The sequence below is a fragment of the Schistocerca nitens genome, chromosome 6, assembly GCF_023898315.1.
Source record: "Schistocerca nitens isolate TAMUIC-IGC-003100 chromosome 6, iqSchNite1.1, whole genome shotgun sequence".
Classification (NCBI taxonomy): Eukaryota; Metazoa; Arthropoda; class Insecta; order Orthoptera; family Acrididae; genus Schistocerca; species Schistocerca nitens.
Genome location: NC_064619.1, coordinates 713,542,651 through 713,686,829, shown reverse-complemented (window position 1 = coordinate 713,686,829; position 144,179 = coordinate 713,542,651). Strand labels below are relative to the sequence as shown.

The following is a 144,179-nucleotide window of genomic DNA, read 5'->3' as shown; positions in this document are numbered from 1 at the left end:
TACATTCCTGTAATTAAAAGTATTGATTGGAGTGAATAGGAACAAGTAAGCATAAAATTTCAATCTGGTTAGAATCATAATTTTTCGTAAGAAGTAAGATGATGAACGTCTACCGCATGCTACTGAATTACTCCATATGATTGATCTATGTGATAGAAAGAAACATGATCATAAACATACAATTTACAATGTATCATATACATCAATACAACCACATATTGTCCATTCCTGTATGAATATCTAGGGCTGGTACGTTACACCTGGTAAAATGTATGTGGATCTTTATCAAATAAATGTAGCTCTTATTACATGTATGCTTCCCAACCCTGGAGTTAATTAAACAATTACCTGTCCTGATGTATAGCTGTTGTGGCAAGGAAAAGAAAAGCGCAAAAGGGGAAAACAGGTATGTTTGATTGAGGCAAACAATCATTAAATACTCTCATCTATGTCCTTCTGTAGCTCTCCATCTCTCTCTCTCTCTTTCGCTCTATATATATATATATATATATATATATATATATATATATATATATATATGTGTGTGTGTGTGTGTGTGTGTGTGTGTGTGTGTGTGTGTCACAGAGGAGAAGTAGAGAGAGAGACATGTACAACTCATCACAGCCATGTAATACAGCATGAGAATAGTCATCATAAGATCTTAACCAAGGGAGGCTGAAAACGGTTGTCACACCTTCTCAACAACTATCTGCTCCAAACCCAATAGTAAGTGGTGCTGTTGGTGAATGCAAGTCCATCTCAGTTTCCAAATATGAACAAAAGTACCTGCATGCAATGAACATTACAGGTTGGTTGTCTTGCATGAACCCACTACACACAGCAGCACATAAAGCTGCATGTTTTCAATGAGTCGAACAGAAACTAGACCAGGCTCGTCCAAACTGTGCCCTAGGGCGCTAGCACGATCGCCCAATGCCAGCGCCCTAGCGGAATTCGTATGTTGTTGCAGTGCCGAGCCGTGTCGCTTAGCTCACCGTGCGGTCCGCCCGCGCGCTGTACACTCGCTTCACACGAAAGACAGGCCGCCGCGCCAGCAGCGGTGCATTGACCCGACAGAACGCCGTTAGTGAACAGACGTAAGGCTACAGCGGATCGAGATGGATGGTCAACAGCAGCAGACCAAAAAGGAGGAGCAAAGATAACAAATAAAACTATATTTTATATTCGGATATGTCACTTAGCAATGTGCCAGTTAACGAATATCAGATTGTCAGCAACAAGGAACATTCCTTTTCGGTTAATTTTTATATTTGGGTTGCATTAAATCGCGTCGTACAGACATAAGGAAAAGTTTCTGGTGCATTATTTTTTGCCACATTCTGAAAAGCCGTCATAAACACTCTCTCGGACAGGAAAGTGTCATTAACAGTCATTCTTTGTTTTCTTGTATTTTTGTTTTGATGGATGGGAAAACATAGGTTGTAGTTTGATCTATGTTTTCAGTTAATTAAAACGCAGACATTCCAATAGATAGAAATTTATTTTGCTACCACATTTCACCGTACTTGCTAGCGTCTATGACCGCTTTTCAGAGGAACTGGGGCAAAACACACTTAAAACCAATTTTTTTTAGTTCTTTGTTTTGATTTTAATGAATGAAACAATTAATTGTTAAAATGATAAATTTTTTTTTGAACATGGTTGTGCAAAATTAATTGTTAGGTTTTTTGCCGTGGTGGGAGCAAGAAACAAGTGGGCCAAGTTGGCTCCCAAGTTACAAATGCTCGCTGAGAATTGCCAAAGCAGAGAAACCGTTAGCGGCTGGGAATCTCATCAAGGACTGCCTGGTCGACTCGGCGGCTTGTATTTGTCCAACAGACCTCACGGAAAAATTTGAAAAAATAGCTCTTTCGCTTCAAACTGTTGATCGCCAAGTCGAAGATAGGGCTTCCGATATGAAGCAGCAATTAATGGAGAGAGCGGCAAACTTCGTTTCATTTTCTATCGCTCTTGACGCGTCCACGGACGTTGCCGATATATCTCAGAGAGTCATATTCATTCGAGGTGTCGACTACAATCTGCGTGTCACTGAAGAATTTCTTGACCTTACGCCATTAAAAGACACAACCACGGATTTGGATTTTTTCCAGCTGTGGAAAATGTGTTCGAATCAATGGGTTTAAAATGAGAAAGCCTGACCAGTGTAACAGCTGATAATGCCCCTGCACTACGAGGGATACGCACTGGATTCCTGGGTTACGTCAGGTCAAAAAAGGCTAAGTCAGTTGTTCCTTATTCGCGGAATCGCGGCAGTCCATGTCTGATACACCAGGAGGCACTTTGTGGAAATTGTCAACATAGAAAATATTATGGACACAGTTATTCGAACGGTTATTTGTCTTTGCTCGCATGGAATCACACATCGCCAATTTAAAGAATTTCTGACTGATATAGAAGCGGAATACCCAAACATCCCCTACCACGCCGAAGTAAGATGCTTGAGCAGAGGGAAGGTGCTTCATCGGTTTTTCTCCTTGAGGGACGAAATCAATACGGTTTGGAAATGAAAGGACGTCCAGAAGAATTACTTCATTATCGTAAGTGGGTGGCGAATTTGGCTTTTTTGAGTGACCTAACTGATCATTTAAATACTTTGAACATTTCATTCCAAGCCGAAAATCATTATGTTGTTGATTCAGTGCAGAAGACTGAAGCATTAAAAAAACTTGTTTTGTGGGAAAACAGTTGCACGAGGAGAATTATGCACACTTCTCTGCATTAGACAGCATTAAAGATGTGGATTTTTCAGATTATGTTCAAATCATTTGCAAATTGCAAGAAGAATTTGAAAACAGATTTTTGGAGATAACTGTGCTTCAACCAGTGTTAGATATACACTCCTGGAAATTGAAATAAGAACACCGTGAATTCATTGTCCCAGGAAGGGGAAACTTTATTGACACATTCCTGGGGTCAGATACATCACATGATCACACTGACAGAACCACAGGCACATAGACACAGGCAACAGAGCATGCACAATGTCGGCACTAGTACAGTGTATATCCACCTTTCGCAGCAATGCAGGCTGCTATTCTCCCATGGAGACGATCGTAGAGATGTTGGATGTAGTCCTGTGGAACGGCTTGCCATGCCATTTCCACCTGGCGCCTCAGTTGGACCAGCGTTCGTGCTGGACGTGCAGACCGCGTGAGACGACGCTTCATCCAGTCCCAAACTAGAGGTGATTGATCTGCAGTGCGACATCTGCCTGAAGGAGCTCCTTCTGATGTGTAAAACTTTGAATGACTTTTACAGATGTTTTCCACGAGAGAAGCACGTGGCCATAGTTCTCTCAATCTTTGCTTCCACATATACATATGTGAGCACTTTTTGTCCCTTTTTAAAACTTGCTAAAACTAAAAACCATTCACTTCTTAGCAACAAAAATTTGACTAATACTTTGAGGTTAGCAGTCTCCCGGAATATTGTACCAAACCTAGCCAAAATCATTTTCTCGAAAAAGAAAAAAAATGTGTAAAATGTTAATTGTCTTCTTTAACAATGTTGACTGTAAGGACTAAAGCTCTTTATAACCTTAATTCTATTTTATAAGTTTTCAAACATGATCAATTAAAATTTTTGCGTACTAAACAGAACATTAAGGATCCAATGTCTAAACTCCGAAAAGGGGTACAAAAAGCAGTAGTACGAACTACAACAAAAATATTTACTTGTAACTACTAACAGTAAGAATGAGACTCTATATCCCTTACGTAAAATTATTTCTAAAATAGAATATTTATGACACTAGTTCATTTACTAAATTGATATATATTTCAGAAGACGCCTACTGTACATATGATGAGAGTGCATGTGCATTACTAATAGAATCAACCGTTGGGTCAGAAAACTACGAAGTTGTTCTTCGATTCTTGTTTTGCATATTGTTTTCTTAAGCTTTGCGTAGTAATTCTGCCACACGAACACTAATTGTTAGCTGAACAGACAATTTGCAGTTTTGCCTCTTTTCACATGATGCAATTCGTCGTAAATATCAATTCAACGTCCCTGAAAGTTTGAAGCTCTGCTGGATCTAATCGTCACTGAGTGGCTTTGGCTCAATACGATAAACCAAATAAATTTGGGGACACTCTTCCTCACCGAACTGAGGCCATTATCGGGAGGAGAGGTGGTGTATTTAATATTACTTTTTCTTCTATGAATTGTCTGTTGTGTGGGCTGATGAGGTAACAAACAGTCTCATATATGTTAGATTTCTTGCAGCTCTGATGCTGAATTTCTATCCCCTGATGTCTTGTTCCTCACTGACACTATGAAATATCTAAGGAAAAAGTTAGGTGATTGTTCGAAAAGTAACTCTTGACATATATTAAAAAATCTAACCTCATGAATTTTTCAAATATGTTGTCTACTACAGAAATATAATATGGGTACTTGATGCTTAACAAGTATGTATGAATCTCTTGAATGATGTCCAAGTCTCCCTTTCATCCATATTCACGTATATTTTACATGTGGAAGTGGATATCGTTTCTTGACTCTCATGTCTAACAAATACGCCGTCTTTCGATATCATTTCATACTATAGTGGAAATTTCTCACTAATACAACAGTCTACAGTTTGTTTGCCAAGGAATATATATTAAACTTTTAAATTGCCACATGTGCTCCAATTATTTTAAAAATTATATTGATAAGTTTTACTCACCGTTCAGCGGAGATGCTGAGTTACAGATAGGCATACCAACATCTACGTCTATATGGCTACTCCGCAAATCACATCTAAGTGACTGGCATAGGATTCATCAAACCACCTTCAAGATAATTCTCTATTATTCCAATGTTGAACAGTGCATGGAAAAGACGAACACCTATATCTTTCTGTGCGAGCTGTTATTTCTGTTATTCTATTATGCAGGCTGGCCTCAACAAAATATTTTCGCATTCGGAGGAGAAAGTTGGTATCCGAAATTTCATGAGAAGATACCGCCGCAAGGAAAAAGTCTTTGTTTTAATTATGTCCACCTCAAATCCTGGGTCATATCAGTGACACTCTCTCCTCTGTTTCACGATAATACAAAAATGTGCTATTCTTCTTTGAACTTTCTCGATGTAGTACATTAACCTTATATGGTAAGGATCACAGACTGTGTAACAGTACTCCAAAAGAGGAGGGATAAGTGTAGTGCAGTTAGTGTCTTTAGTAGATCTGTTACATTTTCTAAGTGTTCTGCCAATAAAACGCAGTCTTCGGTTTACCTACCCCACAACATTTCCTTTGTGTTCTTTCCATTTTAAGTTGTTTGTAATTGTAATTTCTAGATATTTAGTTGAATTTATGGCCTTTGGTTTTGACTGATTTACCGTACTGAAGTTTAACGGATTCCTTTTGGCTCTCATGTGGATGGCCTCACACTTTATTTAAGGTCAATTGCCAATTTTCGCACCATACCAAAATCTTTTCTAAATCGTTTTGGAATTTATTTTGATCTTCTGATGACTTTACTAGGTGATAAACGACAGCATCGCCTGCAAACAATCTAACCCAGCTGCTCGGATTGTCTCCTAAATCGTTTGTATAATAAGGAACAGCAGAAACCACTTCTCTTCTACTTTATGACTTTCCATCAGTTACTACAAACTGTGACCTCTCTGACAGAAAATCATGAACCCAGTCACATAAATGAGACAGTATTTGATAAGGTCGCAATTTTACTATAAGCCACTTGTGTGGTACAGTGCCAAAACCCATCAGGAAATCTAGAAATACAGAATCAATTTGAAATCCCTTGTCAATAGCACTCGACACTTCGTGCGAGTAAAGACCTAGTTGTGTTTCACAAGAATGATTTTTTTTCTAAATCCATATTGACTGTGTCTCAACAGACCATTCTCTGTGAGGTGATTCAACAAAAAAGACTGGCATACAGTCTGTCCTATACATCTTCCCAGCACCACCTACTCTAGTCCAGTCAAAAGCATCAACTATTCCGTCAAAGGCAGGGCTACCTGTGAAAACAGTCATGTGATCTCCAAGCTAAGCTGCAACCACTGTGCTGTGTTCTATGTGGTCTTGCAACCAACAAGCTCTCTGTCTGCATGAATGACCACCAACAAATTGTGGCTAAAAAACAGCTGGACCTCCCTGTTGCTGACCACACTGCCCAACGCGACTTTCTTCATTTCAATAATTGCTTCACAGCTGGTGCCACCTGGATCCTTCCCACAAACATCAGCTTTTCTGAACTGTGCAGGTGTGAACTCTCCCAGCAAGATATCCTATGTTCCTGAAACCCTCCTGACCTCAACCTTCGATAGTCATGGTCCTTACCCATCTAATATCTTCTGTTCCCATTCCAGCAGTACACAGACCTCTATTCCACCAATACTCCCACAGTTTTGTTACTTTTCTGCTTTTTCACTACCTCACTGCCCTCAATCTAACCTCCTGACTGCACCTGGCTGCCCCACCCTCTCTCCACCTCGTCCCTATATCCTCCCACAAGCACCACTTGACTGTCCCTTGTCCCTACTTTGCCATCTGTCCCCCTCCCTTCCCCTTTCTCCTTCTCATCTCCACCACCCAGCTGCTCTGCCCATCGTCTGCTGCTGCTCAGTCTGGGCCCTGCAGCTAGGGACAGCGGTCATGTGTGTGTGAGTTGCATTTACCTGTGTGTGTGTGTGTGTGTGTGTGTGTGTGTTGTCTGTTTCTAATGAAGGCGAAGGAGATCTGTTTTTGTACAAGGTTGAGAGGGTAATTATGGTCTGTGAAGGCACTTGGTATATTTCGAGACAGACCTCTTGTCACTGCAGGTGTGTTGGCCACAGGTGGCTAGGCTGTGTATAACGATCTTCTTGGTATTGAATGGGTGGCAGCTGTCCAAGTGAAGGTATTGCTGGTGGCTGGTAAGTTTGATATAGATGGAGGTACTGACATAGCCATCTTTGAGGTGGAGATCATTATCGAGAAAGATGGCTTGTTGGGTTGAGTAGGACTAGGTGCAGTGAATAGGGGAGAAGTTATTGAGGTTCTGGAGAAATATGGGTAGTGTGTCCTCACACTCGACCCAGGTCACAAAGATGTCATCAGTGAATCTGAACCAGGTGAGGAGTTTCGGATTGTGGGTGTTTAGAAAGAATGTGTCTAGATGCCCCATGAGTAGGTTGTCATAGGTTGGTACGATGCAGGTGTCCATAGCCATACCCCAGATTTGTTTGTAGGTAATGCCTTCAAAGGAAAAGTAATTGTGGTTGAGGATATAGTTGGTCATGGCAACTAGGAAGGAGTTGCAGGTTTGGAATTCTTCGGACTTTGGTAAAGGTAGTGTTCAACAGTGGTAAGGTCATGGGCATTAGGGATGTTAGTGTAAGGTGAGGCTGAATCAATAGTGTCAAGCAGGGCATGTGGTAAAGGAGCAGGAACTGTGCAGTGCTGGTGGAGGAAATAGTTGGTATCCTTTATATATGAGGGTACATTGTGGATAATAGACTGAAGGTCTATGAGAACAGAGATTCCCTCAGTGGGGGCACAGTAACTGGGCACAATGGGGCATCCTGGATCATCAGGGCTCTAGGAACAATGTAGAAGGTAGGAATGCGGCGAGTGGTAGGGGTGAGGAGAATTATGGACTCTGGGAACAGGTTCTGGATGGGCCTAAGGATTTGAGGAGAGGCTGGAGACCCTGCTGGATTTCTGGAATGGGGTCACTGTGGCAGGGTTCGTAGGTGGATGAATCTGACACCTGTAGGAGTCCTTCTGCCAGATAATCCTTTCGGTTTGAAACAACAACTTGTCAGCAAGTAGAATTAGGTTGAGCCTTTGTCAGCAAGTAGAATTATAAGGTCAGCATCAATTTTAGGTGGCGAATTGTGGTTCTCAAAGATGGCTATCAAATCTACCAACCATCAGCAATACTTCCACTTCGACAGCTACCACCCATTCCATATGAAGAAGTCCTTTCCATGCAGCCTAGACACCCTTGCCTATCACGTCTGTAGTGATAAGTGGTCCCTCTCGAAATGTAGGGTCTAACTGAGGCCTTCACAGACCGTAATTACCCTTCCAACCCAAAACAGAGCTCCCATACCTTATCTCTCCAGCCAGCCACCACCACCCAACGTCCACCCACAGAGGAGAATCCCCGTTGTGACTCAGTACCACTCAGAACTAGAGCAACTGAATGACATTCTCCACCAAGTTTTTGACTGCCTCTCCTTGTCCACTGAAATGAGGAATGTCCTACCTACTATCATTCTGAATCCTCCCACAGAGGTATCCTACTGCCCCCGAACCTACAGAATATCCTCATTCATCCCTACACTACCCCTGCTCCCAGCCTCTTGCCTCATGGCTCAAATCCCCATAACAGACCTAGATGCAAGACCTGTCCCATTCATCCCCCCACCACCATCTATGCCAGTCCAGTCAGAAACATCACCTGTCCCATCAAAAGTAGGGCTACCTGTGAAACCAATCATGTGATCTACAAGCTAAGCTGCAACCACTGTGCTGCATTCTACGTGGTCATGACAACCAACAAGCTGAATGTCCACATGAATGGCCACTAACAAACTGTGGCCAAGAAACACATTACAAGTGAGAAATGTAGCAAGAGTTAGCGATATTTAAGTAATGCATCAGTGGTTTGTATTGTTAGAGTGGGTGGAAATAGTATTCTTATGACGTGTGGGAAAGGATATTTGACAGAACTGAATGACAATGGCATGTCACCTGACCATGTATTGTATGATACGTTGGCAGCACTGCAACTGTCATCTACTCTACTGCATGAAAACCCACTTAAAAATAGGCAATTTAAGGGAGTCAGTCCTGGGATAAAAGTATATGTCCCATGTGTTCATCAAGGCTTTTAAAAATGTGCTACCTAGATCATGGACCTAAAAAAAGGAGCTCAGTGTGTCACAGTTTTCATCCAAGGGAAAGCTGGCCTTTGGGCAAAAAATTGCCAGATTGTGGAAAATTTAAGTGGGCATTCTTAAAAAAGTCTCGGTCTGCATTTATGCAGAAAGACTAACGAAAGAACTATTTAATCTGAAGTCCTTCAACAGCAGACCACGTAGCCTCAGAAAGTATTTTGAAAATATTAAACAAACTAGATACTGGGACATTCTCAAAATTTTAAATGTCAAATTGCCAGTAGATCTCTGGAATAAATTACCACAAGTACTGGAAACTGACCTTGTTCACTATATGTCAGTCTTGGATTCTCTTGATCTCATGCACGAGGATTCAACAGCGAACAACTGCTGTAGTTGTAACACTGCAGGCAGAGTGGTACAACTACAGATACAATAGAATACATTTGTGACACAGCTGGAACCACCTCCTGTGTGAAATTCATAGCATATAGATTATGGACCACCTGAGTTTAAGAAGAGAAAGCAAGGTGACAACTGGTACTCCCATAATAACTGAAATAACATCAACAATGGACAGGATTTACATATGGGAGGTCATGATCAACAGTAAACATATAATCACAATAATAATAGCAGTAACATGCATGAAGCATCAGTACATACTCTTACTATTAAAGGTGACCCACAAACCAAACACTCAATAGTAAATAAAATTGAAGTGGCAGATAAGCCACATCCCCCCAATACAGGGTCAACAAACTAGATGTTAAGCTCTCAAATTGTGACCATGGAATGGTTTGGAGGCAAAGTAGAAAATAAAATAAAGATGCTACATTATAATGACGGCACAGATATCCTGGAAGACTCAGCCACAGATCAGTTTAATTGTAGTAATCAAACTAATGAGATTGTACAAAATACTATACATGCAATGGTAGGAGGTATAACAACTGATGTTTTGATTGATACAACTACTACAATAATCATTATGTTAAACTAGTTTTTTTACAATGAAATATGTAAGGTTATAAAGGTACTTACATATTTTGTTCGCAACTGTAGTCAAGGGAGCTACTGGTGTAAAATCCTGCAATGTCAAAATACAGATACAGGTAATAAGGTTAGGAAATGGAGTGATAAAACACCCATTCCTAATCATTAGTGGATTAATGGTAGAATGTATTTCAGGGATTAGCGTTTTATGAGTAAAGGACGCAATAGTAGACTTCACTTCGTGCAAATTCTATTTGAATGTCAATATACAAAAGATCATAATTGATCTGGTAAAGTAAAAAGTAGAACATGGTAAGGAATGCCAAGGATTAAAACAAAAGTTAATTAAAGGCCAGCCAGCACCCACTTGTAGCACATCTACACAAAGTAGTCAGTGGAAGATACTGAGAACCATATAATGGTCAAACTAATTAAGCCTACCAATACTGACTCATCACAATGAACCGAGTTAAATAATTTGTTGTTAAAGTATGTGCATGCACTTAGCAAAAAATCTAGTATATAAACACTTCACAATATTGTATAGAAGTCTGTCCCCATGAGACTTATTGCTTCAATATGTTTTCCATTCTATGGTCTAAGAGGGTGGCAGTAAATAATACAATAGGTGATTGAGTGGAATATAATAAAACCTTCTTTGTCACCCCATTGTAGTACATTGTTAACTGTAGAAAAACATGGCATAAGTGTTCACATGGTTTTGAAAGTGAGGGAAGTTAACAAGATTATCATCACCATACAGACTAGTCCAGAAAATTTGAATGAATAATTCTGCATATTTCTTGGGGTTAAATTCCTCACTATCATTGCTTTATGAAGTTTATGCTGCCAGGTAAGTCTCATCAAGGAATCTATGAAATCTCCTACCTTTATTTATGGTTGAAGAAGCTACCAGTTCTGTGTACTACCATTTGGCTTAACTGTGAATTCAGGAGTATTTATAACTGCCTTAGATGCTGCCTTAGAAGTTGAACTGCTTGACCAAGTTACACTGTATGTTGCCGATATACTGGCAGTTACTCACACGTGGGATGAACCTGTAAGATTGCTAGAAAGGATACTACACAAATTCTCATAGGCAGGAGTGACAGCTAATTTGCAAAAGTCTAAGTTTATTAGGGAGAAGGTTAAATTACTTGCTCACATAATTACCTATACTGGAATAACACATGACTTAGATAATATTAGGTCCATATCCACGTGTTAAGAGGCAGCTTAAAGCATTCTTTCCGCTATGGTCATTTTTTCGTCGATTTGCACCCAATCAATTTTTGAACAGTACAGACTTGCCAAGTCTTTTGAAGAGAAATGCAGTGTGATTCTGGATGAGTGTGAGAATGATTTTAATTCAGTAAGAGACGCTTTAGTAGATTCTGATGTTCTGCCTCATTCTGATACGGCTAAGGATTTCTGTTTAATTACTGATACATCATTTTCTGGGTTATGAGTTCGTTTATTTCAGATCCACAAGGAACAAGGAATTCGAGTCATAAGTTTAACTAACTGCACCTTGTCTGAATGCAAATGCTCATACTCTGCTACCGAATTAGAAATTTTCACAATGGTTTGAGCATTCAGAAATTTTAACTATTACATGTATGGCAAGAACATTAAAGTCTATTGTGACCATCAGGCACTGAGCTTTCTCATGTCATGTGAGTTATTATATCCCCACTTTTGTTTCTTCAGGAATACAAGTTTGGTGTTATTTACATATCTGGAAGAGATAACATTGTAGGTGATGAATTGTCATGATTAACCCAAGGCTTGTCAAAATACACATAACTATTTTAACAAACAACTGGCTATCGAGTACTATTAATGCTGGATTGTAATAACTGTCAGTATTATTTAGTCATGTGGAGGAACATGGCTGATTTACAGAGTGCAGGTAATTGTTGGCAGAAGGTTAAAACATTGCTTCCATGAATTCAATTAGACAAACTGAAACAGCAGTATGTGATTCAAAACGACATGCTATTGTATAGAAGAAATCCTAATTCTGACACTTTGTGTGTTTGCATTCCTAGTGCACATGAAGATGTATTCACCTGGGGGCATTATAAGGCATTATAAGGCATCTAAGTGTATGCAGAAGATTAATGTATACTGTTATTTTTCAAACACGAGAAAATGAATACAACAACTGCTAAAAACGTGTCCTATTTGTCAAAAATCCAAATCGGCCAATAAATCCCATCATATAGAATTACATCCCATTATACCAACACAATCACTTAGAATAGTGTGTGTGTGTGTGTGGCTATTGCAGGGCCTCTCCCCTGTGTGTGAGGTGGAGTTAAGTACATTGTAGTCTTATTTGATATATTCACTGAGTATGTTGAGTTATACTATACAAGATCTGCAGCAACTGCTCCCATTATCGAAAGAAAAGTAAACTGTTACCACTCAACAGTTGATAAACCTGCCACACTGCTATCTGACAAAACATCTAACCTTACTTGTCAGACTTGGAAAGCATTTTTATGTGAACAATTATTAATGTCCATCTATGCAAACAAGTCGTTAAAGAGTTCAACAGGTTCATTAGGATGTATGCACACAATCATCAAACGAAATGAATCGAGTATCTAGAATCCTCTGAACAGGTGACATTCCTCTTTACAACACACAGATTACTCCAGCCGATCTCATAAGTAAATTCAAAGAGAAGAATGAATGAATAAACACATTTCCTGGATTATGCAGAGAAGGATGTTCTTTGGAAGGAAAGTATTAGTTACATTCATACAACAGGCATAATTATGTAAACTTTAGTATGATAGGAGGCTAGAACCTGTGCAAAATAACAGATTGGGGATTATATTCTTTTAAAAACTCGCCTGAAGTTATCACTTCTGCACGAGAGAAATAGTAAGTGGCAACTTTTATATACTGGTCATTATAAGATTGTGTGGCTTCCCATGATGGAAATTATCTTCTGCCTTATCCCAAGACTGAAAAGATATAGGGGTTATATTCCCATCAGGATTTGAGGAAGTATTTTCAACAGTAACTGATCTTATTTGTGTCTGTGTGATGTGTATGTCTAAGTGCTCTTCTCGAAGGTAAGTTATAACTGGTGTGCAGAGGCTAACAGTCTAACAGAAAAGAGAGATATTTGAATGATGCTAAGGAAAGATACTATTAAGGTGGGACGTTCATGAAAATATCAATTTTCAATTTATTTCTTATTTATTAATAAAACTCATGGACAATAAGTTCCCAAAGCTTCAGTCATGAAATCACATCCAAAGTGCCTGAATAATAATTAAATGTGTGACATGATCTTCCTTCATGCACACTTTTTGAAGCAAACACATCAATACTAGCTCAGTAAACAAGGATTCCATGGACAAATTTCAGGCAAACGAGTGTGATATCACAGACCATAGAAACATAAATTGCACATGACGTCATTTTTCTGAAACCAGCATCTAAGGCACGTGACTTTGGACATGAAGCCAAGCATCTCATTACGCATTTACAGCGCACAACTTATGACATAAAATGTTGTACTTTTTAATAGATGCAGAAGTAAAGACATTCACATATTCTCAGATTAGATATTTGTTTTGTATCCTACAGATTAGGTTAAGTGACGAAAGTCTCAGTTGTGTAAGTGAATTACTTTAAAATACTTGTGGAGGTATTTCCATAAATTGAAAGTTAGTATGGATGTTGGTCCTTGGATGTAAAAACCTAGTGAATGACTGAGATTTTGAGATGGCCTGTCAGTAATATCCAACTCACTACACCAGTATAATCAATGTTTTGTAATATATTGTGCATCCTGTCTTGATATCGTTTCAGTATCTGTAATGGATTAAGTGAAAGTCAGAAATCATATGTGCTTCTTTTGTGTATACCTGACATTATACACATAAATGAATTTCCTTTCTTACAAAAGGTTACTTAAGCATTTCACACATATTCTTGTGGAATCGTTAGAAAACTAATGCTGTGTTCGAAACCGTTATTTTGTCTTCCACTTCTGTGGAAGTGGCGAACTACAAGAATTCACAGTGCAGAATAAAACAGTATTCACAAAAGAACAGTCATTCTGTCATTTGTTAGAAGAACTGTCAATACGTTTCAGCTTGATCACATGTAAAAGCGGTTACCACTGCTTTATAATCATGAATTTTGGAGAAACTAAGTTAACTGCGCTATTACATCTGTAAGAGTAGTACTACATATAGTTCGTTGAATTGTCAAAATCAATGCTTGATTTCAGCTATAAATGAGAGAAACCATAACTGTCAGCTCCACTTCACATAGCACGTAATAACAGGAACTCAGCTTTCTGCCTCAAGTCACGTGACTTAGATGTTGGTTTCAACCATTAACAAGGCAGAGACAGGGATGTGCACAGTCTGTGTTATATATGGTCTATGTATGGTATACATCAGAAGGCTGTGATGTATAGTCTCTGGTATTATAGATCATCTGTAACTGTTTTGTATTTTAGAAACAATAAAAGACCAGCTGCTTTGTTTATAACAAAGCAGTTCTTGTTTTGTCTTAGGCTACTGATGGATTTTATTCAGAATTGCGATCTACGATGCATTTCTTGTATTTAATGATGGAAATGTAGGGAGGATAAGGTAGTAGAGAGAATGAGCTTTAGGACAGGTAATCTCACCTGAGACATCTTGAGAAAAATAGATTTACAGCGCCTCTCTGGAACTTAAGAGTAAAGGCATTAATTTCACGTAAAGCATGGTACAAAATATCATTGTAACATCCTCAAAATTGTCAATTTGGTGCATCTTTTAAATATCATATAGTTTTCATAAATGTCCCTCCATAAGAAAGCTAATGTTTAGGTAATCACAAGAATAGGAAGTCTAATGGCACGTGTTTAAGTGGACACTCTCTCATTATTTACCTGGAGAAAGAAAAATTTGCTTGGAACACTGCAACTTTAACCATTTGGATACTTGTCAGTATATGTATATGTACACTGAAGAGCCAAAGAAACTGGTACACCTGCCTAATATTGTGTAGCCCCCCCCCCCCCCCCAAGTACGCCAAGTCCTACAACCCGTCATGGCATAGACACGACTAATGTCTGAAGTGATGCTGGAGGGAAAATTGACATGATGAATGCTGCAGGGTTGTCTATAAAACAGTAAGAGTACGAGGGGATGGAAAATATTGGAAAAAAAAAATAGTTTTTCTGTTGATCAGAACATAGAAGCATGTGCTTGTGAGTTGCTAATGCAGAATACTTCTCTGAGAATTGTAATAGCCTACAGGTCCCCTCTATGAGTGTTTCAGCTGTTTATGATAAAATCTAGATGCACTATTCAGCTGCCTGTTAGACAGCAAGAAAAAGGCAGTTTGCAGAGATTTCAGAGTAGATTTCTTAAAAAACACAGAGAGGAAAAATGATATGGACTTATTGTTTGGATATTTCAATCTAATTTCAGTCGTCAATTTTCCAGCTCCTGCACAGCAAAATAGTAGGACACTGATTTATAACTTTTTTATGGTATTCAGGGTGGAGCAATTAATGTGTACCCAATTGCTAATGGACTATCTGATCATGATGCACAATTAAGGGAAATAAACAATATGGTACCTTACATCCCAAGGGCAGATTCATACAAAACAGTGAGACTTACTAAAGTTAATTGTTGGGTGTTATTACCGGCCACCAGCTTCCACTGCGACAGTTCTAGAATCATTCAAAGGGAGTCTACACTCTGTATCGCAGAAGTACCCGAATCATGCTATATTAGTCGGAGGCGACTTCAACCTACCTAGTATAGACTGGGATGTCTATGGATTCATTACAGGTGGTACAGACAAGCCGTCATGTGAATTACTTTTGAACACATTATCCGAAAACTGTCTTGAGCAGCTAAATCGACAGCCAACGCGTAATGGAAATATTTTAGATCTGGTAGCCACAAACAGACCAGACCTCATCGACGGTGTCAGTGTTGAGACAGGGATTAGTGATCATGATGTTGTCATTTTGACTATGATTACAAAAGTTAAAAAGTCGGTCAAGAGGGCTAGGAGAGTATTCTTACTAGAAAGAGTAGATAAGCAGTTGTTAGCATCCCACTTAGTAAATGAATCGACTTCATTTACTTCCGGTACGATGGACATGCAAGAATTATGGGCAAATTTTAAACACATTGTAAATCACGCATTGAAGAAGTATGTGCCGAAAAAGTGGGTTACGGACGGAAAAGACCCTTCGTGGTTTAACAGCGCAATTCGGAGAATGCTCACGAAGCAAAGACAGTTGCACTCGCGGTACAAGAAAGATCGGGAGAATGAGGACAGGCAAAAGTTAGTAGAGATTCGTGCTGCTGTAAAAAGTGCGATTCGCGAAGCATACAACCACTACCACCGTCATACCTGAGCAAAAGGTCTTGCTGAAAACCAAAGGAAATTCTTGTCTTATGTAAAATCGGTAAGCGGGTCGAAGGCTTCCATCCAGTCACTCACTGATCAGTCTGACCTGGCAACGGAAGACAGCAAAACGAAAGCTGAAATTTTAAATTTAGCATTTGAGAAATCTTTCACGCAGAAGGATCGTACAAACATACCACCGTTTGAGTCTCGTACAGATTCCCGTATGGAGGACATAGTGATAGACCTCCCTGCGGTTGTGAAGCAGCTGAATGGGTTGAAAATAAATAAATCGCCAGTCCTGATGGGATTCCAATTCGATTTTACAGGGAGTACTCTACTGCATTGGCTCCTTACTTAGCTTGCATTTATAGCGAATCTCTTGCCCAACGTAAAGTCCCGAGCAAATGGAAAAAATCGCAGGTGACGCCTATATATAAGAAGGGTAGAAGGACGGATCCTCAAAATTACAGACCAATATCCTTAACATCGGTTTCTTGCAACATATTCTCAGTTCGGTTATAATGAATTTCCTTGAGACAGAGAAGTTGCTGTCCATGCATCAGTACAGCTTTAGAAAGCATCGCTCCTGCGAAATGCAACTCGCCATTTTTTCACATATCTTGCGAACCATGGATGAAGGGTATCAGACGGATGCCATATTCCTTGACTTACAGAAAGCGTTTGACTCGGTGCCCCACTGCAGACTCCTAACTACGGTATGAGCATATGGGATTGGTTCCCAAATATGTGAGTGGCTTGAAGACTTCTTAAGTAATAGAATACAGCACATTGTCCTCGATGGTGAGTGTTCATCAGAGGTGAGGGTATCATCTGGAGTGCCCCAGGGAAGTGTGGTCGGTCCGCTGTTGTTTTCTATCTACATAAATGATCTATTGGATAAGGTAGATAGCAAAGTGTGGCTGTTTGCTGATGATGCTGTGGTGTATGGGAAGGTGTCATCGTTGAGTGACTGTAGGAGGATACAAGATGACTTGGAGAGGATTTGTGATTGGTGTAAAGAATGGCAGCTAACTCTAACTATAGATAAATGTAAATTAATGCAGATGAATAGGAAACAGAATCCCGTAATGTTTGAATACTCCATTAGTAGTGTAGCGCTTGACACAGTCACGTCGATTAAATATTTGGTCGTAACATTGCAGAGCGATATGAAGTGGGACAAGCATGTAATGGCAGTTGTGGGGAAGGTGGATAGTCGTCTTCGGTTCATTGGTAGAATTTTGGGATGATGTGGTTCATCTGTAAAGGGGACCGCTTATAAAACACTAATACGACCTATTCTTGAGTACTGCTCTAGCGTTTGGGACCCCTATCAGGTCAGATTGAGGGAGGACATAGAAGCAATTCAGAGGCGGTCTGCTAGATTTGTTACTGGTAGGTTTGATCATCACACAAGTGTTACGGAAATGCTTCAGGAACATGGGTTGGAGTCTCTGGAAGAAAGGAAGCGTTCTTTTCGTAAATCGCTATTGAGGTAATTTAGAGAACCAGCATTTGAGGCTGACTGCAGTACAATTTTACTGCCGCCAACTTATATTTCGCGGAAAGACCACAAAGATAAGGTAAGAGATATTAGGGCTCATACAGAGGCATATAGGCAGTCCTTTTTCCCTTTTTCTGTTTGGGAGTGGACAGGGAGGGAAGATGCTAGTTGTGGTATGAGGTACCCTCCGCCACACACCGTATGGTGGATTGCGGAGTATGTATGTAGATTTAGAATGACAACAGGATACATTGTTTTAAGACTAAACTAAAAGGGTTAGTATGGGATGAGGTATCAGTGCTGGCACGCCAGTTGGGAATGAAAGAGAAGAGACGGCTGTGAGAAAAGATCAGCCAATCACACACTGATCGATCTCCCTCCAAAATGACAACATGACAGCAGCAGCCTCTTGGTGAAGAGACTTGTTTGTCTGTTCTGAAGAAGACTGATTATTTTGTATGACGCCCTTCCCTTGCGACACTTCTACCCAAGTTAAGTATTGTAATTGTCTTGTTTGTAATAAACTAATTAATACAACTTGTTTGATTGTTTGTCTAGCGAACCAAGTATGCTGGATTCCTAGACACAACAGTATATGTAAAAAGACATGCTAATGCCAAATTCAATTTATTCCTTAGTAAACCTGTGTCAATATTTGAAAGTAACTTTTGTTAAAAAAATTAGCCAAAAGATCCATATAAAAACACATTGTGGATAACTAAGAGAGTCAAAATATCATGTAAGAAGAAGAGGGAAATCTAGGCAAAGTCAAAATCTGACATTACTCACATACTACAAAAACTGTAGTATTTTAAGGAAAATCATTAAAATGTCAAGAAGTATACATGCCCTGACGGAAATAAATAATGCAGATAACAAGATTGATACTACATACAACATTGCCAAATGGGAGACAGGACAGTCAGTCAGTGTACGAGATTCCGTAATAATTAAACTAAATGTCATTGCTGTGACTGATAATTCACAAGTTGCGAGGACTTTTAACAATCATTTCCTGAACATAGCAGCAAATATAGGGTTAGATGGTTCAGTTGAAAAAGCAAGAGAATATATCAAAAACGTCATTTCGCAAAACTTTAAGTAAATAGAAATAGCACCAACTTCCTTCACTGGAATTAATACAATTATTATTTTTTTAAGAAACAAAACCTCTTGTAGGGTTGATGGAATTTCAAACAAAATTCTGAATAGGTGTTCCAACTTAATAAATAATATCCATAGTGATACATGCAATGCATCACTGATGCAGGAAAATATTCCAGGGAACTTAAAATACGCTTTTATTAAACTACTTCACAAGAAAGATGACAGGATACACTTAAATAATTATTGTCCAGTTCACTTAATGACTTCGTTTCACATAATATTCGAAAAAGTAATGTACTCAAGAGTAATCATACACTTAGGTGGAAACTCTTTACTGAGCATATCAAAGTTAGGATTCCAGGAAGGTTGCTTCACTGAGAAAGCTATTTGTACATACACTCATCAAATAGTACAAATCTTAAATAATAAGATATCACCAGCTGGTATTTTTTGTGAAATCTCTAAAGCCTTTGATTGTGTAGATTATGATACTCTCTTAGAAGAACTCAACTTTTATGGAACTGGTGAGTTTTCACACAGCTGCTTTGAATCATATTTGACAAACATAACGCAAGAGACTGTGCTCAATACTTCAGACGATGTCGGGAAGGTAGAAAATTTTTGTGATTGGGATAAAAAATCACAAAGGGAGTCCCTTGGAGTTCAATTTTGGGTCCAAATTTATTCCTTATGTAAATGACATTTCACTTAACTTTCTACATGGAAAATTTGTACTTTTTGCAGATGATACTAATGTTATGATAAATCACATTAGACAGAAAGCAACAGAAGAGTTAGTAAGTTGTATTTACTAAACAATTATTAAGTGGTTCTCAGAAAATGGACTCTCACTAAATTTGGGAAAGACGCTCCTCAAATGCATGCATTGTAGATAAAATACGCTACATTCAGTTCTGCAGAACAAATAGAGTCATACCGACAACTGATATAGCAAGTGAACAGGAATCAGTAAGTATGATAGAATGCTCCTAATTTTTGAGTTTAGCTGCACAGAGTGGCCTCGCAGTTTGAGGCACCCGGCCACTGATTACGCAGCTGGGCATGAGTGTGTGTGTTGTCTTAGCATAAGTTAGTTTAAGCAGTGTGCAAATTTAGGGACTGATAACCTCAGCACTTTGGTTCCTTTGGAATTCACACACACACACACACACACACACACACACACACACACACATTTTTGGGCTTACATATTGATGAAAACTTGAACTAGGAGAAGCATATTACTGTGCTTCTCAAGCAATTAAGTTCAGGTGCTTTTGCTCTTCGTATAGTGGCTAGTCTTGGAAAGAAACCTATGAAAGTCATGACATATTCTGCATATTTCCACCTAATAATGTCATACAGATTAATTTGCTGTGATAATCATTCCATGTAGGCTTTCACGGCCGGCGTCTTCATCAATAAACACTTCCGGGCTAAGTTGCCGTGGTTGATCTGTGAAACTTCTTCTCCCTGACGTTTCGTTCTCAACTACGGAGAACATCCTTGGAGGTGAGTCAACGACTGACTCACCTCCGAAGATGTTCTCCCTAGTTGAGAACGAAACGTCAGGGAGAAGAAGTTTTACAGATCGACCACGGCAACTTAGCCCGGAAGTGTTTATTGATGATGTTGCTGTGATAACTTCACATTTTGTAGGAAGGTATTCATTGCACAAAAGCGAGCAGTAAGAATGATAAGTTATGTTCACGCAAAGCCATCATGTAGGTACCTCTTCAAACAGCTTGGAATTTTAACTGCACCATCACTGTATATATTTTCGCTAGTGAAATTCGTCATAAATAATCCATCATAATTTGATAGGATACACCTACAACACTAGAGGGGTAAAAATGACCTTTATTACCTATTTTGCCGCGCAGGATTAGCCGAGCGGTCTAAGGCGCCTGTGCGGCTGGTCCTGGCGGAGGTTTGAGTCCTCCCTCGGGCATGGGCATGTGTGTTTGTCCTTAGGATAATTTAGGTTAAGTAGTGTGTAAGCTTAGGGACTGATGACCTTAGGAGTTAAGTCCCGTAAGATTTCACACACATTTGAACATTTTTACCCTTTGTTAAAGCTGTCATTGGCTCAGACAGGAGTACAATAAGCAGCAATAAAAATCTTTGATCATTTGCCCAATAACATAATATTTCTGACAGATATTGAAGCAAATTTCGAACCTAATTTAAAATCGTTTGTCCTAGATAACTGCTTCTATTCCATTGACGTATTTCTACTTTAAGATAAAGAAAAAAGAAAACTATTTGTTTTTGACTGTACTTGCATGTGTAGAATTAAAATGATAATGTGTTCGTTAATGTTAACGCTAATCATGTATACATATCCTGTAAACTGACTCGAACCATATCATTCCGATAAAGGAATAGTTGGAATGGTCTATGGAACATGAAACTAAATGACTAACTTTGCAAATACCTTGTCTGAAAGACGTTTAGATCAAATCGTAATGACTATCTTATTTCTTTAACAGAATATGGTAGGAAATATCGCTATGCATCGGAATTACTTGAAATGTTCATCCAAAGGTGTGGTACGAGGTACCCTCCGCCACGCACCGTATGGTGGATTGCGGAGTATGTATGTAGATGTAGAAGGGGGAACCTTGACAACCACCCATCAGTGGGCAGTTGTTGAACATAACGACTACATGTACCTTCGAGCTAATTTTAACTATGATACTGTAGACAATATGTAACTATGATACTGTAGACAATATGTAACCATTCTTTGTCTAACAAACCAGTCCCCTGAAAGTGCAGCTGAATGGCTATTCCAAGTTATTCCAACCACTGTCATCGTCATTTAAGAGAGATATAACGAATTCAACTGTTGTAATATATAGGAGTAGCGTACAGAGGAATGTATATACCTGTGAACTCACTGTCTTAAGAGTCGATGGAATGATGACATTGTTCTTTTGAATAAAGCAACAGGAACTCTTTAGAGCTCTTGCTAGCCACTCCTCTTTCTGCCATGGTAAATGTAAGAACGCCATTTTCGTAGCTCTAATACGATTGTAAATAACAATAATACTGTTCAGTTAAGATGGCTTACTATTTTATTTAATACGTATGAGAATCATCACTTATTGTCTGTATTGATCTATTGTATGTTTCAGCAGCTTATTTTCGCTGGGCAGAAAAATTTGTTGATGCGTTACAAGCTTTGGCGTTCCATCATCTGCATATTTGCATCCGTTCTCTTAGAACTTGCAGTATAAATTGTTTGTTATACTAAGTTCAATTATCCTTGCTGCACAATGTGCATATTGAAAATCATCCCATAAGCAAAAGTATTTCTTGCATGGAGCAGCAACGGAACACCAATGACTTTAAGATCAGAATTTGCCAAGCAAATAAACAGTATAACTTGGGAAGAAGTGTATGCTGAAACTAGTGTAAATAAGAAATTTTCTAAATTCATGTCACTATTTAAACTCAGATTTGATGAAGCCTTCCCAAAGGTGCAAACTGCAGTATACTCACACAAAAGAAATACCTGGGTGACCAAAGGAATAAGAAAATCCTCTGCAACACTCAAACAACTAAACAGGTTAAAAAACTACCATAGTGATCCTGGTTTCCTAAACTACTACCACACATACAAAAGAATTACAGAAGAGTACTACAAGATGGAAAAAAAGCCCACAATGACAGTATTATAGAAAAGGCAGGAAATAAAATTAAAGCAGCCTGCACTGTTACCAAACAGGAAACAAACAGTAATAAATTAAAAACAGTAAACATTCAAATTAAACATAATGGTGCTATTATACATAACCAAAATACACTAGTAAATACTGTAAATGAGTACTTCAGCAGTGTTGCTACCAAGCTACAGCAAAATCTTGGCAAAAAACAGCCTCAACAAAAATTGAACTATATGGATAACTCAATGTTACTGTTACCTACTTCTACAGAAGAAGTAAGGATGGTTGTGAAGAATCTAAAGAATAAAACATCAGCAGGTTTAGATGAAGTGGCAGTGTGCTTACTGAAGGACTGCATTGACAGCATACAACATCCTTTGGCACACATCATAAATGAATCTTTCACTGCAGGCTGCTTCCCAGAATACTTAAAATGTGCAAAAGTCCTGCCTCTATTTAAGAAAGGCGATCCAGAAAATATAGAAAACTATAGGCCCATCTCATTACTCTCATCCTTTCCAAGGTAATAGAAAATATAATAAAAAAGAGGCTAATGGATTTCCTAAACAAGTACAACCTACTGTGTAAAGAACAGTTTGGTTTCAGGCCAGGAAGCAGCACAGGTTCAGCAGTAGCTCACTTCACAAATTTTGTCTTAGAAGCACTTGACGAAGGTGAACATGTAACAGGCATATTCCTTGACCTTAGCAAAGCATTTGACACGGTAGACCACAAAATACTACTAAACAAAAAGGAGGCACTAGGAATAAGGGGAACAGTAAATAATTGGTTTCAATCGTACTTGGAAAATAGGGTACAGTGTGTAGAGATCTCATAAACGAAGTTCAGCAGATTGACAAAACACATTTCCAAACCAGAACATATTAACATAGGAGTCCCTCAGGGAAGTGTGTTAGGGCCAATAATCTTCCTAATATATATCAATGATTTTCCCCAGAGTGTCAAATACGGGAAAGCAATACTATTTGCAGATGATAGCAGCATCCTTAACAGTGATGAGTCACCGGACAAATTGAGAGACAAAGCTGAAGAAACTCTCGATCATGTATCCAAGTGGGTAGTAAGCAACAAATTAACCCTCAATATTAAAAAAACAAACAGTATTAATTTCCACATAAATAAAAAACATAATAGCATAGGCCTAAAAGTTAAAGATGAACATTTAGATTGTGTCACAAACACAAAATCCCTAGGAATGCATGTTGACTCACAGCTTAACTGGACTGACCATATTGCAGCACTAGAAAAGAAAATTGCTACTGCTTGCTATGCACTCTGGATAATTATGTCAGTATGTAATAGTTCATGTGCTAAGACTACATACTTTGCATATGTGCATTCAATAATTAGTTATGGCATAACCTTCTGGGGTACAAATGTGCAGAACATACAAGCAATTTTCAAGCTGCAAAAGAGGGCAGTACGAATAATAACAAAAAGCAGCAAGAGAGCTCACTGTGCTGATTTATTCAAAACCATGGGAATCTTGATAGTACCATGTGAATACATCTTTCAGACTGTGATATATATAAAGAAACACATTGACCAGTACTCACAAAACAGATCTATACACCAACACTGGACTAGATCCTGCCACCATTTGCATCTCATACGAAAAAACAAACAAAAACCCAAAATAGTTTATTATTTAATGGATTAAAAATGTATAATACACTTCCAGAGGAGATCAAAGCTGAAACTGGAATAGATGCCTTTAGGAAAGCTGCAAAAAATTATTTAGCAGATAAATGTTACTATACTGTCGAAGAATACTGTAAATGATATATGTTCACCTCAATTCATGCAAAAGTACCTTTGTAAATTTATATTTATCTGTAATTAAGATTGGTGTGTATTTGTTTTGTGTAATCCATGCAAGAATACATTTGTAAATTTATATTTATTTGTAACTAAGATTTGTGTGTATTTGTTTTGTGTACAAACGATTAAGTTGCACCATAGAAATATGTACTACCAGAAGTAGGGTATTATTATGTATATACTCATTCCATGTATACAGTTGACGACATCCATACAACACAAGTTGTCTACGGATGAATAAATAAATAAATATAATTTTCAGTGTCTCTGAAAATACCAAGCCAATAAGATTTGTTGTCAAGTCTCAGGGGGCTCTTATACCCTTTACCTAATGGATTTCTAGAGTTCAGAATATCAAAAATCCTATCAATAGAATACAAAAATTCAACTGTTGCTTCACTTCCTTTAAAATTTAGATCACCAACCCTCCTCAAAAACTCTATACTATCTGCCACGCTAGAACTCAAAGTCTGTGCAGCTAATGAAACATTCATTTTTCTATTTACATAACTTATATGTTGTCCTGATAGTTTGTTGGCAAATGTCATACCTTCTTCTTCTTGTACCTTGTTCAATTGCTCAATGAAATGCCATCTAATAATGCCAGTTGGAGACTCAATAGCAGATACTTCTGCTACAGCATTTCTGGCAAACTTAATCATATGACACATGTCCGAGATACAATAAATATTGTATTTTTCCACAGGATGAGGAAAGTAGCTTTTAAAATCACCCTTGGAAAAATTTGAAGTAGAGCCAAGTGAACGTAAAGTGCTTATATTTACCTTGCAGCCATCACATGTAACACACCAAACTCTAATGCCAGAACTATGCAGTCTCTCTAAAGCAGATTTTATCAGTGTGGCCTGATTATTTGCCTGTACACTGTCGATAAAGAAATATGCAATCAGGCATTTAAATTTGCCTTTAATAGAGACAAGCATGAAAACCAGAGCCTCAGTGCCTCTATTACTTCTTTTGACTGAGGCACTTCCCCACCAAAGTCTAAAAAACCTGTGTATTGCTTAGTTCCTTGGTCCCAAACTACTTGCTTCCTAATTGCCATACTGTCTACAATTAGACATGAATCGCTGAACTGGCCCCTTACAATTGGGAATCAATGTACTTAAAAACATCTTTTAAGAAGTCAGGTTCACAGTCTACACTTGCCACCCATTTGGAAATCAATGATTTCTGGGGCAGAGGCATTAATTTTTGCAGTTATTCATATGCTGTTGGTGAATAAAAGTACACAATCATCACAAACATTTTCACATTTGTTGTGTATCTACTACCCTCTGACGAGAGAGAGTTGTTCACTAAATTGCACACTAATTCCACTTGTGTTCCTTTCTGATGATTGAGGAAGTTACGTAACTTCTCAGGAAGATGCCCCTTCTCCTTCAATGAACTTATGATGTCATCCATGGAAAACACTTTCTTCTCTCTTCTTCGAAGTTTTTCACGGACGCACTTCGGTTTACGTTTTATTTCGTGCACAATGTCTGAGAAAAAAATTGCAAGTTTCGGACGCCTTGTCTTCCATTTCTACTTTCGACTGTATGCCACAATCAATTACTGAAGAACCAGCTGCACTCTGAAATAAAGAAATAATTTCGTTATATATGATTGAAATAACTCAAGGCTTGATGAAAAAATATTATAAGAAAACTATGGGAGAGTGAAAACATCCTTATACTAACGCTTTCGACACAACTCGCAGCTTCTGCATTGGATAAATGGGACATGCTTTCCATTCTCATTGACAACATTCTCCACGCAATCAGTAGCATCTGCAGTGGGCAAATCGAGCACGGATTCCATGACAGAACGCTAAAAACCAAAATATGGACCTGCTTAGGTAGCATTGCTTAGACCTATGTAACCCATTTTTGTCCGTACGAAATAAATTCACGAAAGTAAAAAGCACACACATAGCAAGGGAATTAATTAGCTACCTCAAATGGAGAATCATCATTGTCACTCAAAATCCTAACAACATGTCGTCGAAGCTGTGTATTTGGTGGCATCAAATGTGTCGGAAAGTCAAAAACTGATGGCACTGCTTCGGGTTTGAGACGTTTCTTCCACGTTCCAGGTCTCACTACGTAATTATCTTGTCGGAAATGGTTTCCGCAAAGAAAATTGCAAGACGTAGGATTAAAATCTTTCCGCTTCACGGAAGTAATCCACTTCTTTAGTAGCTCTGGGTGCTTTAGAGGAAACCTGTTCAAAAACATCGAATTAGCAAACGCACTAAGTCTGTATTTTTATCGTATTGTATCGATAGTCCTATTACCTGTGAAATGGTAAGTCACTTTCCTTACTCCATCGCTTCGTAGAATGGAAAGTGGAACAAGAAATCACCATTTCGATAATCCTTAATCCCTTATACACCGTACAGACCGAGAGAAACTTCTTGCTAAATTCGAATATGGCGGGCAATACAGACGACAGTAATCAGCTGGTAGAGCCATCTATCGGTAGGTCTGATAGTTGAGCATCCCTCATTTCGCTAGCTTTAGACGCCTGTCACTTGTCAGTATTGTTTTGTTTTTGTTTCCCGACGCTCGCATTCGAATTGGGGAGGGATGAACAAACGCACACGGCCACACTTGAATGTTCAATGTTGGAGTTATTGTGTTTGTTGGATGTAACAGAGCCGTTGGTGTTTTGGTAAGTTCTGTATTGGTTCGTTATTATTTTTTGATGTTTTAATTTAAAGGTTGACCTTATAGCACCATATTCAGTCATTGCTACATCGTACAAAACTGGGACTAGTGCAGCAGGGGATACAACCCGTCGGCTTTGAACAATGACGTCACAAGTCGCCAGAGAGCATGTATTACAGAGATGAAACAGCTGAGGGGAATGTTGAGAAACAAAGGAATGCGAGAGAGATAAACATTGATCTTGTCAAAAGCATAAGTGTTTTTTGACTTTTTTAAAAAAAAAATCTCACGAGATAGAATAAACTGATCCTACTTCATTAAGCAGCTCCCTTTAGTACGTAATAAGTGATGTTTGACTTTAAAAAAAAAATCTCACGAGATAGAATAAACTGATCCTACTTTATTAAACAGCTCCCTTCAGTACGTAATAAGTGTTTTTTGGCTTTAAAAAAAAAAATCTCACGAGATAGAATAAACTGATCGTACTTTATTAAGCAGCTCCCTTCAGTACGTAAGAAGTAATTTTTGACTTTTTTTAAAAAAAAATCTCACGAGATAGAATAAACTGATCCTACTTTATTAAACAGCTCCCTTCAGTACGTAATAAGTGTTTTTTGGCTTTTTTAAAAAAAAATCTCACGAGATAGAATAAACTGATCCTACTTTATAAAGCAATATCTTGTCAGAAGCCGAGAAGCGATTGTTCTTAATGTTCTAGCTCCCTTCAGTACGTAATAAGTGTTTTTTTGACTTTAAAAAAAAATCTCACGAGATAGAATAAACTGATCCTACTGTATTAAGCAGTATGTTGTCAAAAGCCGAGAACCGATTGTTCTTAATGTTGTAGGTCCCTTCAGTACGTAATAAGGGTTTTTTTTGACTTTTTAAGAAAAAATCTCACGAGATAGAATAAACTGATCCTACTTTATTAAGCAGTATGTTGTCAAAAGCCGAGAAGCGATTCCTCTTAGTGTTCTAGCTCCCTTCAGTACGTAATAAGAGTTTTGTGGCTTTTTTAAAAAAAAAATCTCACGAGATAGAATAAACTGATCCTACTTCATGAAGCAATCAGTAAAGAAACGAAACTGAAACATACAGATTGCTTAATGAAGTAGTATCAGTTTATTCTGTCTCATGAGATTTTTTTTTAAAAGCCAAAAAACTCCTATCAGCTACTGTGGCTTGGACACTAATAGTATCCTCCTATCAGCTACTGTGGCTTGGACGCTAATAGTATCCCATTCGTTACCTCGCAACCTCGCAACACGGAAATACACATATCGGTGGAATAAGAAAGTGAAATATGGCAAAATAGTGAAATCTAGATAAAGAAGGAAATGGGAAAAAACTTACCACACGGAAATGTCGACGAGTAACGGAAGCTCGCCTAAAGAGACAGTAATGAAAATAACATACCCACACTCACAACAAACACATTACGAAATCTCTCTCTCTCTCTGATACACACACACACACACACACACACACACACACACACACACACATTCACCAAGCCCCCTTCCCTCCCCCCCCCCTCCCTCCTGAAATTAACTGAGATGTTTGGGACGGTACATTTTGCCCACATGTTTAATGAAACATTTAAACGGGCAATATGTCCGTGGAATGCTTTGTCTCCAAGAATACTCATCTAGATGGCTTTGAAGAGTTGAAATTTGGCATTTTCCTTTCCCTATTAGTGATTTTACCGCTGACCAGTACCCCTCTATGGTGTTAGTACAGGCGCCTGTCGATAGAGATCCAAACTCAATGTTATGGTTTACTACAAGATGTTGGTAACCCCTATCCCCTAAATCCCTATAAGAAGAAAACCCATCTGAAATAACAATAGATCCCTCTGCCACCTCATCTTCAATTAAGCTAACCAAAACTTCCTTACTTCTATTTGGTACTACTCTAAAGACTACATCATTACAATCCTGACCTGAAACTACTGCCCCCCACACCCATAATCCAACCAGAGGTTCCCCCCTATTGTATTTCCTTTTCCCAAAATGAGACTCATCAATTTCCACCATAACGCCCGGCCCCCCCAACGGCCCCCTATATTTCATATATTCCCCACAAACCTCCCTACAAAAAGAATACCAGTCTACTGCGGTATGTTTACTGACACGACACTCATGCAAACAGCCATACAGGATATCTCAAACACCAACAATATGTTATTTTCATTATGTCTCTGAGGGCGAGCTTAGATTTCTCGAACCACGTCCCTCGTCTAATGGACCGCCACAAGCGATCTTTACTGCAGCGCCAAACGAACAAGTCCTGAGTACGGCGACTCGATACACGCGTAAGGCGCATATGTTCGCCGCACTCACGACATTGAACGTAATCCGCTATCAGACCACACATTTGCAGGAAGCAAATTGTGGTGAACATATCTTGGCCCATAAGTTCCCTTAAATCGTCCATATTCATAGCGGTAGACAAATCCATTCCTATAAACGAAAATAAGACACTACAAATTTTCTATAACAAAAAATTAATAATCCACATTACCTTAATATCATTACGAAAAATATTAAGTACCGGCCGAATAAAAAACAAATAATTAAGATAATTAAGTCAGACGTTTAATGATGCACCCAATATAAAGCGATCGCTTTTAGATTTACATTCAATTATTTTAATGATAGCGCTTATTAGAACACAGAACTGCTTTATTATCTATGCCTCGAAGTGAAGACATTACGATCTATGACTAAGGAATGACGTCATTGTTCAAAGCCGACGGGTTGTATCCCCTGCTGCACTAGACCCACAAAACTTATATTGCCTAAATAAATTTAGTGAAGTATGCAAACAAAGAAATATACAGGAAATACAACTTCTAACTGTTAAAAACCGTATGTCACACAAAAATCCGTATTTCACACCATTACATTTGAACAATTCTCTGGTTAAAAACACTGGTTTACATTGACGTGATATTGTAGCAATGACATTTTATGAAGGATCATTACTCACGTTAAAAGCGCCCCTAAAATACTAGGATTCGGTTAGTCTGAAACGTCCACATTAATCAGAACCGTAAGTCTCTGCTTGCGTGAATTTCAAGCGTAACTACCACATTCCAGTTGTTTCTATGTGCTAGCTACCACCCGATGCATTCGCTATACATTATGTTAACCATCTTTAGACGTTCCATGCAGTAGTTATTAGAGAGCATGCTTCTTGTTTCTTGTGACAATTGGTGCGTTTTAGCAGCCCTGATGCCAACAAGGTTGAGGCATTTGCAGACTTCTGACAATTCATTAATTTTTTAACATTTGCTTACATCATGCTTTTGGCTATTTTTTGTAGATTTTGTTAACGAAAACTGAAATTATTCCGTAAGTTAAGTTATAGACAGCAACCGCTAATTTACGAATTTTAAGTGGAACTAAGTCCTATGGCTTCATGCCCCCCACCCCCTCCCCACCTGGTTCTTCTTAGTTGTGTTAGTAAGCGCAGTATTGTGGAGTCTAATAGCGTCTATGCAAACTGGTTCCTCTTGATGTTGCGCCCCCCCCCTCTCTCCTCCAGTCACACATTGTGTAAGAACTAATATGATGAAAATAATAATGGAAGTTGAACACATGAAACTGTAAAGGATATATTTCTGCTCCAACCACCCAACAAATTCTAAGTACTAATTGGATGTTATGACTAGAGTTCTGTTACAGTCTTAATTTGTTTTCATCGTAAGTTTGCTATATGGACTCAATTGTTGCAGTTGGAACTGTGCCTCTGCTTGGACATGGAAACATCTTATTGACAACCATCTGCTCCAGCAACTACTACTGTACTCATCTCTGCAGTAAGCACTTGTGGAGCAACTCAGGTATTGTACTCGACACAAATTTTGGTTGTAGATCATAATCTGCATATTCTGTGATTTCACCAACGTAGTGACTGTCTCGAATTGCATTGGGATTTGAGACAACTAATGTTGCAACATGTGCAGTGTGTTTCATTAGGTAATTAGGCTATTTTATGCTTCATAAACTTTTCACAGTATAAACAGAAAATTTCAAATTATAGTTTTTGCTAATATATACAAACTGCAAAGTTGATAAGATGTGGAAAATTCGGCACTTACGCAGTTTAGGGAGTACATGCGCTGATCACGAGAAAAGTACCTATTTTTGAAGGAAACAATTATTTCTGAAGATATAAGCATGTATATGCACAGAATACAAAAAAAAAAAATTATTTCAAAAATTGTCTTAGTCATATCTGATGCGCTCATCACCCAAAAACGTACTTATTTTCATATGGATGCAAAAAAAAATCAATTAACTGCCTCAAATTTTTTTTATCAGAAGTGATGTATTGCATATATATGCACGGAATTTCAAAAACTTTTTTTTCTCAATAAGGATGGAATTAATAACAAAATTTTTTCCAAAAATCTTATTTGTTTATTTTGTACAGATACACATTAAAGCTTGAATCACAGATTAGATAAAAACAGCTGTCTCAAGTTAATTTGCAGCATTAGGAGAGATTTTTCGAACATGCTCGATGAAATTGTGGAATGGATTTTCCCCAAAATGTTGACACCAGAGAAATTCCGCCAGGTAGTTATTCAGCATAGCCTGTTGAATTCCAAAACTCCTTTTATTTTTTTTCTGTAGCTTTTTGCCAGACTTACTCCACGTGATTTGTGGTTGCGTTTGTAGAGGGATCGAGAAAATAAAGCGCATGATTAACAGCCAGATGATTGTAGCCCAAGTTACCTATGGTGTTGAAGCTTGCCACAAATCAGAAACTACTGTGGTTCCAGGCAAACCATACTGTTGCAAAGTTGGCAGCAAATGGGTATAGCATCACGTCATGGCACAGCAACCATTAAGCTTCGCTTTGTCTCAACGTCATAGCCACCAAAGACCTGTTGCTCCCGCACCGTATGACCTCGATTGTACTTTCTCCTGACGTAGCAGCTCTCGTCAATTTCAACAGTATGGCCAAGGCCACCCAAAACTATTGGCTCAATTAAGAAATATTCATGGCAGATATCCCTACAAATTTGATACCAATCGACCACAGTGTGCTCACTGCCAATTTTGAGCTCCCTCATTAAAAACATTTGCTTATTGAGTTCGAAAGCCCACATGTAAGACAGTCGCAAAATTTTAGAAATGTCTAATGCCAGCAAAAAATGACTTTTTCCTAATTGAACATTTCTTTCTACAGTCCTTGCCAACGGAGCAGCACCAGATTTCGCCATCTTTCCCTGTAGTTTTCTCCAGCTTCATCTCGTTGTATCCAACACAATTCCCATTATCACACACCATATCATTCTTCAAAAGAGCTTGTTAGCCCATTGTATATAGCTTTGGGTGTTCTCAGTAACAGGGTATAAATCTTCCATTACAAAGTCACTCAAATCTGGAAAATTTCTCGCCATTTTGGCACACACAGTAATACATGATACTTCAAAACAGACAGCCTCAACAGAAAAATATAGATTGTTGGGTGCACTGATCAAGATATATAACTGTGAACAACTGGGACATATACCATATGCGACAATATGCAAAGCCAACAATAGCTATCATGGTTAGGATGTATGAAACTGTAAGCATTACCCATGGGGTAAAGAACTCTGTTGACTGTGGGCAGGCACTTAAGACTGCGTAATAACTTTTAAAACATTCACATAAAGTTTCAAAATTATGTTGCCAGTATTGTTTGTAACATTTTGTGTAATAACATATTTGCAGTCTGCCATACAGACAGTAAACATTTCCAACAATGTATTTGCATCCTCTTCTACACTGTGCTGGCAGTTAGGTGATGTGTGTCAATTAAAGCCCACTTCAAACTATTCTTAGGCCTAATGTCAGCATCACATGACGGGCAGACACTGTCATCTGAAATCTGATTCCCATTCATACTACATTGTCATGAACAGGCAGGGTTACACCACTGAAAAATTTCTCACTTTGCAGTTTATGTGTGTTTGGTTCCATTATTCTTCCACAGTGTTAGTTCAACCATTCGACAAAATGCTGAAATTAAAATGGATGATTTAGCAAAGGTTACGTTAATTTTGGAGGAAGAATTTGAACTGTAGTCAGTCTAAAAACTATGGATATGAAAAATATACCCAAAAAGAAACCTTGTTGGAGAATACTGTACATTATTTAAGGAATTAGAAGACAATTAGATTTTCTTTTACAAATATTTTAGAATGTCCTAAGATCAATTTTGTGTCCTTTCATCTAAAGCTGAAAACCACGTTTAGTACCAAACCTCCACATTTTGAGAAGCCATTAGTCCTTAGGAAAATCTGAAGCTGTGTTTAAAGTAAGAAATACAGTTTGTTTCAACTATATTTCATTAATTTCTTGTTTTGTGTAAAACTGTAGAAAACCCTGTAGCTTATAAAAAATCATATTTCTGAGGTGAAATGTTTATAAAAGCTCTGGATGGAGGATCCTGCTGAATTTGGGAATGAGACAATGGAATGATTTTACCATGTATCTTGTGCTGTAGAGGACAAGTTTGATGTAGACTGTTTCATTAGTTGCTAGTCTGGTAATTGAGGCCTTTCATAATGTGCATTTTTTTCGGGGGCCAGCATTGGAATTTAATTATGGTATCCATTCGGACTCTGGTCACTGTATTGTTTTTTTTTTAGGATTACTCTAGGTACTTGCTGTTGGGGAGAGCTCAGCTCGAAACAAGACCAACCAATAGCATTTCAAGGTAGCTAGAGACAATAGGATTGCTTCGCTTCGGATGAAACTGGTGTGGACATTTTTATCTTTGGTGTTTACATGTCATCTTCAATAACTTAGACCACATATGCTTCAATCTTTTGAGATAGTTATTGATTTCTCATTTATAACTGAAATCAAGCATTAATTCTAACAATAAAAAGTCTTGTCATATTGCCTTTACACATCTAGAGATACAGTTAACGTAGTTACTGCTAAATTCCTTATATTAGTATGATAGTTACCGTCTCTACATGCGGCCAGGTGAAACGTGTTAACAACTGTTCCATAAAAACACGGGAGAACTGCCGGATATCAGTAATTTCCTGCCACGATATTTCGGCACAGAGTCTTCTGGCCATCTTCAGGTGAATGCCACTGAAGTAGTACTGGCGAGTACGCACTGAGCTCCGCTATTTAAAGCCTTCTGAGGTGACATTGCGCATGCGCAGCTCAGCTTGCGCGTTCATAACGGCTCCGTGCGCTGCGCCTCACGCCCTCCACTGTGAAAGCCTGGCGTGTCAGTGGCAGGTCGATTTCCATCTTTATGCAGATAACTACGTCGACTACGAAGTTTCTCTATAACAGGATTCCAAGCAGAGTTCAGCTGATAACCGCTATCTCGATTGATGAGAGTCTCGTTGTCAGACAATCTTATTTCCACAGCTTCATTGATAATCGAGCTCCAAAAGTTTGATGTATGGGCCAAAATTTTTGTGTCGTTGTAATTCATGGAATGGTCTGTGGAAATAGCGTGTGAATAGCTCAGCGCGTACTCGCCAGTACTACTTCAGTGGTATTCACCTGAAGATGGCCAGAAGACTCTGCGCCGAAATATCGTGGCAGGAAGTTACTGATATCCGGCAGTTCTCCCGTGTTTTTATGGAACAATCAGTACGCCGGGAAAGCTTTAAACGTGTTAACAACTCTCTTTACGAACAACAAAATTAAGTATCATAATGGAATACCTGTTTCCCTTGCACCAACAGTCTTTTAGTTGTATGATCACTCAGGAGAAGAAGACAAATTATCTGTTTGGCAACAGCTTATTGACGATTTCTCAACAATACTAGTGAAATGTTTCGTTACATTTTTATAAGAAGTAGAATGGTGTATTTTGTCAGTGCAGTTATTTTTGTGAAAAAGGGGAGGGAAACATAATGTGGCCCATATTTTCAATAAGCGAGTGCTTATCGTGCTGGAACATTCACGTGTTGTGAAGATCCACTGATAGTTTTGTAATTTGTAGCACTTAGTTTAATGAATATCTGTCTTGACGAACTTTGTTGCTTGCTACAATTATGTGTTTTATTGTTAAATGATCATTGCCAGCTGGTGTGGCTGAGCGGTTCTTGGCACTTCAGTCTGGAACTGCGCGACCGCAAAGGTCGCAGGTTCGAATCCTGCCGCGGGCATGGATGTGTGTGATGTCCTTAGGTTAGTTAGGTTTAAGTAGTTCTAAGCTCTAGGGGACTGATGACCTCACACAGAGGCATTTGAACCAAATGATCATTTATCTTATAACAAAAAAATGGCAGTTTTTATGCCGCAAAAAAATAACGTAAAGCTGGTAGAAAAGAATTTGTAACATTGCAATGTAAAATTCCTTTGAAAGTTTCAGTTTAGTTTCTTGTGGATATATTCAAAGCAATCCACTTCTGCAACTTTTTATTCGATATCCCTTCAAATTAATAATAGAGTTATTCCTTTGACAAACTTAAATCATTATGTTGTATACAGTGTCAGTACATATGACAATAAACAACTTTGTACACAACAGAGAATGGACATTGAGATTAAGGTGTTCGACTATGGCCTGTTCCGTAATTTTCGCACTTTGGCTGTATTTCAATTCTCGTTATATTAGGGCCTGTTGAAAGTGGTTAAGATTTTACACATAAAGGCTTTACAGCAAAGTTGTCCCGTTCCCCAACTGTAGCTTCACACACATGTACTGCTTGTAATATTTAGTGGCCTTTGTTCTGAAAGTGTTAACAGTTAGTGCAGCAAACTGACTGGGATATGGCATGTTCCATGGTAGCTTAACATAATTAAGTAGGGTCGAGGAACCACTTAACGGCCCCATTAAGGACGATTCAAGACAGCTTATATGATTGCTATACAAAAGTAGTTTAAAAATTACTTCAGTAATCTTATTCTTTCATATTCTGTGGGGAGCAAGTATTCTAAATTATATAACAAAAGCAAACGAAAATATTGAAAATGAAATGGCACATTTCCCCAATTTTTGCCATGTTAAACCTCACTATGGCTAGACATTTCCTCACTTTTGGCTGCTACATATTATAATGAAACAGGCTTTGCATAATTTCAGAATCTATTTGCAGAAAAGCAATTTGTTCTTTGTACAAACATCAGGGTGGCCACCAAATCTTAATTTTCAAATTCAAGGTTGTCATGTATTATATTTACTGTTTGGAGTTAGGAATACATACTACTCTGGAAAGAACAAATCACTTATTTTTAAAATATGAGTCTGATATGAACCATTTCAAGAGGTACACCACATGCAGCATAATTGATAAAGTGGAGTGATCATCTGGAGGATAGTGCACATCAAAATGTCACATGGTTGCATTTATGCAACAGTCTGTTTCTTTAAGCCAGACTTATTAGTTTTAACTGAAGGGTTAAATGGCCAGTGCATGAAAAAAGTTAGGGTCAGTTGGGGTAAAACGGGTATAAACCTAACCCACTTTTAGCTTTGTCATCTTGTCGTAAAGTCTTTTGAATTTTTATCTTTTTTTAATGGGTCCACTCATCATTGCGAGTTTTTAGAATAATGTAGTCTATGTTACTGGTTAATTAACCATATACTAATTTGATGGCTACCACTTATTTGATACCTACAGGGTTATTACAAATGATTGAAGCGATTTCACAGCTCTACAATAACTTTATTATTTGAGATATTTTCACAATGCTTTGCACACACACACACACACACACACACACACACAAACAAACTCAAAGTTTTTTAGGCATTCACAAATGTTCGATATGTGCCCCTTTAGTGATTCGGCAGACATCAAGCTGATAATCAAGTTCGTCCCACACTCGGCGCAGCATGTCCCCATCAATGAGTTCGAAAGCATCGTTGATGCGAGCTCGCAGTTCTGGCACGTTTCTTGGTAGAGGAGGTTTAAACACTGAATCTTTCACATAACCCCACAGAAAGAAATCGCATGGGGTTAAGTCGGGAGAGCGTGGAGGCCATGACATGAATTGCTGATCATGATCTCCACCATGACCGATCCATCGGTTTTCCAATCTCCTGTTTAAGAAATGCCGAACATCATGATGGAAGTGCGGTGGAGCACCATCCTGTTGAAAAATGAAGTCGGTGCTGTCGGTCTCCAGTTGTGGCATGAGCCAATTTTCCAGCATGTCCAGATACACGTGTCCTGTAACGTTTTTTTCGCAGAAGAAAAAGGGGCTGTAAACTTTAAACTGTGAGATTGCACAAAACACGTTAACTTTTGGTGAATTGCGAATTTGCTGCATGAATGCGTGACGATTCTCTACCGCCCAGATTCACACATTGTGTCTGTTCACTTCACCATTAAGAAAAAATGTTGCTTCATCACTGAAAACAAGTTTCGCACTGAACGCATCCCCTTCCATGAGCTGTTGCAACCGCGCCGAAATTTCAAAGCGTTTGACTTTGTCATCAGGTGTCAGGGCTTGTAGCAATTGTAAACGGTAAGGCTTCTGCTTTAGCCTTTTCCGTAAGATTTTCCAAACCGTCGGCTGTGGTACGTTTAGCTCCCTGCTTGCTTTATTCGTCGACTTCCGCGGGCTACGCGTGAAACTTGCCCGCACGCGTTCAACCGTTTCTTCGCTCACTGCAGGCCGACCCGTTGATTTCCCCTTACAGAGGCATCCAGAAGCATCCAGAAGCTTTAAACTGCGCATACCATCGCCGAATGGAGTTAGCAGTTGGTGGATCTTTGTTGAACTTCGTCCTGAAGTGTCGTTGCACTGTTATGACTGACTGATGTGAGTGCATTTCAAGCAAGACATACGCTTTCTCGGCTCCTGTCGCCATTTTGTCTCACTGTGCTCTCGAGCGCTCTGGCGGCAGAAACCTGAAATGCGGCTTCAGCCGAACAAAACTTTGAGTTTTTCTACGTATGTGTAGTGTGTCGTGACCATATGTCAATGAATGGAGCTACAGTTAATTTATGAAATCACTTCAATCATTTGTAATAGCCCTGTATTTCACCCCAAGGATGGGGGAAAACGGGTATAGTATCTCTTTTCAATAATAAACTTACTTTTAAGAAGTAGTAAACCTGTTTTACCCCACTATATGTGTAAGGTAGATATAATAAGAAATAAACATACATAGGACATACTTTTGAAAATTATTCAGATTTATTATACTATGAAATATGCAAACAAAACAATATCCGATTCCTCTAAACAGTCATTCTCATGAAAACACTCCACACAAACTTGAAAAATCTTCCACTGAAGTTAGGCACAGGAAATATTTCAGCAATTTGACCTGCATCAACCCATTCAATATCATCTTTTTCTGAAAAAATATAACGTTCACCTTCTCCTTTGCATTTCACCAAAAATTTACTAGAATAACGTTCTTTATTGCGAATGTCTTGAGCTGTTATTTGTCCCCTGTAGTCTTTTAATATCTTACCAAATTCACTCTGGTATTGGACACATACCCATGACCCTACTTTACTTCACTGACTGATCTAGAAACTTTAGGCCTAACATGTCAGCTTTGTTTTCACTTTCGTTAAAAAGTTTCTTGGCAGTTTTAGAAACTCTTTTCATTTCAACAGGTTTATCTGTCTCTTGTTTGACTTTTTTTACCCTAAACTGTAGGATTATTGGGCACATCGGGCTTTCTTTTCTCTTTTTCTTCTTTTAGTCTTTGTAAAACTTCTTCTGTGGTCAGAACTTCGCCGTAACTCCCTTAAACTCTTCATCTCTTTCCTTTAGAATTTGTCAATGGAGCTTTAACTTCTGAAGACTGTTTTGGTGATATTGTATCCAAAATAGCCAGCCGTAGTTTCTTCATTGGTGAAGGAATAATTTCACCTTGTCCTACTCCAGAACTTGTTGATGGATCTAATGTAATTAAAGTAGGAATTTCAGCTGATGGTCCAGGTACAGTTAACAATTGTTGTGAACTGTTAGGTTGCACTTCTAATCCTTCTGCTCTCACATTGGTTGATTCGCTAGCATCTTGCATGGAACTTGTAGCCTTAGGCTTGACAATATTTACCTGGGACTGTACTTCACAAGTTGTAGGTCTGGCTGGTTGGACCGAAACAATTCTTTTTTGTAGAACTGATATATCTACAGGAAAGATACAAGAGCCTTTAAAACCACCCATGATATGTTCAGGTTTAAATGAGCTTGCTAAAAGTTTGTTCAAAAGGCTAGGAAAAATAGCTTTGTCTACATTTTTGAGACGAGATTCACAGTACCATGTCTTTAAAATATTTCGCCATGCACTTTTCATTGGACCAAATACACGGACATCCAAAGGTTGTAGTGCATGAGAGGTATTCGGTGGTAGACATAAAAGAATGATTTCATTTTCTTTTGCTGTGCGGGTTACATTGTAAGTGAGATGACTTCCATGGCCATCAAAGAGTATGAGAACAGGCTTTTCAAGATTTTTTATTTGTTTGGTAAAAGCATTGAGCCATTTTTCAAAAATATAGTCCTACATCCAACCTGACTCAGTTACTCCATACAGTGCACCTTTTGGTCCTCCTTGTACCCATGTGTCCTGCAATTCTCCTCGCCCTTGAAAAACAACACAAGGGGGATGTCATTCACCTGATGCACTACCTACAAATAAAACACTGTACTGAAGTCTTCCAGCACCTCCTGATCTTGAATAAGTTACTCTTGCATTTTTAGGGACAAACACCTTACCTTTAGTGGGATCTGTGCCCAAGCCAGTTTCATCCGGGTTTAATATCCTATCTGGGTGGTTTTGTAAATTGTCACTTAAAATTTGTTTATACAATTTAAAAGACTCATCTACTACAAAACTGGATAGCCCTTGCTCTTGTCAACAGTTCAGGTTTTCTCCTGGAGTGTTCGCCTTGTCACCTTTTTTCAAAACTTGTTATAAAATCGTAGCCAGGCATATCGTCTTTGAATGGTGTTCTCCTCCCCACTGATTGTATGTAACTACAGACCATGAATTGTAAGTCTTTCCTGTCTAAGGGATACCCACACTTTGCAGTAAACACTAGCTCTTCTACTATATACTCTTCCTCTTCTTTTGATAAAACTGTTGTTTTCCCAGAACCTTGAACTTTTGGAGGATTTTCGCACCAACATCTCAGTGTTTCATAAGGTATTCCATGTTTTTTTGCTGCAGCATAAACTGAACTCCCATTTTTAACTTATTCTGTAGCTTTTTCCAATGCATCTGCATCATATTTAACAGGTTTCTTCTTTACATATGTACGAGGCATGATCTGAAACAAAAAGTGAGGTTAGTTTTTGGTTAAACATACGCTGTACCCATTTTACCCCATGTTATTGAATTCTAAATAACATAAAAACAATTAAAAATTAAATCTTCAAACTAATATAAACTTACAGTATACATACACAATGTGTACATACTTGAATTTTAATCTTCAATTCTTGCGGGTTAGCTCTCAACAATGGCTTGAAGTAGTGTGTTTGTTTATTCTGTCAGTTGTAAGAAACCAACAAAAATAATTTTCTCTCAAATTATAAGTGCTGCCAACATAATTTTAGTATTATGTCATATAGAATGATGATGCACACACATGAAAATTTTTTCAGGATCTTATTATTATTATTATTATTATTATTATTATTATTATTATTATTATTATTAGTAGTAGTAGTAGTAGTAAAGGATGTAGCTAAATAAATATTGTTTATACCCGTTTTACCCCACCATACCCATTTTAACCCAACAGACCCTACACAGAGCAGATGGATTAAAAATACAGTCACATCTCATGAATTAATGATAGAAGAATGTTACAGTTAATCTTGAAAGAAAACTTCTAGTTTCATCTAGAAGTTTGTCATTGAATTTTGTTAAGGTATTCATAATCTTAAATTGATTTGTTTATGAAAAAGTCCTTTCGCAACAAATTGTATGTTAGAAGTATTATGTTTCTCAATTTGTCGTTACACGTACACTATGCAATATAAAGTCACAGAACTATGTATTAGCTATATTTGAATAAACTGTGGCGAGTCTTCAATGATTACGTGTGATGTGACAGTTTGTTTATCAAGAAAGCTGATTTTTCATCCCATCACTTATGTCGAGACTAGCAATCAAGTGTGTGTAACAGGTACAACATACACCCTGCATATCCCCGCCCGTTTGCATTAGCTACACTGCATGTTTGACTTTGACCGCCCATTCTGTAGCACACTTACCAATGTAATAAAATGCGCGTACACACACACACACACACACACACACACACACACACACACACACACACACACACCATCTGCATCTCTTGTGTGAAATACATTAAATCTACTTAAAGCTACTTTCTCAAATATTCAATTTCTAACATAATTTTAAGTGCTTCAGCTGACTTTTCTTTTCAGGGATTGTAACACATTAATTTCAGATTTCATTCCTTTTCTGGCTAATTTTTGTTCTTGTTGTTTTTCAGTTCACTTAGTTGCTTCTTTTATCTTTGTACAAGAAACTTGCATTACACATAGACAGAATTAAACGTCAGTTGATTTTAAAAAATTGTCAACACTGTGAATATCATGGGTCGCAGCATTAGTATGTCTTTGAGCAAGAATACTTTTCACTCTAATTCTCAACAATAAACTCATAAACTTCCTGGCAGATTAAAACTGTGTGCCAGACCAAGACTCGCACTTGGGCAAGTGCTCTCTTATCTGAACTATCCGTCTACGACTCGCACCCCAACCTCATTTCCGCCAGTACGTCACCTCCTACTTAAGTTTGAGTCTCGGTCCGGCACACATTTTTAATGACAGATCAGCGCACACGCTGCTGCAGAGTGAGCATCAATTCTGGGAATACATTCAGAGTTTATTGAAAACCCTCTTTCTACAACAGCATTTCCAGGCGAAAGTACTGAAAGGATTTTCACAAAATCTACAAAATTACAATGTTCTTCTGTGGCAATGTAACGAGGTTCATCACACAGGTTTCACTTACTTTGAACAACGCCAATATTTTTCTTTTTGAATATGAGCATTGTTACAAATATTGACGTTCTTGTTCGACACAAACAACAGACAGATTTTCACCAGAAAGAGAATTTAAAGTCAGTGTCAATCTTCCTACAGCAGTTTCTTGATTTAATGCGCTGATGGATCCAAACCTGAACTGGCATGTGTAAGTTTATATTTCAGTGGTACTCCTTCAAGTAGCTTTTGCATTATACTAATAATACAAGAATGAATTTCTTCTTTTAGCTACAAGATGTCAGTCAAGTCCTTAACTTTCTTATAGTACCTTTGCAGTAAAATCCAAAATACACGAAGCATTGCACAGTGATCTGATTTTTATTATCCTTCATGTCAACCTCCATGAGGGATTTTTCGATTATGGAAAATGTCTGAACAGACAACTTGCTGCATTAATGAGGTGGTAAAGGCGAACAACTCATTACACAGAAAATAAGCCATAGGTACATCAGTTAGGAAATCACATAAAAAAATCTTTGTGCTGTCACAGTGAAAAAAACCAATTTTAAACCTAAGCATGTGTCTCCAATTGTAAAGATACAGTTTTCAAATGCTTTTAATTAGATAATAGTTTAATTTTAAGCCGAATGAGAAATATAAGTTCTTAGATGTGGAATAATTTTAAAGCTAGTTTGCCACATTTTCAATCAATTTTGTGCCACAGAATTGCAAAGGAAAACCTGAAGATGCTATATATTCTGTATATTGACATATTTGTGTAGGCAAATCGTGAAACACACAATACAAGGCTCTGAAAATGGTGGTCTTTTCCAATTTGTTTGTGACATGCCAGTTTTAACAATGTAATGAACTATATGCGGGTTACAACTACCTAACTGCAAGAGTTTCATGTTATCAGAAATTTATTTTAATTCATTATTCAAATACTTCCAAGCTGCAAAATTTTAGGAATATTTTGCAAATTAAAAGGTCCTTTCAAAGCATTGGATAAAGGCAGAATCAAAACATCAGGTCGAGACCTGTGATTTATTTCAATCCCAAAAACTAACATGGATGTCCATTCTCTCCTCCTCTTCTTCTTCCTTTCTTTTACATAAGTAATGTGTGCACCTTGCCTACCTAATTTTCTGAAGCTGCTCATGTTTGTTGAGTGAAATTACTCGAAATAAAGAAAAATTACATGTAACTTGAGGCTGGTCTATAATTTCAATATCAGACACTCGCTGGTTCCATGCAGATGGTGCTTGCTTTTGCTAACATGAAATTGTGTTTACAACTTACACTGCCAATGTAGAATCAATCATACAAATTGTCTCTCATTATTACCCATTACTTGTCACACTTAAACATCGCAACACACAAGATACACCTGGGTCATCAGGACGCATTTACATTTTGAGTATGTTATGGGGAAAAATAAACAGTTGATTGGAATTTAAATATTAAATTTTTAATAAGGATTTATTGGTGCCATTTTAAGACTATTTCTAATTTGTGGTCATACACTCCTGGAAATGGAAAAAGGAACACAATGACACCGGTGTGTCAGACCCACCATACTTGCTCCGGACACTGCGAGAGGGCTGTACAAGCAATGATCACACGCACGGCACAGCGGACACACCAGGAACCGCGGTGTTGGCCGTCAAATGGCGCTAGCTGCGCAGCATTTGTGCACCGCCGCCGTCAGTGTCAGCCAGTTTGCCGTGGCATACGGAGCTCCATCGCAGTCTTTAACACTGGTAGCATGCCGCGACAGCGTGGACGTGAACCGTATGTGCAGTTGACAGACTTTGAGCGAGGGCGTATAGTGGGCATGCGGGAGGCCGGGTGGACGTACCGCCGAATTGCTCAACACGTGAGGCGTGAGGTCTCCACAGTACATCGATGTTGTCGCCAGTGGTCGGCGGAAGGTGCACGTGCCCGTCGACCTGGGACCGGACCGCAGCGACGCACGGATGCACGCCAAGACCGTAGGATCCTACGCAGTGCCGTAGGGGACCGCACCGCCACTTCCCAGCAAATTAGGGACACTGTTGCTCCTGGGGTATCGGCGAGGACCATTCGCAACCGTCTCCATGAAGCTGGGCTATGGTCCTGCACACCGTTAGGCCGTCTTCCGCTCACGCCCCAACATCGTGCAGCCCGCCTCCAGTGGTGTCGCGACAGGCGTGAATGGAGGGACGAATGGAGACGTGTCGTCTTCAGTGATGAGTCGCTTCTGCCTTGGTGCCAATGATGGTCGTATGCGTGTTTGGCGCCGTGCAGGTGAGCGCCACAATCAGGACTGCATACGACCGAGGCACACAGGGCCAACACCCGGCATCATGGTGTGGGGAGCGATCTCCTACACTGGCCGTACACCACTGGTGATCGTCGAGGGGACACTGAATAGTGCACGGTACATCCAAACCGTCATCGAACCCATCGTTCTACCATTCCTAGACCGGCAAGGGAACTTGCTGTTCCAACAGGACAATGCACGTCCGCATGTATCCCGTGCCACCCAACGTGCTCTAGAAGGTGTAAGTCAACTACCCTGGCCAGCAAGATCTCCGGATCTGTCCCCCATTGAGCATGTTTGGGACTGGATGAAGCGTCGTCTCACGCGGTCTGCACGTCCAGCACAAACGCTGGTCCAACTGAGGCGCCAGGTGGAAATGGCATGGCAAGCCGTTCCACAGGACTACATCCAGCATCTCTACGATCGTCTCCATGGGAGAATAGCAGCCTGCATTGCTGCGAAAGGTGGATATACACTGTACTAGTGCCGACATTGTGCATGCTCTGTTGCCTGTGTCTATGTGCCTGTGGTTCTGTCAGTGTGATCATGTGATGTATCTGACCCCAGGAATGTGTCAATAAAGTTTCCCCTTCCTGGGACAATGAATTCACGGTGTTCTTATTTCAATTTCCAGGCGTGTATCTTATAGACTTTATGAAGTAATTAAGTGATGTACAAAACACATAGAATGTGAAAAAATATTTTTCGAAAATCCGACACATCAGCCACAAATATTAAGATACTCAATTGAAACTTCATATTTAAACAGAAAATAGTCTGTACATCAAAACTGTAAACCAAAAGAAAAGATTAAATTCAGTATAAAAGTTTCTGCAGGCATAACTTACGAGAAGATTTTACTGTAACACCTTTAGCTGAATGAATACCGCAGTTATAAAAATATTTCACAGAATAATGAATTGCAATAAAATCGTACGGCCGGTGTGGCCGTGCGGTTCTAGGCGCATCAGTCTGGAACCGCGTGACCGCTACGGTCGCAGGTTCGAATCCTGCCTCGGGCATGGATGTGTGTGTGATGTTCTTAGGTTAGTTAGGTTTAAGTAGTTCTAAGTTCTAGGGGACTGATGACCACAGATGTTGAGTCCCATAGTGCTCAGAGCCAATAAAATCGTAGTTTTTGATAGTTAAGTTTCTTTCCAGTCAGTTTCAGAAATTTGATTCATCCAAACTTCCAAAACAGTTTGCACACAGAACAATGAAACAATTCTCAAAAGCAGCATTCTGGCTATTAGTCCACACTCTATTTTCTCATCAGATAAGTACGAGCCTGTTACATTCCTGAACACAGAACTTGGGAAACATTCCACCTGGGGAAAATATATCTAAAACTCTTTTGTTGGTGCCAAGTAACGGGTAATAATGAGAGACAATTTGTGTGATTGACTCTACATTTGCAGTGTAAGTTGTAAACGCAAACTCTTTGCCTTTACATATGTCTGGACTGATGACCATAGATGTTAAGTCCCATAGTGCTTAGAGCCATTTTACATATGTCTGCTTGTGTGTGTGTGTGTGTGTGTGTACCTGTCCCTTTCTCCCCTAAGGTAAGTCTTTCCGCTCCCGGGATTGGAATGACTCCTTACCCTCTCCCTTAAAATCCACATCCTTTTGTCTTTCCATCTCCTTCCCTCTTTTCTGATGAAGCAACCGTGGGTTGCGAAAGCTTGAATTGTGTGTGTGTGTGTGTGTGTGTGTGTGTGTCTCTCTCTCTCTCTCTCTCTCTCTCAACATACCAACACTTTCGCGCCCCCCCCCCCACCCAACAATCAATTCTCATGTAAGGTCTACTAATAGTATTTAAAAAGTTTACTGCATACCATGGCAGCTAGCAGAATTAAAATTTGATTATTTTGGCTAAAAATATCTTGGCTTATTGTGTTGAAATCAAAAATTTTAAACCCTTTTTAAACAGCAAAAATGTTGCATGCATATATCAGGTGCTGAAGGGGGCAAAAATTTTCAAAAAATAATGTTTATAATTTGTGAGGACAGTAGGAAGCCATTAAATTAGCATTATGTCATTTAGCTACTCACAAGTTTCAAATATTAGCAATTAACACATTCGCTGTTGGCTTACGCATGTGCTATAACTCGAAATAAGCGTCAGTTGCAGACTATGTTAAGCATCGAATCAAGAGTAAACAGAATATTGTGTTGTTGGTCATTGTTTCAACTTAGAGAGACAGTCTTCACAAAGAACACATTTTTAGACATCATCTGAGCGGCATGGGAGAGAATTGTGGAGGAAAACGCTCATACGAAGTGACTTCACAATCTTGCCTATATACTGTATGGCACATTCTGAGAAAATAGTCAAATAAAAGGAACAATGTTGCTCTAAGTTGAAAATACTGCTGAAGTACGATCTGTCCAATATGAAGTGCAGCACCTTCGACGTTCACTCCGAGAATCTCTCTCTGCAGCTTCAGGCGTCCTTGATGTTGGGATTGTAAACGCTATGAAGTAAATCTCCACACAGCCGATCTCTGTACCTAGCTGTTTGGCTAGGTGTCGTGGTCAATGATACATGCTTCATCCTCTACCATCTCCACATTCTGCTTCTGCTTCTCAGAGGCATAGTCGAGGGTGTAGTTCCATCTGTCACATCTGTGCTGTCTCACACCAACCTGTGTTTTAAAAATCTGTTTTTTGTGAGACATAACTTGAATGAAAATTGTAAAATATTGGGTATTTTTTATGTTGACAACTTCATTTACTTCAAGCTAAAAAGACTGTTCAACTAATCAAACTTGTGAAATTATGCACTAAAGGTTGAAGAGTCAATATCTAGTGGTGGTTACACCATATTGAGAGCTGAGTACCACACTGTGTTGTCTTACTTAGCCTTTGTCATTTGGTGTTTACTGCATCTGACACTTTCTCCTCAGGGATCAAGGTAAGATTCTCTGAATTCAAGTTTAGTGAGGAGTAAAATAAACTGTGTATGACCTTATTATAAGGGAGACTATGGAGTGAAATTTAGCCTTATTTAAAAATATTGCTAAATTTAATTCTTGGTGTAACTTGCATGTAATTTTCATTATGGATATAAACTGAAGAGTTTCTTATGGATTAGGGTGAGAGAGTTTTTATCCTATCTGCAGTAATTCAAAAGTTACAGCATGTTTTAATTTTCCTAGTGAAGTGTACGTAATGCGCGAGGTGAGTGAAGTGTACGTAATGCGCGAGGTGTACTGGGACATTGAGCAAATCAAAAAAAATCAATTAAACAAAAGGACACTCCTCTTTGGCATAAATGAGAAATGAAAGTTCATAAGGAAGGTTGTAGTTGGCAAGCAAAATTTTAGATCATAAAAGATCAACAAATACTGCCTGAATTTATTATAATACTAAAGATTCGTCGGGCTCTGCTGTAGTGCAGATTCTGTAATGAGGGATGGACCTGCTACACGCTCTTTCTTATTGTTGGTGGCTTTTTAACAGCTGAACCTGCTAACAGAATAGTATATTAGACTGCTGACATTAACAGATAATAGAGCACTGGTTAAATTTTACTTATTGCTCAGGCAGTGTGGGGCTGTGATGTTGGCAGTGACCGTTGATTTATTCTGTATATTTTGTTTCTTGTAATTACTTGTTCTAAATGTTCGCTTTGCAAGGATAATTAAGTTACTGAGCAAACAAGGCTATTTACGAGAACCTGACAACAGAGAACAGGAACAGCATTAATTATTTACTTCATGGTTGATCATTGCCAGCTGGCCGCGGTGGCCGTGCGGTTCTGGCGCTGCAGTCCGGAACTGCGGGACTGCTACGGTCGCAGGTTCGAATCCTGCCCCGGGCATGGGTGTGTGTGGCGTCCTTAGGTTAGTTAGGTTTAAGTAGTTCTAAGTTCTAGGGGACTTACGACCTAAGATGTTGAGTCCCATAGTGCTCAGAGCCATTTGAACCATTTGATCATTGCCAACATCAGCACACTATGCCACTTGAGTCATGTGTAAAATTTTACCTGAGCGCTTAATTACAAGCATTTTTTGTTTGAAGGATGTATATTGTTGGGAGGGGGAGCACCAGTAACATACCTTTTTCCACATGTGCATCTTCTTTGTCTGCCAATAGAGATAATTTGATTAAACTGGATTCTTCTGAATTTGGTAGCACCAGAAATGCATTATTACCGCTTTTGTTTTTCTTTGTAGAGTGCAGTCTACATTGAGGTAACATCTTTTCTGGTTGTTTCCTCTCTTTTTGCATTGGTACCTGTGTTTGCTGCAACATTCCGACAGCTACAGTTGCCTTTAGCGATAACATTTTTTTTAGCAGTTTACAAGTCATTTGAGGTCAGTTCAGATACAATACCAGAAAACTGCAATAATATCCCTTCTTTGGATTGACAAAGGCACAGAATCATAACTACTTTTTTTCGTTACGTCAGCTAGTATTTGTTTTCTCGTCTACAACAGAAATATCTTCACTCTCAATAAGTATATCTTTACTATTTCCTGGGTCTTCAGAAGGCTGCGGCTTTAACTGAATCTGGCAAACACTGTGTATGTGCTTGCACATATTCCATTTGATGGTATAGTCGATACATGTACAAGAATACTTATGAATGCATGCCCTACACTTCTTTTTCTTTTCAATGAGCTGGAAGCAGTATCCATTTCTTTATCTTCATCTACAGATTCGTCATTAATATCAGATGTATCATTTCCTGAATGAATAAGCCACTCTGATAACTCAATTTTAAATTGTAGGTAGTCCATCATATTTTTCCTTCTTTTCTTCAGGGTATTACAGTCTCTCTTGTACTCTATCCATGCTGCAGCACAAGCAAAATCAAAGAGATGCAGGATCATTCACACTGTCCACTTTCTTGTTCTTGCACTTCATCTGTAAACAGCAATGATACGATCCAGGATGTCGACCCCACCCATATTTTCATTATATTTTTCGATAGCAAGAGGCCTGCTGATAGTTACATATTGTTTGTCTCGCTTTGACCAACTCCTGCACCATCCTAGAGGCAACTTTCCTTCTGCAGAGGCAACAATTACAGATTTATTGTCATATCATTTAATAATGGCAATTTGTCCATCACCATGAACAGACTGATCAACTGCACCCCGACCTGCCTTTTTCATTTCTGCATCCGACTGAAGATTGCTCGCACTTGGAACTTTACAAGACTGTATTGTCCCTGTAGCCTGACAGCCTCTGTCTGAGTGTAGACAGTCTAGGAGCTCAACCTATGTAAAGTATCGGTCCATATAAATTGTAGACCCTTCAGGTAGCGTAGTTGCCAGTCTCATTACTACCCTTCCACCAATGTTAAAGTAATCATAGCCTTCCAGTATACTGTCACCTTTCCCTTCATACATGAAAAAGTACAGTGGTAATCCATCTGGAGATGTGGAAACGAAATTCTTGAGGCCACACGGATTAGGCTTTCCACTAATGTATTGCCGCATCATTGTCTTGCTCCAGAAAGGAATCATCTGTCCATCAATGGACACCTTCTGTGTCCTAGGATTTTGTAAACAGCCTGCTGTGACAGTGTTTAGCAAAGGACGAATTTTCCAATATTTATCTTTTGCTCACACATCACTAGCCACATCATTGTCTGTAACTAGTTTCAGTGCACTTCTGATTGCAAAGAACCGCTTCCTTGACATTTTCCCTGCTACATCAGTCACTCTCGTCCCGAAAGCCCAATATGTATTTAATCTGGGGTAGCCAAGGCATGACATCTTGACTGAAATGCCAAAAAATGTCATAATCTCTTGGAGTTGTATTTAGTGATTTCCCTGTGCGTGAAAAAGATGACTGATTGCTACAGGATGACGACAGCTCAAAAACACCGTAAGGAATATATGTAAGAAAATATTCTCTTGTCTCAGTGTTTCCCCTGCCAAACAGTGTCTTCAAATGCTGGTGCAGGTGGTAACGGCTCAAAGACGTCTGTATGGCAGCAAGGGGGGACATTTCTGGATTTCTGTCTGCAAAACTGATCAGTCACAGTATCTGAGACAACTTCACATGAATTGTCATCACTTTCCACTTCTGGTGCTAAAACAGTATCTTCATTGCATACTTCATCACTGGATAAACATTAAAGTTCTGAAATGTCTCCATCGAACTCCAGAGGTCTGTCCAACTCTTCAAGGATCTGTGCATCTGACACTAAAGAAGTCAAGAAAGGTTTAATTACTTTAAAAGAAACAAAAATCCGTTATTGTAATTACAACATAAAACAATTAATGCAACGTTTGTAAAATAAGACTAAGGATAATGATTGACTATAGCTCAATAATTTTTAGGACATGTATTCTGGTGTACACACTAATACACCTTCAGTTCCAATGTGTCCTATTAGACACATGTTTACAAAACCTTTTGTAGCACAGTGAAAAATATTATTTCATGGTTTTAAAATGCTCACATACCGAGCAGTAGTATTTGCCTCAAACATTATGCACATTATGGTAACACAAAATGTAAATAACGTTACATAAATGGGTACTTACAATATCCCGACATCATTTTGTCCGTCTTTTCTCGCATGCACTCAGGAAACAAAGCTTACACTTGTCACTTTGCATGTCATACCGATGAAACTCGCAGGAATCCATGCTGACATCTTGTGGACGTGTGGGAAACTACTTAGACATGTGTCTCTGGCATGGAGGCACGAACAAATTTTCATAGATACACTGAATATGCTAGTACTATTAGTTTTAAGATACAGGCATCACAAACATTTTGTAGCTGGTTATAACAACATAGACATAACAGAGAAGGAAGAATGTGCATCATTAATTACAATAAGGTTACATTCCCAGTTTGCCTCAATATAATGACTGCTTGATGCTAGATGGCTCACACACTAGACCTCTGTGTACAAATATCAGTTAGTGACCTTTAAAGAGCACCAATTTTGTATAGGGTGTCCTGATTTTATTTTCATGCAATGCATCGCTTACTCTCTTGGCTGCATGTCTTTGCCGTGTCAGGAGGTATCGTGTGGCAGTTGCTTTAATCAGCAGTATCATATGATTGTCCAAGGGATGCTGATTTTTCATGTAGTCCGCTAACTCCTTAAACACTAGCTTGAATATGAATTCACTAAGCACCTCAGACACACATTTGGAAAACTGATTTTTCAAAGGAATTTCTGAATTACATGTAGTATAGCATCTGAACACTTTTATGCACACACACACACACACACACACACACACACACACAGATGTCAACATCATTCGATGGTAAAACCAACCATCCCCTACTCTTTCTATGAATGAGAGAATAAACAACATGGCTACCATCCCTTCTCAACACGGAGAAACATGGTTCACATTTTAAGGTTTTTTCTAACAAGGGAACCTCCCCATCGCACCCCCATCAGATTTAGTTAGAAGTTGGCACAGTGGATAGGCCTTGAAAAACTGAACACAGATCAATCGAGAAAACAGGAAGAAGTTGTGTGTAACTATGAAAAAATAATCTAAATATACAAACTGAGTAGTCCATGTGCGAGATAGGCAACTTTCAGAATGATGCGAGCTCAGGAGCACCGTGGTCCCTTGGTTAGCGTCAGCAGCTGCGGAATGAGAGGTCCTTGGTTCAAGTCTTCCATCAAGTGAAAATTTTTATTTTCAGACAATTATCAGAGTTCAGGCACTCAAACATAATCAACTTCGCTCTCCAAAATTCCAGGACATGTTCAGATTTCCTTGGACATATACAGGATTTGACGGTCTACACACGGAAAAATTTGAAAACGTTAAAAACATGTTTTGAGAGAGCACAGAGGAAACTGTGCGACTGTGAAACTGTTGCATTCATTTGTTGCAGTTTATGTGACACACTCTTATGTTTTCATCACTTTTTTGGGAGTGATTATCACATCCACAAGAAAACCTAAATCGGCAAGGTAGAAGAATCTTTTTACCCATTCGTCAAGTGTGCAAGTTAGGTGGGTTGACAACATATTTCTGTCATGTGGCGCACATGCCATCACCAGTGTCGTATGGAATATATAAGACGTGTTTTACTGGATCAAATGTTTTCGGTTCCCATTGGAGAGGCACGTCCATTCGTCTACTCATCGCACGGTTTTGCGATGCGGTCGCAAAACACAGACACTAAACTTGTTACAGTGAACAGAGACGTCAATGAACGAACGGACAGATCATAACTTTGCAAAAATAATGAATGTAAACTTTTCGCTCGAGGGAAGACTTGAACCAAGGACCTCTCGCTCCACAGCTGCTCACGCTGACCACGGGACCACGGCGCTCGTGTGCTTACATCCTCCTTTATATTGCCTATGTTGCCGATGGACTACTCAGTTTGTATATTTTGCTTATTTTTTCATAGTTCCACACAACTTCTTCCTGTTTTCTCAATTGATATGTGTTCAGTTTTTCAAGGCCTGTCCACTGTGCCAAATTATAACTAAATCTGAGGGGGCTGCGATGGAGAGGTTCCCTTGTAAGTGACGCACCACAAATCCAGCTATATATACTACAATATGGACTGCCACTTCCGAGAGATGAGTTCCAGTAGCAAAGTAATCGTGGTCGTGGTCAGTTGTCATTGCACTATTTTCCATGCTTACAAGGAAACCTCCCCATCGCACCCCCCTCAGATTTAGATATAAGTCGGCACAGTGGATAGGCCTTGAAAAACTGAACACAGATCAATCGAGAAAATAAGAAGAAGCTGTATGGAACTATGAAAAAAAAAGCAAAATATACAAACTGAGTAGTCCATGTGCCACATAGGCAACATCAAGGACAAAATGAACAGAGCAGCTCCGTGGTCCCGTGGTTAGCGTGAACAGCTGCGGGACAAGATTTCCAAGGTTCAAGTCATCCCTCAAGCGAAAAAATTTTTATTTTCAGACAATTATCAAAGTTCAGCCACTCACACATAATCAACTTCGCCCTCCAAAATTCCAGGACATGTTCAGATTTGCTTGGACATATGCAGGATTTGACGGTCTACACATGGAAACATTTGAAAACTTTAAAAACGTATGTTTTGACAGAGCACAGGGAAAACTGTGCGACTGTAAAAGTGTTGCATTCATTTGTTGCAATTTATGTGACAAACTCTTATGTTTTAATCACTTTTTTGGGAGTGATTATCACATCAACAAGAAAACCTAAATCGGGCAAGGTAGAAGAATCTTTTTACCCATTCGCCAAGTGTACAAGTTAGGTGGGTCGACAACATATTCCTGTCATGTGACGCACATGCCGTCACCAGTGTCGTATAGAATATATCAGACGTGTTATCCTGTGGAGGAATCGGTTGACCTATGACCTTACGATCAAATGTTTTCGGTTCCCATTGGAGAGGCACGTCCTTCGTCTACTAATCGCACGGTTTTGCGGTGCAGTCGCAAAACACAGACACTAAACTTATTACAATGAACAGAGACGTCAATGAACGAACAGACAGATCATAACTTTGCGAAAATAAAGAATGTAAACTTTTCACTCGAGGGAAGAGTTGAACCATGGACCTCTTGCTCCGCAGCTGCTCACGCTAACCACGGGACCACGGCACTCCTGAGCTCAGAATATCTTTGATGTTGCCTATCTTGCGCATGGACCACTTAGTTTGTATATTTTGCTTATTTTTTCCATAGTTCCACACAACTTCTTCCTGTTTTCTCGATTGACCTGTGTTCAGTTTTTCACGGCCTATCCACTGTGCCAACTTATAACTAAATCTGAGGGTGGTGCGATGGGGAGGTTCCCTTGTTAGTAACTGCCACTGTTCCGAAGTGTTATTTATGTGATCTTCAACATTGGAACTGCTGGAAGTAAGAATGGGAATATCTTCCAAAGTTATAAAATTCCCTCTTCTGATCCACGGATCTCACTATGAATTACTAGCCTCTTGTATGCTGCAACAAACTGGCGAGCAGTGGGGTTGTTACTCCAACCACCACGACTTTGGATGGCACTAAAAAACAATTCCAAGTGGTCCTGAGAACATTTGTACAGAGATAGAAACTTCAGTAGAGGAGCATGAGTTCGTGTCCCCACTACTTTGCTATACATGTGTAAAACACTGGATATATACACACCAGGAATCCAATAAACCCTGTCTTTCTATTTGAGTCAACAACTCTCATTGCTTGAGGATTTGAACCAACAGTAAGTTCCTTGATGTACCTCTGTGCCTTTAAAAGAAGTCCCTCTACGGCACTAAAGTTTGCTGTATTTAATGCCTGCTTGAAACCACTTTGTAAAAGTGTTCTGGAATTGCAGACATCAAAGAGACAGTTGAAAATGCGTATAAATTTTACTGTTGCAGATGCCTGTTCAAAACCTGGAAGTTTCCTATCACAACAGTACCGTATGGCATCTGCCACGGAATTGCTAAGCAGCTGAGTAGCCAGATTCACCTTCATTTTATTTAAAAAAAAAAAAAGAAAAAAAGGTGACTGGCAGTGATCTTGTTGCCTATGTGGAGCCCTTCCTTGACCTGCAATTTATGTAACAGTTCCAAAAAGTACCAAGAAATGACAACACCCTTGCTCATCTCCTAAAGCGTTGCGCACAAGTTTCAACATATGTGGAGGGTACTTCTCAATGTTTCAGGCAGGCACTGGAGGAGTTTATGGACCACCTAAACGGCATACATGAAAATATCGCCTTCACGATGGAAGTAGAAGAGAATGGCTGTATTCCATTCCTGGACATACTGATCAGGAAGAAAGCGGATGGCATGCTGGGCCATTCAGTATATAGAAAAAAGACGCACACAGACCTGTACCTCCATGCAACCAGCTGCCACCATCCGGCGCAACGCCAGTCAGTACTGACCACCTTGGTACATAGGGCGCACGTCATTTGTGACAAAGAAAGCCTCTCAGACGAATTACACCACCTAAGAGAGATATTTCGGAAAAACGGGTACAGTGAAACACAGATTGACAGGGCCTTCAAGAGGAGACAGGCTGACAAATTTCAAGAAGAGGAAGTTAACAAGAGACTCGCCTTTCTTCCATATTTGGGGCCCACATCAGCCAAAATCGGGAGGCTATTAAGAAAATCTAACATAAATACCGTCTTCCGACCACCGCCGAAGACAAAAGAGCTGCTGGGCTCAGCTAAAGACCCACTCAAACTAAACACACCTGGTATATACAACATTGCCTGCGAATGTGGTGTGCAGTACATTGGTCAAACGCAGCGCTGCATCTCTAAAAGGTGCGAGGAACACATCAGGCATGTTCGACTTGGACAGATAGAGAAATCTGCTATAGCTGAACATAGCATCAAAGAAAACCACACCTTTGACTTCGAAAACACCAGGGTGCTGTGCCAAGCCGGGAGCTATTGGGATAGCGTCATTAAAGTATCAATAGAAATACGGGTCCACGAGAATCTTGTAAACAGGGACGAAGGCTAGCAACTGAGCGCGGCCTGGAATCCAGCTTTAGCCGCAATACGCCAGGAACACAACAAGTACCGTCCAGCTCACGAGACGCGATCGGAATGCTCTGACGGAGACACGAACGGCGCACCCGCTTCCCCCTCCACCTCGCCCGCCGGCTCCTCTGGACCCAGCCTCCCGCGGCCAGGTGGTGGGGGGCACACCGCAGGTATAAAGGGACCGGCATCCACAAAGTCTCGGCACTTCGCCAGAAGATGATGAGTATGTCACTCGTCGAAACGTCGCAGTTTGAAGACACCGCCACCCGGCTGGAAACCCGAGAACTCTTCGCCAGCCATGATTTAATAACATAAAAACAAATTGTGATAACATAATCTAATTTTAATAACTGGTGCAAAGTAACCCCATATTAGCCTCAAATCAGTCTTGGGGACAATATTGTTCTGACACGAAACACTTTCACATGAGATTAACAAACTATATCAGACATTGTGAATAAATAAATAAGAAGTAATTTGATATGAATCTTACCTTCTTGTAATGCACACTGGTTGTGATGGAAGATAATTAACTTCACTTATATTTCACTCGCTGGGTTCTGTAGATTCCTGATGGCCTTTTTAACCCCCCCCCCCCCCTTCCCCGCCCCATCACAGTATTGTCAAGCGTGTATGATGCTCTGGAATAATGGGCTGACTGAGATTATTCAGTCTTTATGGCAACTAAACATTTACTACACATCTTTCTCTTCACCAGGGCACTTACGGTTGCACCTGCAATATAATATAGGTAATTTTCTCTGGCATCTGTCAGATTTATGGGCATGTTCACATTTTCTGTCCGCCCCTCGCGGTCTCGCGGTAGCGTTCTCGCTCCCCGAGCACGGGGTCCCGGGTTCGATTCCCGGCGGGGTCAGGAATTTTTCCTGCCTTGAGATGACTGGGTGTTACTGTGTCATCTTCATCATTATCATTCATCCTCATTACGGTCGGAGGAAGGCAATGGCAAACCACCTCCACTAGGACCTTGCCTAGTAAGGCGGCGCGGTTCTCCCGCGTCGCTCCCCTACGCTCTGTAAAGAAGTATGGTACTCATCATCATCACATTTTCTAAATCATTCTCATCTGACAGGCCTGGTGTTGTAACATCAGAAGTCACTGGTGAAATCCAACAAATGTTTGTCAGTATCAGCAGTATAATTAGCATTTGATACATCTGATACAAACGGTGAAATAACCACAAGCTATCGTGGCTCTCCTAGCTTCTAGTGCAGTAGGTTTAGCACCTGTTTTTCTTCGCACTTGAGAAAATACATTTTCCAAACCATCCTTTGTCAACCTTCCTGGCATCAAAAATTTTAATCCTTGTTCAAAAAGATCTCTTGCAATGTTCATTATACTAATACCTGTTTAAAGAGGTTTCCATCCTTTCCCAAATTCCGTGTCTTGGAACATTTCAACAAAAGATGTGAAGAATTGAAATTTCTTTTCACTGTTCTTCACTGTTATAGACTTCAAGTGTCTAGCAGACATGATAGTAAACCACTCGTGCACTAACCTAATCCACCAAGCAGTGGAGAGAGCATCTTTACTTATTTGTTGTAAACTAACATCTTGCTCTAAAGCTGCAGCAGTTTTAATGGAAAACAGTTGCACAGCTGGCACAACATTCATGGTGTTAAAATGAGTTGGAAACAAATGCATCCTGCTTAAATGACAGAGATCTCAAACGTTCACTGTTAGGCAATGCTCAAAGCTCTTTAATGTGTCCTGAAGATACAGCTTTAGTTGGTAGACTTTCTGCTTCGCTTATTTACCGAGGTAAAATGATAATATGGGAAAGAAAAGCAGATCGTATGTTTTTTAATAAATGAGGTACATCCGCAAAAGTGTGCATATTTTGTGAGAACCATCTATTTGAAATCTAGTATTTCTAGTGCTCCTGTTAACACAAACTCCCAGAGAACTCCACAGTGTCTTGTTATTGCTCCCCATGTCTGACAGTAAAGCTCTGACACTAAGACCAACAGCTCTAACAGCAGTAACTGCATTTGTAATGAGCTGTTTCATCTGTATGCCAGCGGTAGATGGGCTTGTAATTTCATGGGCAATAACTTGTTTCCATGAGTTTTTAAGTCCTCATAACAAAACAACTTTATAATGGTTTTCAGTCTTTTCTTTGGATCCCAGAGTAACATGTCCAGTAAATGAATTACTTGCAGTATCATATGCAGTATCTGCACAGAGTTCCATTTCATCCACAGACATGCAGCATTCCCAGTCATTGAAGTCCATGACCTCTACTTTTGTTCTGAGTAATGCTATTATGGATTCAATAATCCCATAATTTAAATCTATGCCACTTTTTCTCCTATTGAGTGTGCTGTAGTGTGGCATGGGATATCCAGTCGATCTTAGAAAGTTATACCCATGCTTACCTAAAGCTAAACGTAGTTTCAGGCCTTTAGTAATTCCCTCTCTTGACCATTCAGGTATTAATGTGTCTCAATTTTTGCCATTTCAGTCTGCTCCGCAGATAAAAATTTCAGCATGCTTCTATTTTCTGCTTCCAACTCAGTTTTTAAGGAAGCATTCTCTCTTTTCAAAGCTGGGTCATTCCATGTCAAATCAACCAATTGTACTACATGATTTGAACCATGACCCCTCAGATTTGGTTGAATTTTTTTCAGGTGATGTACCCACTAACACTAGTTTCAATTTGAAATTTCAAATTTTTGTGACCTTTGGTTTTTGAGTTTCAAGGGTTTAAAAATTAAAAAAAATTTTTGATCAATCGATGATTTTTGTAAAACGTGTAATGTGCCAACCAGTTGCATAGGTTTTCTATCTACCTTGACCAGGTTTTGTCACCTCTAAGGGTGACTTCATCAGAAGGTAAGGTAATTACCTAAAAGGAATATGTCAGATTAAATATCTTATCTAATAAAAGTTTACATTAATGTAAAAAGAGTGTAAAACAAATAGTACTTACAAGAAGAACATATCGTCAAAGATGTACAGTGATTTAAGAGCTGAGTTGCTCAAGTCATACATTAAAATGTAAGACATAATGTTCTTCAAAAGGTCAAACATTAAAACGTAACAAACATCGGTGTGGTGTGAGGAGACTGACTGGGTGGCAGTCACACTGCCAATTAAACGTAATGTAGGGCACACCACAAGCAGGCCACTAATAACGTGAGAAAAACAATTTTGTATATTACACATTTTCTGAAGTAAATCATACGTATAGCCAATATAGCTTTTAACAAAAATTAATTTTACAAATTATTGAGTAACATTTATAATTGAGCTTGAAACGGGATAAAATAGTACAAAGTTCGCTACGTTTTATGTAGCACAGGTAGAACCAGAGTTAAATACGGCTGGAATTACATATGTAATGAAGAAAATCAGTTCATTATTTGACACAAAATTTGAAAAGAAAGCTTGCATAACTAGGGCACAGAGGTCATCTGGTGTGTTAGTAATAAGCGTAACTTAACTGAGGTAAAATAATGTTTCTGAAAAGGAGGAGAGAACCTGGATTATAAGTATCATAAAACTGAGAGCAGTGGTTTAAAAGCATTAAAGAAATTTCTATTTTTCAACTGTACTTGTTCATTCAACATGTCATCTTTATTTGGTGTGTGCCTGAAAATTTCAAGTTCTTCCAAGACATCAAGTTTTCTCCCTTTCTTTTTTCTATGCAGAATTATCATTTCATTTAATTCTTTGGGGTTATGCTCTGTTATGAAAAGATGTTCTGCAAATGTTGAATTGTGCACATTAGTGCCTTTCTTGCCTAAAAGATGTTCTTTGTAACTTACGTTGAAACCTCTGCCTGTCTGTCCAATATAAAATGCTGGACATGTGTTACAGGAAATTTTATATACCCCTGAGCCACGTAAAGGTTCATTTGAAGCTTTTAGATTATGAATTAAATGTTTTTGTAAATTATTTTGTGTGGAGAAAGCAACCTTGCAGCCGTATTTTTTAGTTAACAGACACTGAATCTTATACGATATGTATCCTAAAAAGGGTATTGAGATGTACTTTTAATCATTATTATTAGTTTGACCAGTACCTAAAGTGGTGACTCTTTTTTTAGTTTTTTCTTTAAGGATGTTTTCCACTGGTGAGGGTTAATAGCCATTATTAAATGCTATTGTCTTAATTACATCAATTTTTTCTGCAGTTTTTCTGGTGATAGGGAGTAACCACGGCACAGTGAATTGCTGAATGGAAGAAAGCTTTCGTATGAGATTGAGGGTGTGTCGAGTCTGCAGGTACGGAATGATGGTACTCGTGGGTTTTTGAAAAATGTCAAAAATTATTTTATTCTCTATTATCGCCAACTTCAGATATAAGAAATTTAATTTGTGGCGTTCATTTTGTAACTCACATGTGAAACTAATTTTTTCATGGAGGTTATTGAACGAATTGAACAATTGATATACTCTTTTTTTTTTTTTTTAGTGCCATTGTATATAATCAAAATTTCATCTACGTATCGCGAATAGGATAAAATACCTAATTCTGTCTTCGAGCGAATTGATGAAAATGTCAGGTAAAATTCCCGCTAGCGGATTACCCATTGCTAGGCTGTCAAGTTGTTTGTACAGTTTGCCATTAAACTCGAAGTAGTTACATTTTGCTACCAATGACAACAAACGTATGAGATCAGTAATCTGTTCGTCTGTTATATCTTTCTTATAGGTATGAAGGTTATTCTCCACAATTTCTACTGTATACAGGACCGGTACATTAGTGTAAAGGTTCGTAATGTTGAACGATATTAACTTTGTCTCCTGATTACATTCCAGATTTTTTATTTTATGAACAATGACTGGCTATTCATTATTGAATAATTATTCTGAAATACGTGTGATTTTTTTTTTTTTAATTTTGTCGTAAAGGAACCTGGCTAAATCATGATATCCGCTACTAATACTGTTTACTATTAGACGGATAGGGTGGTTTATTTTATGTACTTTGAATTGAGAACGAAGTTTGGGAGTCTGGGGGTTCATGTTTATCAGCTGTTTCTTTTGAAAGGGCTTTAGCAAATGTTTAGCCTCATTTACAGCACATCTAATTTCTTTTTGTAGACCGAGAGTAGGGTCCTCCTCTATTTTAGATACATTATTAGCCTCGAAAAATTCTAAGGTTTTACAGATCTATTCATTTTTACTAGAGACAATTATAGCACTGCCTTTGTCAGATTTAGTAACTAAGGTGTCATTGTGCTTTAACTTTGCATTGATACTTTTTGTTAATTTAACATCTGAATTTTTAGAGGGCTGACAAAAAAAATTGTTTTTACTGGTAATCGATGATTATTTTAAAATGCTGTAGTTCAAAAACTATACAACCTAGAGAGCTAAAAACTTGCACCATTGTTTTCCTCTAAAAATTCCCTTAAATTTTATATGTAACATGACTATGCTACCAAAATCTGAAAATTTTAAACTATTCTAACTGACTACATGCATGCAGAATTTCAAGACAGGATCTCAATTGTTTCTTGTATAAAATAATATTTTACTACCGCAATACACACTAGTGAGGTGAAAAGCAGACTATTTCTAGGCTGTGAATACTAAGGTGGGCCTATGTAATTCTAACAAACTTACATTATTATGTTAGCCCTTTTATGCCACATTACCCTCTTATTGTTTGTTAATTCATTAAATGATATAGTGTTGGTTTAATTTAATTTCATGATTATTTTAACTATGCATCAGAAGGACGTGAACACATTTTAATTGGTAATACAAGTGCTACAAGTTAAAATTTTGAATAAAGTCGCTCACCTTCATCCTTAGTTGTAAATGGCAGAGATTATCTTTTTCGTGGTTTTCCAGTGTTACTTGAAATTGGCATGTAAGTAATTTCACTTGGGAAAAAGATTAACTTGTTGATATTTGCATGGGTAGAACTGTATTTCTAATACTAATTGGTATTTACAAAGTTAATACACATGGTATTTATACAACTTGGTGTTTAGTGAGGGTAGGTGTAACATAATTTAAACGTGCTTCTTTTATGATCTTTTAAGATAGTTTTCCAAAGCAAGAGAAGACAACTTCATTTCTTTAGCACTTAAAGTGTAGGTTCTTCCCATAGCTGTTGTTGGATTCACTGTTTGCACAAGAGTATTTCCTGGGACATCTAATATATCTCTTGGTTGTGGATAGTAAAAAGACTGGGCTGGACCCTTTGGGTGTAAAAAAATTTGAGCAATATTTTCAATATGTGATGATGTTATTTGGTTCAGTGTTGTCACATATTCAAGAGACTCATCCAGACTAAAATGATAAGGCTTGACAGTAATTTGACTCTCTGTGCAGGGTTTATATGAGTGAAACTTTTGTGTTCCCACAATCGCTTTTGATTCACTAAACTGAGAAAGTAAGTATTCTTTGGTCAGTTCATAGTCCTCTGTTGTGCAGTATTCAAAGTCAATGTTTTTTATGTTTTCCATGGCAAATACATAAAGTGATTTGGGTGTTAGGAATTGTTGGTCATATGGCCTTTGTAAGCTGGCTTTAGCAGCTAGCCGCTTAACAGTTCCGCCAAGGCCATAACATGCACTCTTGCAATGGGGTGTTGCAAAGAACTCCCACTCTGCCTCAAATTCAAAATCAGTTTTATGCAAACACAAATTAAGGAAGTTTTTCTTATTTTTATATTGTGCAGTGCTGCCATCAGAAAAGTAAGTAATCTTTTTAAGTGCAAAAGGCATGGTTTGCTTTATGATTTGTAGCAGTTTTTTCTGGAATACATAGAAAGCGACTGTATATCTGAAATGAAGACATAGTGCAGATGCTTGTTTTCCCTCCCATTTATAATATATGATGAAAGGATGCAGTGCAGCTTGTGTGGTAGTCCAGTGGAATGATCGTATTTTGTCTTGTACTACGAAAGAGTAGTTTTCGGCAAAATCACAGTTGACTACTACATGGCCTTCAGTTAAATTGTTCTTGATTTCGCTGTAGTATTCTTTCTGCTGACTAGCTATAAATGAATGAGTTCTTACCTTCATTAGAGTGTTCAAACACGTATCTACAGTTACCAACTTTTTGTAGATAACTTCATCAATCATATCGTCAGTGAACTTTGCATTCAATAGATCTGTAAGTCTAGAGACACCAGGACATCCATAAAATATTGTTGCGATGGTGGATTGCACATCATCTTGACTAGGCAGGAACGATAAGATTTCAAATCAGTTTTATCTCCATCCGAAACAAAATTTTGCGTCTTAGCACCATTCATCATTAGCTTAATGTTTTGGTGTAAGGTACACACACACAAACAGTACGTGTGCAACTTCTTCCAGCCAGGATACAGTTCCTTGGTCTTAATTCACAAAACTTGGCATCCCAGTTTTGTTTGCAGAGATCTTGTCCTTAAATAATTGGTATATTTCTTGCAAATTTGCCAACACTAGCCTCTTTTGAACCTGGATCTTTCCATCTTTATTTCTTATGGTCACACAATCTTTTTTTCCCTGGCATCATTCTACTGTTGTCGTCAGAATTGTAGAAGTCTTTTACACAGTCAACAATATTCTCATTTAGAGTTCTTCCAGGCTTAGGATTAGGATTTGTCAAAATTCCTTTTTCTTTTACTAACAGTTTTACTGGATGAGCCATGTAGTTTGTCACTCCAAATTCTTCTTCTACTTTCTGACAGCTCCAACTCATAGGTAAGATAGACAAAATCATCATGTTTTCACTTCTTTTTGTTGTTTGAGCAAACTTTTCTTTTAACTGTTGAATAATCTCCGTTCATCTTTGGAATGTTCAGTAATAACTTCTTCAGGGCTCGATTCTGGTAGTAAGTTCTTTTCTAAGCTAGACTTTATTTTATTAAGTTTTTTCTTTGTATAGGTAGGCACAGCAAACATTTTCTTCTTTAGTGGTGACTCACCAAAGAGTTCCAGTGACTTGTTCAAATAGTCTACGGAAGATTGAGGATCAATAAAAGAATCGTTTATATTTTTCTACTGCAGGGTAAAACTACTTCTGTTTTGTGTTTGTCACTAACCTTTTTCCTACATACATCACATATTTTCATACCACTAATGATTCCTAAGTCTAGAGAGCACATCCAGTTTGTTACATTTATTAGTGATTGTACACGGACTTTCTTTTGTTCTACTTTAAAAGGGTTACAACATTTAGCAGCAATAATCACCCAATTCTTCTGAGATGCCCTTTATGTAAGGTAACAAAAGGGTTACAACATTTAGCAGCAATAATCACCCAATTCTTCTGAGATGCCATTTATGTAAGGTAACAAATTCTACTATCAAAAAGTAAATGTATAACTTAAATAACTACATTTCTGTCATTTGGAACATTCTAGAAAAAAAAAATATATATATAGTAAATAATCGTATTTTATGATGTTTGGTATATTACCACATACATGGCACGGGATACACTAAGATTACATCGCTGTATACTAGATCACTTGGACAACTTTACACTAAAACACAGTACAATATAGAGCACTCACGTTTTTTGCTATGATTATTTCATACACATTTTAATGTAGGATCGAGGCCTCACTTATGGCCACATTAATGACATGTTTTTAGGTTTCATGATGTTTAACTTCTAGGAAATAAAAATATAATACTTAATCTTACCTCTCAATAAATTAAGTTTCTTCTGATGCTGTGGAAAAAAAAAGATTTTGTGTTACTTAAAGAAAAACACTACATAACTCAACTTCTGCAACACAGATCTTTTCATTAAATGGTGACTTCAAACAAGAACAAACAAAGAAATGTTTCTATAGACAATTGAATAGCACATTTCGTATTGCTTATTATAATCTATAGGACTGGCTGGTATTCCAAAGGAACTTAAAATTGCACCTGTTACATTGATGTGGCCATAAGTGGGGTAGTGGCCAAAACTAGACCCTTGACCCTATATGAAAATCTTAGGGTTTTTTTTATAATAAAAAGTGAATGTATAAAATCGTAAGATTGTTAAGTTATTATCTTTTTATATCTTTTATTCTCGCATTAAAATATCAGTTAATGAATTAACAAACAATAAGAGGGTAATGTTGCATAAAAAGGCTAACATAATAATTTAAGTTTGTTAGAATTACATAGGCCTACCTTAGTATTCATAGCCTAGAAATAGTCTGCTTTTCACCTCATTAGTGAGTGTTGCGGTAGAAAAGTATTATTTTATACAAGAACCCATTGAGATCCAGTCTTGAAATTTTGTATGCATGTAGTCAGTTAGACTGGACAGCACACACAATTTTTATAAAAAAAATCCGAGGGTACGTATTTTGGAAATTTCAAAAAAAGTTTTTTGGAATAGTTTAAAATTTTCAGATTTTGGTAGCATAGTCATGTTACATATCAAATTGAAGGGAATTTTTAGAGGAAAACAATGGTGCAAGTTTGAGATCTCTAGGTTGTATAGTTTTTGAGCTACAGCATTTTAAAACAATCATTGATTGATCAAAAACAGAGTTGTTTTTTTTTTTAATTTTTATTTTTTTTTTATTTTTAAACCCTTGAAACTGAAAAACCAAAGGTCAGAAAAATTTGGAATTTTAAATTTAAACTAGTGTTAGTGGGTACATTACCTGAAAAAAATTCATCCAAATCTGAGATATCAAGGATCAGACTGTTAGTTGATTTGAGATGGAATGACCCAGCTGTAATTTCCTTATTTACTGCAGGCGCATTAGTGTCATCCGCATGACCCTGAAAGCAAAGGAGCATTTATTATTATATTATATGAGAATGAACATCACATACTAAAATGTAATGAATAAGTGGAAATGTGGGATGGCATTAACTGTTTAATGCATGTTATTTTAACAGGTAATAATTATGTTATGTGCACTATTCTGAAATACAAGAGTGAGTTCAAATAATGGGAGAATCATAATAAATGAATATTGAAATAATCTAATATTAAAATTGCAAAGTATTGCGGTATGAAAATCCTAACCAGTGTACTGAAGAATTATTATAGCTATGTAATGCAATGAAAAAATATAAGATAAAACTGTTCAAAACTTACACCTGTGTCTGTCTGGGACAATTTCAGCAGGTTGTGCTAATGCAGCATTCTCTCAACAGACTGAAAGTAAGACCAAAGTAAAAAATATTTTTTAGCTTAAGAGTGTGTCTTCGTCAAATTGTCAAAAAATTATCTCTTTGGATGATTTTGCATAGTTGTGAAAGTGTTTCTTTCTTAGGGAGTCGCAGGCTCTTCTTCCGCTTAGTGGCTAGTACTTCGGAGGATTGGGTACATCAGATATAGTTGGCACAGCTGTTTGCTTAAGCTTTTTCCAATTATCAAGTCTGTTGTTCTCAAACAGCGACCCTTCAAAATGAGCCTGAAACAAATATATATTATTAGTTCAAAATATGAACTGTGTTACTAAGTGAGCGTGTGAGTGTGTGTGTGTGTGTGTGTGTGTCATCCATTACAAATAATCACTTTTTGTTAATGCAAACAGTAGATGTATTTAGTACTGTCACATCAATCAAGCAACAAAAATTGTAGTTTTTGGATAAAAAAAGATGAAAATTTAAGCACAAAGGTTAAAATTGCACTGAGGTGGTGGTGGTTCCAAGTGCACTTAACAGTAGTTTGTACCACACAGCAAAACAATGTACTGTATTTTCAGAAAAGTGATTTTCATTTATAACTCTAGTGTCACTCCAGCATTAAGCAATTGAGTGTGATTTTTTGGTATTGATGTGTTCCTGAAAAATTATTTTCTGAAATAACTAACATCTTTTCGAAATATTAATATTATTAAATATATATAAAAAACAAAGATGCTTTAACTTACCAAACGAGAAAGCCCTGGTATGTTGATAGACACAATAAAATAAAAAAACGCACACACAAATATTCAAGCTTTCGCAACCCCTGGTTGCTTCATCAGGAAAGAGGGAAGGAGAGGGAAAGATGAAAGGATGTGGGTTTTAAGGGAGAGGGTAAGGAGTCATTCCAATCCCAGGAGCGGAAAGACTTACCTTAGGGGGAAAAAGGACAGGTATACATTCGCGCGCGCGCGCGCGCGCACACACACTCGTCCATCCGCACATATAGACACAGGCAGACATACGTAAATGCAAAGAGGTTGGGCAGAGGTGTCAGTTGAGGTGGAAGTACAGAGGCAAAGACGATATTGAATGACAGGTGAGGTACGAGGGGTGGCAACTTGAAATTAGCGGAGGTTGAGGCCTGGTGGGTAACGGGAAGAGAGAATATATTGAAGGGCAATTTTGCAGTCTGGTTAATCTACTGCTTTTGGGTTGTAGATTTCATGCACCACGTGGTCTACATTGAGGTTCACGCAGCCTCTTACTAAAGTGTGGTGGGAACAGGAATGTTCCAGATAGTATAGATGTTTTCAGCATTTTCCCCATATTGAAATGCTTGTGCAACTTTGTGTTTATTATAAACAGTCCTATTCACAATTACTCATTTCCATGTGACACGATATACTAAATTCATTCTGGATTTTCCCCCTTTCATCCTTGAGAGAATTGTTGACAGACTGGAAATAACCACAGAAGATGAGATCCTAAAATATCATAAATACACATTCTGTTTAGCATACCTATCATTGTAGCTCAAATTTTTCTGTCCTTAGTGTCTCCAAAATGACAAATATTACTTACTTTATTTCACTCCACTGAACATGTGGCAAGGCCCTTATTGACGATATGCTTGCTCTATGAGCCAATTCCACTTTGTTCTGTCCGATGCGCTGTTTGTCCAGTTGCTGTTGCTGTTCATCCTAGTTGTGTCCTCCCGAATCCTCCATGTATTGTTCTGCTGAATACCATTCTAGGTAGTTTATTCTGTCATTCTTGCTATATGGCCTGCCTAATTCAACCTTCTCCTCATGAGCACTTCGACGATGTTACTGTGTTTGTACAGCCCTCTTAATTTTTCATTTCTTCTTATTCTCCATTCCATGTTATTTTCGTCATATACAGGTCCAAAAATTTTCCTTGGTACTTTTCTTTCGAATATTAACAGTTTTTCTTCATCTTTCTTTCTAAATACTAATGTTTCACATCTATATAACATCACAGGTGTAATGATAGATTGATATAAGCAGATTTTAAAGTTACTGCTAAGTGATCTTTCGCTTAGAATTTTGATGAAACTAATAAGTGTCTTGTTTGCTGTTGGTAAACGGGCATCTATTTCTAGGCCTATATATGTTCCATTGTTATTACTAAAAAGACTTCCTAGATACTTCAAGTGGTCAACAGTTTTTAAATTGAATCCCTCTACCGTCAAAGGTGCATCTTTTCTGGTTTTCTTACTTATGGGCAGTTATTTTGTCTTTTTTTCATTAACATGTAATCCTGTTTTATCAGCATTTTTGTAGTAATTGTGCATCATTCTGATTAATTCTGTTTTGGAACCACTTATTAGTGCTACATCATCTGCATAGACGAGTCTTGTAATGTTCACATCCTGTAGCTGGATGCCTTGTGGACTGGTTTTAGAAAATTCTCTATTGATATTCTCTAGGACAAGGTTAAATAAAATAGGTGAAATGGCATCCCCTTGTTTCAGTCCAGTGTACACCTTAAAATCTTAGATTTCTTCTACCTGTGTCTTTGTGCGACATAAAGGTTCGTCTATACATATTTTAACTAATCAGATTAATTTTGATGGTATTTTCAATTCCTTCATTATATTTAGGAGTGTCTGTTGGTTTATGCTATCATAAGCCTTTTTAAAATCTACGACAAATATGTGGACATCTACATTGAATTCCCATGCCTTCTCAGTTACTTGTCATAGGGTGAGTAAGTGATCTAGGCTCAATGTGGATCTGTTTCTGTGGAAACTGCATTGGTAGTCCCCAGTCAGTTGTTCTGTTACTGGAATCAGCCTGTTTAATAGGCAGCTCGATAAGATTTTGTAAGCGACATCCAGTAAGGCAATTCCTCTGTAGTTAACACAAACAAGTGGCTCATTCTTCTTAATTATGGGGCACACAATTGCAGTTTTCCAATCTGCAGGAATGGTTCCTGTCTTCCAAATTGTTTCTATTAACGCCTGTATTTCTAATTCCAGTTGTGGGCCTCCCTTCTTTAATAACCCAGCGTATATCTGGCCTTCACCACAAGCCTTGTTACTCTTTAATTTCTTTATTGCTTGCTGTATTTCATTTACTGATAGGGTAGTAACTGTATCAGCTGTATCAATTGTATCAGGTTCTTCCAATTTAAAGTAAGAGTATGGGTCATTGGAGTTGAGAAGTTGTGGAAAGTATGTCTTCCATCTTTTTTGTATGTCACTTTTGTTGGCCAGTATTTTTGCATACTGATCCTGTTGCCTTTTATAGAATTTACCAAAGGATTTTTTAAATATTTTGATCCATCTGCCTTGTCCTGTGATGTTGGAAATCATCCTCTGCTTCTCTGATCATATTGTTATAGTATTCCCTTTTCTGTTTTCTTAGGGTTCTTTGGGTTTCTTGGCAGAGTTGATAGCATCATTCCTTCAATGTCATATGGTCCCTTTCTTTAATCCTTGAATTCCCCACATTTCTTCTTTCCAGCACTTTTTCATGACACTTTGTCAGGTCATTTTCTTTTACCTATGATTTTGAAAGATGCTTGTTGAATACAGTCCTTAAAGTGTCTCCATCTGCTTTAGACATCCTGTGGTTCTGTATTGGTCAGTCTTGGTTTTGTTAGATTGCTCTCAATTTCTTTTGTAAAATTTTGCTTTATATTTACTTCCGCAAGGTTTCCTATGTTATATCTTGTAATTTCTTCTCTATTTCTATTTACTTTTCTATTGAGTTTCACTTTCGTTTGATATGGTTAACATGTGGTCTGTGTCACAATCTGCTCCCCTAAAGGTTCCGACATCTTTAATACTGTTTTGGATTCGTTTTATAGCTACCTGATCTATTTGATTGACTACCTTTCCATCTGGCGATATCCATGTTCCTAAATGAATGCGTTTACGTTGAACTTTCGTGCTGCTTATCGTGAGACCATTTGTCATTGCAATTTTTGTAAGTCGAACTCCATTATCTGAACTTTCCTCGTGTAAGCTAAAATTGCCGATGGCTTGTAGATTTCTTGCTTTCCTTGGCATTAAAATTTCCTAACACTATTTTCACATAGTGCGTACTTAGTGAGCTCGTTTGTTCCAGTTGGCTGTAGAATTCTTCCTTGGTGTTGTCATCCTTATCTTCTATGACTGCGTGTGCATTTAGAAATGTAATGTGTAATCACTGCGTCTGAATAGTTACGTATGATATACGATTATTAACATGTACTGTTTGCGGCTTTCCCGGCGCTGCATCTGCTTGATAGGTTCCTGGGAATTACGGTGGATAATATTGTAAAAACCGCACAATATTTCAGCGAGAGAACTGCCCGCCATCTTCAGTCGCGTCGCTGAGAAGCTCGCCAGTTTATATGTTGGCTTTCTGGAACAGCGCAGGCGCCAGCGGGGCAAAAAGTCATCGAAGACCAATCGTAGACGGCGTCGAATACCAGAGCCCTCTGCTGGAGAAAGGGGTCGCGGTCTGTGGAAGCGCGCCGCGCCGCGGGAAATGCGTCCGGGAGCGACGGACCCCGTTCGCACGCGCGAGATGTTGGCGCGCGATTTAAGCATCTGCGCTAAGGTTTCCCATCTGCGTTGACTCGGTGCAGTTGCTAATCTGCGGCTGACTATTCCTTAGTGCCGCCAAGGTTGGCTCCCAGGCTTTGCTCAGGTGAAACCCCGTATCTCTGTTTATTAGGTCACTGCTTATACGTATTTCGACCGCCTGTTTGATGGTGGAGTCCCAGTATGGGGAAGCATACGAGAGGATCTTCGTTTCTTCATAGTTCATGCCGTGTCCCGTGGCTAGGAAGTGTTCAGCAAGTGCAGATTTCCCTGGCTGACCCAACCTTGTGTGACGTTAATGTTCGTCGCATCTTTCTTTAACCGTATGACACGTCTGGCCAATTTAAGACTTCCCACAGTGGCACAGGATTTTATATATTCCTGATCTCCTCAGGCCGAGGTTGTCTTGCACATGATTTTATATATTCCTGGTCTCCTCAAGCCGAGGTTGTCTTTAACAGAGCCCAGCATTGGTTGCACTCGTGCTGGAGGCCGGAAAACACATTTAATCCAGTATTTCTTGAAAATTCTGCCCGTCTTAAAAGACACACCACCGACATACGATATAAATGTTCTCTGCTTCTTCATGCTGTTCTTGAGGTTTGGACCGTGCTGGTCGAAATGCATTCCGGATCTGCTTCTCGGAGTACCCGTTCTGGACAAAACACAGAGCGGAGATGGTTAAGCTCTGCCGATAAGCTGTCCTGATCTACGATGACTCTAGCCCTATGCACTAGCGTCCGTAATACACCGCTGTGCTGTGAGGGATGATGACAGCTCGCAGCTTGTAAATACAAGTCTGCGGAACACACTGTGACCCAAGGCGCCGTCTCCTTTTCTACGAAACAAAACATCCAGAAACGGGAGCTCACCATCTTTCTCTACCTCCATGGTGAAACAGATACTAGAATGGAGTGAGTTCAGATGTTACCGAAAAGAAGGAAGCGTTGCTGTCCCATGCTGCCATTCCACAAACACCCAAAAACATTTGGGTGTCAAAACCGCCGTCTACTACTATGGGAGACAGAGGGCTACCCATAGCAACACCGTCAGTCTGCTCAAAATACTGGTCGTTGAATAAAAAGTAAGTCGAGGTAAGCACGTGTTTGAAAAGGTGTAAGATGTCCTCTTCTAGCTTAGCTCTTATGAGTTGTAATGAGTCCAACAGAGGCACTCATGTGAGCAAAGAAACCACATCGAAACTCACTAGTAAGTCAGTAGATCCAAGGCGCAGGTTCTTCAGTTGCCGTATAAAATCTTCTGAGTTTCGAATATGGTGTTCACGTTTCCCCACCATGGGACTCAACAGAGAAGCCAGATGTTTTGGTAGGTGGTATGTTGGGGCACCTATATTACTGACGATAGGGCGAAGCGTAACATTCTCCTTATGTATCTTTGGCAGGCCATAAAGTCATGGCGGAACTGGTGCTCGTTCTCTTAAGCTTTTCTTCAGATGGTCAGGAAGTTGACTGGATTTGAGGAGAGCGGATGTCTTTTGTACGGCACCCGTCGGATCTTTCTGGAGACAACGATACGCGGTATCCTGTAGTAAGTCCATTATCTTGCCAAAATAAGATGTAGCAGGCAGAAGAACAGTGGCGTTACCCTTGTCAGCTGGCAAAATGACTATATCATTGTCTTCTTTTAAAGAACGGAGCGCTCTTCTTTCTTCAATGGTGACGTTCTGCTTGGGTGCAGGCATCCTGGTTATTGATCTGCAAGCCTCTCACCTTATTTCTTCAGCAGCAGCATTCGGAAGTCTTAAAACACCTTGTTCAACGGCACTGATGAACTCCTTGATGGGCAAGGTCTTGGGAGTAAGCGCAAAATTTAGTCCCTTTTCTAACACTGACATTGCACTGTCACTCAGTGGTTTATCTGTGAGATTAAACACAGTCCGTCTGCTAAATTTCTCTTCTTGCAATGATCGGTGTGTAAGGCGTTGGAACTTAAGTGTTTGACGCGCCGTGATTAGCTGGTATTCGACGCCGTCTACGATTGGTCTTTGATGACGTTATGCCCCCGCTGGCGCCTGCGCTGTTCTGGAAAGCCAACATATAAATTGGCGGGCTTCTCAGCGACGCGACAGTAGCACCTGAAGATGGCGGGCAGTTGTCTCGGTGAAATATTGTGCTGTTTTTACAATATTATCCGACGTAATTCCCGGGAACCTATCAAGCAGATTATTAACATGTTTGAATACCCGTATTGAGTAATCTATTGGTTAATGAATGTAGAACCCGGTTCAAAATTCATGACGCTGACTACGGTCTCCATACATTATTGTCCCGTCTGCTATTTTCAGTGAAGCTGTTCCCTGCTTCTTGGAGAGCTACCAGTTGCACTCTATGTTCTCTTCATTCGTTTGTTAGTATTTGGGCAGTTCCAGGACGATACAGGTTTCTAATATTCCATGATCCAAACGATAATTCCTTGTAGCTTTGCCAGGTTTTGTTCCAATAAATCCTGCGCTGTTTCCGAGGCTGGCATTGAGTATCCTGACGTATGACAGTTAAACAGGACAAAAAGCATTCTGAAAGACAGCCACTTCTAAAGACACTTTTCGTGCTTTCCTTAGAATTCTTTTTCAGTAATTTTTCAGGTGTCCTTTTTCCACGAGTTTCGCAAGTATTTTATACAATTTTCTTATCAAAGTTTCTGTTAACACCACATTACTTGCAGAGGAATCAGTATTCACACATGTTTATGCAGAAAGCAAGTAAGGTCGTTTTTGAGTATCAAGGTGCCTACTGCTGCGTGTTTACATATGAGTCTCAATACCAGTGGAGAATTTTCATTGAATCTAGAGAAGAATTTGTGTTGAAAATGGGTGGCTGTGAACTGCAGTAACAATGGCAAAAATGGTTTTCGCATGTTCAGGTTTCCGAGGGACCGTAACCGAAGAAAAAGACAGGCCATAAATTACCACAGACAGAACTGGAACCAGGTCCTGGCATATGGTAAGTTTTTGTTGATGAAAGTAGTTATAAACATGAAAACATAATTCTATAAAACTATGTTTTTCCCTCCAGTCGAAGACTATACTGTAGCTGTTAGTCTCCAAAATTTTTCGAGGTCTGAGAATTTTTGGAAGTGGCAAAATGGAGAGGAATTCACTACGGTAACTTTCCGTATTTTTCAGCAACACTTGAAAATGGCTATCCAGCCTAAATTGCAAAGTGTTAAATAAAAAATAGTGATTGGCGAAAATTATATCCTTCAAAAAATACAGGGCTATTACAAATGATTGAAGCGATTTCATAAATTCACTGTAGCTCCATTCATTGACATATGGTCACGACACACTACAGATACGTAGAAAAACTCATAAAGTTTTGTTCGGCTGAAGCTGCACTTCAGGTTTCTGCCGCCAGAGCGCTCGAGAGCGCAGTGAGACAAAATGGCGACAGGAGCTGAGAAAGCGTATGTCATGCTTGAAATGCACTCACATCAGTCAGCCATAACAGTGCAACGACACTTCATGACGAAGTTCAACAAAGATCCACCAACTGCTAACTCCATTCGGCGATGGTATGCGCAGTTTAAAGCTTCCGGATGCTTCTGGATGCCTCTGTAAGGGGAAATCAACGGGTCGGCCTGCAGTGAGCGTGCGGGCAAGTTTCACGCGTAGCCCGCGGAAATTGGTTCATGCCACAACTGAAGACCGACAGCGCCGACTTCATCTTTCAACAGGATGGTGCTCCACCGCACTTCCATCATGATGTTCGGCATTTCTTAAACAGGAGATTGGAAAACCGATGGATCGGTCGTGGTGGAGATCATGATCAGCAATTCATGTCATGGCCTCCACGCTCTCCCGACTTAACCCCATGCAATTTGTTTCTGTGGTGTTATGTGAAAGATTCAGTGTTTAAATCTCCTCTACTAAGAAACATGCCAGAACTGCGAGCTCACATCAACGATGCTTTCGAACTCATTGATGGGGACATGGTGCGCCGAGTGTGGGAGGAACTTGATTATCGGCTTGATGTCTGCCGAATCACTAAAGGGGCACATATCGAACATTTGTGAATGCCTAAAAAAACTTTTTGAGTTTTTGTATGTGTGTGCAAAGCATTGTCAAAATATCTCAAATAATAAAGTTATTGTAGAGCTGTGAAATCGCTTCAATCATTTGTAATAACCCTGTGTATATTGTTTTGTATTTGTATGTCGTTATCATAAGTAGGTGTACATACACAAACTGAATAATACTTAAACTCATGTCTTATTTAGGTACAGAAGGACGAGTGATAATTAAGATATTTTTATAGTGGATTGCAAAGTAACATAATCTTCAAAAAATAGTTTTGACCACAACTCAACAAGTAACAATATTTGAGTGTTCATAACAAGGACACAATACCAGTATGAATTCTATATCATGGCTAAGTTAATCGAAAAATATTGATCATTTATGCCTGAGATTGTCCCGCGTTTAGACGGCTTGTATCAAATGTTTTTCTATATTCGCAAACTCGAAGGCAAAAACGCGGTAGGCCCTTTGTAAAGTTTTGGGGCAAAGATGGCTGACAGTTCAGCTTGGTTTATAAGAGCCTTATCGTAGCCTGTGACGTCAGTAGGCCGGCTAGGCCGAGTTTACAATTGAACCGGTGAGTGCAGAAACCACTTCAGTTACAAATTGCAAATTTTTCAGGAGAGAGAGAAAACGTCATAACTCCTCCAAATTATCCCCCCTGTCATAACATGCATTTATGTTGCTAGTCTGCAAAAATTTCCTAATGTCAACATAAATTAAGCTCAGGACTTACGCTGTTTCTGCTTTCAAATTGTTTTTACAAACAGCTGAAAACTTATAAAAAGGTAATCATTCATTTAAAGTTTATATTTTTTCATATTATATAAAAAATGAAGTTACAGAATTGTAAAGTTATCAGAAAACAGGAATATACCAAAGTAAAACGCTCTTAAAATAGATCCTTCTCAACCATTGTATCATTGTCATCTGCAGTGATTGGCCAGGTAAATAGTTCATCATGAACTTTGAAGTTTTCAGGAATATGAATTATCTTCTTCATGTCTTCCATTTTCTTGATTTTGATTGGAACTTTCCCTAATGGATAGGCTGCGATGCTTGAAGGAAAATCAATATCTACATTCCGGGAAGCGGGTTTCCGCAGCTTATAGCTGTGCTTTTGTAATTCAGCAGTGGAAGTGTATGCTGCAATTACCCCTTTTTCTTTAGGGTTATAGTGCAACTCTGTTTATCGAGTGGGAGCAAACTTGAATTTTGCTTCTTTTGGCACATTCTTCCCTCGACACTCTCTGACTAAACGGTTTTCTGTGTAATATTCCTTCCACCAACCATCAAAATCTTTTACGTCAGTGGTGAGTAAGTTCGCGATGTGACAGTTGTTAGTGGACTGAGCACTCAGCTCTTCATATTCATGTGGTTTATATATCCGATCATTTCTATGTATCATCCTATTAATAGTACTAAAATCTCGATCGTTTGGAAGATATGATGCCCTCGAACCGGAAAGTAATGAAAAATCTGTTAAAAGAGCAAGGCAGAATCTTATCGTGGTGTAATTTAGATTCTGTCCGCAGGTGCCATCGGAAAAGAAATACAAATTTTTAACATTTGATGGAACATTAGTGTCAATATATTTCAATAGCATGCTGCATATCTCATTGGCTCCTTTGTAGGCTACTCCTTCGTGGTACAGGAATATTTCAGATTTCATAGTTTTTTGGTTTTTTTATTCCAAAACAGTTCACCCAAAGTTGTCTCAAGTAAAATTATCTTGAACTGGGATTGCTGGAAGGGGGAGATTTTGCATAAAATCAAATGAACGTGCGACTGTGTCTTCACATTTCACACATAACTTGATCACGCTTTTAAGTTTATTGTAAAAGTTCTTGGCTCGTCTTTTGTGTATAGTAAGTTAAGCAAGAGCAGCCCTTTTAGTTGTATCACCAATAGAGGAGCTTTTGATTTTTACATCAAGTTCTTCACATTTTATGCACTTATCTACCTCCAGTCGCCAGAACCTTAATGAAAAGCTGTCATGAAAATATGTAAGATAAAACTCATATTTTGCATCCAAATGAAAGTACTTTTCTTCAAACAAGGAATGCCTTTTCTTAACATAAAGCCGGGCATCAAGATAACTGGTATGTTTGGCCCCATAGTGGGTAATCTTGGTAATGATGAAATATGCTCATGTATTTTAGAACAAACTTCGGCAGAAATCCTGTTCTTCTTGAGATTTTTACCTCGTTTATCTTGAGATGATTTGCTCTCTATTAGGAGATAAGTAAGCCTTCGAACCCTGCCCTCAGTAATGCCATAGAATGAAATAAACGCTTTCTTACATACCCTTTTCCTATGTCCTCTGTATAGTAAGAAATAGCCGAAACTGGCTGCTTAATGGCGTGTTTTTCAATCAGTTGTTGTTAAAAAATATCTTGCTCGTTTTTTGATTTCAACTGATTCAAATTAGCAACAAAATTCAGATTTTTCATCATCACTGAACTTAGTAAAGCATTGTAATTTACAGTTACAAGCAGCACCTGTTGTTCAAGATGGGATGAGACGCCCTTTCCAGTTGATGTGTTCAACCCCACGAACTTTAGCGGTTCTTTTTTGGATGTGAGGTCTGTTAGTTATGCAAAACACCGTTTTTCTCAGTACCCAAACATGTTTCGGCACCACTGTGCCATCATCAGTGAGTTTTTGATTTTATTTATTCATTACATTGGGTGTGCATCAATTTTTTGGATCACTTTTGTGTTAATTACTACGGGTAGCGTGTCATGTTTTCGTGTGGCAAGCCCTTCCGTTCTCCGCATCATGTTGAGATGGTGTCAGGCATACATATCTATAACAAGTATTTTCCACAAATAACGTAGTAAAACACTTTTCACTACACCAGTTTTACTACGTCATTTTTGGAAAATACTTGTTATAGTTACGTATGCATCACAAGTATTTTCCACAAATGACGTAGTAAAACTGGTGTAGTGAAAAGTGTTCTACTACGTTATTTGTGGAAAATACGTGTTATAGATATGTATGCATGACACCATCTCAACATGATGCGGAGAATGGAAGGGCTTGCCACACGAAAACATGACACGCTACCCGTAGTAATTTAACACAAAAGTGATCCAGAAAATTCATGCACACCAAATGTAAAGAATAAATAAAAACGAAAACCTACTGATGATGGCACAGTGGTGCCGAAACATGTTTGGGTACTGAGAAAAACGGTGCCTTGCATAACTGGCGGACCTCACATCCAAAAATTTTAACTGCAAACACGGCCAATACAAGGAGCTGCAAATCAAAAGGATGGATATTGAGAGGTTCTAATGACGTTTCTTCGATGTTTCTCTTCATTTCCCCTCCGCTTCTTAGGAGCTGTTTCATGACCACTTTCACTGCTTGTGGCACTCACAGACATATTGAACATAGAACAGGAAATGTTAAGTACGAACTTCGAACACGCAAACAAACACAACACAGCCTTCCATAACAGAGTTGCTTAGGCTGGTAAACACATGGCACTTGCTCAGTAAAAGCGGCAAGACTGGTCATGTGATCTAGCAGTGGGAGCAGAAACCACATCAGTCACCGACTCACGTTATTCCTGCATTCAGCGTTAGAAAGAGACACCCTGTATCTACAGATCTACTCAACGTGATTCTTGCACTCAACGTGCGTCTTGCCTTTCAAACCTCTTCAGTCCCAAGGAAGAGTATTCTATTTTTTTAAAATGAAGTGAAATGATTGTTCGGCATTGTTGGCCGGGAGGCTCCAAGCCGGGTGTTCGGCCGCGGAAATTGCAAGTCCTTTTTAGCTGACGCCACTTCGATGACTTGCGAGTCAATGATGAAAGACACACAACACCCAGTCATCACGAGACAGAGAAAATCCCTGACCCCGCCGGGAATCGAACCCGGGACCCTGCGGGAAGCGAGAACGCTACCGCAAGACCGCGAGCTGCGGACATTTTTTCCGATATTTTATTATGGGTATCATGAATAAGCATTGTAATTGTAATTTTGTGTTACTGTTCATCTGGGAAGAGATTTTCATATGTCCAGCCAGCTGGACACTGGGACTCAAAGTAACTATTGATAATACGTGCTCATCTAAGAAAGAGGACAAGTATAAGTTTTACATATTTTTATTTATCATTAAGAAACATTACTCACAGAGTGTTACAAAATTATGACACAAGGAAAACAGTTTTGTCACAGATATTTCTGAAATTGTGGTAGTACATCATAATCGATTTCATTTTTGAAAGTCAAACATTTTCTGTCACTAGTTATATGCAAATATACTTGGCATTCTGAGCATATGAACTTGGTTTTAGCTTTGTAGTCCTTGTTTCGGCATCTCATCCATTTATTTTTGTCTGTAATTGGGTGGAGAGGTAAATGTTTGCTCTCACTTTTCCTAAAGTCTTTGTAACTTGAACTATTTTTGCACGTTTTGTAGGGGCCTCTTCATGAAATTCAGATGCGGAGTCTAAGAGTAAATGTCCTGTCTCGCAGCAATTGCAGCCGAACTTAGTGATTCACCGATGTAAATCTTGTACCCTACTAAATCCATGATTGATTTCTTTCCAACACCTAGTGACTGCTGATCATTTTTGTACTGAATCCACGAGTTCACAATTGCCATGTCAATAAAATGGAAGAAGATGGTTACAGGCCACTTCTTCGTGTGTTTGCGGAGATTCGATAGTAGGAAATCATTCTGTCAAAAAGATCCACGTCTCCCATTGATTTGTTATAGACACTGATACATTTGGGTTGAGGTACTTCAATGAGCTCTCTTGCTTTTCTGTCCCTTCTTTTCACTAATTAGTAGGAGAAGCACCAGAGAATGCAGATGCTACTGTTACAGAACGATTATCGATCCATTTCAAAACAGAAATTTTTCCATATTCTCTGACGAACTCGTCGAAGGAACCTCTCCCTCTCCATCAATTCCTTGTCTGCAGTGAGTTTCGATTTGAGAGCAGATGGAATACGGCTGACTAAAATCGTTTCTACGGCACATATTTTTCTTTCCACCAGGTACTGTAATAGTGTGATTGACGTGAAATATCGGTCAAAGTACACAAGCTCGCTGGGAACCCTACTCTTCACCAGTTTCTTTACCACGGAACCTCCCAAACCAAGATCTGGCTCTGATTGTCCAGAGGGCGAAGTAAATGAAAGAGACAAGTATCAGCCCATCAGAAGTTGTCAGCACCAAATTGTTCAGACCGACTGGATTTGGCTTTTTCTTAACATACTGTCCGGCTTGTTCTTGACATACTGTCTAAGAGATGTTTTGCCATGAAAAGGAATCATTCGTTCATCTATCGAAAGGTGGCTAGAAACTGGCAGTGTGAGACTTTTTTTCCTAATACTGTCAAGGACTGGTTGCACTTTCCATAGTTTGTTATTTCTCTTGAGTTCATCTGGAACACTCAGATTATTTACAAAGTGCAAGTAGCTCCCTCAATATCAACATACGATTCCTTGGAATTGTAGTTACTGCAGGGACCCTCAGTCTACTGCGATAATACATTCTCAGGCTTGGTAGTTTCATACAACCTGTTATGTGTGCACACAGAGTTTAATTTCTGTAGCTGTTGCATTTAACGGAATCTGGTTATCCTGAAGCGCCTTTGTTTGTCTGCTCAGCAATGAGACGCCACATGTCATTTCCAAAATTCTGTTCAAAATATCTTAGTGGTGTCCATAGTTCCATGTCATCCACCGACCACTCCTTGGTAATATTGGCTCTGTGATCAATAATAGATCCTTTTTTCCAAAACATTTGTATAGGTTGTGGCGAAATAAATAAAAAAGAATTTATTGATTTTTGAAAAGAGAAACAATTATGGATATGGAACTTTAACTTTATAACTTTTGAAAGGCTTTTTTACAGACTGTATTGACCGGATTGAATGAGGTCAAATTCAGTGCTGCGTGAAATTTGCCTGTAAAATAATTTACAATTCCGATTAATAAAATCGTTGAATTCTACGTCATTGTTGATTTATTCAGAGTTCTCACCTTAGACGTAGAATTGTTCTCCTGCCCCAATATTAATTCATTAGTCGCCATCGATGTTCCTCTCTTTGTTGACCGTGTGTATCTTCCTAAGTCAGCATCGGTTCACTTCACTGTGGAAACAAAGGAATACAATGCTACGTCGCTCAAAATAATTCTCGTAAAACTTAGATACTTTTCACTATTTTTTATTCACAAGACAATAAGACTTGCTATGCTCATCAAACAAACTATGAATACTAACAAGATGGCTGCATTTCAGCACACACCAAAAATTATGTCCACCCCTACAAGGTAACAATCGAAAGTGTATCTTAACTACTCCTTGGAGCATGAAAGAAAAGAGAATCCAACATGAACATTACAGATATTATATTCTACATTCCTCTCAATTTAATCTTTGGCGCAGCCTTTAAAGTATGGTATCCCTCTGCGTCGGAATGTTTCATTACAAGGTTCTACTTTTGATTTTCCAGCAGTCCCATTTTTCATAGTTGAACAGGGTGTCAACGTGGAGAAAGAAAAAAAATTCCCAGATGTCAAGATTAAAAAACTTTCTACCGGGTGAAAACACTTTTACCGTGTTACATGATATATTATTTTCTCTCAGAACCATAAAATGTATCAACCCTTTGAATGGTTAAGCTATGACGTAGAACGTCCCACCCCCGCCCAAAAAAAGAAACATGCTTTTTGGAAATATCTTTGATATGAAGCAGCATGTACGCTGTGTATTTTCGTATTACGAAATTATAGAATTGAATTCCACCAAACACCGGTCGTTAGTTTCCAATGCATTGAAACCGAGATTGCAATGCTCTTTAGTAAGCCAATCAGCAAGACTCAAGTTTCACACGGAATTTGCAGTCTCCCCTCCACAACGGCCATAGGCCGGTCACGTCATTCCTCCTCCACACGGACAGGAGGCGGGGCGTGTGCACCAGCGCTCCTGGTTTTACTTGAGTGTACTATGTTGCCTTCCCCGCAAGAAAACACGCTCTCGCCTGCTTTGTGTCTGTAAGCAAAACCAGCAAAGTGCACTACAGCCTGTTTGCACAGATTCTTTTCAGGTTTTTACTATGAGTTGTTTAAAAATGTACAGCCCAAAAAGATCCTAGAAGATTAAGTGACTTAACGAAAGTTTGCACTCTTTTTTTTCCCGTTTTGTTTCTCAAATAAATATTTTTCTTATTAACTTTCGTGTGTAGCGAATATGAGTTTCTACTGTGATGTTTTTATTGCTCAAAATAAAATGTCTGTGACAAAATTGCCGAAGGAGTCGGCTTTAATTTCGTGTGCAGCAATTAAAAAGGCTTAAGTTTGTGAAATTTCCACTTTAACGTGCTGTAATGAGTTGGCTATTTCTTTGTACATAAACATTTAGCAGATGCAAACAGTTCATTGTTCGTTTCGTTTCTTTATTAAAGTTGCTATCTGCTGGTGTTCTTGTGAGATTTTATTCCACATACTTCAAGCATTATGTTCGTAATATATCCGTGTCTTAGGCTGATATAACATTTAATGCATAGTTTGGCAATACATGGGATATGACTTTTAAGAATTTTACAGTCGGCTGAAGAATGAGTTTACAATATTTTGTCCATTTGTGCTCAAATAGGATACAATAATTATTGAACTGTCAATATTTTCCATACAGTCGTCCTCAGCAAACTGCTGAATGGTTTTAAAGCTTTGTACAATAACCACATATATTTGCTGCCATGACAGACTCAGTTGCCATTTTTATGAATTACCTTTATGTATCTATTGCATATCCAAAATATGTGTGTGTTATTAGTTTCGGAAACTTGTTCTTTTGAATAACATTCCACAGAAAGTATATTTCTAGTACACACTTATATTTATCTAAAGACATGGAAAATGCCTTGTAAGCAACATGTTCAAAAATTGTAGACTTTGCCAATTTTGATTTCAGTTATTAAAGCCCAGGTAAAATCATGATGAAGGCAAATAACATCTGTTTGTAGTAGGTCTACTGCACTTGCACATAACATGTCATGTTACACATCTAAATTTTCCTCTAGACTATATAAAACAATTATATTTGCAAATTAGATGCTGTCATTGTGCTTTTGATTTATACAGATCTGCATGAGTGGTAATCCTTAAGTGGATTCGATATTTCACCACATGGAAATACACTGAGCACCTAAACAAATTCCCCATAACTTTTCTGTGAGATTCTAAGCTGCTTTGAAGTCACTTTCAGAGTGATAAAGATAGTCACTCAGCAACATTTTATTTTTATAGTTTCCCTATATTTATATACCTAATCTTATACTCATCTGTATGTTGAATTGGAAACTGAGTTTTTCATTTTAAACTGTAATATTGCATTCTCTGATACACCAGTAAGAGTCAAGTTAAAGGAATATCTGATTTAATTAAGACACAAAGGAAATATAGACATTAACTGACACTGTGAATTGAAATATGTAAACAGAGAAAACAAACTTTGTTGGTCTGGGTTACACCATATCTAATCTGATTTAATGTTTCAACACAGATTATTTGAATTCGCCTATAGAGACACACTCCTGGAAAAATTTACTGACACACAAAGTTCTTAAAAATCATTCAGACCATTGTTTAGCTTCAGATATAGGTTTGGTGGGATCAACAACGCAACATTACTGTGTCAAAGCACTATACATTTAGAAAAAAATTACTGGAAGTGCTAACAGTAGTGCAATGCTAATTGATACTATTCCACTCGTTTTTCTTTTTTTTCCAAACATTTGTTCAATTTGCTCCTGAAAATTTGGTAAAATTGTCACAGCTTCCATATTCACCCCCTAAATTACCTGTGGAAAGAAGTTGGTTGTGATACTTTGGTTAGAATGGCCAAAGCCAGTGAATTGGATGTCGTGAGGAAGATGCTGCTGCACTTAATGAAGTTTCAGTAGAATGTTTGCGTGATGTGACAGATTGCTATCGTGAACATTTTGCCACCTTTTGGAGTTAGAGGCACAGTTTATCTGAATACATGTGCAACCCATAGTTGCATTTGCTGCAGGGTTGGACATCGTTGCTTAAACTCGCTGCAGCTCTCTCACTTGGCTCTGTTTTACAACCTTACAGGATTAATCTACTTTACAAACGTGTTGAGTAACGTAACATAGTGAAGACAACTTTTTGAGGCTCTTGATTCATTATCAGGAGAAAATTGTATGTTGAAATGCTAGCCAGAATAAGGCAAGGTTGGTGTGTACAAGATATATTAGAATGTATTTTGAAAATAAAAAATGGTGTATAATCTAAAAGGATATAAAAATGGCACATTATTGTAGAAGTGGATTACATTCAATTCAATGTTTATTATCACATAACATGCCTTATATAATCAAAGATTGTGACATAGGTGACTCGTCAGTTTTACACTATATATAATAATGCTAAAAATAGACAATAAACTAATAATATATATGGTGTAACATCTTCAAAGAGGTATTTTAATTACAATTACAATGCATTGTTGCCATTCACGAAATCTTCTACACTATAGTCACATTTATTTTTCAGATATTTTTCCAGGTATCTTTTGGTACCTTTTACATTTGGGTCATCCATATCTTTCCATATTTTATTTACAAATTTCATGTCCATATAGTATGGGTTTTTTTCGTATGATTTTAAACGGTGGATAGGTAACATGTAGCTTGTTCTATATCTAGTATCATATTGGTGCAAGAAGAAGTTGCCCTCAAAAAGTTGTGGGTTTCTTTTCGTCAAAGTTAGAGTTTCATAGATGTATATGCTTGGAATGCTCATTAGATCTAGTTTTACAAATAAAGGTTTACAATGTTGCTTTGGTTTTGCTCCCACCATTGCTCGAATGAGTAGTAGTCTAAAAGCTCTAAGTAAATTTGTTTTTTCAGACCCCCAGAAAATTATACTATACCCTATGACTGAAACAAAATATGCATTATATACAGTTTTTCTTACAGCTAAATCAGTAATACTATACAAGATATTCATAATATATATAAGGCTATTCAGTTGACCCAGTATGTTGTCCACATGGTGACTCCATAACAGGTTTTTATTGACTAATACACCAAGGAATTTGACACAGTCTGCAGTCTCTAATTTTTTGTCCATATACCTTATTTCACTTATAGACTGTGCAGATTGTTTTGTGGTGAAATGAACAGTTTCGGTTTTTGTAAAATTTAATGTCAAGTTACTGTTTTTGACCCATGCCTCCACTTCCCCAAGTGTTTGTTCAGTATGACGAATTAGGTCTACCTCATTTTTACAACAGACAACAGCTGTTGAGTCATCTGCATAGAGGATAGTATTAAACTGGACATGACATGGCATATCATTAATATAATACAGAAAAAGTAGTGGCCCTAATATTGAACCTTGTGGAACATCTAATTAAGTGTGTTTCCAGCCAGAGAGAAATTTCTTGCTGTTGATGTTAATAAGTACTCTTTGTTTTCTGTTTGCCAAGTTATTATTATTATTATTTATTTTATGGCCTTCATTGGACCACTCTAGACAAAAATACAAAGTTGTAAACAAGTTGTTACACAGGGATACAGTTTGGCTTAACAATAACTTAATATGATATTTAGGTAATATAATTATTAGAGTCTCTTCTTATATGAGAGGGGTTTTGCTCTTCGTTCTTTCAGATATTTTCTTTCATTCTTCATCTGAGACCACTCTTCCTGTTCTCCTTTTATTGATTTCATTGGTAGTCTGGTTTGCGGGTCTTGCAGTATTCTGGTTTGCTCTGTCTTGTTTTTTCGGTCATCTACTGTAATTTGGAGTTCTTTTATATCTTCCTTAATTTCTGTGGTCCATTTAAATGTCGCTCTTGCTATTCCACAATTTTTGTATTATTTTTTCACTAATTCTGTTTTCTGGAGTTCTCATCAGATGCCCAAAGAATGATATGCGTTTCTTCCTGATTGTGCTCATGACTGGTTCTATTTTCTTATAAACTGTTTCATTTGATGCTATTCTCCAATGTCCATTTATTTTATACTGTTTATTTATACATATCCTAATTATTCTTCTTTCTATTTTTAGTATTCTGTCAATTTCTACTGTATTAGTTGTTTTGAAGATAGTTTCAGCTGCATACGTTATTTCTGGTTGTGTAACTGTTTTATAGTGTTTTAATTTTACATCTATAGATAGGCTTTTTGTTGTATGTAGTTTTGGTAATGTAATTTGCATAGTTCAGTTTTTTATTCTATTCTGCCACGATGGCTTCTCATTTAGTTTGTATGTTATTATTTCGCCTAAATATTTAAATATATCAACAATTTTGGTTTCCTGTTCTCCTATTGTAATTTTGTTTGCAAGTGGTGGATCAGTTAGCATAATCTCCATTTTTTCAAATGATATTGTAAGGCCTATTTTCTCTGCTATTTCTTGTAGTGATTTCACTTGCTGCCTGGCTTCTTGGACGGTGTTGGCTAGGAGAGCAAGATCATCAGCGAATCCCAAGCAGTTTAAGCTAATATCATCTTTTGCATTTCCAATTCGTATCATCTTTGGATTGTCCTTGTACCATTCTCTCATTATGTATTCCAGTGCACAGTTGAACAGTAATGGTGATAGGCAGTCATCTTGTCTTAAGCCTGTTTTTATGAGGAATGGTTCTGAAATTTCTACTCCAAACTTCACTTTTGATTTGGTGTTGGTTAGAGTGAGTTGTATTATTTTAATTAGTTTTGGATGGAGTTCTAGATGTTTAAAAATTTTTAATACTGAAGGTCTGTGGAGACAGTCATATGCCATCTTAAAATCTACAAATGTTATTGCCAGAGGTTTGTTCCGTTTCTTGTGGTATGCCATAATCAATTTTAAACTAATTATCTGCTCTGCACAGCTCCTCCATGGTCTGAAAGCTCCCTGATATTCCCCTAACTCCTGTTCTAGTTGCTCCTTGATTCTTTCATATTGGATCTTGGATAGAATTTTGTATGTGCAATCTAGGAGAGAGATTCCTCTGTAGTTGTCTGGGTTGCTCTTATCTCCCTTTTTGTGTTGTGGGTGGTTGATAGCTGTGGTCCAATGTTCTGGGAATCGTTCTGTTACCCAAATTTTTGTTAGAGCCATGTATAAGGAGGTCTTGACTGTGTCACTTGCATTTTTCCACATTTCAACAGAAACCTGATCTTCTCCACATGCCTTATAATTTTTTTGTTCTTTAAGAATTTTTTCTACTTCTTGGAAAGTTGAAGGGTCTAGTTTTTTAGGTTTGGTTTTTATTGGGGTATTTACGTTGATTTGTAAGGGTTCTTTGGGTTCCTCGCAATTCAGAAGTTTGTTAAATGCTTTTGCCATGTTTTCTGCATTTTCCTTGTTACTGTGTGTCATTCTTCCATCATCTTTCAGCATTAGTGTAGGGGCCTCATATTGTTGAAGTTGTTTCCCAAAGATTTTATGGTAGTTCCTGGAGTTGGTTTTATGGTAATTACCTTCTATAGAGTTTATAATATCTTTATGGAATCCTCTCTTGATTCTTCTAATATTTTGTGTGAATTTTTTTCTTTCATTTTTTTAGGTTAATCGCATTTTCTTCAGTTTTATGTGTTTGAAACTTTAACCATGCTTGGTGTCTATCTTCATGGAATTTGTCACATTCTGATGTCCACCATGCATGTTTCTTCGTGGGTTCAAGGAAGCTAGATTCTCTGCTTCCTTTTTAAGATTAGGCACTAGTTGCTCTAGATCATATGTTAATTTGATGGTTTGTGTTATTTGTTGGTATTTATTACTTTTAATTAGCTGATGTGGGTCAAACCTCCTTTTTATTTTATTAGTTTTTCTGGTCCTCTTCTTTAACAGAGTGAATTTGATTTTAATTTTAACTATATAATGGTCTGAGCCTGTGTCTGCTCCTCTCAGTACTTTAACATTGTGGATGAAAATTTTTGTCCATACAGACATGGTCTGGGGACTGATGACCATAATGCTCAGAGCCATTTGAACCATTTTAACACACATGGTCTAGTTGCCACTCCCCCTTCCTCCAGTCTGGATGTTTCCATGTTTTAAGTTTACTTGGCTTCCTCTTAAAGTATGTTGATTTAGATATAAGGTTGTGTTCTCTGCAGAGTTCTACAAGTCTTTGACCTTTTTTGTTCGTAAATTTATGTGGACTCCATTTTCCAGGTATATCTTTATATTTCCTTTCTTTTCCCAACTGAGCATTGAAATCTCCCAATAAGATTTTTACATTCTTTTTACTTCCTCTGTTCACAGTTTGTTCTAAAAGGTCCCAAAATTTATCTATCTCTTCCTTTGTTTCTGTTAGACATTTTTTTTTCATTTGTTGGGGCGTGAGTATTTATTATTGTATAGGTTTTATTCATTGTTTTAAAGCTTAGAGTCACAATTCTTGGTGATACTGCTTGGAAATCCGTTACTGAATCTATTATTGTTATGTTTACTAAAAACCCTGTTCCAAACTGGGGACATTGTTTCATTGCCCTAGGCCCTGGTTTCCCATTATAAATTCTGTATCCTTGTGATTCGAATGGGTCCTCTGTGGTCTTTCTCATTTCTTGGATCCCTGTTATTAAATTTTTTTGTTTATTTAGTTCGTCTGTGAGCTCCTCGAGTTTTCCGGTTTATGTTGTGTGTTGCTATATAATTGATCTTTTTGTGTTTTAGTGTGCATTTTGATGGTTGCAAATGCTCCGATTCGTTGCTGTCTTCTAGTTGACTATCCACCAAATCAGATGTAGCCTTCTCCTGGCGTTTTTAGGAGGACGGTGGAATTTTTTTCCTAAAAGACCTTTCCTTTTTTGACTTTCGAAGATTGTCAACCTTAGTTGGAGCAAGCTCAGATTTACTACTGCGGTTATTAACTGCAGAGGGTGTGTTTGGTCTGCGAGAGCTATTTTTGTAAACCAGTGGAGACTTCCCTATCCGCGCCACGTAGGAGTATCACCTCTCCTCCTACTATGACAGTCAAGTATGATGACATCCAGCTAAGAGATTTGCCTTGAAAACCATACCATGCCAATTTTTGGAGAAGCAGGTCATGATTTACTGTGTTGAAGGCTTTGGACAGGTCACAAATGATGGCTGACACACACACACATTCTATCATCAAGACATCTGCTGACTTTTGTGACTAATTCATTTATTGTATGGATTGTGCTGTGACCTTTTCTGTAACCATATTGATTGCCTAAGATAATGCTGTTAGATGAATTGTGATTTTCAATTTGATCACTTGCAGCTCTTTCAAATTTTTTTGAGAAAATTGGTAACAGTGAGATTGGCCTATAGTTGCCCAATTCATCTTGTTTGCCTTTTTTACGTATGGGCTGAACTTCTGCATATTTTAATTGATCTTGGAAACATCCCTCATCAGAAGATTGGTTGATTATGAAAGAGAGTGGATATGCAATACTGTGACGGACTATTTTTATTATTTCAGTGGGGATCTCATCCCACCCCGCAGATTTTGAATTTTTTAGGGGACATTATGATTTTGATGACATCTGAGATGGATAGATGAGAAAACTTAAAACATGGGCAATTGCGGTCTGTCATATTGGGCTTTGTTTTTGGTGGTGAACAGTCACCAAATTTGTTACAGTTTATGAAAAAGTCATTGAATGGTTCACAAATGGCACTGGGTTCTGTAACAGCTCTACCATTTATCACTATTTTAGAAGGGCATTTTCTCTGTGCCTCACTGCCAACTTCGCTTCTTATAACAGACCAAACAGCTTTTGATTTGTTTTTTGCATTTGAAATGAAGTTATTATTCACAGTACGTTTTGCTAGTTTAACTATTGTCTTTTTTTATTTTTTATTTATTTTTTATCTGTGCTTACATAGTTAAGAAATTGAGGGCTCCGATTTACTTTTGCCTCCATATGCAGTTTCCTCTTAGTAGCACTAGACACTCTAATTCCTTTTGTTACCCAGCATCTACTTTTTTGGGACCTGGTCCTCACTGTTACAAAAGGGGAGCATTCATTGAATATACCCAAGAATTCAGTTAAAAAGTTACTGTAATTGTCACTTGTGGAAGTGTATTTGCTGACTGTCCACTTGGTTTTGGCTTAGCTTTTTGCAAAATACTTCCATATTTTCTTGACTGAAATTCCTACATCTTTTTGTTGTGCAGACTGAATTTTGCTTCGGTAGTGATACAAATGGCGCTTTATGGTCTGATACTCCTAAATCTAGAAGAAACTTTTCTTTTACATAGTAATTATAAGTACTTAACAATATTGTCAATACATGTTGCAGAGGTTGCTGTAATTCTTGTATACGGATCAAAATTGAGATTTAGCCCATTTGTGGCTACTAGGTTCTTTAAGTGCGAAGAAAATTTGTCATCAGTCCTTACATCTATGTTGAAGTCAGCACATATAACCGCTTTCTTGTACAGTTTCTCACTTTTTAATTTATGTAGCAATGTATCAAACGTACCTAAAAATACAAAGCTTATATGGTACCCAGGGGTGCGATATATGCTGATAATTAATATGTTATACTCTTTAAGTTCTATACAACAACTTTCAAATGGACCTTCATTCAGATGGCTAAAATTCTCTCTGATATCATAGTCTACCGTGGAATGAACTAGTATGCAAGAGCGTCCATACCCATTGGTCCTACAAAAGCTGATAGCCAGTTTATAACCTGTAAGTTTATTCAGGAGACTTTTATTTTCAGATTTTAGCCATTGTTCACTACGGCATATTACTTTCACAGATTGTTTAACGTTTTCTAGCAAAATTTCTATATCATAAAGCTTCCTGATCATTCCTTCAGACAGATCTCTGATGTTTAAGGGCATAATGAAATTACTACTGCATATGTTATTAGGTAGAGGGTCTTTAAAACTAATTTGACTAGAAAGTAATGGAACGTCCACCTGAGTGTTGACTGCTTGTTCTGGATTCGTTGTAATGGGCCACATTCGGAAAGAATTGGCCCCTTTCATCAGTTTCCCTGTGTGTCAGCATCTGGATGATGAGTAGGTACAGTTTTCTTGACGATAATTTCAATCTCTGCTGTATCTTCTGAGGCTGGTTCTGGCACCGCCTCATCTTCTGGACGTGATGTTCCTGTTTGAGCTGGCGCTGTGGCTTCGACTATGTGTGTGATTTTTAAATTGTTTTCCTGTTTTTCCATTTCCTTGGTTGAAACTGGTTGCATGGCAGTTGGTTTTCTTGCATCGTCGTCATCTTTTTGTATTAATTTCGCTAGCATTTCACCAACGTATGACTTGCCAGCGTTATTATAATGTAGTCCATGTTTCATAAACAAATCTCTTGCATCAGGAAGATCAAAAAATGTTACATTTTGGTGGGACTTGCATATTTTGTAGAACTGTCTGTTTACTTTTGCAAGCTCCAGATTTACAATGGAATTGTCTTGCAGGTCGTATCTGTGAGGCAAGCTAGTAACTATGATGTTCGGAACTTTCAGATCAAGTACGGTAATGTAGTTTTTAAACACTGGCTCGCATGTTTAGCCTCATTTCTGTATACATCATTACTTCCAACCGTGATTATGACGGCATCATTCTTAGATAGCTCATTAAGTGAGCAATTTTCTTGGCGTGGCTATCACCAAGTACAACAACTCGTCGTTTGATGTTCACTGGTTTGTTTTTCGTATTAGATGTTTTCTTGACTGTGCTCTCGATTAAAAGTTTTGTCACTGATTTTTGTTCGTCATTGTTCATTGTCTTATCACAATCTTCGTCTAGTGCTGTGAATATATTTGATAGCGGTATCGCCGGAACTGTACTCGCCCCCCTTTTTTTTTTTTTTTTTTTTTTTTTTCCCCTGGCACACGCCACGTTTTTTGCGCAGAACGACTGTATTTGAAAGGCTGCTGCTTCAGTAAGAAGTTGTACACAGTTAACTATGTCTTGTGCTAGACGATGATCTTGCTCTGTCTCTTTGTATTTCGTTTCCAGTTTATTTATTTATTTATTTTATCCATCTTCCAGCACTAACATGCAATCAATGTCGTCAGAAGAGTTACAGCTATTTGTACATTATGTTTTACATACCAAAATATTATATAGTAAAAATATAACAATGTTGTAAACTATTAGCTTACAACAGCCTCTACACCTAGATCCATACATAACAGTAAGCCATAATTTATCAGCATTAACATGCAATCAATGTTGTCAGAAGTATTATAGCTATTTGTACATTATGTTTCATATAACAAAAATATTACATGGAAAAAAAGACAGTATTGTACCCTATTAGCTTATAGCTAGCTGCCTCTACATCCATAACTATACATAACAGTAAGCCTTAGTTTATCAATAAATTAGATCATCTTTACAACTATTCTGAAATTCTTCTACACTGTAGAAAGTATTTTTCTTCATCCACACTTTGGATTTAGTTTTAAAATATCCATTGAAACCAATTGAGCCTGTACGGGTAAAGTGTTGAATAATTTTATGCCTATGTATTCATAGCTAGATAGGGTTTTCTTAAGCCTGGTTGTGGGTATATCAGTCATATTTGTTTGTCGAGTATTGTGTTGATGAACTGATTTCCTTATAGTGTAGTGGTTTAAGTTTTCTTTTATGTTTAATAGGCAACAATATATGTAAAGAGATGGGACCGTGAGAATTTTTAAGTCTCTAAAATAAGGTCTACATGAGGTCTTGTTGTCAGTGATTCCGTAAAAACGTCTAATTGCTTTCTTCTGCCAAGTGAAAATTTTTTTGGCTCCTGGAGAGTTACCCCATAAAAGAATGCCATATTGTAGATGGCAATGAAAGAAGGCATAGTATGACTGAAGCAATAAATCTTGTGTAACACATGTGTGTAGTTTGGCTAGTAGGTAGATAACTCGTGATAGCTTTCGACATACATAATCTGTATGTGTGTCCCAAGTTAATTTTGAGTCAATGTGTATTCCTAGTAGTTTAACAGATGATAACTCCATGTTACTGTTTGATAAACTGAAGATTATCTTGACAGTCTTTTCATGGTTCATAGATAAGTCATTAGCTTTAAACCAGATATTAGATATTTTGAGACACTCTTCACTTTCCTCCTTCAATATGTTTATATCCTTTCCAGAATTAGCTAATGTTGTGTCATCAGCATAGAGGATAGATTTACAGGGTAAGTTATTCGGAAAGTCATTTACAAACAATATAAATAGTAGAGGGCCAAGCACTGAGCCCTGAGGAACACCTCGTTTTATACTTAGTCTGTGACTGTTGGTCATTATGCTTTACTATTTGTCTTCTATTGCTGAGGTATGATTGAATTAGTGAGAGTTCCAAGTGTTTGATTCCATAGCAACACAGTTTATCTAATAATAATTTGGGGTTAACTGAGTCGAAAGCCTTACTCAAGTCAATTAGAATGGCTTCAACAGATAATTCTGACTCAAATGCGCTTAGTACAAAAGAGATAAGGTTTTCAACTGCTTTGACTTGATAAGTTTGACCTGAATCCATACTGAGAATCATTTAATATATTATTGTCTGATAGGTGTATGCATATTTGCTGCAGTATGCAATGTTCTGTGTTTTTTTTTTTTTTTGAGAGAATAGGCACAAGTGAAATTGGTCTATAATTATTGATACAGGACTTGTCACCCTTTTTGTATAATGGTATGACAACTGTTTTTTTGAGACATTCTGGAAATTGTCCACTCGAGAGCATCCAGTTTATCAGTATGCAAAGAGGATATGTTATGAGATCGACAACTTTTTTAATTACATAGTTTGACAGGCCATACACATCTTCAGATCTAGAGTATCCTAATTTAGAGGTTGCTTTAATTATATCAGTTACTTGTACTTCTCGCCATTTACAAGCTGACACTATGTTTGTAATGTTTTGTTGAAAATTTCTGCCAGATATGGGGTGAGAAATAGATGTGTATGTTGAATTGGAATTCTGGTTGCTGTGGGTTGGAAGGCTAAGATTGACAGAGTTGACAAAAAAGTGATTGAAATCATCAGCAGTGACGTTAGCAGCATTTGTGTTGTCTTTGTAGTTTATATCCATACCTAGCTCTGCTTTTATTACTTTCCATGCAGTCTTACATTTATTGTGTGATTTTTTTTTAATGAAATCACCATTTGCCTTACACTTGGCTATTTTAATTTCAGATCTATATTTTCTTTTCAGGTTTTTGTAAGTTTCCTTTTTGACCTTATCGTGACAAGTAATTACCAATAGTCTCAGTTTTTGTAATTGGGGTGAAAACCACTTCTGTAAAGTTGAGTGGCTAGGTTTCCTAACTTTTTTTGTTTTTTAACCAGTGGACAGCATGCGTGGAAGATGTCAGAAATGATTTTGAGGAATGTGCTGAAGGCCTCATCAACATTTCTGGAGGAATGTATAACAGTATTCCAATCTATAGACTTAAGTTCTTCTCTATACTTGCTAATATTTGTATCTGTAGATAGTCTGACACACTGAGTTTGTTCCTCATCTTCTTTTGGTTTTTTAGCAATTAGTTGCACCCATATACCTCTATGGTCTGACAGGTAATCGACATTAAATAAGCCTAGCTCAAAATCACATTTGTATACATTTGTTATTAGATTGTCAAGACAGGAGGAGTGCCTTGTAGGACTTTCATTAGCACAAAAGAGATTATAGGATCTTAACATGTTTACTAAATTAACATTTCTGGCTGTCATTTTCCTAATGTCTATGTTTAGATCCCCAAAGATTAAAATTTTGTGTTTAGTATATTTTTGTATACTGATCACAAGTTTTTCTAAGCGTTCTATAAATTGTTCTACATTACTTTCAGGAGTGTGATATAAAGACACAGTTATGAGCTGTATACTAGGTATAATAAAAGCAGCTGCTTCAAAAACAACTTTAATGCATAGGTCACTAACTTCAAGAACAGAAAAATTTAAGTCTAGATCATTGCTAATATATATGGATGAGCCCCCATAGGATTCACTGGGTCTGCAGAAGTATGTAGCTAATCTGAAACCTGATGGTACATACAGTTTTATATCCTCTTCCTTTAACCAATGTTTGTTTATACATAAAATCATTCTTTTGTTACTTTTTAATAGTATACCAAGCTCATCAGCTTTATTTTTCAGAGACCTGACATTTAAGTGCAGAAATAAGATAGAGTTACTGTCACAGGAGGGGAGGAGTACAGTATTATGGGGCAATGGAGAACATTTAATTGTTTTTTTCAGTCCTGGAATCTATGTTAGGTGGCGGTTGGACTTCCTTGGGATAAACCATAAAAAATCTTCATTTCTCTTTGGTAATTTTTTGGGTCTGTTTGAAACACGGTTGGAAGTTTGTTTCACTTTACTGTCCATAAGTTTTATAGGAACATGTTTTCCCAAATCATTTGGTATCACTTCATCATGAGACAAAGATGATACTTTACTTACTGTGACTGGTCTATTCTTTTCTGCTACACTTGAAGGTGATGGAGGAGGAGCTGGTACTGTTTCTGCTGTTGGTGAAGTTGGTTTAGTTGCTGCTGGTGGAGGAGTTGTTTCTGCTATTACTGGTAAAGGAGTTGGTTCTGCTGCTGCTGCTGGTGTGGGAGATGGTGCTGCTGCTATAGAAATGGTTTCTACTGCTGGAGGAGTTGCTTCTGCTGTTGCTGATAGTGTTTCTTCTGCTATTGCTGGTGAAGTAGTTTGTGCTGCTACTGCTGGTGAGGTAGATGGTGTTACTGCTGTAGGAGCTGGTTCTAATGCTGGAGGAGTTACTTCTGCTGTTACTGAACGTGGTTCTTCTGATGCTGCTGTTGATTCTACTTCTGTTAGTATTGCTTCTTTAGGTACTTCTGCTGCATTTTCTGTTACTGTATCTGATTCTGCATTAGTCACTCCTAGAGATACTTTCTGTGATGATGATACAGGTACCACTGATGATGTTGTTGAATAATTTCCATTAGCTTTAATGTAACAAGTTGCTTTCCAAGGCCATTTAAGTGCAGCCCGTTAAAACGTCCCCTTTGAACAATTATACAAGACTATGCTTAAACTGAAACAATATTTCTAGCGCAACGCAATCTGACTTTCAAAAATCCCTACAAAAGAATGGCCCTGACTAACATTAACCTATACCTTTCACAAATCACTTACCTCACCAAAAATCTTCGTTACTCGAACTACTGCAATACAGCGAGCGCCACTACTGCCAGCTAAATAAAATATTCAAACTACTGAAGGCACTAACTACTGCTAGGCATAGTTAGCAAATGAAAGATTTTGATAGAGAACAAACAATGTATTTACCTTAATAGTCATAATATATATATAGCACTTCATGATATCCAGTATTACAAATTTCAAAACTCCGCCATCTCTCTCCTCACATCACCACTGCTGGCGGCTCACCTCTAACTGCGCAACGCTACGTGCTGTTAACATCCAGCTGCCCAACGCTACAATGGCAGACAACAATGCAAACTACCCACAGACTGCACACAGCACAGCCAGTGATTTTCATACAGAGCGCTACGTAACGTTGCCAATAAGAAAACATAAACAGCCTACTTACATAGCCCCATGCTCCCCACAAAAAATTTTACAAATTGTTTTGGGCAGTGGCCAATAATGATTTGATAAAATTTTTCATAATTACAATAACAAAGATATCAGTCGAAGTTTTGAAGAATATTGATAGGTAGGTCATCAAAGAGCAGACCCACTGTAGTTCTGGTAGAGAGTATGGTATTGGTGAGTCATCAAAGGTGCAGACCCACTGTAGCCCTGGTAGAGATTGTGGTATTGGTGGGCCACCAGAGGTGCAGACCCACTGCAGTCCTTGTAGAAATAATGGTATTCATGGATCATCAAAGGTGTAGACTCGCTGTAGTCCTAGTAGAGATGGCCAGCAGCCATCTGCTGTGACTGTGCAGGTGCACAATCACCATCGAAGAGTCTTGCGGACAATATAGCAAGTCCATAAACCACCACTTGTGCACTCACACAGTTTTTGGAATTGTCCTTAGAACCAGCAATGCTGTTATCCAGTCCCTTGCTGAATTATTAACACACGTGCAAACACTAACAGTCCCTACTTCTCACATATTGTCCATATACTATGACCAAAAGAAACGTGTGCAGTGAAATGTAATTTACAAGTTACTTAATTTGATGAACTGGTGTCAATTACAATTTTATAACACAAGAATACAATAACAAAGGTACATAATACATCATTAAAGAACATAATAGTACAGATAACATTTGTAGTAAAACAGGCTTTACAAAAGAATAGAAATAAACATGCACATCAGTGTTACAAGAATTATGACCTAAGTACATACATAAAGATCAGAATAACTTTTGAAATATCAACTTCACATATGAGCAACAAAACAGAACAGATAAATAATGTCTAACCATCTTTACAAAGTAAATAACATAGTATTAGAAAAATTCTACAACATAACTCATGTCAGCTAAACACATAAAGACAGGAAAAACACAAATATACAAGAGTACACAAACACATAGCAGACTAACACAAGAAGAAAGGGCAGGGTTTGTTTTCAGTGTAACATTTGGTACTGCAGTATTTTGCAAACAAAACCTTTTTTTCTTGGAGATCTCCCTTCGTTCATCATTATTCCCAAAAGGTCTTATCTATACCTGCTTTCTGTACTTTTTTCGTATAACTTCTCAATGCATTTCTTCCAATTCATCGCAACACATTCTCTTATATAGTCCATCCCCTCTAACTTAAATGTACTGAGCTCAAATGCTAAACTAAGGGACGAGGCAATGCAGCAGTACAAAAAATTAACACAAACAGCAATGACAAAATATTCAAATTGGCCAAGCAAGCAGCAATATTACAACTAATATTACGCAATGACCAGCAAACAAGAAAAATAAATCAGTAGTAAAACTGGCTTAACAGAGTAATGTAAAGTGAAATTTAATAGTACTATGCCTGGCAAACAGCAGAAGCAAATGCAATAAATTATATCTAAACATGACAAAGCTCAAGCAGAAAAATATTGCAGTAAAGACAACAATGCAGACAAGGGAAATGTCTATTCACATCTTAATATCTATGTCATTAAAGTGGTGCACCACAACTTATTCTACAAAATAAATTACCAAGTACTTGAAAAGAAAATTATGAATGCAGTTCCTGTGAAGGTAAATGTCTTTTTGTGCTCCATCATTTTTTTTGAAAAAAATTGTTATTTACTCGATCTGTAGACAGAAAATATTTATATTAGTACATCTATAAAATTTTATTTTAACCAACACTGAAGTGCAGCTAGAAACTAGATATTAAACAAAATGAGTTAATAAATACATAAAGCAAGCCATATGGCATTTCTCTCAACTAGCAAGACAATAGCCGTGAAATGTTTCTCATCGTTTCATTGGGCATTTTAGTAAATATCATAAATTAAGAGCTCCACAGTATAATCATATGTTTTCAAGTTTGAGCGTCTCGTATTTGCGATGCTTTTTACAAAGGAATGTCAATAGCGAGGATAATGGCCTCCATTTTTTTTTCACCTGTGCCTCTGAAAGGCATACACTAATGGCTTTTTTCCAGGCAGGTGGTACAGCTGGGTGCTTACAGTGCTTTACCTTCTTTAACGAAATATTTACGACAACAGTTTGCGCTACAGTGACTGTTTGATACGAATAAAATTTCACAGGTCGAAATATTTGCGTTACAAATCTGTAGAAACAAAATCTTATAAATATGAGTGTCCAAAAATTTTCGCCGGCATTGTGATACATTCATGCATTTACACACATTTCATAACTCTTAAAGTACGATTCTTGGTTTCCAACATCCTTTTTCACAAGTCAGAGTCCCTAACCACTACCCATTATTCCTTACCTTATTACACATATACATATTTGTCGACACTTCTTCAATATTTCATCATAATAAATACATATCATAATAAACATTCCTCAACAGCATAATACACATCGTCGTCGTAATATTAACATCATAAAAACTCAGCCAAATCTCAAAAACGTCGTAGCTTTCTGCAATAATGTCAAAACCTAAAAAAAATTCTCTGCTCATTTCAATAGTGTCATCTACCTCAAACGTACTTTAAGAATCATGATCCCATACCAAATACATCATTCAAAGCTCCCATAGTATCACAATGGTTCCATAAAAATATGAACAGTTCACAAACTACAGACAAAATACAATTTCGTAAGTGTGAAGTTACCCAACTGTGTAATTGCGTAAACATGTCACTGATGTAGAAAAAAAATTGTTGTCTCTGTCAGTTAAATGATCAGATAGCCGTGTAATTCTGTGTCAGAGAAATATGGTATCGATGTGTAAAGTTGTATAAGCAAATACCATATTAGCTAGGGCTCCTTGTGCTTGCCAAACACATGGTACACAAAGTAGGTGTGTACCCCCCCTGAGGATTAATGTAATTATACCCTCAGGTGTTACAGATTACAGCAATGGAATGAAATGTATCATGGAAAACCTTCGTATCTTGTACTTCAAATATCTTTAAAAATAAATGTTTTAAGTACAAAATTAATCACTCAAATACGTGTACTGTAACGCTAAACTGTGCGTCTTGTTGTAAGGTAATCTCTGTGGAAGTGTCGTAGGTATCGTCCTCCGAAAGCTAAGTTCTGCAGAAGTCAATGTACTTACCTCATGATACACAAAAGTGAAATGCTTTGCATATAGATATCTTAGTTATTACGCTTATTGCCGTGATGAGGAAAGTACTGTGCTGTAACATATTGTTGTCCTACGGAAAAGGCTGTCTCCTTGTAGCTATAGCACAAAAGTTACTACTAAAACATGTTTTACTTTACAGAAGAATTCAGAAAAACTATGCAGATATAAAACAGATACACCGCAAAAGCAACACTGTAAATTGTCACTCATTAGTAGCGTCGTGATAAAATCGTGTAGCTGTCACATAAACTAACCACCGTGTCATCTGGTATTTCACAGAAAGTACTTTAAATCCAGAATGTATTTTCAAGTAAACCAAAATGTTGCATTAAAATCTCATTAGCAGCACTGGTAAATGTTCTAAGTATGTGAGCCTTATAGTCATTACTTAATCGTGCAACTAACAAGCAAGATATACACACACAATAACACTGAGTCGTCTGTTCACCATAACAATGCATTCGTAATTTCTGTTTAAATATGTTCTCTTGGATATTTAACTTCAAACATTGTTGCACGTTAACAGATTCTAAGTCTTCCAAAGAGTACTAGTAACGTGAAGTGAAAAATTTTATAGCAAAGACTAAATTAAAAAACTAATTATCTCTCAATAAACGGTTTTACATGTGAAATGTGGTGTAAACCTTTACTCTTCCTAGTACACAGAGTTACAACTTGAACACAATTATCATACGGTATACGTCGGTAAAGAATACTGGAATTTTTCTCAATGTTAGCGTCTATGTTATTTTTCTCTGAGCCAGCCGGCGCACGTGGCTGCCTGCAGTGCGGGTCGTTGTCTGCTATCTCTTTGTTGGCATGCATCGTTATTGGGATTAGGAGACCTAACTTCTACAAATTCACCTTGTCGAGAGTGCCCTGCTCTGTTTGAATCCCACCAGTTCTGGTGGAATTCAGGTCTGTCGTTTTGTCGGTAGTTTACATAGTTTCTTGTTTGTCGGTCATGTGGTGGAGAATTTCTCCCGGAATCGTAACTGCGCGCTGAACTGTTGCGTCTGACGTTATTCTGTCTCCCTTGATAATAATTGTTTTTGTTCCCATATTGTCTGTTTCTATGGTAATCTCTGTCATATTCATTACTACGGAAATGCGATCTTTCTCTGTAACTGTTATTACTCTGCCAGTGGTTGTCATATGGGTGGTGTCTATTTTGGTCACGATTTGCGTTGTAAGAATAGACTTGTCATGTACAGCTATTGTTTCTGTCGTTACGGAATTGTGACGGATGTGACCTGTAGTGATTGTTTTCCTGTTTTCGCATCCCGCGACTGTCTGTGTCAATTTCTAATTCTTGTAGGAGTCCCTGAAAAGCTTCAATGTCGTCTTTGCAACGTCCTGCCAAAATAATATGTCGTAAATGTTCAGGTAATTTGATTAAGCAAATGCGGATGCGTTCTGAGGGGCTGTATGGGTTTGACAGATACTGATTCTTGTGCAACATGTCTTCAAAATATTTCACAAGACTGGAAAATTTAGATTGTTCGAAATGTTTCATCATTATGATTCTATGTTTTACTTGGTCTTGTGTAGCTTGAGACCAATATGCTGAGAGGAAGGCATGGTAAAATTCTCCTTCACTGTGACAATCGTGAATGACCGATCACATTCTTACAGCTGGTTCATTCTCTAAGTAGCCACACATAAATTCTAATCTGTGTTCTAATGACCAGTTGGGAGGAAAACAATGAGAGAATTGATGGAGCCATGCTTGTGGATGAATGTCGTTGCCAGAATTCTTAAATGTTTTGAATTTACGTGTAGTAATGAACAGCTTATAGTCAAAATCATCATGTCGGCGAGTCGCATATCGGTCATTGTTACGTCGTGTCGGCGGTTCCATCTCAAAATTCGGTGCACCTTGCCAATTTCTTTCATAATTTCCGAAATACCCTGTGTTATTATTTTGTAGCTTTTCCGTATTTCTAAGTTCCTCTTCCCGTGTTGGAGCGCGAGTGTCCTCTGAAATATGAAATTTTTGTATTAATTGTGCCAACTGATCTTGTACTTCCCGGATTTCTCTTTTGTATTGCGTATTAATTTGATTCTGATTTTGTTTGAATTTCTTAATTTGTTCATACTCTTGTGTGTCAGTGATGGCTACAGGTCTTGTCATTCAGATCATCATCTACCTTTGCAGATAAGTTAGTGCACTGATCCGAAAGTTCGGCTACTTTCTCCGATAGTGTACTTATTTCCTCAGTGTGTTTTTCTGAACCAAGTTTCAGAGTGTCCATTTGTGTTGAAATCGTATCTACTGTGTCCTTTAAGTTTTTCTTGAGTTTTTGCAAGTTGCGTAACCGAATCGGTAGATGCACCTGAGTCAATTTTAGCTTGCAATTTGTCGTGATTTTCATGAACAATAGTTTGCAGTTCTTTTATGGCTGCTTCATGATTCTGTATTGCATTTTCATGACGCGAAAAAATAGGTTGGAAATGCTCACAAATTTGTGTTTTTACGTCATTACAGACTTTTTGACATTTCGATTCGATGTTATGTAACTCAGTAGTTAAATCTTCACGTGTTTGTTCAAGCATGGTGTCTAACTTTTGAAGATTTTGTTCCATTGTGTCTAACTGTTGCTGTGTTTGTCTCTGGTGTTGTTCCATTGTGTCTAACTTTTGAAGCCTTTGTCCTATTTGTTGCATTAACTGTAATAACAGTGCACTGGTGTCTGAAACATGTTCCTCAGTGCTTTTCGGCAGTGAATTTGCACCGGCAACATTCACATTTTGACAAGCAGAAAATGTGTCTTGACTTATTTGAGAAAACGGTGAGGACCCAAAACCTGAATCTACAGTATTTCCGAAACTGTGTCCTGTCATTTCGGATTCCTGAGGCGAGCTGTTGCCGACCGACCGATCGATCGATAATGCTTCCCTGTTCACTACCTGTTTCACTGTCTACACCATTATTTGCCGCCCGCTCCATTTCCCTATGCACAATTACCAAGTTACTACTTTGAACATTAGTTAATTCATTACTCTGCGGCGCTAACACACTGCTTTCGTCTTCACTGTCATTTCTCAGTTTACTTTGAAGCCTAGTATTAAGTTTTTCACACGCCATTATTGTCACACTATTTCACACGACAACACAGAAAAGCACAATTTGAAGAGCCAAATAACAAAACACATTAACATAGCATTCAAAATAATATCTAGTTAATTGCAAGCGCAGCTGCGAAATACTTGGTGCAACTCTACATGCATGCCACAACTGTGTACAACAATGAAAAACTACAACTACAAAGGAAATTCTCTCTATAATTACGCGCTAGCAATAAACAAAAGCTACACTAATTACACAAACTACAAGAAAAATCAGAAGATTCCAGTGAGGTATCCTCGGCTTCGAGTCGACATATGAAACGTCCCCTTCAGAAAAATTATACAAGACTATGCTTAAACTGAAACACAATATTTCTAGCGCAACGCAATCTGACTTTCAAAAATCCCTACAAAAGAATGGCCCTGACTAACATTAAGCTATACCTTTCACAAATCACTTACCTCACCAAAAATCTTCGTTACTCGAACTACTGCAATACAGCGAGCGCCACTACTGCCAGCTAAATAAAATATTCAAACTACTGAATGCACTAACTACTGCTAGGCATAGTTAGCAAATGAAAGATTTTGATAGAGAACAAACAATGTATTTACCTTAATAGTCATAATATATATAGCACTTCATGATATCCAGTATTACAAATTTCAAAACTCCGCCATCTCTCTCCCCACATCCACCACTGCTGGCGGCTCACCTCCAACTGCGCAACGCTACGCGCTGCTCACATCCAGCTGCCCATCGCTACAATGGCAGACAACAATGCAAACTAGTCACAGACTGCACACAGCACAGCCAGTGATTTTCATACAGAGCGCTACGTAACGTTGTCAATAAGAAAACATAAACAGCCTACTTACACCGTGAGTAGTGTGGGATCTGCGTCCAATGGTATTAATATTAACGACAGAAACATTTCTATATTGTTTGCATATACTGGAAAAAAGTTCATTGGCGGCACTAATTTCCTTGTTTACACACGATCAGGACATCAAGTCGTACCTTTGTGGTATATTTACGAGGATAACGTTTGTATGACTTAGTTCAGATAAACACTTGTTTAATTCGCAGCAGGCTTTAGATGTATCATTTTGATAAATGTCATTAGATCCACCAAAGAGGACATCAAAATCTTTCGAAGACAGCTTTTTTATTTCTTCAGAAGAATCTAGTTTTCTTATTTCTGAGAGGGGCGCCCCAGGCTTTACAAAGCTCATCGATTTCACATTTGAAGCTTTATTTATGCGTGAAACAATACCGCGGCTGTGGCTATCGCCTAAAATGTAAAGTTTTGGAACATGGTCGGGAGTTTTAGACATGTTTTCTTTCGCACTCGCAACAGGTTACACCACTGTTTGTATTTTTCCCGCACTTTCTACAAACATAAACAACAGAAGTTACAGTATCTTGAGGTAAAACGCTAAGCCTCTTTGCTTCTTTTTCATACTGTTCGTGTTCGTGATGTTTTATAACTGAAAACTCTTCCAGTAGAGCACTGATAACTTCGTCTTTGGTGTTTCTCATATTAGGTTTTTGGCCTAAGTCGCCTTTGAAACAGTTATTGCAGAACCATAGTTTCCTTTTAGGACTGACATTAACACACGAATAATGAAAAACCGTTTTACAATTTAAGCACATTATACCTTTTACAACACGTTTCTTGCAATAGCATGTTGTATCAGAGTTCACCATCTCCCACGAATGAGTCGAAGTACTTGCTGGATGAGATGCCTGATTATAACATTTTCCTGTTACCAGGTTTTTTTTTGCGTCTACATTTGCGATAATATAACATGGCATACATGTACTGTCATAATACACACAGAATTTGTTGCATATCGAACACTTTTCCTCGTTATTTTTTGACGTTTGTACGGAACTAACATACTCCCGATCTTGATATTTCTGCCGAAGTTATTCATATTTCGTATTTATAGTCATTAAATCATCTCTAAGCACACTTATTATTTTTTCTTTTGATTTTATCGTGTCCATTACCTCGGTTTTCGTAAGACTCACAACTCACTGACGGCATGACCAGTCATGTTCGGCTTTTATATATTTTAGATTCACTTTAACACATTTATCGTGATACCACGACCTGCATTCGATGCATAGGATACCTCTCTTTACCTTTTTACGCAGATTTTACACACATCACTATCACATTTTAAGGAAACTGAGACATCGTTACACAACAAAGTTTCATTCGGCGCCATCTTGGTGTTAACGTGTATATGACAGGTTGTACAGCATATCACATACTTAACTGTGTACAACTTCTTACTGAAGCAGCAGCCTTTCAAATACAGCTCCTAGGGAGAAAAACCTGTGCTGGATATATACTGCTCACCTAGCTCAAAAGTGGGTATAGCTCACTCATTCGTTCTTTGTGTCATGTACTTCCTATCAAGAAGGACACTCTTCAGGGAAGTGGAATGTGTGAAGATCTGCATTAACATGAGACATCAGAGAAACTTAATCTGTAAACTGTACTGACAGTAAACTATCACAACATTGCTTGAAGCTATTCATGAATATGCCATCTAAGTTTAATCACATAAATTAATAAAAAAGCTGCTACTTTAAAAACAGCTGCTGCCTCCTTAGTTTTATTATATACCCACTGTCTATCTGCTATTAGTATCTTAACATTGATTTGATTATAATTGCATTTTTCAAAGAAATATTTGTGATCTACAAATACTAAGTTCTATTTACGGTACTAGTACTTGTTTTGCAACTTGCCACATAGCTGGCAGACATTTTAAATCCTCGCATCCAGAAATTTGGATAATTTGTAGACAGAGTGGCTAATTACTTATACTTTTCTTTTGAATTGGTTTGGATTCCCAATACCTTGTTTCATGTTAGGTGGCAGCTTCTTGAATATATTACCACCAGAATACATAGCTCCATTCAGAACCCCTGGACAAGGAAGCGACATCTAAATGAAAATTATTTTTGTGCTAGGGTTGTGCCTATGTATATCACGGTTCAGTTGAAACTGGTTAACTGTTGTCGGCAACAGAAACCATTAAGGAGTAAATATTTTGTGAAGTGATAGTAATATTTTAAAGATCATTAAAAAGGCTTCTGGATGATGTGTAATTATTTACTTCACATCATATTGTTACTCCTCATTTCTGCTGAACAAACACTTCATTAACTTTAGCTGCACTGCCCCAGAAGATAATTCACCATAACAATAGGTCGTGAAAACATCCAGTTATCTTGTCTTTGGGTCTACACAATGGGAGATACTTCTAAGGGCATAACATCCTGAACTCAATGTCTGTATTAGTTTATCTATCTGTTGACACTTTTTGTAACATGTTATTGAGCTTCACCCCAAGGCATTTTACTTACTTTGCTTAATTCAATGTCTGATCATTAATGTTTCTACTGGTGTTAAAAAGGTAACGAGTTCATGCTTACAGTTTTCAAAGTGTTTCCAAGATTTTATGTGACTGGTAGTTTCATTGACTGTGCCTTAAAGTATATCTTCTCTATTTGTTATTAAAATATTTGTATCTGACCTGCTGTAGGCAAATTCCTTGGGATTTCAAATATCCTCTTATTGTCCCTTTTCATTTATATACTTACAGATGCAGCTGTCAGCAGCACCTCTGATTCAAAATTTCTGAAGTTTTGCAAGATGCAGTTAGGGGTGACCAGGTCAAAGTCTTGGGATTGATACATAATTAACTGTGGTGGGTTGTATTTTACTATTTGTGGTGGTTGTCCTATTGTTCGTCATCCTATGAAATAGAGAGATCTAGTTTTTGACCCCTAGTTGGGCCTAGAATTTTTCTTCATACTTCCCATACTTACATTGAACTCTCAGGCTGTACTTTATTTACGTGGAACAAAAATTGTTTTGGCACTGTGAATTTGTGTGAAACAAGGCAAGGAAGACATGCCAAATACGAACAGACTGAATACAACACTTCGGCATTCAGAAGAACTTCATCATTTAACAAATCATCATTTTACAAATAAGTTGGATAGCTGGTTAATAGATCATCCATTCTACAGTTTAAGCGAATTATGGTAGTGTACATGTAGAGTTATAAGATTATGACAGCAGCTCTCTACAAGTGATTAATATAGGCTGACTAATTGGTATATGTAAAGTGAACATACACTGTCTTCCTCACCAAGTGAAACAAAACTTGAACCCAATACAACTTTCATGTTGTTAAGCCCTTTTGTCAGGATTATATCATTACCTCTATTATTTGTGTGATGAGAGTCTTATCAAAGTAGGAGAATAGGAACTTTTTCTACGGACTGTTCCACTATTTAAAGATGCCACAAAAATATAATAATTGAAGTAATATTATTTACTAGCTCCAACTGCATGCCATGAAGCAAACCCCACTATTAGCTAATCAATTCATGTGTGGAAAATGTAACTGTCCCCAGATAGAATGAAAATTCTTAGAGTATTACCCTTCAGAAAAGGTGATCCCAAGTGCCAAGATAATTTCAGACCAGTTAGGCTATTGCCCATTTTGTTCCAGATCCTAAAAGGCCTAGTATTTATTTGGTTAACTGCATTTTTTGATAAAAACTGTACCATAAATTGCAGGCAGTTTGTGACAGGGAAAATCTACAGTGTCACCTGCATTTGAACTGATTAATATAATCTCTGCAGACCTAGATCAAGGCCAGTTCTGTGCTAGAGTCTTATAAACTTATCTAAAACGTTTGGTCTTATTAATAATAATTTTAGAGGTACAAGATCCTCAGTATCACAAAGACATTTCTGCAGAACAGAAACTTGTACACTTCTGGTAAGAAAGATTAGACTTGAAAAAGATTACTTACCAGAAACTCTTAATCATGCAGTGGATCATATAAGAGAGAAGAAAATTTATGTAAATCATACATATGTCAAATACAACATACCAAAAGGATTAGCTGACATGTAAATGCCAAAGAATCAGGCTCCAAAAAATTAGTACTTTGTTAAATTTATGAAACAAGAAGAAGGTAGCAAATTTTCTTGGCCTGACAATGAAGGTATTGCACTTGCTTCAAACCAAGACATCAGGAGGAAACTACCCAACCCACTATAGACAGGAGGCTACATCTTATGTAGACTATCTCATTAAGCGAGCAATTTTCTTGGTGTGGTTATCACCAAGTACAACAACTCGTCGTTTGATGTTCACTGGTTTATTTTTCGTATTAGATGTTTTCTTGACTGTACCTAACAGTTTGTATGAATGGGTAACACACGTGATAAGACAAATTCATGTATAAATTTCTGTTTCTGTTCAAAAGTTTTATGATGGTGAGTAAGAAATATATCTTATGCCTTCATTTAATTTTACAAAAAATGCAAAATTTTCACTATTTTCGTTATAAAAATGTTTTGCTTGTATAGTAAAATGAAGACATATACATATTCTTTTTCTGTTAAAAACACACCATTTTTAAGTTTATACACATTACTCGTACTACAAGTTGAAGTACAAAACAATTATTATCAAATATGTCACAAATGGAGCTCATAGTTTTCTATTTCTGATCAGTGTCCCAAGGAAAAATAGCAACAACACAAAAAAGTATGTCCAGCTGTTCAACTTTTTCTCCAGATTTCAATTATGGGGTCAACATGAACATCACTAAGTGGCTATATTTGGAAATATCTATGAGTGTTAATCTTGACCCCATTCCCAGGGTGAATACGCACAGTACTGATTTTTTTTTATTATTGATTTTTTTTGTATGTAATAGTACATTAATCTCTCTTGCATGTACAGTCACAGAATTCCACAAACAAAACAATAAGTGTTTTTCACAAATGTTGGCATGGTTCCTGCTTTCTTGCAGAAACAGCTCTGTCAGGATGGTCAATATGGAGTTAGGTCAGCTGCTTCGGGCATCTACTTTGTCAGGCATAGGTTTGGTTCCTGTTGATACTATTGGCAGGTGGGACTTCACTAGGCGTGGCATGCACCTCAATAGGAAAGGGCAGGGTAAATTGGATGGGATGATAGTAAAATCTGTGTGTGTGTGTGGGGGGGGGGGGGGGGCACTGGAACTCATGGGAGTACCTCCTTTTTTATGCTAAGATAAGGGTCCAGTGACACAATATTAAATGAAATTAAACTTAATGAGAAGTTCAGGCAGGCAGGTACTAGAGATGTTAAAATATCGCTAGATTCTCAGAAAAACACAGTGAAAAATGTTAGTATATTACACCAGAATATAAGGGGATTAAAAAACAAAGTAGATGAGCTTCTTGTTTGTTTACAAGACATAGAAATTGAGAGTGCAAATAGACGTACTATGCCTGTCTGAGCATCATATACTCACAGATATGGAAAAAGTAAATGAAGCATGTGCATGAATAATGCTGTATGGCACATTTTGCAGTTGTTGGGAAATTGACGAAAACTGTTATTTCCAGAGAATTAATACGATATAATAATGTAATAGCAGATATGCATTGTTTGTGCATACAGACTGTGGAAAATACTAATTTTTTTTTCAAATTGCGCTAAGCACAGATTTTTTCGAAAATAAGAAAGTTTTAAAATGGAATAGCGCTGTATGGCTATGGATATCGAGCGTTATTCCACATCAGCCAGTGCTCTGCTGTAATTGTAAGGTGTCTAGAATCCAAAAATAGGAAGTATGAGATTTAAGACAAGATACTAAATAATATTTATTGTAAACTGAATTGCTTGATCTTAAAAAAAATACGATGTTAGTTTATCAAGTTCAGGCTCAAATCTAGTACATTATAGTCAGTTGTCACACTGCAGGTTTTCAGAAAACTGCCTGTATTTTGGTTCCATATATTTTGTCATGTCCAATAGATCCCTTTTCTTCTCCTTATGAACTTTCAGTGTTCCGTTATAAAGCAACCGGAATTCAGAAGGAAATGGACAATTTTTTACTTGATGTTCACAACCCTGCTTTATAATACAGTGTCTTTCCCTTGGGCGAAGCACATTGTGGGTACTGCGCACGCTTGAACCTCAAGGATCGTCACTACACAGCTTCAACCAAAGTACATCGGTAATTTTCAAAGCAGGCGGCTTCTTCGAAAGCAACTCGATGGATCATATGTCCTTGAAGTCTTCCATCATCATCTCGTGAATGGTCAGTTTTGAAGGATCGACAAAGGCCTCAGCAATGACGTGCTTCCATTCTGAAGGAACCATAACTTTTGACACTTTCTTTCTTTTCTCGATGACCGCAAAATCCCTGTCACAAGGTAGGAAACTGTGACCCAAACATAAAGACTTCTGATGTATTTCTGTAAAGTACTTGCAGCTGATCAGATAGAAATAAAGTTCTAAAACTCTTCACTTGTTGTTCTGCCCGAGACAGCGGTCAGACCAAACAATCAGTTCTCGTTCCATACTTCTTCAAGCGTATCATAATTGTGCGTCACAAATTTAAGCAGACAGGAAACTATTTCGGCTGAACCTCTCCTTGAGGTGGATTCATCCCACAAATTTACGGTGATGTTTCCAGTACCAACGTCATGAATTGTGAAATTATACGACGACAGCTGTCTCTGGTAGAATACCGTGGAATGAGTCAATGTAGGACAAAGTAGAACCTGTTGTAGGTCAACACATATAACATGTATATTGTTATTCCTCTTAGCCATTTCCGTATCGTTTTTTAGTGCTTTGTATGCTTGGTCTGCCCTTGAATGATGCAACTGACTCTCAATTTCGATCTTGTGCAGTTCTATTTCATCTGAAGCTGCAATCATTTTGTTTAACAACAAATCGCACAGCCTGCAAGTATCTGATCTAGCAGTTCCGAAATGCAGATTAAAATATGTTTGAAACACACTTTGTTAGTATGACCGGCTTATTGACTTATCAGGAAACTTTTCGGTAAACAACCGATACATTCTACAGAGGTTGAGATCAGAGTGCAGACATTCTTTTGAGGATTTATTCCTGCTGTAATGGCTCATGTGCTTTGGGAAACTCTATATGTGTTGCCGAATAAGAGCCCTGTCGTCATTTGATATGGCATGTGGCCTATTGCAATGTTTTCCTCTACCGTCTTTAGGAGTGGTTATTCCACCTTTTACTTTACGTTGCAGAGTCTGCACTCGTCGCTGGGTGATGGAGAATATGCCAAGCAATGTTTTGGACACACTTCTTTTGAGTAAACTTTGTATTTGAAAGTAGCTTGTTTCCGTGAAGTATAGTCTGTCTTACCTCTCTTGCGCCTGACTGGCACGCCTATTTCAATGGATTTTATTAAGTATATGGATGTTATTCAATCTGTATATTGAGCAAGCAGTAAAGGAAACAAAAGAAAAATTCGGAGTAGGTATTAAAATTCATGGAGAAGAAGTAAAAACTTTGAGGTTCGCCGATGACATTGTAATTCTGTCAGAGACAGCAAAGGACTTGGAAGAGCAGTTGAACGGAATGGACAGTGTCTTGAAAGGAGGATATAAGACGAACATCAACAAAAGCAAAACGAGGATAATGGAATGTAGTCAAATTAAATCAGGTGATGCTGAGGGGATTAGATTAGGAAATGAGACACTTAAAGTAGTAAAGGAGTTTTGCTATTTAGGGAGTAAATTAACTGCTGATGGTCGAAGTAGAGAGGATATAAAATGTAGACTGGCAGTGGCAAGGAAAGCGTTTCTGAAGAAGAGAAATTTGTTAACATCTAGCATAGATTTAAGTGTCAGGAAGTCGTTTCTGAAAGTATTTGTATGGAGTGTAGCCATGTATGGAAGTGAAACATGGACGATAAATAGTTTGGACAAGAAGAGAATAGAAGCTTTCGAAATGTGGTGCTACTGAAGAATGCTGAAGATAAGGTGGGTGGATCACGTAACTAATGAGGTATTGAATAGGATTGGGGAGAAGAGAAGTTTGTGGCACAACTTGACTAGAAGAAGGGATCAGTTGGTAGGACATGTTTTGAGGCATCAAGGGATCACAAATTTAGCATTGGAGGGCAGCGTGGAGGGTAAAAATCGTAGAGGGAGACCAAGAGATGAATACACTAAGCAGATTCAGAAGGATGTAGGTTGCAGTAGGTACTGGGAGATGAAGCTTGCACAGGATAAAGTAGCATGGAGAGCTGCATCAAACCAGTCTCAGGACTGAAGACAACAACAACATGGACTGCTCATCGTATATTAAGGCATGATATTCTTCTTACAGCTTTAACTTCATTTCCAGGTTTATGTCCTTGCATCCTTCTTTTGAGCACACTTCTGCATTGCATACACAATCCTGAATCACGAAAACAATCACTATTACTACCTAATATTAAACTAGATTATCAAATTTCACATTCTCTTTTAATAATATAGCATTACGCAGACTGAGTATTCTATTTTTTCGCCAATGATAACTACAGACTGCGGTTTAGTGCGGCCCTCGGACGGTGAACATGTCAATTATAACAGCAGGCGATGCAGATTGCCGTATACGATTATACGAAATGTCAAAATGTGCCATACAGCGTTATTCGTGCGCACGCTTCAAATATAAATGGATATAAACGTTCTGCACATATAAGTAGAGATACTATGGAGAGGGGAGGAGTTGCCATATATCTCAAAATTTATTATTGTGTAAAAATTTAGAAGCTAACAAATTTTGTGTAGAGCAGCATATAGAAGCATGTGCCTGTGATCTTAAATTAAATAATGGTACTTTCATTATTGTAGCTGTCTGTAGATCCCCACTGGAAAACTTCCAGCCATTTCTGAAAAATTTGGATGCTTTGTTGTGTTATCTGTCAGACACAGGGAAGCAAATTTGTGTTTGTGGGGATTTCAATGTAGATTTTCTGAAAGAGTCTGATAGAAAGAATGATCTCAAAGTATTGCTAGGTTCTTTCAATTTGACATCAGGTATTAATTTTCCTATTCGGGTAGTTCAAGAAAGCAGCACACTGACACAAACTGTTTTTATAGACCAAGATAAATTTAATCAAATACAAATTTTTCATGTTAAGAACAGTCTTCCTGATCATGATGCACAGCTCGTTACACTCCAAAATAGTGTGTTCAATTAATGATTTAACAGTTGCAAATTTTAGGGAAAGCTTGCAACAGTTAGACTGGGACAAGGTGTACAGGGAACCTGATGCTAATTTAAAATTTCATCTATTTCATGAGACTTTTGTGAGTAAATTTGAAAACTGTTTTCCTAAGAAAACAGTGAGACATAATTGTAAGATACCATCTAAAAAGCCATGGCTCACTAAAGGCATAAAAATATCTTGTTAACAGAAAAGGGAAATGTATCTTATAGCTAGAAGGAGTAATGATCCAGAAATAATCCAACATTGTAAAAACTACTGCACTTTATTAAGAAAAATTACTAAAGAGTCCAGAAGTATGTGGATTACGTCTGAGATTAGTACCTCTAATAATAAAATTAAAACAATTTGGAATATCGTTAAAAGGGAAACCGGGCAACCAAGAGGACAGGAAGACTGTATTTCCATCAAACGCAATGAAAATTTTGTTAACAAAAAGTCAGAAGTAGAAAATATTTTTAATAATCATTTTTTGTGTGTTTTAGACAAAATAGGATACAATTATTAAGTAGGAAATGCAAGGCTTTTGTATGGAGTAGCACACTTTGATAGAATATTCAAAATTTCTGGGTGTGTGCATTTTTTCTTTTCGCTACCTTCTTTCTTCTTCCAATTGATGTAGATTGAATCAGAATGCATTTTCTCGTATTATGTCTCACTTTGCCTGAAACAATTACAAAAGATAACTTGAAGAAAATGTGAAGTACATTTGTACGACACGTACCTTCACCAAGTGTCAACAACATGGAAGGGCAGGCAGATGGAGTTTTCTTTTTTTCAACTTGCAAGAGGAAAGCATCAAAGCTCTTCGTCATCTCTTCCGGTGACCTACTGGATAGCTCTGTGAGATGAGCTACTGCTCTATTTAATAGATTCATATTTGTTTTGTGGGAAATGTTTTTGACATGTGTTGTGTCGGGTATTTCTTCTTCAGCGTCACGTTTTTCTTCTTGTGCATCTATTTGTTCCACATCAGCATCATGTCTCTCCTCCTTTGTATTATCTATGCTGATCTGGAGCACAGTATCTCTCTCTTCCTCTGTATCAATGTGCACCACATCAGCATCATTTAATGTTACAGTATTTTGGGGTCCATGAAGAGGCTCCAACCAATTTTGGGGGGGCTGCTTACCCATCGTTATAAAATAATACTTTCGACGAATTTCTTCACTGTTTATAGTCCTGTCATACTTTTCTGATGGGTAAACAATACTAGCCCAATCAGTATGTTTGCATCTCTTGCCTGTATTGCCCTCAAGACAATTAAAAATAAGCACTGCCATGTTGACTACATAGTTGCGGTTCTCTGTACTCTCACTTGGAACCAACAGAAAGCCTTCCTGAATCGCCATTATATTACTCAGAATTTCCGGTGTAGGTACCCTAATGGTCTTGTGGAAAGATTTCGGGCTTGCTCTGTTAGCAGCATCAAGCAGCTTCATCTCAATATAAGAATTCACCCTTGTGAGTATGATGTCGACCATCTGCACTACATTGACTGCTTTTCTTCTCTCAAAAATGTAGTCTTTAAAAATCCTCATGAATGCTTCACTGAAGTTATTAGTGTGGTGCCCCTGTATCAACATACGCATTCGATAAAGAAGTGCCCATAGGTGTCGCCTTTCCCAATACCCATCTAAGTATGTTTGATAACTGTTGTGTTCGTCACATATATTTGCTTTAGCTGCATTATAATTATCTGTAGCTTCATCTTTGGTTTTTGAATACATGATTGTTTTTTAAGTCTTTAAAGTACTGCATTTGCTTGTCCTGCAGTATTCCATGTTTGGGTTTGATAAGCCACCGCCACACTGCCTGCATCACATGGAAAATGCACAATAAGAGTGTTGAATGGGGAAAAGATCTTATAATGGCATTTTGTTCCGATTTGCAGTCGTCAGTCAAAAAGACATGTGGTCCATCAATGTTCCCCCCAAAAATATCTTTTCCTACTATCTCTTTAAATATCTGGAAGCCTATTTGCAAAACTTCACAGCTTTTTGATGAAGTTACTATAATTCCCAGTGGTAAACCTCCACATGCACTGGGTGTGAGTAACACAAAAACTCTACTGCCATGGTGGTCTAAAGGTCCTGCTGAATCAATGAAGACCATTTCTGGTGCTATTTCTTCACACATATGTACTTTCTTCATCAACAGTGAGCAAATGCTGAAAATAAAATAAATTAACTTTAATATTGACAGATTGTAAAACTCTGCAGAGAGCATAAGCTTATATCCAAATCAACATATTTAAAGGGGAAGCTAAATGAGCCTAAAATAAGAATATGTGCAGATTGGAGGAGTGGATAATGGTAGCTATGCCATGTGTGTATAGACAAAAATTTCTAAAAGAATGTGGAAGTATTAAGGAACAACTACAACCAGAGTTAGGAGATTACCGGGGAGGTTTCACACCATGGATAAGCCGTGCAGAGAAGATCACTGGTTTCAAAACTTTAATGGGATACTATAGGAAACTGAAAAAACCTCAGGCAATAATATTGGAAGACTTTAAGAAAGCATGTGTCTGTCTCCATAGATGTTCAGTATTAGCAATTAAAGGAATCTCAGACTACATACAAAACTAATTAAACTAATATCATTTACTCTAAGAAACATCAAAAGTAAAGTTTACAGAAGAGATTAGTGAACCACATATCATACAGATTGTCTTATGGCAAAGTGACTGCCTATCACCATTAATATTTTTTTATTTATTTATTTATTTAGTCCTTCAAATCCTATATGTATAGAATATATACAAGGATATTGGACTTGGTTAGGTATTTACAAGATAAAATACAGTTTGTATTGCAATCCTAAGGACTAGATACTGAAGTAATTTAGCAAAGATTCATACATACAACAAACCTTACAGGCAACATACAAAGTAGAATATTAATAATACATCTTTATTTTTGTTGTTTGGCTTTTATATATTCTGACAGACTGTAAAAGCAATGATCAATTAAATATGCCTTTACTTCAGCCTTAAAACTACAGAGTTTACCTATTGATTTAATATGGTTAGGTAGATTATTGAAAATCTTTATCCCAGTATGTAGTGTGCCTTTTTGACACAATGATGTTCTCACCTGTTTCATATGAAGGTCAGATTTTTGCCTTGTATTGTGTGCATGTATATCTTCATTTTTTAATAAGATATCTGGGTGTCTATCGATATATTGTTTGATGAAAACTGATGTTTCGTAGATAAAAATGCAAGGAAGAGGAAGAACTGACAGTTTTTTGAATATGGGTCTGCATGATTTCGTATTGTTTACCCCTTCAATAATTCTTAGTATTCTCTTTTGCATCCTGAAAAGTTTAATATTTGTTGTTGTATTTCCCCAGAAGATTATGCCATATTTAATTACAGAATGCACATAGGAGTAGTATACATTTAACAGGCTGGCTTTGCTGCAACAAGTTTCTAAGATCCGTATCATGTAACAGGTTTTGCTTAGTTTTCTTTGCAAATATTCAATGTGTACCTCCCATTTTGTGTTGTTCTGGAGCCAGAGTCCCAGAAATTTAGTGCTGTCAACACTTTCAAGAATGCAAATTGGAGGGCAGTTTGGCAATACTTCTTGTACATAAGATCATTGACATACAGGAGAAACAGAATGGGTCCTAATACTGATCTTTGAGGCATGCCATATTTCACATTTTCATATCCTGAATAGTAGTAGCTGATTTTGTTATGGTCAGTGTATTGCACTTCAACCACCTGTTTGGGACCACATAGGTACGTCTTGAGCCACTCATTGGATATACCTCTAATTCCTAATTGGTCAAGCTTCTGCAGTAGGGCATTATGGTCAATGACATCAAAAGCTTTAGATAAATCAAGACATATGCCAGTCACACTTGCATCCAGTTTAGTATAGATTTCATTAAGAAATTCAAATATTGCACTTTCAGTTGAATAGCCTGTCCTGAAGCCATGCTGTGAAGGACAGAGAATTTTATTTTTATTTAGGAAATTAGACAATCTCTTATAAAAAACCTTTCTAAAATTTTTGAAAATACAGGCAGTGTATTGGTCTATAATTTGAAACACATTCTGGATTTCCTTTTTTGAACAGTGGTTTCAGTTTTGCTGTTTTTAAGCATGAAGGGAAGGTTCCTGATGCCAGTGAGCTGTTGCACAAGTGTGTCAAGGGTTCGGTTAAGGCAAGACAGCATTTTTTAATAATTGCATCTGGTATTCCACCAATTCCACATGAGTACCCTGTTTTCAAGGTTTTTATAACTGATAAAATTTCTTCAGTATTTGTGGGTGAAAGGAACAAAGATGTAGACACATTTCTCACACTATTGCATGATGGAGGTGATATTTTGTTGTGTTCTTCCAGTCCACTCACCAGCTGTTCACTTATGTTTGCAAAATATTTGTTGAAGTTCCCTGCAATTTCTGTTGGGCAAGAAATCATTTGTCCTTCATAACGTAAGTTCATATTTTTATATTGTTTAGTTTCACTTGTTGTTTGATTTTTTATAACATCCCATATAGCTTTAGATTTGTTTTTTTAATTTTCAATGTATTTGTCATTTGCCATTGTTTTAGCTTTCGTTACAACATTTTTGAGGATCCTCTTGTAATTCTTCAGGTACAAATGAAATTCAGGAGGCATGTTCTGTGTCTTTGCTATATCGTGTAGTCTTCTTTTCTCTGCACAAGAGATTCTAATACCTGTTGTAATCCATTTGTTCTTTTTGAAATTAGGTTGACATTTTTGTTTTTTAATGGAAATGCAGCTTCAAAGTATGACATGAAGATTTCCATGAATTTTTCAAACTTTTTGTTAGTATTTTCACAAATATACCCTTCATACTAAGTTTCCTCACTTAGTCTCTGTACAAAAAGGTTTATTTGTATGTTAGTGAATTTCCTTGCTTCTTTTACGAGTTCATCTTTCTCAGTTGTTTCACTTGGGGTGTGCAAAGCAATAAACTGTGCATAGGGATCACTGAAGCCTGTATTAAGATTTCCAGCATAGAAATCTTGATTTACATTTGTGTTTATTAATATCTGATCAATTGTTGAGCTAGTTGTTGGTGTAATTCTTGTAGGAGAGTCTATGGTGGCTTTTATGTTATATGTTTCCAGTAGGGTCATCAAGCTTTGCTGGTCTTTTGAGATTTCTTGAAAATCAGTATTAAAATCTCCACATATGATCACTGTTTTGTTCAAGTTTTTTTATAGTATTTAAAGCTGCTTCTAGTTGATGACAGAAATCATTTAAGTTCCCATCAGGGCTCCTATATACACAGATGATTATTAATTTTAATGCAGAGAGTTCAACTGCGGATACTTCAAAAACTTTCTCTTCAGCTAACAGTTCAATGGGTTTTATGTTACAATAATCAATGCCACTTTTAACAAATATACATGACCCTCCATGACTGGATGTAATTCTAGAAAATGATGATGAAAGATTGAAGTCTGCAAGTTTTGTGACTAACATTGAATCTTTAGGCAGCCAGTGTTCAGTTATACTCATTACATAAGTGTTTTTTAGCTCATCAGTACATAAAATTTCAACTTCACTTAATTTGTTTAGCAATGATTGGACATTTTGATGAATCAGCAAGAAATTAAAGGATTTGTTTGGCTTTGGCATATTGTCAGACTTTGGCATATTTAATTGATCACTTATCTTTACCTTGTCAATAAAAAATCATTCAGGACTGCTGGAAGTACTGCTTTTCTTTTCCCGACTGCACCTAATCTTCTGTTATCATCTGCAGCAGAATTTTCTTCTGAGTCTGGCTCCCCTGGTAGTTGTTTAGCTGCTGATGCTACTGTTGATAATATTGCTGCTGGTGTTAGATCTGGGTCTGCATTTGGTAGAGCTGTTACTGCATTCTTTGTTGCTGTGCCTGAATATTGGAGGCACCTTGTTCCTTCTTTTGTTATTGATGTTGGAGAGTGAGGTCTTGCTGGCGTTGTTTCCTTCGAATATTTGGGGGGCCAATCCAGGATGATTTTACTTTTGAGTGTTTGATGCCTCTTGATGATAATTTCTTCAATTTTTCCGACGAGCAGTTTTTTACCCATGTTGTTAACGTGCAATCCATGTAATGTGTGGAATCTGCGCCCAATATTAACATTTACAAGTTCTACATTTCTGAAATGTTTGCAAAGTAATGAAATTTCCTGGTTGGCGTTGATTATTTCTTTATTTACGCATGACCAAGACGGTAAGTCATGCCAATGCGGGATGTTCAGCACTAAAACATTTGTGTGTGTCAACTGTCCTAAGCACACTGAACCTGCTTGTAAATGAGGTATTAGGCTCGTACAATAAGCTTCATTGAGAATGAGGCACTTTGTTTTTCAAATTTGCCTGAAATTTCGCGGTTACTGTGAGGCAAATTTGATGTAGGTCCACACTTTCTGGGCTTAAGTTTTTTTAGTTCGCTCATCAGAGTATTAATGGTTAGTTGCAGACCACTTACACAATCATTTAACTTTCTTATTTCATCACTACAATTCGTGCACATGCTCTTTTTATAGGTGTAATTTTCACTTTTTTTCGCATGAACACTATGCATATCAACACTAGCCGCCATATTCAACTGTGCACTGAAATATAAAGTGTGAGAATGGTACAAGCATAACCCAAACAATATTAAGTATTGCAAGTGGGTCATTCCACACCAAGTGGACCAATGGTCCTCACTGTACCATTTCAAAATGTCATGCAATTTCATGGGAGGTTTCCACAATGTCTAGGGTGGAATTTACAACATCTAAGGAATAACTTTTATGAAAGGTTCTGGTAAGTTACATGCCCCTGATTTTGTATAATGAAAGAACATTTTGTACTGAGGAAGAATAGTTTAGTGATTAGATTTCTAAATACATCTGGTGACAGCCGCACTTCCTCAAAAATGACAGAAAATTTATTGTACTACTTGGAGAGCCCATAACAGCCATAAATCGTACCTCTATGCATGCACCTGCAAAACTGATGATTATGTTTAGGGGTTTTTTGGGTCCATGTTGTTTAATCATTTTGATCTTGCTGTATCTAGGAATAGTATTCTTTAAGCTTCGGAAGCTATAAAGTTTAATTTTAGACCCAATGCATGCTTCTGGATGTAATTACCCCAAAAAGATTTTTCTTGGCATTATTGATAACATAGCCAAAACATTTCTCACCACTGTTGAACAAATATAATTAATTTTGCTTTCAATTGCAACTTCCCTGCTGGTGTTCATCTTGTGATTAGCTGGCTCTCAGAATGTCTCAGTGATAAGTGGAGTGAGGGGTTGTGGATAGAATCTGTGAGTGGTCTGTTATCGGTATAAATAGTGAAAGCCCAAACTGCAATGTTGTCACAAAACCAATGGATAGCCTCAAATGCTAATCACTTGCCTTTGTGAGACGGATAATTTTTGTCAAAAGGAGTGAAGGGACTGAGAATGTTACCAATGTGTTGTTGAAGGACAGTAACAATGCAAGAGCCACTACCTTCGGACGTGATGGACAGATGAGCATGACACGGTATGTGCTAATGTGACAGCATTAGCCGATACCTGTTTGGGGGCAGAAAAGGACTGGTGCACGAGTTTTGTCCACACAACTTTCTTCTTCCCTGCGGTGTATTTTCCTGCAAAAGTGTCTGTAAGGGGTGCCTGAATACCCGATGCCAGGGGGATGTGCTCATGATGGAAGTTGCACAGCCCAAGAAAATGGTGTTGCACAATCCAAGATTTCTCATGGTTGATTTCCACATCATGCAGATCTAGAGCTGTGTGTACCACGCTCAAATGTTTATCGTGCTCCTTGGGAGAGGTGGAGAAAATCAGGATATCATCTAGGGATGCATAGCTAAAAGGCACTTTGAGAAGAATGGAGTTAATGAACCTTAGAATAGGTATGCTCATGGGTGATAGCCAGTAGAAAATGACTCTCAAACTGGCAATGAATTTCCCAAGATTATTGACAAACAGTTCACTTTTGGGTTTGTTGTCAATAGAGCAGTCTTTCTACTAAACTGCTATAAAGTCTGAAAGCTGGTAAGAATTTATAAGCTGTATCGCATTACATTTTTCTTTGAGAATGCAATCTGTACCATCCATCACCCAAATTGTGTATTAGTTTTGTTTGTATGCTTAATTTATTCAATAGTAAAGAAATCCTTTAATTTCATTGAATAATGTTTAAGAACTACTGAACTCTTTAAATTATATTTTAATGAAAATTGTTTATATAAGAAAAAACACTGACAGATGGGACATGTTGCTAGCAATGAATGGTGCAATTTATATGAGACAATTAAGGTAAAACCTATCCCTAAAGCATCAAAGCAGATCATGTCCTTTCTGCTTTACTATCTTTTTTTCTCTGCCTCGTGATGACTGGGTGTTGTGTGACGTCGTTAGGTTAGTTAGGTTTAAGTAGTTCTACGTTCTAGGGGACTCATGACCATAGATGTTAAGTCCCATAGTGCTCAGAGCCATTTGTACCATTTGTACTATCTTTGAAGAACGTTAAGAAAATGGATGACAAAGGGAGATTAAAGCAATATCGTCATGGTCTGAAATCTGATGAGGTCAGTGAAGTAATAGAAGGACAGAAAGGAAGAAAGCAGCAAGTATTAAGGAAAAACAGGCTCTCTTAAAGAACAATGCAGCTTTGAAAATGAAAAAACTAGAAAAAAAGGCTAAGAAAACAAAAATACTGGTTGAAAAAGAAAGAAAAGTCCACTGCAAGTAGTACCTCATTCACTTCAAGTTTAGGATCCCATAAGTGTCTTTAAAGCCTGGGAAAGGCTGTAAAAATGAACACAGTATGCCCAGGATCACTGAAGAAATAAAACAGATGATTCATGATTTTTTTGTTAATATTATTTTACAATCAGCAGGAAAGAAAGACGCAAGGTCTGCAAAGAACTACTGTACAGGTAACGTGAAGTTCACCACAAGGGCTATATGATGCTTACTGTTAATAGAGGCATATGAAGTCTTTAAACGATAAACAGGAATTGTCATAAAGGGTACCAGCTTTGTCCCATGTATGTACTGCCTGTTTCAGATACTCCACATAATGTGTGTGTTTGCCAACCATGCTAACTGTTATTACCTGTTGGCGTAAGTAGTGTGTGCTTATACTTTCCTAGTACTAGCTAACACTTGTTTTCTCTAATTTCTTGTGACATGGAGAAATCTATGATCTTTTCAGTTTCTTCCAGAAGGGAAGGTGTTGACAAGAATCAGTCTGTCAAATCGAAGAGGTAAAATAAAAACCTAGTCCTTTTAAGCGTAAGTGGCACTGTACATGAACTGATTTCTGAAAATGGAGATCAGGTTCCAGTACTCCAGAAATTTCTGTTATAAACAATTTTCAAGCTGCTGAATTAAGAAAAAAAACTTAATACCAGTGAAACATAATGTGTTCTGCAGATAGAGTCTGCAGAAAACTACTCAGTTTCCCAGGGCAAAATACAATCAGCATATTGCTGTTACAAACAAGTGAGTATCTTCAACACAAACTGAAAGATAAACTACCAGAACAGTAAAATAATCTTTGTCTCCTTTGATGGAGCACTGCTTCCCAATTTAAAAATAAATTCATCTAGATGACACTTGGGATTACTAAAGACACCCCCCCCCCCTCCAGTCTGCTTTGACCAACGTCATCAACAACATGATGAAACCACCTTTATTGGTCACAACAACATTCCCACGAATCGCGAACACGCAAATTATTATGAAATACACAAAAATGAAACTAGTGGGACAACTGCGGGAATCAGGGGGGTTTTGGGTGGGGAAAATCTTAAAAAACACACAGCAAACACAAAACCTCAACTTGAAACACCACAACCGAACCAAAAACTACAAACATTGGCACAATGTGAGATGCAAATCCTCAACAAAACCCGCCAGTATCCCAAACTACAATAGAACTATATAGGTCAACTGAAATCCTGGGTACCAGAAACCTAGCTCCCTCTCTAAAACCTACAACCCCCCACCACCCAACTCAACTGCAATAGCCATTACTCAAAGAATTATATCAACCCGACACCAAAAAAATATTATTACTGGTATCTTAAACTCCAGTGCACCTACACAGGTAAACTGAATATCAGAAACATCCTCCCTCCCTCCCTCCCGCAAAACAACTGAAATAGCAATGAGAGTCTAGTTATGGTGTCGATAGCTTTTACACGACTTGCAGAAATTCATAACAGCATGATTAATCACGGAATGCAGTGATGATATAAACTACAATCCTTAAACACATAACCAATTAGAAACATTTCAAATATGATTACGAATCATCATTAGTTACATTTGAAGAATGTATTAATGGTTCAGACAAAGAATATTGGTTAAAAGCGATAGCAGATGAAGAGATCTTGTTATGTTTTTTTGGCACTAAAAAGCGATTGTTACTTCATTTAGTAACACATCATGCAGGATAGCCACAATCTTAACAGGGATATGGATCTTTAAAGGGAAAGAGAAAAATTTCCATATGTGTGTGTTGATTTCATGTAAAAATCATTTCTCTATGGGAAGTTTATGAAGAGATTAACACTTTAAATTTCAGTATCATGAAGCCATAAGAAGTCTTTGGTATTTGTCATGTAAAAGACCTGATCTTGGATTTACAGTCAATTATGAGGGCCCCTTCAGAGATGACCCTTAGAAAATGGTTTACCACACTGTAAAAAGACCTCAGATACCTACTAAATTCTGATAATTATGACATTTTATATAATAAAAGATCAGGTGATACTATTCATCTACATATCTATTGTGATGCTGACAATGCACAAGATTTAACAGACAGAAAGAGTACAAGTGCATACATTGTTCTTTATAATAGTGCTCCAATCATTTGAAGTTCCAAGAAGCAAAGTGTGGCAACAGCAACTTGATCAACTTCAGCAGAATACGTTTCTGCAGTAGAATGCGTCAAAGAAATCAAACACAAGACCCTATTACAAAAGTTAATCAGAAGCAGAGTGAAGATCATTCTTCATGTAGATAATCAAAGTATTATCCAAATTATCAAATCAGGATAGTTACTTAGACAAAGGAAACGTGAAATTTCACAATGTTAGTGAATAGTACAGAGAAAGTTTGAGATAAAGTATTGTTGTACAGAGGTACGATTCTCAGAAATACTGACCAAAGCTCTTCTGAGATCAAAGTTTGAGAAATTTGAAAATGCTAACATGAAATAATTACCATAACTCATTGGTCCCACAAAAATATTAAGTGGCAACAGTTTATAGTGTGATTGAACAAAATTGGGAAAGGGGGGATATTGAAAGTGTTAAACAGGTAAAATACAGTGTTTACTGTGTGCATTTTTAAGGGTTGGCAACCATAAAAAAAGAAGTGCTAAAAATATCTACGAGTTTATATAAGAAAAATATATATATGTGTATAGTAGGTTGTTATAGCACATATAAATTTCGGTAGTGTAAAATGTGTATGTCTCTTATTACATTCACAATGAAGTGAAAATAATATAACAAGTCACTGCAGAACTGCCATAGCTTTCAATCAACTAGTCTCAAGATGAACAACATCCTGTGTCTATTAATTATGTGGATGCAGTTGACACTTGCCACACAGTGAGTACTCCACTAGCAACTCTCGGAGATTTGCCTTTCCAGGCTTCTATGAAATACCAAAAGGGGTTCATTGGGTTACATGAGGTGGAATACATTTGCAGCTCAATTCATCTTCAAACAAACTAATATAGCAGATATTTAGGGAATACGAGTAACTAAGGCCTACTTAAGTTACAAAGTAGAATAAATTGGAGATGCATAATTAAACAATACCAAGTAAAGGGGCTTTAAATGCTGGAGTATACAAGAAAATACAACCAGTAAGAAGAACAACTGGGCAGAAATATCTTTCTCTGGACATCTGATGAACAGGAAACACAATTAGTAGGACAATAATAGAGAAACTGTGGAATAGTAAGAGCAACATTAAATAGATTACAGAATTTCAGGAAGATTTAAGGCAAATCCAATTACATAACATGGTCTTTTAAAAAAAACACAGACACCAGAATACTGCAAAACACACAAACACACACACAGTCTGATAGATTGATGGAATATTGGGGATAGCAAAAAAAAAAAAAGGGAACATACTTGGCTAGTTGCAGTGGTCCCAAGAGGCCATAAAATATATTTTGATAAAATAATAATTGACCAAATTTATGAAAAAACACTTCTTATCACTACAAACATTTGAAAATGGTCTCTTACCATATTATATAGTCGGCATCTTTCATAACCATCTTGCAACACACACTTCCAACTTCTGTATTACATTTCAGCAATCTCTGTTGCAGGAATTCCTTTCCTTCATTAAAATCCATAGGTCCATAATCCTTCTCAAGTGTTTTCCTCTATAAATTATAGCAGAACTTGTAATCTGGAGACTGACTTCTGTCTCCCAGCACTAATCGGTAATCGGAATGATTAAGCTGAGTGTCAGTCTTAATACATTGAAGTGCGCTAGCAGGTGAATGACAGAGATATCAATGTTTCCTGAACTTCACGAGACGGCTTTCTATACTTTAATGAAGCAGCACTGTCAATGCTGTGGTTATGGTTCAGTGTCAGTTTCACTTCAGATGGCATTTGTCCATAAATATCTACTATTTCTGTAAATTTTCCTCAATACTTATAGGAGGGGGTTCTTTCGTGCACAACATGAATTTTTATTGTCATATTCGATGGACAGTTGGTGTTTTTAGTGATAGGATGTACTGCAGTATCATGAACTCCTTTGGAAACTGTGTTATGATGTCAGAACATCAACTGCCTCAAAATGAGGTGTTTAGTTGACTGTGTTTCAGATGATCTGATACTGTAAGTTGTTTTAGTTCTCTCTTCAAACAATGTCAACCACTGCTTAAATTCATCTCTTGATGTCGCTGCCATTAGGAATTGTATGCTTTCCACTTGTGGCACATCACTGGCACTTTTCTGAATTTGCAGCACATGCGTTTTCCATTGTGGAACGATATTCTGTTGAGGAAAATTCATTGGTTTATTACTACGATACCAAACACAAGATTCGTAAGAGAACGATAGTACAACTAGTTCTAAATACTTACAGCCACTTCTCTCTTGTCCTCATCCCCAGAGTACACTCAAGTAAAACATGTCCGCGTGGAGGTGGAATCACGTGACCGGCCTGTGGCCTTTGTGGAGGGAAGACCAAATTCCGTGTGAAACTCCGCCGAAGCCAGCGGCTCGTCAGGTACCCAGCAGAGCCCGGCTGTCAAACAGGGGGTCGGTGCAACAGCGAAACGGACAGCGCTGGTAAAGCGGAATAGCTTAACGAATCGTCTATACCCCTTCAGGAATCGTAAAGGCTCAATATGCCAGGAATAACCTTCGTAAAGAAAAATAATTCGTAATGTACAGTTAGGGAATGCAACTTAGTAATGAACAAAGTAAAAGCAACTTTTTATTGGTTTATACAATTCATATTTTCTTTCTTCTGCTCCTTTCTGAAGCCTCTCAATTTCCGAGCCCTTTTATGAAACTTGATGTCGAATTTTGTAGTGAAGTTTTTATTACACTTTGGTCCACACTTTAATATCGTCTAGAAATGTTTCTACAATCCCTTCGTACACAATCGTTTTATATCCTTCTTCATATAATGTTTCCACGGCCGGCTGATGTGGCCGAGCGATTCTAGGCGCTTCAGTCTGGAACCGCGCGACCGCTACGGTCGCAGGTTCGAATCCTGCCTCGGGCAAGGATGTGTGTGATGTCCTTAGGTTAGTTAGGTTTAAGTAGTTCTAAGTTCTAGGGGACTGATGACCTCAGACGTTAAGTCCCATAGTGCTCAGAGCCATTTCGAGTTTCCACAAACAAGGTCTTCTGCGGTATAATTTTATAAGTTTTAGATGTGATCAGTGGTCTACTCCTTCACCGCAATGAAAGCAGCCCGAAGTTGCTGTCACGTGCAGAAAACTCGTGGACCCTGTTTGCACTGTAATAACAGCAAAGCATCTAAAAGTCAGAGCAGTAGCAGTGGCAACTTCCCGGCGTCAGCAAAACCATTGTCATGGAGAAGTGTGTAACAGTGTGCACACGAGATCTGTGTGGCCCTTCATCAAAGGGGCAGGACAAGGCTTCTTAGATCTTGTTCAGGCACTGCCAGAAACAGAAGCACAGTATCCTAGTGCAAGAGACGCGCTTCCTCTCTCACCTACAGTTTCACGCCATGAAAACGAAACAGCACCGTGGGGCTGTGGTCCCCCCAGTATTGCAGGATATAGAGAATGGTGCGTGCGCATGTACGACTGACACGTGGACAGACGTGTACGCTAAAAGGCGTCATTTTACTCTTATTCCGAATTCAATATCGCCTAGTTGCATTGCGAAATTCGGGTCGTGTTTGTTGCACAGTTCCTGTCTGGTGGAAAAAGTGCTGCAAATATACAGGACAAAGCTTGCGAGGTGCCGGGGCTAGCAGTGTATTTAACACTAAATTCTTCTAGAATCTACATATGTAAATGATGCTCTAAGCCCCCCCTATTCTAACTCCGACTTTTGCTGTTGCACATGGATTAAAAAATATACGCGAACTGACTGAAATCAACCCTGCAAGTGGAGTAGAAAAGAGTTTGGCACCTGCAATAATTTAATTTGATAAATAAGTTACATTAAGGAAGGTTTCATTAACGTAGTGAGGAACGATAGGGTTGCTCTACCGATTAACAGAATGAAAGGTCTGTCCAAAATAACAATATGATTTATTAAGACTAAACACAAAATAATAAACAAAACCACATGAAACATTTACAGTACATCAAATTGGCTCAAATTGGATACTCAAACAAACGCTGTGAAGGTGAAGTTGTCCCTAAACTAGATTGTGAGGTTTATGACGAAGTGGTATGTGGAGCCAATTTCTTGCCACTCAAATCTTAAGAGAGACGCACAGCTAACCCAACATCAATTGCTGCTACATTAGTGAGAACTCAGACGATGAGCACCCAATATAGAAGAAAGTTGGAAAAAACGAACAGGCGCGCTCTGCTGAGCTCTGATTATCGCCTAGCAAAAATGCCTGCTTTGCCTATGCTGCGGACGTACATTACCCAGCTGTCTTCTTAGCTGCAAGGACACGATCTGGCGTACTGGAAGCGATGGTTGGTTGCTTCGACGTCCTGTCGTGGTGACGATAATGTCGCGAGTACAGCCCGAAACAAATTATCCTGGCCTGGTTGTTCCAGACTAAAGACTTCCTAGCAATACAAATGCGCCTCTGAGGGAGACGAAGAAGGCTCGCCACACAATCACTGACGGTACAGTGATTGATTTTAACAAGCGAAGTCACCCAGTAACTCAGATACAGTCAACATTAGCCAAAACTGCTCAAGACAGACAACATAGGCCTCTTGTACACAGAACGCTCAATTGCCAACTGTACTCGAAAAGTTACGTTGAAGTCGAAACTTCAGCAACTTTGTCAAACAGTTACAATTAAATAAAAGTATATTAGACAGCCCACGGAAGGCAGGCTGACCCGAGCAGCGAGAGCTCAGTCCTGTAACCTACTCCGACCGAAAGCGAGAGCACCCGTACAAACCGGACACAGAACATTCCCGCCCCCACGACAGTGGCCGTGGTTAAACGTTCCAATCAGCAGCTCGAAAACCGGCGGAAAATTCCACTCTATTGCCGGAGCACTACCATTCCACCAATGGAGATTCTTGGCGCCAATTTCTGCGCTGATTTTGCTACGTCACGGAGCTATGCCCTGAGCAAGCCAATCACAGTTACTATTTTGCAGAAAGCGCGGGAATTTTCCCGCCACAACTGCCTGGGTACACAAGTCATTCCCACGCCTCGCTGGTAGCCCGCCAGAAAGTGTTTTCGCAAAGTTTCTGCGAAGTAACGGAACCTCTAGTCCAGCCGCTACTTCAGGCCCCCTGCGGGCGTCTCTCTTGACAATGTCGGCGTCTGGAAAGTATTCACTCGACTCCCTCACACCCGTCGGCTTAACCCTCTCAAGATCCGCAGAGCCCGCCTGTCACCGGACCACCTGGGTGACGAGAGACGCTGCGTGTGAAGTCCGCGTGTGAAGGAATAGCAACTTTTCACTGCATGCAATTAGAGACGAAAATCGTAAGATAGAAATGTGAGAGGGGGCTCATGCCACCTCTCAAGATGTGACTAACATAAGCAAGTTTGGGATATTTACAAGCCATCTCTTGAACGTTACATGCATGCCCGATCACGGGGAAAATGTGAAAAAGTCCCCAGAGAACAATTGTCGCCTTCCATACACTAACCACTTCGTCACTGTTTTATGCTACACGCTTGAGGAAAGGTGGTTGCAGGAATATTGTCGTAATGTTCACTCATTGTTGCAGTCAACTTGTTTAACCCTAGAAACACCAAGGTATTTTAGGGTACATGGAGCACCAACCAAGGGCAAATTTTGTCTGTGTTACAATAAGTTGTAAATCTTGTAATTTGTTGTAATATGTATTTATTTTATGTAATTCTGTTTCCATTGAGATATAAGTTTAACAGGAAATAGTGACAACATAATTGAAAGCTTAATTTTTTAACACTCATAGGATGAATATAACAACCAAGAATGGTCAAATCTTGGTCAATGAAAGTTTGTGTAAACAAGATAAGAAGGTTTGTAATTGAATACAAAGGCTGTCTAAAGTTTTATATGCACTCTTTGATCTATTAACTGAATAATACAGCTTTGTAATTGAGAGAAAGTTTCAAAAACAGAAATGAAAACACTTGCTAAAATACATGTTATTGTACATTGAAAACTCTCGGAAAACACTTTTCACTTGAAGAGAATATTTTAACTTACAGATGACATTTACCTCCTGCACACAAAATGGTTGATTCTGAATGAGTCTTACACAGATGGCGCCGACAGCTTCATGTGAACTTGGTTTTTGTGATGATGTCTCTTGCTCTCTGGTTACTTGCATTCTTCAAGCATAAGTAGCACCTTGCTTTCCTAGTTGGTTCTTCATTTGCAGCAATTTTCTTTACCTCTAGTTTATTTTCTAGGATGTCTTCCATCGCACAAATAATAGGCAACTGGAGGCCTTTCAAATCAATGGCTCGCTCTTCTACATATGCTTTCAAAGGTTCGTGGCCTAATTCATGGAGATACAGTTTTCTGGCGTTTGGATTCCCTTCATTCCATTTAGGCGTATTCATCTTGAACAGTGTGTATGAGTTAAGTGCAGTTGTATCAAGTAGGCTGTAGAACATTGACAGTGGCCATCTTCTCGTACCCCTTTTTGTAGAGTATGTCCTAAACATTTGATCTACGGCATCCACTCCTCCCTTAATGGAATTATAGTACAGGTTTATGTGTGTTTTCTTTTTTGATGTATCAACTTCTACTCCTGCAGTACGATGTTGTGTAGATAACATCAGCAGATTTTTCTTTGGTTTTTCCTTTGTGATGCAAGAGACAATTGTTACTGGCGGCCTCTTAGAAGATGGGTCTGTGAATGCGAATTTGGTGGAATACAGCTCTCTACCTGCTCTCGTCTTAAGTTCCTGCGGTACATTATTTCTGTTTGATTTGAGTGTCCCAACCAATGTAAGTTTGTAGTCTTGATAGAGAATGTCCGCCAACTCCACAGAAGTGTGACATTGTAGCCTGTATTCTTTATTGGCTCCACCAGTCTCTTCACAATCACAAGAGGACCTCGTTCACTGGCAGGTCTACTGTCTTTTCCAGCATACACTTCCATTTTTGTTATGTAGCGTTCAGTTGCACTACAAAGCATTCTGACTAATATTTTATATTTTCCAGGTTTGTCTTTGAGGAAAACTTTGAAAGGACAACGACCTCTTAAAATATTTCATCAATTGTATCGTCAGGTCCACTTTTGAAGTACCGTGGGAATATTCCATTCAATACTTCACGCAGCGGCGCAAATTTGTCACGTACACTTCTTTCTGACCTGGTGTCTATATCATCAAAGCGAAGAATTTTCAATAGCTGATATGCTCTGGTCTTACCCATAGCTCCTCCATAAATCGCTCTTCCCAATAAATTTGACCATAAATCAGATAAAGAAATATTGGTGTCCTGGTAAACTCCCATTAGAATTAAAATTCCCGTCAATGCATATACACTCCTGGAAATGGAAAAAAGAACACATTGACACCGGTGTGTCAGACCCACCATACTTGTTCCGGACACTGCGAGAGGGCTGTACAAGCAATGATCACACGCACGGCACAGCGGACACACAAGGAACCGCGGTGTTGGCCGTCGAATGGCGCTAGCTGCGCAGCATTTGTGCACCGCCGCCGTCAGTGTCAGCCAGTTTCCCGTAGCATACGGAGCTCCATCGCAGTCTTTAACACTGGTAGCATGCCGCGACAGCGTGGACGTGAACCGTATGTGCAGTTGACAGACTTTGAGCGAGGGCGTATAGTGGGCATGCGGGAGGCCAGGTGGACGTACCGCCGAATTGCTCAACACGTGGGGCGTGAGGTCTCCACAGTACATCGATGTTGTCGCCAGTGGTCGGCGGAAGGTGCACGTGCCCGTCGACCTGGGACCGGACCGCAGCGACGCACGGATGCACGCCAAGACCGTAGGATCCTACGCAGTGCCGTAGGGGACCGCACCGCCACTTCCCAGCAAATTAGGGACACTGTTGCTCCTGGGGTATCGGCGAGGACCATTCGCAACCGTCTCCATGAAGCTGGGCTACGGTCCCGCACACCGTTAGGCCGTCTTCCGCTCACGCCCCAACATCGTGCAGCCCGCCTCCAGTGGTGTCGCGACAGGCGTGAATGGAGGGACGAATGGAGACGTGTCGTCTTCAGCGATGAGAGTCGCTTCTCACTTGGTGCCAATGATGGTCGTATGCGTGTTTGGCGCCGTGCAGGTGAGCGCCACAATCAGGACTGCATACGACCGAGGCACACAGGGCCAACACCCGGCATCATGGTGTGGGGAGCGATCTCCTGCACTCGCCGTACACCACTGGTGATCGTCGAGGGGACAGTGAATAGTGCACGGTACATCCAAACCGTCATCGAACCCATCGTTCTACCATTCCTAGACCGGCAAGGGAACTTGCTGTTCCAACAGGACAATGCACGTCCGCATGTATCCCGTGCCACCCAACGTGCTCTAGAAGGTGTAAGTCAACTACCCTGGCCAGCAAGATCTCCGGATCTGTCCCCCATTGAGCATGTTTGGGACTGGATGAAGCGTCGTCTCACGCGGTCTGCACGTCCAGCACAAACGCTGGTCCAACTGAGGCGCCAGGTGGAAATGGCATGGCAAGCCGTTCCACAGGACTACATCCAGCATCTCTACGATCGTCTCCATGGGAGAATAGCAGCCTGCATTGCTGCGAAAGGTGGATATACACTGTACTAGTGCCGACATTGTGCATGCTCTGTTGCCTGTGTCTATGTGCCTGTGGTTCTGTCAGTGTGATCATGTGATGTATCTGACCCCCGGAATGTGTCAATAAAGTTTCCCCTTCCTGGGACAATGAATTCACGGTGTTCTTATTTCAATTTCCAGGAGTGTATTTCAGAATCAGCTTCATTTATATGGTCAAGTATTTTCCGTACTAATTCAGGAGTGAAATTTTTTTAAATGATTCACATGTGCTTGTTACTTTCCCAGCACTGGTTATTCCTTGACGTTCACGGACTATGTTACCAAAATCCATTTACTATGTCTCAGAGCTTCAGCAAGATACACTCTGCCAGAACTTGTAACATACCTATTTGGAGCGTTACCTGTATGGTTTGTTTCTTCTTCATTGTCCTCCGCTGCTTCACTGGAATCCTTTTCTAGTTCTGTATGATCTGACTCAAAATCAGTTAAATCTGATAATTCGTCGTCGAGTAACAGTTTTGCAAGAACTTCTGCGTCGTCCAAGCCTCTATAACTCATCTTACAAAATCTACTTTACAATAAAGGCGTCGCTCTACTGTGATAAACTGCTAATAGTAATATTGGCAATCCTAAAATCAACAATGAAAGTGAAACTCAACAATTAGACGCTCAACAAACCCCTGAAAAACTCATGTTCGAGGTTGCCAACTCAATAAAAGAAAGAAAAACGTACGGGCAAATTTTGCCCATGCTTGATGGTTGTAGGGAAGACAATAAGAATTATGGTCACGTGGAGTACCAACCCCGGGCAAAATGTGCCCTTGTTCGTAAAATACCTATTTTGTACTTGCAATTATAAATATTGAATCATAGGAACGTACAGCATAGTGTATTATAAGGTAACAGACAAATAGAAAAAGACCCAAAAACATAGGATATTTGCCATGACATTTTTAAAAAATAAAAATGTACGGGCAAAAGGAGTGTCCATGTGAAAGACTTAAGGTTGCAGTTTACCTTCAAGCAGCACGTTGAGACTCGCTGGAATACTTTGTGTATCGTACTAAAATCCGTTTTTATACAGCGCGAATAAATTGCTGAAGTCTTACGTGATTTTGAAACAATACACTTGTTAGGGAATTGGGATCACCAGGTAGCTGATTCGACACTGCAGTTGCTTGTGCCATCGGAGCACCGGCAACAGGAATACTGTTGAGAATGATAATGCGGCGGACAGTAGGGCAAGCAAGCACTCACGTATATGTAAAACGACGCATTTATAAATGAAATTTATATTTTAGTTAAATACTTAAAACACCCTTAACTGAATAAGAGATCGTATTTAAAGAAGTCGTAGTGCGTCGATATTTCAAACATTTCCGAGAAGCAACGCTAAAAGCAAGAGCTCGAAACCTCTTTTTTACCGAAAAAATGGGAATAAAGTTAGTTTATTTGCTTGCATTATTTTTAGTACCACAGGTGCGTCATTTAAACTAAATGTCGATAACTGAGAGAGAGGAAGAGTATCCGCAGCATGTTCCAGATGTTCTGCACTACGAAGTAAATGCAATGTTAATAAGCTATGCTAAGTAAATAGGCTATTTTATCAATGCTGACGTCCGTGGTGTTTGATCATATGATTGTGAAAAGGCGTAAATTTATGTGAACAGTGCATCAAATTTATTAACAGCTACGCGATATAACGTATTTGTCCTCCATGCTGGCATGATGTATTATATGCAAAATGTCATACAGAGAGTGAAGCCTCAGCATCGACGCCTTCAAAACGTGGAAAGTGTGTGCGATGTGAGAGCAGTTCTGGCGCGATGTGACCTAATTTCACTGTGTGTCAACTTTTAAATACTTGCCATTTCCTCATACAGTATTACAAAAATCCGGTAATTATTGGGCCGACCTTTAATAAATTTAACCGCATCGGTAAGTATAGAGCTTTTTACACGCACGTACCAAGAAGCTGGTTTACCAATTACAAGCAACAGTGGAGATTTAAGTATCCATCTTGGTTCCTGATGTTACAGCCAACCGGTATTTTAATACAACACCGGAGGTCAAGTACTGTGTCGATAAATACTGTGCGGAGTAAAAAATTGCTTGCATACGAGCCACAGAGATTTCGTTCCGCGACAGTGACGAGCAGCCGAGCCGCAAGGGTGACAGTGACTGACACACACTAATGTGAACGCTGGCCTTGCATCTCGTAGGAAAGTTTAATTTTACGTATGATTCCAGGTTCTTATCAATAAACTGACTTTTCAATTTATGTTTTCAATTTATGCTTGATATGGTTCATGCTTGAAAATAATTGTTTGCATGCATATGTAGACCCAAATTAGAATAGAACACAAACTGTAATTTTTTTCAGCTGATTGTATGAGTCAGGAATGCTATTCCAAGCATTAAAAATGAGCATATCTCCCTCCTCCAGGTATTGCAAAGCAACTTTTAGTTCTGTGAATGAAATTCATATTTGGTTTCACTAATATTTCTAGACCAGCACAAAGACATTCAAATTTAGTACCTCCCCTGCATGTACAGGCTTATTGTAACATCATGACCTGTCAATGAACCGAACAGCACTTGAGTTGTGGGAGGGGATTGGGGGGGGGGGGGAGACACTAATGGAAGAATGTCACTAGTGGATAACCCTGGAGGGGACGCAAAAGCACTTTGGATATTGGCAGTTGTAATTGTCAACCACAGGGGTGCAGATTTAAACCCTTTCAGGCGCAAAATAGATAAAATCATTTTTTAAACTTTTTTGTTTTATTAGGATATAACTCATACAATATTATGGGGAAAATTTGAAAAAAAAATTTCGTGCAGTATTTCAGCAGGCACAGGGTGGTTTCAAATGAAATCACTGCACACTAAATGCAGTGGCTTCAGATGAGACCACCACCATAAACTTCATTACTTTCCGTGATAGGGCACAAAACAGTTCCTTTCTACTTATAAACACAAAGCAACTTGGCAGGAAGAACATGTCCATCTGCTTCTATGTGGATTACTTCTTGCGCTGCAGTGTACACATCGGCTCGATGTGCCATGTACTGGCAGATGCTATGATTCTGTTGTGCGTTTTTCCACTGGAACAACAGTTTTAAACTTTTTGGCGCATGGTTCAGATGATGCGCTTGGGCGAACAGGACTGTCTTTGAAAACACTGGATCCTACACACCGCCGAAATTCCTTTAGCTTTTTCTTTTCATTCAGCTTGGTTAGTCGAAACAATATAAATGTGTTTCCAATAGAATATCAATCATATACCAAAACAAAAAATGGTTCAAATGGCTCTGAGCACTGTGGGACTTAACTTCTGAGGTCATCAGTCCCCTAGAACTTCGAACTACTTAAACCTAACTAACCTAAGGACATCACACAAATCCCTGCCCGAGGCAGGATTCGAAACTGCGACCGTAGCGATCGCGCGGCTCCTGACTGTAGTGCCTAGAACCGCTCGGCCACTCTATACCAAAAGTCTGAGCCACCAGCGTCTAGATTTTCTGTCAGTTGCATAGAAACTATTTACCATGTCCGCTTTATCTGCACATCCCATGTTCGAATTATAAGATTTCACTATCTGTGGGCAAGGCATTTTTGTAATTGTGCCATCCTTTTCTTTCCTACTGACTTCTTTCAAAGCTACAGGTGAGTCAACACGTTTATCTTTCCATTTCATGCATGCAATCCCATCAGAACGAACTGACCAGTCACTTTCTCCTCTTCGTAACTCTTTGTCCGGTTTCAGAGCAGGAAGTCCTTTTCTGTGGGCTCTAATGGTACCACAGGCTAGGATACCATCAAGTTTGTGTCTGCAAAAGTGGAACACTAGTAAAAAAATTGTCAAAATATATGTGATGTCCTTTGCCTTCTAAGCCTTTACACAAATCTGTTACAATCCTCTCTCCCAAACATTTCTCCACTGCGCATCTGATTTCCCAGTATATACCTCAAAATCGCAGATATATCCGATTTTGTCAGATCTGACCCATATTTTGTACCCCCTCTTGATGGGCTTTTGAGGCATATACTGTTTGAATGATATTCGCCCTTTGAATTCCACCATGCATTCGTCAACAGATTGCTTCTTAGTTGGAGCATAACATTCTTTGAACCTTGTCAGTAATTGATTTATTAGTGGTCGAATTTCGTACAATTTGTCGTAACATTTATTCCCTTTTTGTGGCATAAGGGCATTGTCATTTACATGTATATGAGATAAAATCCAGCTGAATCTTTTCAGTGACATAAGTGAAGAAATGTACTGATCTTTGAGTTCGTTGTGTGATGACCAGCAATCACGATATGTGCAAGGTTGTTTGATACCCATTAGAATATTTATAGCCAAAAAACACCTTGAGTTCATCTTTTTCAATATACCTTTCTGAGTCGCATAAAGGTTAGTCTGGAATACTATGTGTTCCAGCATATTGTCCCTTAAATAGATATAAAAAGAAATCAGCTGGCAGCATACCTTCATTTTCAGTTTTCCTTTGACACCAACTTCCTCTAAAAAATCGACAGAATGCCTCGTACTTGCTCATGTAAGATTCACAGACCTTATTAGTGGTACTTTATGTTCAGAACTGAAACAGTAATCACTGTCATTTTCAGAACGATTATCACTTTCACTTTCAGAAACAACATTAGATATCACTGGTCTTGGCGCTTGTGAATCAAGACCACCGTCTTCAGCCAAAATATCACTTTCATTATCACAGGTACTGTCAATCTCAGAGTCCACATCAGAAGGAATTTATTCTTAAAGACACACCAGAACTTCCTCATCCTTTAATTTGCGAGAAAACACTTTGCTAATACTACCCCTGCAGCCACAGTGGTTTCAAACGAAACCACCAGAGTAAATACGGAAAAAGTACGTGATTTTCATTATTGTTTCAATAGATATAGCATGTACTTATGTAAGGAAGTATTATGAATTTGTTCCATGTGTAAAACTTACATTTCAAAGACAAATTCAATAACAAATCAAGAAAAAGAGAACCAGCACACCACAATAATAATGGCACTTATACTTGAATGGCTAACTGCAACCACATGAGAAATATTGACATAGTTCAAATTTTCGCCGCTAGATGGCAGCACCATCTACTACATCCAGAAGCGTTGTTACTGATCTAGCCATTGTGCTCTTGCCACCAAATCAAAATATCATGGGTGGCTACAAATGAAACCACGTTGTCACGAAGGGTTAACTTCAGTTCAGGTCTTTCATGCAGGGGACACATTGTAAAACATGATGCAAAGATGCAACTTTCTGGAAATGTATGTGGCTCATCAAATGTAGTATTTTCTGGAAGAGCCACACTCAAGGAACCAAAGAACCACGTGTGGGTCACAAGCCATGGTTTGTCAACCACTGTTGCAGCCTATTACAAGAATAAAACCACTAAAACCAAATAGGCTTTCTCTTGGCAACATGTCACTAGAGGTTTTTCTGAGATGTCTGTTCTTGATTGTGATGGGTCTACTAATTTGATTAGAAATATCTGGAAAAATAATCTAATTTAGTTTCCAGATTGGCTTTTTCCCACCTGGGTCTTGGATACGATTTCATTTCTCCAAGCTCATCAGATCAGGAATATTATTAAGTTCCCTATCTCACCTGTGCTCAAGTCCTTAAGACCCATCCAGCTGGAGTGAAACCAACTTATTAAAAACATTTTTTTTTGTAATACTATAGCAGTATGAAAGTAAGAAGAATGAGTACTGGGTTGTGAGGGATGTAACATTGGGAATTATTAATGACACTATTTGATTCGTCTATACAACAGTTCACATGGTAGATCTTTTTAAATTTTTAATGTTATGATTTGTTTGGTCAGAGATTGCTGTTCGCCAGACTTGCGTAAAAAAATTTTCAGTAGTTAATATGTTTTATTATTTAATCTTGTCATGTCAATAACTTATGCTGAAAGTTCATTGTATCTAATGCTTCATCTGTGGAAATTCAGTGTGGTAAAATATATCATTTAAACACCCAGAAATACTTTTTGTGAAAAGGCTTTCATATATTGCACGTGTCAATTTAAATGAGTGTAACTGAAGTATATGTGTTAATATACAGTGTTTAGTTTGCTTTAAAAGAGTTAGGGTGTATCGGTTTTAAAGAATTTATTGAAAGTGATTTTGTGTACTACGATTTCTGTGGCTGGACATATTCTCTAGTTTTTTTATACTTCATAAGTTTAATTCTAAGGCCAGAATAAAAATAACCAAACAGAGAAAGCTGGCCAATATGTTCTGTAAATTTACAATTGCAGCTTTAGATTGTGAATTTAATCTTTTTCTGAGTGTAATGTAACATGTATCTATATTTAACTACATATTTAAACATTTATGTGAGAGTAGTATATGATGTTGAAACGAGCAAAAAATTTTATCTGTGCTCAAAGTTTGTCTTCTTTGTTCACAGAAGCTACACATGTAATTCTCAATAACATTGTTTTGTTCATTTCCGTATGTTGAAACTATTTTACAGTGAATTTGGTTTGGTTATACATGTTAAAAAGATTTGTTTATTTGCTTGGAAGTATCCATTTAACATGTAGGTTGCCAATTTGTCAGGATATAAGTTCATATTACAACTATCTGTACAAGTTTTATGTAGTCCTGCTTGCTATGGCTGGCCGTTACAGCGCTGGCATCAAGGCACTGATATGTAGCTCACAATTACAGAGTCAAAACCGCTTTTTATGTTAGCTAACATGGCGTTAATATTACACACACACACACACACACACACACACACACACACACACACAAACTGTTGACATATTGAATCAAAGTGTATGAAACGTTTACATCAGTGATGTAAATGATTAATTTCATTTGTAAGTTCCTTGATACCATGTACATTTACGTGATTTTGCTGTTCCTCTGCTGAGTTATCAACAGCTGGTAGATACTTTACAGCATCTTGTGTTAAGTAACACTAATGCAGATAAGTGTAATATCTATTATATTACAAATAATGTAGACAGAGTATATGTTAACCATGGTCGTTCATTGAGGATATAGTGATAAATGGCCAGCTGATTGAACCACAGTTCTGAGCAGTAGCAAGTGGTGAACAAATACACATGTACATGGCTTTGTCTCGTCTACTAAGCACTGGTTCACTGCTTTTACAGGAAATGAGCTGCTGGACATCAGCATTCCCTTTGTTACAGCTCTGTCTTGTCTTATATATTGTGTAAAGGCACACACAGCAGCATAATACATTGTGTTATCTGTTGGCCATTAACAGCAACCATTTCCCATAATATAATAATGCCTTTAGTTAATTATTACTATGTACTAGTTCATGAAATTTTATATGTGCAAAGTATTGTTTCATTTTATTTGTAAACGTTATTTCCATATGAAATAAGTGTTATTCATTTGGCGAGTAAAAAACGTGACAAACACTAATTGTAATATAACCTACTTACAGCATAATTTAATGAAAATGTTGTGTTGTTAATTGAATCAAAGTTTGTAAATGGGTTGAAGGATTTAGTGTAAAATTCCATGATAATTGATAATAGTTCGTATAATTTTGAAACTGGCAATTTCCTTATTATGTGCTTATTACTGTTGGTTCTTTTTCTTAGAAATTCAATGTATTGCAGAACCACATCAGCTGCATCAATTTTAGTTTAAAATTAAATGTGACAAAAACTATCTGTAACCCAAAATAAATTTTGTTGTTCTGTCTTTCAGTCCAAAGAGAAATTTTTGGGCATGCTCACTTTCCGTTGACTAAGAAGGTGGAAATTAACACATCACTCTACCAATGAAAGAGCTAAACGTTTGATAATTAATTGCTTTTACAGTTCTTATGCATCCCAGCAGCCCTAATCAACATCTCACATGTACAGATACCAGTGGTTTTTTTTTTACTATAGATATATACTCATTTATGGTGAAGCTAATGTTTGCTGCCATCACCAACACAATTGGAGCCACCAACAGCATACATCGAATCTGAAGTGAGCTGGATGAAAGAGGGCTACATAGGCATCAGTCGTGAAAAAAGCACTGTGACCATTTCTGCAGGAAGATGCTGCCAGTTACACAAGAGTTGTCTGCATAACCTGTCCTTGCCAAAAGTATTTCTGCAGATATTGAAAACAGGTGACCTATTCATCACTACCAATATAACCTGTCCTTGCCAAAAGTACTTCTGCGGATATTGAAAACAGGTGACCTATTCATCACTACCAATATTAGTGGACCTTCCAGCTGACACTTGTCCTACTGCAACAAAATGAACTACTTCCAAGCAGCTAGTCTAGGAACAGTTACTGCCGTAAGGTACAGATGGAACAGAATGGATGTGGGTGATACCAATCAGCTTACACATATCAGCTCTAAATGCCATCAAACCACTGGTCTGAAGATATATCTTTTCGACACCATCAAAACTTTACCTGTTTCAGGCATCTGTAGAAAAGACTGAAACCAAGGACGATAAAACTTGCTGCACTCGTAATTGTATATGGCATCTGGTAGCTGCCACTGACTGCCATTTCAGCACCTATTATTCATATCATAGAAAGTGATTATGACTCTTGCCTTCCAGGATATGCACAAATGCTCTGAACTGATGGAGTAAAACATTCCGAAGTCTTCAGCTGCAGTGTAATGCGAGAGTCATTCTTCACCTGCGAGCAACACCAGAACTAAGATCCAAATATCATTTTGCAGTTGAGTGTTACGGCATTAACATATAAGAACAACCTTTGAGATACACTATTGGGAATGTTGAACAACCAGCACTTGAGCAACATTCTTGAAGCAGTGGATGCCAAATTGCAAGTGGTGTTTTGCCAGTATTTCAAATGTTTTGCCTTGGTTTTTATTCGATACCACCATACTGTAGCACTTGGTGGTGTGGTACTTCACCGAGCTTCTGATTTGACCCAGTCATCAGCTCTGATGGAATGTGAACTATTGCTTTTTGACTTTTGTGGGTGCAGCTAGCTTGGAAAAAATAATGATAGTAACAATGATCAATTCTCACCTTGTATGGAATCTCCATGCTTATGAAACAGATCAACTACCTACCAATTAGCTCAAAGGAAAATCTTCAGCACATAAAGTTAACACCAGTATCAGGCTGCTTCTCCAGTTGACAGTTTTGTTTGATGTTTTGTGTAGGCAGGTCAGGTGTATGGAAAATGCATCAGACACAGGATGATGATACTCAGTGTATAGTTAGCAGTGGTGTGGGAAAGTGTGTTGTCTTTGATCTTGTTTAACAGTGTGTTTGTATTCTGTGTAGGACATACTATGTTAATAGTCAGAAAATATTTCATCACCATTTTGACCTCAACTTCTATCAACTTCATAAACCCAAGAATGTGAGTGTCTGATCCTGTTGCCAATTCTTATGTTGATAACAGTATGTCCTTTCTTCTCATGTATATTTATTGTGGTACAGACATGAATTATTACTTGCCTACTTATATGTGTTATGGTGTATTATCTTGTAATGATGAGGATACAACAAGCACAAAATTCACTATTCCTCCAATGAACTGTAATTGGTAGACATAACAGTGAAAACAGTTCCTCTTTGAGCACCTTCTGTATGTTTGTTACTTGGTAAATTTGAAATTGTATGTATGTTGTAACCCCCACTGCATATTTTCTGTGCACTTTGTATGTGTGGTATAATACTGCACAGAAAAGTTCCATATGTATGTAGTTAATATGTGGTGCAAATAGTGTTTCTCTTTGGTTCTCTAAAGGAGAACTGGTGTCATTAAAGCCCCATTCCCATACTGATGATTTGTTGAGTTTTATATAATCAATTGTCACATCTTTAGACCATGGATTAGATATTATGAATGATGACTAACTAACAACCTCAACTGCCGACAGGTGTTGTTGTCATACCTCAACGTGGACAGCTGAAAATGTGTACCCCGACCGGGACTCGGCTGTCCACATCGAGGTATAACAACAACACCTTGTCGGCAGCTGAGGTTGTTAGTTAGTCATCATTTATTCCAGGGAAAAGCTGCACGGTCATCAACAGTAACTGTTCTTTCGAGAACAAGTTACTGTCTTCATATATATAGATATTATGAACATCTGTGATGTCATAGCTATAGTTAATTTTATTTGTTAAATAAAATGAATATGTAATTTTGAAGTTGTTAGGTGAAAAACAGATGAATTATTCCGAGCTACATAAAATGTTTATATTTTTACAACACTTGTTCCTAGTTTACCATGTTCTAGTTTTTAAGATGTATTGTTAAAGATTTCCTAAATTCATAAAACATCAAAACTGCTTTTCATTATGTTGGTTAAATATTATTGTGTGTCGACAGAAGCAGAAAGGAGGACAAAATGAGAACCAAGCAGTAATGTCCATTATTGTAACATGAACAAGTTGTATCTGAGTTCATAGGTAGGTCAGTAACTGCGCTTCAGTCTGGAACCGCGTGACCGCTACGGTCACAGGTTCGAATCCTACCTTGTGCATGGATGTGTGTGATGTCCTTAGGTTAGTTAGGTTTAAGTAGTTCTAAGTTGTAGGGGACTGATGACCACAGCTGTTAAGTCCCATAGTCCTCGGAGCCATTTGAACCATTTTTCAGTAACTGCTTTCACTATTTTGTTATTAGGAAAGAATTAATAGGTTCTTTATATTCTTTTACTGATTGGCCTCTTGTATGATTAATAAGCGTTACCTTGATTCTAGCTTTTATTGTAATACTTGTGTGAAATTCGAGGCTTTGAAAGTTGATGCCTACTACTCTCCCGAGTTGCTGTTTTGTTAATGAGATTCTGTAATGTAATGGTTTGTACAGTCATTATTTATTTTTATATCTGTATCTTATTGAGATCTGTTAAAATGTGTGTTTTTGATGAAAGTTGTAAAATTTAATATGTAGTCCAACAAGTATGGTTTATGTTAGTAATGAAATGAAATGTAAGAGATCCAACTGCAGTGTGTTGTACTCACTGATCCACAAATAAATTGATTACACAAGCAATAATGTTGTAGCTTACAGATACATATTACAGCTTTGTATCGAGGAAGCTTAATTTGGAGGGTAGGCACTGTTCCATGAATGATGCGTCCGGTAGCAGAACAAAACAAACAATATCATGCTCTCCCACCTTTATTTACAGTTCCACTGCTTATGACCATTCTTTGTTTATTCCCTTTTTACAGTTAGTTTAGTCTCAAGCTTTCAGGGCAGTATTTCTTGTTCCAATAAGAGTGGTATGACACAAGTTTTGATGGTTTACATGAATGCTGAACACTGAATCTCAGCAGTATGATGGTGTGTGCATCAATAACAAGTTTGACGCTATCCCATTATACAAGAACTAGCTACACAACTTGTGGACTGTGTATTCTAAAGTAAAGAAATATTTGTGGCAGAATAATGCCCTAACCACCTTAGTAATAATACCTGGTGCACATAGTTCGTTTTTTAAAAATGTTTTCAGGCAGTGAGTTTCATAGAGTGCACAGATTCATCTGGCAGATCTCTCCTTCTAGGTCAGATTTAAACTGATTTTAACTAAAATCGTTATAACGTATTTAAGCTTGTGAGTTCCACTGTATGTGGATGGAAAAGTTTCTGTTACACACCTGAAAAAGAGTGGAATTCATGTGTTCTACTGTAGTATTTCTTCTTCTTCTTCTTCTCTCTCTCTCTCTCTCTCTCTCTCTCTCTCTCTCTCTCTCTCTCTTGTTATTCACATTCCTGTCAGGTCAGAAAACAAACTTTGAATCATTCCTAGGCAAATAGATTTCAGATAACTTCTCTGCCACTGCCACAACCACCATCACTACCACCCCACCCCCATCCCCAACCTCCAAATCAACATTAAAATCTTTCAGTTTTTGTTGAAATATTAATAGAACATTTTAACTATTGATGAATCAAATTATACAGCAGTGTTTGTTGTCGCCATTGCAGATTCTAAATTTTTAAAATTGTATGACTGAGTCTCTATTAAATTGAAACACACAATCATTACTTGTTAGCACTAGAGCTACAGAAGTCATCTTTCTGACCTGAGATCTGTTCATACAAGCTGAGACAGTCCATGTTAAATACCTGATATAGACTGTGCTACAACTGGAGGTAGGGAAATCTCTAGTAATAATTTCATTAACTTGTTCTGCTTTGCAACACCTCTAACCTGGCCTGACAATCAGATAGGACTTGGTTCAAAAGCTGTTGTACCAATGTCTATTCCTCATTTGTTCCATGTGTTCATTTTTGTCCTCTTTCACAAACATCTTTTCTTGTGAATATCTGTCACTACCCATGAATAATGTTAACTGGATTTTGGCTATCACACCCTTGTGGATGTCATAACACCATTTGATTACACTTGCTAAATGGCATGTTGCAAGGTTAGTGGTGATAAGGTACTGTCACCAGTTCTTTCATATGATAATGTTTTGTAAACAAATCAGTTCATTTGAAAAGATGAAAAGACAAAGACCTTTTATATTATCCAAGCAAACAAACCCACATTTATAAACAATCAGTACTTGTTAAATGTGGCCTGCATTTTATATCAC

At 38.1% G+C, this 144,179-nt stretch overlaps 1 long non-coding RNA gene across 2 annotated transcripts; it reads left to right on the top strand.

Moving 5' to 3' along the window:
* The first annotated feature begins 26,925 nt into the window (after nucleotides 1-26,925).
* On the top strand, nucleotides 26,926-138,919 carry LOC126263102 (uncharacterized). 2 transcript variants are annotated; one of them, XR_007546837.1, is made up of 4 exons: nucleotides 26,926-27,054; nucleotides 30,790-30,897; nucleotides 73,219-73,298; nucleotides 138,766-138,919. It is a non-coding gene; the product is annotated as an uncharacterized LOC126263102 (long non-coding RNA). The 2 variants fall into 2 exon arrangements; XR_007546838.1 differs by lacking the exon at nucleotides 138,766-138,919 and adding an exon at nucleotides 105,741-105,992.
* The last annotated feature ends 5,260 nt before the right edge of the window (nucleotides 138,920-144,179 follow it).